This window comes from Nicotiana tomentosiformis, chromosome 1 (assembly GCF_000390325.3).
Source record: "Nicotiana tomentosiformis chromosome 1, ASM39032v3, whole genome shotgun sequence".
Taxonomy (NCBI): Eukaryota; Viridiplantae; Streptophyta; class Magnoliopsida; order Solanales; family Solanaceae; genus Nicotiana; species Nicotiana tomentosiformis.
The window spans coordinates 10632630-10776808 of NC_090812.1; positions in this window are offsets into that span (position 1 = coordinate 10632630).

The following is a 144179-nucleotide window of genomic DNA, read 5'->3' on the forward strand; positions in this document are numbered from 1 at the left end:
GTGGAAGAATTCCTCTCCAAAGTCACCCAAAATGAGCTCCAAAATCCAAAAATGGGTGAAAATATCGAACCCTCAAACTTAAAGGGTTCTGCCCAGGCTTTTCGCACCCGCTTCTGCGGAAAAATGTCGCACCTGCGCTGCCCTGCTTCCTCACCATTTTCCGCTTCTACGAATCACTACCCGCATCTGTGCCATCATAGGTGCGGAAATCCAATCGCACCTGTGACCTCTGTTGACACCCTCCAATTCCTCACCTGCGCTCGAGCTGCTGCACCTGCGGTCAAGACCCTTATAGGTGCGATCACACCAGAAGGGCTACAACTTTAGCAACCTCACTACTCAAACTTTTGATCCGTTAATCATCCGAAACTTGCTCGAGGCCCCCAGGACCTCAACCAAATACACCAATAGGTGCTAAAACATACCACAGACCTACTCGAGGCCTCTAATTACATCAAACAACATCAAAACGACGAATCATACCCCAATTCAAAATCTATGAACTTTGTACTTTCGAATTCTATATCTTGTGCCAAAACACATCAAATAAATCTATAATGACTTCAATTTTTTCACACAAGTCACATTTCACATTACGGACCTATTCCACTTTCCAGAATTGTATTTCGACCCCGATATCAAAAAGTCAACTCCCCCGTCAAACTTCTCAAAAATTTAACATTCTCCATTTCAAGCCAAATTCCACTACGTACTTCAAACTATCAATATCTGGATATGCACGGACAACTCACGTGCTGCACAGACAACTCACAGGCCATAATATCAATATCTGGATCTGCACGGACAACTCACGTGCTGCACAGACAACTCACGTTCTATAGTATCAATATCATAATCAATCAGGCACTCGGCCTCACTCAGTCATCAATATCTGGATCTGCACGGACATATCACGTGCTTCAAAGACAACTCACGTGGCATAATATTAATATTCGGATCTGCACGGACAACTCACGTGCTATAGTATCAATAACAGAATCAATCAGGCCCTCGGCCTCACTCAGTCATCAATCTCTCCAGTCTCTCTCTCACAGGCTCACAATGTCATGAAACTAGCCCGAAAATGATGATATGATGTATCAATAAATAACAACAGAGACTGAGATATGATATACAATGAAATGAATATGACTGAGTATAAATTTTCAATTTAAAATAAATAATTCAAATCAATATGACCTATGTGGTTCCCAATAATACTGGCACATAGCCTCAACATGATTATTTATATGATTCTCAGCTAAAATTCTTCAACATATAAAACTGCATAGAAAATGCCAAGATTATTTGACTACAAAATTCCACGAAAATAATTACGTCATAATTTCTATGGTGCACGCCCACATGCCCGTCACCTACCATGCGCGTCACCTCCCAACAATTCACATAATACATATATTCAGGGTTCATACCATCAGCTCCAAGAGTAGAAGAGTTACTTACCTCAAACAAGACGAATCCAATTCCGAGCAAGGTCAAAAATACTCTAGAAATTTCATTATGCGCGTATCAACTCCTGAACAGCTCGAATCTAGTCACAATTAATTTGATTTAGTCCACACAATTTATAGGATATAATTCCATATCAAAAAACTAATATTTTCCCACAAAATCTGAAATTACACTCCGAAAATCGGCCGTGGGGCTCACGTCTCGGAATCCGATGAAACTCACAAAATCCAACACCCCATCAAATTACAAGTTAAACCATACTAATCACACTATTCCGACTCCAAAACGATGTTCAAAACTCAAAAATACGTATTATGAACTTTAGGCCAACACCCACAATTTTCTCTTTAAATTCATCAACCAATTGCTTAAAATGAACATAGATTCATGGAATATAATCACAAGGGAGTCAAGAACACTTACCCCAAGTTGTGTGGAAGAATTCCTCTCCAAAGTTGCCCAAAATGAGCTCCAAAATCCAAAAATGGGAGAAAATATCGAACCCTCGAACTTAAAGCATTCTGCCCAGGCTTTTCGCACCCGCTTCTGCGAAAAAATGTCGCACCTGCGACCACTGTTGACACCCTCCAACTCCTCACCTACGCTCGAGCTGCCGCACCTGCGGCCAAGACCCTCACAGGTGTGATCACACCAGAAGGGCTACAACTTCAGCAACCTCACTACTCAAACTTTTGATCCGTAAATCATCCGAAACTCGCCCGAGGCCCCCGGGACCTCAGCCAAATACACCAATAAGTGCTAAAACATACCACGGACCTACTCGAGGCCTCTAATTGCATCAAACAACATCAAAATGACGAATCATACACCAATTCAAAATCTATGAACTTTGTACTTTCGAATTCTATATCTTGTGCCGAAACACATCAAATAAATCTAAAATGACTTCAATTTTTTCACACAAGTAACATTTCACATTACGGACCTATTCCAATTTCCAGAATCTGATTACGACCCCAATATCAAAAAGTCAACTCCCCCGTCAAACTTCCCAAAAATTCAACTTTCGCCATTTCAAGCCAAATTCCACTACGGACTTCCAAATATCAATATCTGGATATCCACGGACAACTCACATGCTGTACAGACAACTCACATGCCATAATATCAATATCTGGATCTGCATGGACAACTCATGTGCTGCACAGACAACTCACGTTCTATAGTATCAATATCATAATAAATCAGGCTCTCGGCCTCACTCAGTCATCAATATCTGGATCTGCAAAGACAACTCACGTGGCATAATATTAATATCTGGATCTGCACGGATAACTCACGTGCTATAGTATCAATATCAGAATCAATCAGGCCCTCGGCCTCACTCAGTCATCAATCTCTCCACTCTCTCTCTCACGGGCTCACAATGTTATGAAACTAGCCCGAAAATGATGATATGATGTATCAATAAATAACAACAGAGACTGAGATATGATATGCAATGAAATAAATATGACTGAGTGTAAATTTTCAATTTAAAATAAATAATTCACATCAATATTACCTATGTGGGTCCCAATAATACTGGCACATAGCCTCAACATGATTATTTATATGATTCTCAGCAAAACTTCTTCAACATATAAAACTTCATAGAAAATGCCAAGATTATTTGACTACAAAATTCCACGAAAATAACTACGTCACAATTTCTATGGTGCACGCCCACACGTCCGTCACCTACCATGCGCGTCACCTCCCAACAATTCACATAATACATATATTCAGGGTTCATACCCCCAGCTCCAAGATTAGAAGAGTTACTTACCTCAAACAAGACGAATCCAATTCCGAGCAAGGTCAAAAATACTCTAGAAATACCATTATACGCGTATCAACTCCTGAACGGCTCGAATCTAGTCACAATTAATTTGATTTAGTCCACACAATTTATAGGATATAATTCCATATCAAAAAACTAATATTTTCCCACAAAATCTGAAATTACACTCCGAAAATCGGTCGTGGGGCCCACGTCTCGGAATCCGACGAAACTCACAAAATCCGACAACCCATCAAATTACAAGTTAAACCATACTAATCTCACTCAATTCCAACTCCAAATCGATGTTCAAAACTCAAAAATTCGTATTATGAACTTTAGGCCAACACCCACAAATTTCTCTTTAAAGTCATCAACCAATTGCTTAAAATGAAGATAGATTCATGGAATATAATCACAAGGGAGTCAAGAACACTTACCCCAAGTTGTGTGGAAGAATTCCTCTCCAAAGTCACCCAAAATGAGCTCCAAAATCCAAAAATGGGTGAAAATATCGAACCCTCGAACTTAAAAGCGTTCTGCCCGGGCTTTTCGCACCCGCTTCTACGGAAAAATGTCGCACCTGCACTGCCCTGCTTCCTCACCATTTTCCGCTTCTACGAATCAATCAATCGCAGGTACGGAAATCCAATCGAACCTACGACCACTGTTGACACCCTCCAACTCCTCACCTGCGCTCGAGCTACCGCACCTGTGGCCAAGACCCTCACAGGTGCGATCACACCAGAAGGGCTACAACTTTAGCAACCTTGCTACTCAAACTTTTGATCCGTTAATCATCCGAAACCCGCCCGAGGCCCCCGGGACCTCAACCAAATACACCAATAAGTGCTAAAACATACCACGGACCTACTCGAGGCCTCTAATTACATCAAACAACATCAAAACGACGAATCATACCCCAATTCAAAATCTATGAACTTTGTACTTTTGAATTCTATATCTTGTGCCGGAACACATCAAATAAATCTAAAATGACTTCAATTTTTTCACACAAGTAACATTTCACATTACGGACCTATTCCAATTTCCAGAATCTGATTACGACCCCGATATCAAAAAGTCAACTCCCCCGTCAAACTTTCCAAAAATTCAACTTTCGCCATTTCAAGCCAAATTCCACTACGGACTTCCAAATATCAATATCTGGATATCCACGGACAACTCACGTGCTGCGCAGACAACTCACAGGCCATAATATCAATATCTAGATCTGCATGGACAACTCACGTGCTGCACAGACAACTCACGTTCTATAGTATCAATATCATAATAAATCAGGCTCTCGGCCTCACTCAGTCATCAATATCTGGATCTGCAAAGACAACTCACGTGGCATAATATTAATATCTGGATCTGCACGGACAACTCACGTGCTATAGTATCAATATCAGAATCAATCAGGCCCTCGGCCTCACTCAGTCATCAATCTCTCCACTCTCTCTCTCACGGGCTCACAATGTTATGAAACTAGCCCGAAAATGATGATATGATGTATCAATAAATAACAACAGAGACTGAGATATGATATGCAATGAAATAAATATGACCGAGTGTAAATTTTCAATTTAAAATAAATAATTCACATCAATATGACCTATGTGGGTCCCAATAATACTGGCACATAGCCTCAACATGATTATTTATATGATTCTCAGCAAAACTTCTTCAACATATAAAACTTCATAGAAAATGCCAAGATTATTTGACTACAAAATTCCACGAAAATAACTACGTCACAATTTCTATGGTGCACGCCCACACGTCCGTCACCTACCATGCGCGTCACCTCCCAACAATTCACATAATACATATATTCAGGGTTCATACCCCCAGCTCCAAGATTAGAAGAGTTACTTACCTCAAACAAGACGAATCCAATTCCGAGCAAGGTCAAAAATACTCTAGAAATACCATTATACGCGTATCAACTCTTGAACGGCTCGAATCTAGTCACAATTAATTTGATTTAGTCCACACAATTTATAGGATATAATTCCATATAAAAAAACTAATATTTTCCCACAAAATCTGAAATTACACTCCGAAAATCGGCCGTGGGGCCCACGTCTCGGAATCCGACGAAACTCACAAAATCCGACAACCCATCAAATTACAAGTTAAACCATACTAATCTCACTCAATTCCAACTCCAAATCGATGTTCAAAACTCAAAAATTCGTATTATGAACTTTAGGCCAACACCCACAAATTTCTCTTTAAATTCATCAACCAATTGCTTAAAATGAAGATAGATTCATGGAATATAATCACAAGGGAGTCAAGAACACTTACCCCAAGTTGTGTGGAAGAATTCCTCTCCAAAGTCACCCAAAATGAGCTCCAAAATCCAAAAATGGGTGAAAATATCGAACCCTCGAACTTAAAAGCGTTCTGCCCGGGCTTTTCGCACCCGCTTCTACGGAAAAATGTCGCACCTGCACTGCCCTGCTTCCTCACCATTTTCCGCTTCTACGAATCAATCAATCGCAGGTACGGAAATCCAATCGAACCTACGACCACTGTTGACACCCTCCAACTCCTCACCTGCGCTCGAGCTACCGCACCTGTGGCCAAGACCCTCACAGGTGCGATCACACCAGAAGGGCTACAACTTTAGCAACCTTGATACTCAAACTTTTGATCCGTTAATCATCCGAAACCCGCCCGAGGCCCCCGGGACCTCAACCAAATACACAAATAAGTGCTAAAACATACCACGGACCTACTCGAGGCCTCTAATTACATCAAACAACATCAAAATGACGAATCATACCCCAATTCAAAATCTATGAACTTTGTACTTTTGCCATTTCAAGCCAAATTCCACTACGGACTTCCAAATATCAATATCTGGATATCCACGGACAACTCACGTGCTGCATAGACAACTCACAGGCCATAATATCAATATCTGGATCTGCATGGACAACTCACGTGCTGCACAGACAACTCACGTTCTATAGTATCAATATCATAATAAATCAGGCTCTCGGCCTCACTCAGTCATCAATATCTGGATCTGCAAAGACAACTCACGTGGCATAATATTAATATCTGGATCTGCACGGACAACTCACGTGCTATAGTATCAATATCAGAATCAATCAGGCCCTCGGCCTCACTAAGTCATCAATCTCTCCACTCTCTCTCTCACGGGCTCACAATGTTATGAAACTAGCCCGAAAATGATGATATGATGTATCAATAAATAACAACAGAGACTGAGATATGATATGCAATGAAATAAATATGACTGAGTGTAAATTTTCAATTTAAAATAAATAATTCACATCAATATGACCTATGTGGGTCCCAATAATACTGGCACATAGCCTCAACATGATTATTTATATGATTCTCAGCAAAACTTCTTCAACATATAAAACTTCATAGAAAATGCCAAGATTATTTGACTACAAAATTCCACGAAAATAACTACGTCACAATTTCTATGGTGCACGCCCACACGTCCGTCACCTACCATGCGCGTCACCTCCCAACAATTCACATAATACATATATTCAGGGTTCATACCCCCAGCTCCAAGATTAGAAGAGTTACTTACCTCAAACAAGACGAATCCAATTCCGAGCAAGGTCAAAAATACTCTAGAAATACCATTATACGCGTATCAACTCCTGAACGGCTCGAATCTAGTCACAATTAATTTGATTTAGTCCACACAATTTATAGGATATAATTCCATATCAAAAAACTAATATTTTCCCACAAAATCTGAAATTACACTCCGAAAATCGGTCGTGGGGCCCACGTCTCGAAATCCGACGAAACTCACAAAATCCGACAACCCATCAAATTACAAGTTAAACCATACTAATCTCACTCAATTCCAACTCCAAATCGATGTTCAAAACTCAAAAATTCGTATTATGAACTTTAGGCCAACACCCACAAATTTCTCTTTAAATTCATCAACCAATTGCTTAAAATGAAGATAGATTCATGGAATATAATCACAAGGGAGTCAAGAACACTTACCCCAAGTTGTGTGGAAGAATTCCTCTCCAAAGTCACCCAAAATGAGCTCCAAAATCCAAAAATGGGTGAAAATATCGAACCCTCGAACTTAAAAGCGTTCTGCCCGGGCTTTTCGCACCCGCTTGTGCGGAAAAATGTCGCACCTGCACTGCCCTGCTTCCTCACCATTTTCCGCTTCTACGAATCAATCAATCGCAGGTACGGAAATCCAATCGAACCTACGACCACTGTTGACACCCTCCAACTCCTCACCTGCGCTCGAGCTACCGCACCTGTGGCCAAGACCCTCACAGGTGCGATCACACCAGAAGGGCTACAACTTCAGCAACCTTGCTACTCAAACTTTTGATCCGTTAATCATCCGAAACCCGCCCGAGGCCCCCGGGACCTCAACCAAATACACCAATAAGTGCTAAAACATACCACGGACCTACTCGAGGCCTCTAATTACATCAAACAACATCAAAACGACGAATCATACCCCAATTCAAAATCTATGAACTTTGTACTTTTGAATTCTATATCTTGTGCCGAAACACATCAAATAAATCTAAAATGACTTCAATTTTTTCACACAAGTAACATTTCACATTACGGACATATTCCAATTTCCAGAATCTGATTACGACCCCGATATCAAAAAGTCAACTCCCCCGTCAAACTTCCCAAAAATTCAACTTTCGCCATTTCAAGCCAAATTCCACTACGGACTTCCAAATATCAATATCTGGATATCCACGGACAACTCACGTGCTGCACAGACAACTCACAGGCCATAATATCAATATCTGGATCTGCATGGACAACTCACGTGCTGCACAGACAACTCACGTTCTATAGTATCAATATCATAATAAATCAGGCTCTCGGCCTTACTCAGTCATCAATATCTAGATCTGCAAAGACAACTCACGTGGCATAATATTAATATCTGGATCTGCACCGACAACTCACGTGCTATAGTATCAATATCAGAATCAATCAGGCCCTCGGCCTCACTCAGTCATCAATCTCTCCACTCTCTCTCTCACGGGCTCACAATGTCATGAAACTAGCCCGAAAATGATGATATGATGTATCAATAAATAACAACAGAGACTCAGATATGATATGCAATGAAATGAATATGACTGTGTGTAAATTTTCAATTTAAAATAAATAATTCACATCAATATGACCTATGTGGGTCCCAATAATACTGACACATAGCCTCAACATGATTATTTATATGATTCTCAGCAAAACTTCTTCAACATATAAAACTTCATAGAAAATGCCAAGATTATTTGACTACAAAATTCCACGAAAATAATTACGTCACAATTTCTATGGTGCACGCCCACACGCCCGTCACCTACCATGCGCGTCACCTCTCAACAATTCACATAATACATATATTCAGGGTTCATACCCCCCAGCTCCAAGATTAGAGGAGTTACTTACCTCAAACAAGACGAATCCAATTCCGAGCAAGGTCAAAAATACTCTAGAAATACCATTATACGCGTATCAACTCCTGAACGGCTCGAATCTAGTCACAATTAATTTGATTTAGTCCACACAATTTATAGGATATAATTCCATATCAAAAAACTAATATTTTCCCACAAAATCTGAAATTACACTCCGAAAATCGGCCGTGGGGCCCACGTCTCGGAATCCGACGAAACTCACAAAATCCAACAACCCATCAAATTACAAGTTAAACCATACTAATCTCACTCAATTCCAACTCCAAATCGATGTTCAAAACTCAAAAATTCGTATTATGAACTTTAGGCCAACACCCACAATTTTCTCTTTAAATTCATCAACCAATTGCTTAAAATGAAGATAGATTCATGGAATATAATCACAAGGGAGTCAAGAACACTTACCCCAAGTTGTGTGGAAGAATTCCTCTCCAAAGTCGCCCAAAATGAGCTCCAAAATCCAAAAATGGGTGGAAATATCGAACCCTCGAACTTAAAGCGTTCTGCCCGGGCTTTTCGCACCCGCTTCTGCGGAAAAATGTCGCACCTGCACTGCCCTGCTTCCTCACCATTTTCCGCTTCTACGAATCAATCAATCGCAGGTACGGAAATCCAATCGAACCTACGACCACTGTTGACACCCTCCAACTCCTCACCTGCGCTCGAGCTACCGCACCTGTGGCCAAGACCCTCACAGGTGCGATCACACCAGAAGGGCTACAACTTCAGCAACCTTGCTACTCAAACTTTTGATCCGTTAATCATCCGAAACCCGCCCGAGGCCCCCGGGACCTCAACCAAATACACCAATAAGTGCTAAAACATACCACGGACCTACTCGAGGCCTCTAATTGCATCAAACAACATCAAAATGACGAATCATACACCAATTCAAAATCTATGAACTTTGTACTTTCGAATTCTATATCTTGTGCCGAAACACATCAAATAAATCTAAAATGACTTCAATGTTTTCACACAAGTAACATTTCACATTACGGACCTATTCCAATTTCCAGAATCTGATTACGACCCCGATATCAAAAAGTCAACTCCCCCGTCAAACTTCCCAAAAATTCAACTTTCTCCATTTCAAGCCAAATTCCACTACGGACTTCCAAATATCAATATCTGGATATCCACGGACAACTCACGTGCTGCACAGACAACTCACAGGCCATAATATCAATATCTGGATCTGCATGGACAACTCACGTGCTGCACAGACAACTGACGTTCTATAGTATCAATATCATAATAAATCAGGCTCTCGGCCTAACTCAGTCATCAATATCTGGATCTGCAAAGACAACTCACGTGGCATAATATTAATATCTGGATCTGCACGGACAACTCACGTGCTATAGTATCAATATCAGAATCAATCAGGCCCTCGGCCTCACTCAGTCATCAATCTCTCCACTCTCTCTCTCACGGGCTCACAATGTCATGAAACTAGCCCGAAAATGATGATATGATGTATCAATAAATAACAACAGAGACAGAGATATGATATGCAATGAAATGAATATGACTGAGTATAAATTTTCAATTTAAAATAAATAATTCACATCAATATGACCTATGTGGGTCCCAATAATACTGGCACATAGCCTCAACATGATTATTTATATGATTCTTAGCTAAAATTCTTCAACATATAAAATTGCATAGAAAATGCCAAGATTATTTGACTACAAAATTCCACGGAAATAATTACGTCACAATTTCTATGGTGCACGCCCACACGCCCGTCACCTACCATGCGCGTCACCTCCCAACATTTCACATAATAATATATTCAGGGTTCATACCCTCAGCTCCAAGATTAGAAGAGTTACTTATCTCAAACAAGATGAATCCAATTCCGAGCAAGGTTAAAAATACTCTAGAAATTCCATTATGCGCGTATCAACTCCTGAATGGCTCGAATCTAGTTACAATTAGTTTGATTTAGTCCACACAATTTATAGGATATAATTCCATATCAAAAAACTAATATTTTCCCACAAAATCTGAAATTACACTCCGAAAATCGCCCGTGGTGCCCACATCTTGGAATCCGACGAAACTCACAAAATCGGACAACCCATCAAATTACAAGTTAAACCATACTAATCTCACTCAATTCCGACTCAAAATCGATGTTCAAAACTCAAAAATTTGTATTATGAACTTTAGGCCAACACCCACAATTTAATCTTTAAATTTATCAACCAATTGCTTAAAATGAAGATAGATTAATGGAATATAATCACAAGGGAGTCAAGAATACTTACCCCAAGTTGTGTGGAAGAATTCCTCTCCAAAGTCGCCCAAAATGAGCTCCAAAATCCAAAAATGAGTGAAAATATCCAACCCTCGAACTTAAAGCATTCTGCCCAGGCTTTTCGCACCCGCTTCTGCGGAAAAATGTCGCACCTGCGCTGCCTTGCTTCCTCACTATTTTTCGCTTCTGCGAATCAATACCCGCATCTGCGCAATCGCAGATGCGGAAATCCAATCGCACCTGCGACCACTGTTGACACCCTCCAACTCCTCACCTGCGCTCGAGCTGCCGCACCTGTGGCCAAGACCCTCACAGGTGCGATCACACCAGAAGGGCTACAACTTCAGCAAACTCACTACTCAAACTTTTGATCCGTTAATCATCCGAAATTCGCCCAAGGCCCCCGGGACCTCAACCAAATACACCAATAAGTGCTAAAACATACCACGGACCTACTCGAGGCCTCTAATTACATCAAACAATATCAAAATGACGAATCATACCCTAATTCAAAATCTATGAACTTTGTACTTTCAAATTCCATATCTTGTGCCGAAACACATCAAATCAATCCAGAATGACTTCAAATGTTTCACACAAGTCACATTTCACATGTCAGACCTATTCCAATTTCCAGAATCGGATTACGACCCCGATATCAAAAAGTCAACTCCCCCGTCAAACTTCCCAAAAATTCAACTTTCACAATTTCAAGCCAAATTCCACTACGGACTTCCAAATATCAATATCTGGATATGCACGGACAACTCACGTGCTGCACAGACAACTCACATGCCATAATATCAATATCTGGATCTGCATGGACAACTCACGTACTGCACAGACAACTCATATTCTATAGTATCAATATCATAAACAATCAGGCCCTCGGCCTCACTTTGCCATCAATATCTGGATCTGCACGGACAAATCACTTGCTTCAAAGACAACTCACGTGCCATAATATTAATATCTGGATTTGCACGGACAACTCACACGCTATAGTATCGATATGAGAATCAATCAGGCCCTCGGCCTCACTAAGTCATCAATCTCTCCAGTCTCTCTCACAGGCTCACAATGCCATGAAACTAGCCCGAAAATGATGATATGATGTATCAATAAATAACAACAGAGACTGAGATATGATATGCAATGAAATGAATATGAATGAGTATAAATTTTCAATTTAAAATAAATAATTCACATCAATATGACCTATGTGGGTCCCAATAATACTGGCACATAGCCTCAACATGATTATTTATATGATTCTCAGCTAAAATTCTTCAACATATAAAACTGCATAGAAAATGCCAAGATTATTTGACTACAAAATTCCACGAAAATAATTACGTCACAAATTCTATGGTGCACGTCTACACGCCCGTCACCTACCATGCACGTCACCTCCCAACAATTCACATAATACATATATTCAGGGTTCATACCCTCAGCTCCAAGATTAGAAGAGTTACTTACCTCAAACAAGACGAATCCAATTCCGAGCAAGGTCAAAAATACTCTAGAAATTCCATTATGCGCGTATCTACTCCTGAACGGCTCGAATCTATTCACAATTAGTTTGATTTAGTCCACAAAATTTATAGGATATAATTCCATATAAAAAACTAATATTTTCCCACAAAATCTAAAATTACACTCCGAAAATTGCCCGTGGGGCCCACGTCTCGGAATCCGACGAAACTCACAAAATCCGACAACCCATCAAATTACAAGTTAAACCATACTAATCTCACTCAATTCCAACTCCAAATCGATGTTCAAAACTCAAAAATACGTATTATGAACTTTAGGCCAACATCCACAATTGTCTCTTTAAATTCATCAACCAATTGCTTAAAATGAAGATAGATTCATGGAATATAATCACAAGGGAGTCAAGAACACTTACCCCAAGTTGTGTGGAAGAATTCCTCTCCAAAGTCGCCCAAAATGAGCTCCAAAATCCAAAAATGGGTGAAAATATCGAACCCTCGAACTTAAAGGGTTCTGCCCAGGCTTTTCGTACCTGCGCACCCGCTTCTGCGGAAAAATGTCGCACCTGCGCCGCCCTGCTTCCTCACCATTTTCCGCTTCTACGAATCACTACCCGCATCTGCGCAATCGCAGGTGCGGAAATCCAATCACACCTGCGACCTTTGTTGACACCCTCTAACTCCTCACCTGCGCTCGAGCTGCCGCACCTGCGGCCAAGACCCTCACATGTGCGATCAGACCAGAAGGGCTACAACTTCAGCAACCTCACTACTCAAACTTTTGATCTGTTAATCATCCGAAACTTGCCCGAGGCCCCTGGGACCTCAACAAAATACACCAATAAGTGCTAAAACATACCACGGACCTACTCGAGGCCTCTAATTGCATCAAACAACATCAAAACGACGAATCATACCCCAATTCAAAATCTATGAACTTTGTACTTTCGAATTCTATATCTTGTGCCGAAACACATCAAATAAATCTAAAATAACTTCAATTTTTTCACACAAGTCACATTTCACATTACAGACCTATTCCAATTTCCAGAATCGGATTACGACCCCGATATCAAAAAGTCAACTCCCCCGTCAAACTTCCCAAAAATTCAACTTTCGCCATTTCAAACCAAATTCCACTACGGACTTCCAAATAATTTTCCGGACACGCTCTTAAGTCCAAAATAACCATACAGAGCTATTAAAATCATCATATTTCAAATCTGAGGTCGTCTACACATAAGTCAACATCCGGTCGACTTTTCCAACTTAAGTTTTCCATTATGAGACTAAGTGTCTCAATTCATTTCGAAATCCTTCCATACCCGAACTAACTAATCCAATAGGTCATAATTCAATAATAAAGCATAAATAGAGTAATAAATGTGGAAATGGGGTTGTAATACCTAAAACGACCGGCCGAGTCGTTACACTATCACTGCTATTTGTTCTCTATTATTTCTATGTTATATTGCACAGGTTATTTGACTAGTGAGTGTCTTGACTGTACTTCGTCACTACTCCACCGAGGTTAGTCTTGATACTTACTGGTTACCGACTGTGGTGTACTCATACTACACTTCTGCATATTTTTGTGCAGAGCCAGGTAAATTGGAGTTAGGTGATCGCTAGTTAGCTGTACAGATCTTGCTGTGGAGACTCAAGGTAAACCTGTTGCTGCGTTCGCAGGCTTCGGTGTCACCTTCCGATATTGTTCTTGCACTATTTTATTTCTACTTAAGAAACAGTTTTATTTATAGGTTTTCTAGTAACTCAATAGAGCTTATGACTTGTACTACCGGTTTTGGCATTTTATGTATTATATAGAGATTTCTACTTTGCATTTGTTAGCCGTTAATTAATATTGTTATTATTTTAGTAAATATTAGGCTTACGTAGTCCCTAAGACTAGGTTCCATCACGACATCTTATGGAGGGAGATTTGGTTCGTGACAAGTTGGTATCAGAGCCCTAGGTTAATAAGTGCTACGAGTCATAAGCGAGTTTAGTAGAGTCTTGCGTATCGGTACGGAGACGTCTGTACTTATCTTTAAGAGGCTACGAAACTATTAGGATAGTTTCACTTCTTTTATTCCTATCGTGCAAGTTTATTGATCTCGGAGTTTGAGTTGTTTTTGTCATTCTATTCTTTCACAGATGGTGAGGACACGAGCTGCAGTTGCCGATGATGCTTCCCCAAGAGGAGATGATGCTAGGGGCAGAGATAGAGGAAGAGGCCGAAGAGGAGCACGTAACCCAATTAGGGCACCTACCAGAGCAGCAGTTGAGGAGCCGCTAGTATCTCCGGTTGGGGGATAGGTACCGGAGGCGCATGCTGTTACCCCTGCACTTCAGGAGACTTTAGCATAGTTCCTGAACCTGTTTGGTACATTAACTCAGGTGGGGTTGATTCCGATCACACCAGCTACTTCACTGACCGGGGAGGAATTCAGACTCCCGCCGCCTACACTACAGAGAAGCATGCTCACATTGCTCTGTTTCAAGGTGTCATGGTGACACATCCTGTGGTCCCAGTTCAGCCCATGGTTAGGGTTGCAACATCTGAGGAAGAGCAGCTTAGACTTTCAAGGTTCAAGAAGTATGATCCTCCTACTTTCAGTGGTTTGCCTTCATAGGGTGCACATGGCTTTCTAGAAGAGTGCCATCGCATTCTCCGTACTATTAGTATTGTGGAGATGAGTGGTGTTGCGTTTACTACATTATAGCTCAGGGAAGCGGCTTATCAGTGGTGGCGGGCGTATGAGTTGGGTAGCCCAGTCGATGCAGCTCCACTTTCATGGACTCAGTTTTTAGAGATATTCCTGAGGGAGTTTGTTCCTCAGTTTCTTCGGGATTCTTGGCGCGCAGAGTTTGGGAAACTGCGCCAGAGTAATATGACAGTGTCATAGTATGCCATTAGATGAAGTGATTTAGCCAGATATACACCTGCTTTGGTTGCTACAGTTAGGGAGCAAGTCCGTAGGTTCATTGAGGGGCTCAGGCGTGATATTCGGTTCAACATGGCTCGGGAGTTGGAGTCCGATGTTTCATTTTAGCAGATGGTAAAGATCGCTCGCTGATTAGAGGGTATGTGGGACCAAGAGAGAGAGGACAGGCAGGGTCAGGAAAGAGATGGCAGGCGAGGTCAGGAGAGAGAGGACAGGGAGGCGAGGAGGCCTCACAGACCGGAGAGATATGCTGGTCCTTATTTTGGAGGCAGGTGTAATGACTCGATCGATCCTTTTGAGAGTAATAGCCCTGATCCCCTATAAAATACTTTTCTCATATCTATTTTTTGCTATTATGACTTGTCGGGAGGTTTCGTTTTGGTTTTTGGACTATTTTGGACAATTAGTCCCTAAAATTTGGACCGTAGTTGGAACAGTGTGAATATTGCGACCAAATGGAATTACTTCAATTCCGTTAGCTCCGTTGGGTGATTTTGGGCTTAGGGGCGTGTTTAGATTGTGTTTTGGAGGTCCGTAGCTCAATTAGGCTTGAAATGGTGAAAGTCAATTTTTTGGAGTTTTGGACCGGTAGTGAAATTTTTGATATCGGGGTCGGATTCCGATTCTGAAAGTTGGGGTAGGTACATAATGTTGATTTGGAGTTGCGTGCAATATTTGGGGTCAATCGGATGTGATTTGGTTGGTTTTGGCATCAGTTGTCTTATTTGGAAGTCTCAAGTTCTTTAAGTTTGAATCGGAGGATGATTCATGATTTTAGCATTGTTTGATTTGATTTGAGGGCTCGACTAAGTTTGTATGATGTTTTAGGATTGGTTAGTATGTTTGGTTGAGGTCCTGCGGGCCTCGGGTGAGTTTCAGGGTGATTTGTGAGCGAGTAGGGGCATTTCAGCACTCTAATGTTGTTCTGGGGGTCTTTGGAAGTGCGGACCGCACATTTTAGGAGTGCTGAGGCATAAGGTAAGTGCGGACCTTAGGGGAAATAAAGTTGTAGCCCTTCGTGTCTTGTTTCCAGAAAGGTAAATAACTCATCATGTGGACATCTGTAAAGAAACTTATGGCTAAAATACTAAAGCCTGGCAGTGCAGTCACCAAGAGAGTGTGTCCGCACAAATTTTGTGTGACCGCAGGAGCTGGTATGTGCGACCGCACTTGGAATTGTGCGGACTGCACATGGTGAGCTCATAGAATGTACTATATAACCTAGGCTTAGGTTATTATTTCATTTTTGGACCTTGGGAGCTCGGTTGGAGACGAATTTTCGTGGGTTTTTCAAGAAATTCATCGGGGTAGGTGATTCTAACTCGGATTTGGTTAATATACATGAATATATCACTGATTTTATCATTTAATTAGTACTTTGAGATGGAAATTTGGGGAAAAATTGTAGAAACTTCATAAACCACAAATTGAGGATTTGAAGGTCGAGTTGTGATCGGCATTGGCTAATTTTGGTATGGTTGGACTCGTAAGTGAATGCGTGTTCATATTTTGTGACTTTTAACGGATTTCGAGACGTGGGCCCGGGGAGGCTTTTTGGGTGTTTTTCTAATTTCTTGCTTTAGCTTTGCTTTCATTAGCTAGATTAGTGTCTTGTAGCTATATTTATATTATGTAATTGATTTGGCTAGATTTGGGCCACTCGGAGCCGGATATTCGTGGGAAAGGCATTGTGACTGATTGATTGAGCTTGGTTCGAGGTAAGTGGCTTGCCTAACCTTATGTTGGGGAACTTTCCTTAGGATTTGGTACAATTTTTGATATATGAGCTCCGTGTACGTGAGGTGACGAGTGCGTACACAGACTATTATTGCCAAACTCCATTTTCATTAAGTAAAATACATGTCTTCCTTTAACTGAGCTACACTAGCACATGAATTTATCCTGTTTAGTCTAGAAGAACATGTCTACGTGAACTCTGTGCTACATGCTTAGTGAATTTCCTACTTCTTCCTTGACTGGTACTTAATCTAAATCGTACGATTTTGTGATGTAGTTGTATTTCTATTATTTGCGCTGCATATTTATTTTGGGACTACGGACCTATATTCCGGTAGACCCCCCTACTCTGCATATTTACTTCGGGACTACGGAACGGTATTTCGGTAGATCCTCCTGCTCTGCATATTTACTTTGGGACTACGGAACATTATTCAGGTAGATCCCCCATGCTCTGCATATTTACTTTGGGACTACGGAACGGTATTCCGGTAGATCTCGCCCTGTTTTTGCACATTTACGTATGGGACGGTATTCTGGGAGATGCCCTGTTGTTATATCTATGTACTGAGCTGTTGACTTGCTTTGATTTCATTCTTGTTTAATTTCAGTACTTATTTTTACAGAAATATTTCATTCAGTTTTAGTTTATTATATATATACCAGTAGGGCCCTGACCTGATATCGTCACTACTCGACCGAGGTTAGGCTTGGCACTTACTGGGTACCGTTGTGGTGTACTCATGCCCTTTCCTGCACATGTTTTTCGTGTGCTGATCCAGGTACCGCTTATCAGCCGTATTATCAGTAAGGCGAGGCAGCTGTTGAGACTTCAAGGTATATCTGCCGTGTTCGCAGACCTCAGAGTCCCTATTTACTCTTCCCCATGTCAAACACTTCTTGTATTTCTTTTTGTTAGATTCTGGAATATAGAAACACTGTTCTATTCCCTTAGCTTATGATTACGATATTCCGGGTTTTGGGAGAGTTATGTACATTTTGAGAGTGACCTGGTATATATCGAGCGATATCTTAATTTCTTATTTAGAATCTACCTGTAAATTGATAGTTTTAGTGTTTTTGTTTCATTTCCGCGAAGGTTTTAGGCTTACCTAGTCGTAGAGACTAGGTGCCGTCACAATAGTTCAAGGAGGGATAACTTGGGTCGTGACAAGTTGGTATCGGAGCTCTAGGTTCATAGGAGTCGTGAGTCACAAGTCGGTTTATTAGAGTCTCGCGGATCGGTACAGAGACGTCTGTACTTATCTTCGGGAGGCTATGGAACTAATAGGAAAATTCCACTTCATTTGTTTCCTTGTCGTGCGAGATTTTTGACTTCGAAATTCTAAACTTCTGTCTTCTATTCTCTCGCAGATGGTGAGGACACGTGCTACTGGAGATGACCAAGCACCCGCGCCCCCTGCTAGAGCCGCCAGAGGTCAGGGCCAGGGTAGAGGCCGAAGACGCCCACGTGGTGCAGCCAGAGCACCCAAGCGAGCTGCTATAGAGGAACCACCAGCAGTCCCATTCGGAGCACAGGCACCTGATATGCCTACTATTACTACTCCAGCACTTCACGAGACCTTAGCACAATTCCTGAGCATGTTTGGTACATTGGTTCAGGCGGGGTTGATTCTGGTTGAACCAACTACTTCACAGACCGGGGGAGGGACCCAGGCTCACGCCGCCCACACTCCAGAGCAGCAAGTTCACGTTGGTCAGGTTCCAGGTGTCGTGGCGACACAGCCTGGGGTCCCATTTTAGTAGGTGGTAGGGATCGCTTGTCGGGTAGAGGATAGGTGGGTCCACGCGAGAGAGGACAGACGAGGTTAGGAGAGAGAGTACAGGGAGGAGAGGAGACCTCATAGACTGGAGAGATCCACTGGTCCTTATTTTGAAGGCAGGGTACTACATAGTAGAGGTTTTGTGGGCCAGCCAGTTCAGTTTGCATTTCAGGCTTCGCACAGTGTTTCAAGTGTTCATGGGTCTCAGGGTTCCCGTAGCGCACAATTCCCACATCCAAGTCAGTAGCGAGGTTGTTTTGAGTGTGGCGACACTCGCCATGTGGTGAGGATTTTCCCCAGACTTAGGAGGGTGTACCTCCACAGACTTCTCAGCCACAGCGTGCTCCACCGGGTCCTCAGGCTATGATTACAGTACCAGCTGCCACCTCACCTACTCAGCCAGCTCGAGGTGGAGGTCGGGGAGGTAGAGGTCACCCTAGAGGGGGAGTCCAGGCCAGATGTTATGCCATTCATGCTCGTACGGAGGTAGTTTCTTCTGATTTTGTCATTACAGGTATTGTTCCGGTCTGTCATAGAGATGCATCGCTATTATTTGACCTAGGCTCTACATATTATTATTATGTGTCCTCTTATTTTGCCTCGTATTTGGGCGTATCTCGGGATTATTTGAGTTTTCTTGTTTATGCGTCTACTCCTGTGGGAGATTCTCTTGTTATGGACCGTGTTTATCGGTCGTGTTTGTTTACTCTTAGTGGTTTTGAGACCAGAGCCAATTTATTATTGCTCAGCATGGTAGATTTTGATGTTAACTTAGGCATGGACTGGTTGTTGCCCCATTATGCTATTCTTGATTGTCACGCCAAGACCAAGACACTGGCTATGCCAGGTTTGCCGCGATTAGAGTGGAGGGGTACCTTAGATTACACTCCCAGTTGAGTTATTTCATTTGTTAAAGCTCAGCGAATGGTTGAGAAGGGGTGTGACGTGTATCTAGCCTATGTGAGAGATGTCAGTATTGATACCCTTACAATTGAGTCAGTACCAGTAGTGAGGGATTTCCCTAATATGTTTCCAGTTGATCTTCCGAGCATGCCGCCCGACAGAAATATTGATTTCGTCATTGATTTGTTGCCGGGCACTCAGCCCATCTCTATTCCTCCATACCGTATGGCTCCTTCTGAGTTGAAGGAGTTGAAGGAGAAGTTACATGAGTTGCTTGATAAGGTCTTCATTCGGCCTAGTGTGTCACCTTGGGGTGCTCCTGTCTTATTTGTGAAGAAGAAGGATGGTTCTATGCGGGTGTGTATTGATTACTGCCAGTTGAACAAAGTCACAGTGAAGAACATGTATCCATTGCCTCGTATTGATGACTTATTTGATCAATTACAGGGTGCCAGAGTGTTTTCCAAGATTGACTTACGTTCAGGCTATCATCAGTTGAAGATTCGGGAGCCAGACATCTCAAAGACTATTTTCAGGACTCGGTATGGTCACTACGAGTTCCTTGTGATGTCTTGTGAGCTGACCAATGCCCCAACATCTTTTATGCACTTGATTCACAGTGTGTTCCGGCCTTATCTCAACTCATTCATCATTGTGATTATTGACGACATTCTGGTATACTCCCGGAGTCGGGAGGATCATGAGCAGTATCTGAAAATAAGTTATATGAAAAATTTTCTAAGTGTGAGTTTTGGCTAGACTCAGTGGAATTCTTAGGCCATGTAGTATCGAGTGATGGGATCAAGGTGGATCCGAAGAAGGTGGAAGCAGTGCAGAGTTGGCCAAGACCGTCATAGGCTACGAAGATCTGTAGTTTTCTTGGTTTGGCGGGGTATTACCGTCACTTTGTAGAGGGATTCTCATGTATTGCAGAACCTATGACCAGGCTGACCCAGAAGGGTGCTCTGTTCAGGTGGACAAAGGAAAGTGAGGAGAGCTTTCAGAAGCTCAAGACAGCTTTAACTACAACCCCAATATTGGTATTGCCTACAGGTTCGGGGTCTTATACTATATATTGTGATGCATTGCAGATTGGTCTTGGTGCGGTGTTGATGCAGGACGGTAGGGTGATTGCCTAAGCATCCAGACAACTGAAGGTGCATGAAAAGAACTATCCTTTCCATGACCTTGAGTTAGCAGCTATTGTTCATGCCTTGAAGATTTGGCGGCATTATTTGTACGGTGTTCCTTGTGAGATTTACACCGATCATCGGAGTTTGCAGCATCTGTTTAAGCAAAACGATCTTAACTTGCGTCAGCGGAGGTGGTTGGAGCTACTTAAGGATTATGATATCACCATTTTTGTACCTCCATAGGAAGGCCAATATGGTGGCCGATGCTTTGAGTCGCCGGGCAGAGAGTTAGGGAAAATTAGCATATCTACCAGCAACAGAGAGGCCCATGGCATTGGATGTTCTGGCCTTAGCCAATCAGTTTATGAGATTGGAAATTTCTGAGCTGAGTCGAGTATTGGCTTATGTGGTCTCTTGGTATTCTCTTTATGATCGTATCAGGGAGCGTCAATATGATGACCCCAATCTGCTTGTCCTTAAGGACACGGTCTAGCATGGTGATGCTAAGGAGGTCACTATTGTAGATGATGGTGCATTGAGGATGCAGGTTAGGCTATGTGTGCCCAATGTAGATGGTTTGCGTGAGTTGATTCTCTAGGAGGCTCACAGTTTGTGGTAATCAATTCATCCGGGTGCCGCGAAGATGTATTAGGACTTGAGGCAGCATTACTGGTGGAGGAGAATGAAGAAGGACATAGTAGAGTATATGGCTCGGTACCTAAATTTCCAGCAAGTGAAGTATGAGCATCAGCGACCAGGTGGGTTAATTCAGAACTTAGAGATTCCGGAATGGAAATGGGTGCGGATCACTATGGATTTCGTTGTTGGACTCCCACGGACTTAGCGGAGGTTTGATGCTGTTTGGGTGATTGTGGATAGGTCGACCAAGTCAGCTCATTTTATTAACTTGACGAAACGCCCGTAGAACTTTGTAAAAACGATCATAAAAGAGTCCCAAGATGATTACCTTGGCAAACCAAGTATAAATCCTGAAGAACCAGCAAGAACAACAATTTTCTATCTTCCAAAAATAGCTCCAAACACAGCTAATAGAAGGGGAAAACGATTGCAAAGCGTAGAGATTGCGCTTCTAGGCACGGGGGCAAACTTTAACGATAGAAATTGTTAAAAATGCACCTTAATCACTCAAGAACACCATGAAACCCTCTCTTAAGCTTTCTCACTGTTTTGGGACGAAGATGAAATGTTTTGGGGTCTTAAAAGTCGGATTTTCCGACTTATACCACTTGTTTGACCTGACCCGGTTCGCGACCCAATTTCAGCCCGGACAGTCCGCGGTAAAAACAGTCATAACGTTTAACTCCAATGTCGGTTTGATGTGAGATTTCTTTGTTTGCAAACTAGACTTGTAGACCTTCGATTTGGTAGGTTGTGGGTCCCATAAATCTGTATATATTGGGAGAAATGATCTGATATATTTGACCCAAAGTTTAGAAAACTTATTAGAGAAATTTACGATAACTTTTGCCGACCTTTATTTCGCAACTTGCTTGACTCAAAAACTTAACATGTGACCAGTGTGATATTATAATACCTCATAACACATTATTCTTAGCATATTATACACTCTTAGTCTTATCCCACAGGTACAAGTTAACTTAAACCTTTCGAATGCGTGGGGTGCTACCCTGTGATGACTACTTATTCCTTCGAGCAGCTAGCTCGAGTTTATATCCGCGAGATTATCAAGCTTCATGGCATGCCAGTATCTATCATCTCTGACCGGGGTACGCAGTTCACATCACGGTTCCGGAGGGCTGTACAGTGTGAGTTGGGTACTCGAGTGGAGTTGAGCACAACATTTCACCCTCAGACGGATGGACAGTCTGAGCGCACTATTTAGATTCTTGAGGATATGCTTTATGCGTGTGTGATGAAGTTTGAAAGTTCTTGGGATCAGTTCTTGCCCCTTGCGGAGTTCGCCTACAACAACAGTTATCAGTCCAGCATTTAGATGGTACCGTATGAGGCTCTGTATGGTAGGCGGTGTCGGTCCCTAGTGGGTTGGTTCGAGCTGGGCGAGGCTAGGTTATTGGGCACAAAGTTGGTTCAGGATGCTTTGGAGAAGGTTAAGGTGATTCAGGATAGATTTCGCACAGCCTAGTCCAGATATAAGAGTTATGCAGATCGGAAGGTTCACGATGTGGTATTCATGGTTGGAGAGCGAGTCTTGCTCCGGGTTTCGCCTATGAAGGGCGTTATGAGGTTTGGAAAGAAAGGCAAGCTGAGCTCAAGGTTTATTGGTCCCTTTGAGGTGTTACGGAGAGTTGGGGAGGTTGCTTATGAGCTTGCCTTGCCTCCCAGCTTAGCAAGAGTTCATCCGGCATTTCATTTTTCGATGCTACAAAGGTATCATGGCAATCCGTCTCATGTGTTGGATTTCAGCTCAGTCCAGTTGGACAAGGATCTATCTTATGTTAAGGAGCCAGTGGCTATTTTTGACAGGCAGGTTCGAAAGAAGAGGTCAAAGAACATTGCATCAGTAAAGGTTTAGTGGCGGGGTTAGCTGGTCGAGGAGGCGTCTTGGGAGCCGAGCAGGATATGTGCAGCCGTTATCCTCATCTTTTCACCACTTCAGGTATGTATCTATGCTTGTTTGAGGACAAATGATTGTTTTAAGAGGGGGAGGATGTAACGACCCGTCCGGTCATTTTGAGAGTAATAGCCCCGATCCCCTATTAACTACTTTCCCCATATCTATTTTCTGCTATTATGACTTGCAGGGAGGTTTCGTTTTGGTTGTTGGAGTTTTTTGGGACACTTAGTCCCTAAATGGGAGCTTAAGTCTTAGAATTTGGACCGTAGTCAGAACAATGTGAAGATGGCCCCGGAATGGAATTCCGTCAATTTTGTTAGCTTCGTTGGGTGAGTTTGGGATTAGGGGCGTGTCCGGATTGTATTTTGGAGGTCCGTAGCTCAATTAGCCTTGAAATGGCGAAAGTCGATATTTTTGAGTTTTGGACCAGTAGTAGAATTTTTGATATCGGGGTCGGATTCTGATTCCAAAAGTTGGAGTAGGTCCGTAATGTTGATTTTGACTTGTGTGTAAAATTTGGGGTCAATTGGATGTGGTTTGGTTGGTTTCGGCATCGGTGGTCGAATTTGAAAGTTTCAAGTTCTTTAAGTTTGAATCGGAGGATGATTCATGATTTTAGCGTTGTTTGATGTGATTTGAGGGCTCGACTAAGTTCGTATGGTGTTTTAGGATTGGTTGGTATGTTTGGTTGAGGTCTTGGGGCCTCGGGTGAGTTTCAGGGTGAGTTTTGAGCGAGTACGGGCTTTTCGGCACTCTAATGTTGTTCTAGGGTTCTTTGGAAGTGCGGATCGCACATTTTGGGAGTCTTGAGGCATAAGGGAAGTGCGGACCTCAGGGGAATTGTGCGAACCGTACAATTTCGTGTGCAGCCGCACTTCAGGCTGCAGAGGAGTGTACAGCCGCACTCAGGAACTCTCAGGTTTGCTAATCCGACTTCGAAAGCTTATATCTTTTGATCTACGACGAATTTGGAGATGATTCAAAAACAAAAGTTGTAGCCCTTTGTGTCTAGTTTCCAGAAAGATAAATAAACCATCATTTGGACATTAGCAGATAAAGTTATGGACAAAATAGTAAAGCCTAGCAGTGCAATCACCAAAAGAGTCTGACGGCACAATATTTGTGCGACCATAGGAGCTGGGATATGCGGCCGCACTTGGAATTGTGCGGACCGCACATGGTGAGTTCATAGAATGTACTATATAACCGAGGCTTAGGTTATTATTTCATATTTCGACCTTGGGAGCTCGGTTTGAGATGATTGTTCATGGATTTTTCAAGAAATTCATCGGGGTAAGTGATTCTAACTCGGATTTGGTTAATATACATGAATATATCACTGATTTTGTCATTTAATTAGTACTTTGATATGGAAATTCGGGAAAGAATTGTAGAAACTTCATAAACCACAAATTGAGGATTTGGAGGCCGAGTTGTGATTGGAAATAGCTAATTTTGGTATGGTTGGACTCGTGAGTAAATGGGTGTTCATATTTTGTGACTTTTACCCGATTTCGAGACGTGGGCCCGGGGAGGGTTTTTGGGTGTTTTTCTAATTTCTTGCTTTAGCTTTGATTTCATTACCTAGATTAGTTTCTTGTAGCTATATTTACGCTATGTATTTGATTTGGCTAGATTTGGGCTAGTCAGAGCTGGATATTCGTGGGAAAGGCATTGTGACTGATTGATTGAGCTTGGTTCGAGGTAAGTGGCTTGCCTAACCTTGTGTGGGGGAACTCCTCTTAGGATTTAGTACTGCTTTTGATATATGAGCGCCGTGTACGTGAGGTGACGAGTGCGTAGACGGACTATTGTCGCAAAACTCCATTTTCATTAAGTAAAATACCTGTCTTCCTTTAACGGAGCTACACTAGCATATGAATTTATCCTGTTTAGACTAGAACATCATGTCTACGTGTCTTAATTGCTTTTGTAAACTCTGTGCAGCATGCTTAGAGAATTTCCTGCTTCTTCCTTGACTGGTACTTAATCTAAATCGTAAGATTTCATGATGTAGTTGTATTTCTATTGTTTGCGCTGCATATTTACTTTGGGACTACGAAACATTATTCAGGTAGATCCCCCATGCTCTGCATAATTACTTTGGGACTACAGAACGGTATTCCGGTAGATCCCCCCTATTTTTGCACATTTACGTATGGGACTATGGGAAGGTATCCTGGGAGATCCCCTGTTGTTATTTCTGTGTACTGAGCTGTTGACTTGCTATAATTTCATTCTTGTTAAATTTCAGTACTTATTTTTATTGCAATATTTCATTCTGTCTTAGTTTATTATATATATACCAGTAGGTCCCTGACCTGATCTCGTCACTACTCGACCGAGGTTAGGCTTGGAAATTACGGGGTACCTTTGTGGTGTACTCATGCCTTTCCCTGCACATGTTTTTCGTGTGCAAATCCAGGTACCACTAATCATCCGCATTATCAGTGAGGCAAGACAGCTGTAGAGACTTCAAGGTATATCTACCGCGTCCGCAGACCTAGGAGTCCCTATCTACACTTCCCCATGTCAAACACTTCTTGTATTTCTTTTTGTTAGATTCTGGAATATAGAAACACTATTCTCTTTCTGTAGCTTGTAACTTACGATATTCCTGGTTTTGGGAGAGTTATATATATTTCAAGAGTGACCGTGGTATATGTCGAGCGGAATCTTAATTTCTTATTTAGAATCTACCTGTAAATTGCTAGTTTAATGTTTTCGTTTCATTTCCGCGAAGGTGTTAGGCTTACCTAGTCGTAGAGACTAGATTCTGTCATGACGGTTTAAGGAGGGAGAACTTAGGTCGTGATAGCAGGGTACGATATGGTAGAGGGTTTGTGGGTCAGCCAGTTCAGTTTGCACTTCAGGCTTCACACGGTGTTTCAGGCACTTATGGGTCTCAAAGTACCCGTACCGCACATTTTCCACAGCCACGTCAACAGAGAGGTTGATTTGAGTGTGGAGATACAAACCACATGGTGAGAGATTGTCCCATACTCCGGACAGATATGGCACAACGGGGTATTCATGCGAGTAGAGGATGCTCAAGAGGGGGAGGCCCGGCCCGTTGATGTGTTTCATACAATAGGTCTGAGGTCGCTGTGCCAGACGATGTCATATAGATATGGTTTTGATTTATTATAGAGGGACCTCATTCGTATTGTGTTTCAGTTCTGATTATCGAGGTGAGACCTCCTATCATGCTCCATATAGGACGAGTTTGTGAATTGTACACCACCTGCGTGTTTATCCATATTGGGAGATTTGATGGTGTTAGCCCGTGTCTATCATTTTTTCTTTGTACGTTATTGAGGACTAAGAGCCCAAAAGTGTCTTTTTATTACTCACTACAGTGAATTTTGATGTAATTTCAGGATAATTGATTGCAATTTTAGGACTTTTTATGCCCTGTCGGTATGAGGCTTCATTATGTGTTGTGAAATTGTTTCACAAAATTTATTTAAAGAGAAGAAGGAAAAGAAATGGCAAATTTCAGTTGGCACAATGTGCAAAGTACTTGTGATTCAGAGTTGAGGGCGAGATCCTCGCATTTTTATATGATGTGAAATATTTAAACCGGGCTACAACCCGCGGTGGAAGTTATATAAGGACGAGGTCCTTGTGATGAAGATTTATGTGTTTAAGGCCTCCCTTGTGAAATTAAATTTTTACTATAGTACTAATAGGGAGTCATGCATGTTAGGCTTATTTGATAATTCTTTTATGTGTTTTATGTGCATATTTAGCCATTTCGTGCTGTAATTATTGAGTTTTAGCCTATACGGTGATTGCCCTGGTGATGTTAAATGCAACTCATTAATTTGGATAAATAATTAAGAGGTCTTCATGCCTCGCGTGTTACTGTTAGTGCTGCAAAAATTTGAAATGAGATTTTTGGTTAATATGATATTAATTGAGGATGCTGGAATTAATTATAAACAGCTATAACGACCAGAGATGTGGTTATGGGAGTACGTATGATGTGTGTATGGGCATGAAATTTGCTACAATCGGTTGAGACTAACATAATGTGTTAATATGAAAAATCAGGCATTTGAAATTGATTGGAGAGTAAGGAATTGGCTTTAAAGCTTATAAGTATGGATAAAAGAAATAATCTCTACTGAGACGGTGTTGTTGGAATCGTGTTAAATTTATGGTGATGTAGAATCATCCGTGAGTATGTGTGAAATAATGCACTTAATAATTTAAAGTCCTCAAAAAGATTCTTGGCACGTTCGAGGACGAACGTATGTTTAAGAGGGGGAGAATGTAACAACCCAACTTGTCATTTTAAGAATTAATTCCCTGTTCAACGGCTTAAGATATCGAGCAGCTTCGTAATATGTATTATGACCCGCATGTATGGTCGAGTTTGGTTTTGGGAATATTTTTGAATTTAATTAAAAGAACAATCCTCATTTTGTAGCTTAAAATGAAAAGAGTTGACCAGAGTTTGGCTTTTGAGCAAATGACTCTGGAATGGAATTTTGATGATGTCAGTAGTTTCGTATGGTGATTTCAGACTTATGCATGTGTCCGTATTTGGATTTGGAAGTCCATAGGATAATTTGACGCATTTTGGCGAAAGTTGGAAAATGGAAAATTTTTAGAAAGTTTGACCGGGAGTTGACTTTATTGATATCGAGGTCGAAATTCGATTATGGAAATTGGAACAGATCCGTTATGTCATTTGTGACTTGTGTGCAAAATTTGAAGTCATTCCGGATTGATTTGATATGCTTCGGCACAAATTATTGAATTTGAAAATTTGATAACTCATAATTCGATTAGAGGTGCGATTCGTTGTTTTGGCATTGTTTGATGTGATTTGAAAGCTCGACTAAGTTTTATCATGTTTTGGGACTTGTTGGTATGATTTGACAGGGTCCCGGGGGGCTTAGGTGTATTTTTGGATCATTGGTTGAGAGACTACTAAAGTTAAGAAATTTGGGAGTTTGACCATGGTCAATATCGGGTCAAGACGACCTCTTTACAGTGTTTTGAGTGCGTGAGCAAGTCCGTAGCATGTTTTATGATTGAAATTCATATACGGTTTGTGTCCTTGAGGTTCCAGATGAGCTTCAAAGTGGTTTCAGATCATTTCGGAGACGTTTTAATTTGCTGGTTTCTGGTGAGTGTCACGACCCAAAACCCATTAAAGGTCGTGATGGCACCTAACACAGTTGTCAGGCAAGCCAACCTTGACGAATTAATTTAATTACTCATTTTAGTATTTGAGAATCGAATTTTTGTTAATTAAATAGTAAAGATAGAATTCATATAGTAAGTGATAAATATTTTAGAACATAAATTACTAAACCCATAACCACTCCAAAAATCTGGTGTCACAAGTGCATGAGCATTAACTAGGGAGTAAGATAAAATACAGCATCTGTCCGGAATACAAATTAGACAAGAAAATATAAATAACTCTGAAGGAGACTCTGCTGGTTGCGGATCCTAATATAGAATGCAGCTCACCTAAGTCCCTGCATTTAGCCACACCTCTGCGCCTACAAGGCCGCTAGACATATCTGTACCTGCACAAAAATGTGCAGCAAGTGTAGCCTGAGTACGTAAATAACGTGTACTCAGTAAGTATCAAGCCTAACCTCGAAGAAGTAGTGACGAGAGGTCGACTTTGGCACTCACTAAGGGTCAATAATATTCAAATAGAAATATTTAAATCAACATGATTTAGAGAATTAACAATAATTTTCTTTAACCAACAGAAATAATTAAATTCCTTCAAATAGACAATTCAAATTTATTTAACTTCACAAGCTGCAATTAAAATATTAAGGTATCGTGTAATTATTATTATTAGCCATGATTTCTGCCGAGGTCGTACGACCCGATCCAGAGTGTCGTGTACATTGTCTAGGGACATGCGGCGCGATCCATAGATGCATCTATACTGCCGAGGTATTCGGCCCGCTCCACAAGAAAGGAGGACATTTTCTTATGTACCTCCAGAATGAGGATATATATATTATAAGATTAATAGAAGACGATGTTTAATTTGTTTTAACAATTAAATAATTTATACAAAAATTCAAGTATATGAGATTCCAATCTTTTACTATCTTCCCTAGCAATTCACAATATAGTTCAAATATATTGATTAAATAAAGAATACAATAAATACGCGTAATTCATGATTTGAGTCCTAAACAACCCGGACTTTAGCATAAATAGTAGCTACGCACTAACTCTCGTCAAAGCAGCTCCGACAATTAGCAACAATTATTAATTTAAATCACCTAAGGGGTAAATTTCCCCTTACAAGGTTAGACAAGAGACTTACCTCGACTTGCTCCAATTTATTCTACTATTAGGCATTTTCCTCGATTAACCAACTCTTAATGGCTCGAATCTAGCCAAAATAATTCGATACAGTCACCAAAAATTATACGAATCAATTTCATAAGAAAATACTACATTTTTCAATAAAAATCCGAAATTAACTCAAAAATCGCCTGTGGGGACCATGTCTCAGAATCCGGCGAAAGTTACGAAATATGAACGCCCATTCAACCATGAGTCTACCCATACCAAAACAACTAAATTTCGATAACAATTCGGCCCTCAAATCCTCAAATTTATCCAAGAGGGTTTTCAAACCTTTCCAACTTAATTCACCAATTAAATGATAAAAACAATGATCGATTCATGTAATTTAACCAATATTGAGTTAAGATTACTTACCCCGTTGTTTTCTCTGAATGTCTCCCAAATATCGCCTCAATCCGAGCTCCAAATAGGTTTAAATGGAAAATGGGACGAAGTCCCATTTTCAGAACTTAAACTCTCTGCCTAGTGATTTCTTCTACGCGATCGCGAACATTCTCACGCGACCGCATAGCACAAATTTTTATTGCTTAAAAATAACACTATGCCATCACGGATAATCGCACGCGATCGTGAAACACTAACTCCGCAAACCTAGATTCCGACCCCGTTATCAAATGGTGCACTCCTGGTCAAACTTTTTAAAAACCTTTAAATTTCTAACTTTCGCCAAATAACCTCGAAATTACCTACGGACCTCCAAATTAACATCTGGACGCTCTACTAAGACAAGAATCACCATACGGAGGTATTCCCAGACTCGGAATCCCAAATGGACATCGATAACATTGAAATGCACTTCAACCCAAATTTATGAAATTCTTCCAAAATGCCAACTTTCCACAATAGGCGTTGAAACGCTCCCGGGTCATCCAAAACCCGATCCGATCATAAACCCAAGTCCAAATTCATCATACGAACCTATTGGAACCGTCAAATCCCAATTCCGAGGTCGTTTACTAAAAATATTGACCAAAGTCAAACTCGCCCTTTTAAAGCCAACTAAGTTACTAAGTGCTCCGATTTCAACCCAAACACTTTCAAATTCTGAACCAATCATCCCCGCATGTCATAAATTAGTAAAAGCACATACAGGGAGTCGTATTTAGGGGAACGGGGTTCTAACAGCCAAAACGACCGGTTGGGTCGTTACATTCTCTCCCACTTAAATATACGTTCGTCCTCGAACATGCTAAGAACTACTCCAAGTTTGCTAAAATTATTGTTTAAGACCTTGAGCACCTATCTGTGCTACCACAACTAAGCTGAGCACATTAGCCCGAGCAAATCTGAAGATTGGCCCCTTTGTTTAGGGGAATAAGCCTTAGATCCAAATTCCAACATTCGAAATTTTCTATTAGGCCTGCATCCAACATATGTACACCGTTTCAATCACCACACGATGTACCATTACATGATTGTATACTCTCACTGAATTCACATCATGCACAACATTATTCACATGACCATAATAACATCCTCTGACAATGATAGACAAAATTCCACGAATTCGATGCCCATAACACACTTCATGACACATATAAGTCCTGTTCCAACTCTTGCAATGCTGCCACGAGGGAAAAGATGTGTTGAAATTCATAACCAATTATATAGTCAACAAATCATATAGTCCCTCCTCCTGACAGGAACCATTACCTCATTATGAACCAAATAACGATATTTGCTCTTTAATATGCCTCGTATAAATCTGATCGCACTGATCCCAGGTCCAAAAATCTTGCCTCACCCAGTACAAGTCATTCCGGTAATAAGCCACCACAATCACTACCAAAAGTCTCATATGATGCCACCATCTGCCAAATAACCACAAAATCGAATGTGATACATAAGGAATAACGAACTCTGGAAAGAACTACTTAACCCAAGTAGCAATTTAAACAACCGAAAAGGTGTTATGAACCTTCCTCAGAACATGAGAAATAAGACATGCAAGAATAGATATGGGGAACTGTACTCAACATCATATTGTTACGGCGTGCAACCCGATCCAAATAACATACCCATAGCGGCGGGCCACCCAATCCACCACACGTGACAATAAATAGGGAAGTACCCATTAAGCCAAAATTCTTATACCTACGAAATACCTGAATGTCAACCACAAGCACGCCAAGTGCACAATACCATCAGATAGTGCCATACCCTACAAAACTCAAGCATGACTAAAGAGTATTAAATGACCTGCAACTTGAGAGCCATCCTGCCCATATAACATCGCAAACTATACGGGATCTCAATACGAGTGCGAATCAAACCGCCTCACAACCCACATAGCACAATAGACACCACATGGAAAGGCCAACAACAGAAATAACATCCAAGGCCCGAAGACCTCTTCGAAAACAATGTTATGCTTAAATGAACACATCCAGTCTAATATTGAGCCCACATTCATATTTAGATCCATCTACGGACCTCAAGCCGATTCTGATCGTACCGCACTGGCTAATAACCTTTCAAGGATCCACAATAACCTCCATGACACAAAAGAACAGCCGTCAAATCCGAAACAACTTCCACAGTCCACAACCAAATGAACCGAGCGCCCTTCAGACATAAATTCTCAAATTAGCGATAGTACCGCAATCTCCATACTTAGTTCTAAATCTTTAAATCAAACAAATACAATATTCCCGTGGAATTCACTCCCACGACCTTCCGCATCAGGTAGCAAAGTCTGCACATCCAGACCACCAGTCATACAGTGTTGTAAAGCGAATCGAAAGTCCGCAAATCAGTACACAAAGCCTCTTACATATGACATCGATCTCAGTGATGCTAAAGACAATACCAGCTTACCCTAAACATCTGAATCCTTCCCTGCTAGTTCGAGCTCATGACATCCTTGTCAACACCATTCTGCAACCTTGATCCTCAACTTTCAAATTTAATGCCGCTCACCGTACCTATCTCACCAACACGCGAAAACGCAAGAATTTAATCATAACTCATGAACCACTAATAGGATACACACTTCATCATATATCAACCTTTTACTTAACTCATTCCAGGAGAACCATTGCAACACGCGACTGAATTTCCATAACCGCAGAAAATAAAATCCTCAAATAGTGGTCTAAACTACCATAACTCTTCTGGGACCCATCTACACAAAACAAACCATAATACTCGAATGCCTCCAAGTAAATTCAATTGCGGCGGCCGCCAAGACTCGCATGTACCGCCACAAATCATGTGTATAACTTAACACGCTGAAGGAATTGATTATTGCCACTATCATTCAAATTCAACAATTACTAACCGATCTGACTTCTTCTAATTTACTCTGGACTTGCCTTAGGAGTAATAATAGCTCCATTCAAATTATATCAAACTCAATCCGCACTCGCTCCGAGTGACTCCATTTCACGATCCCACATTGGCTCAAAACCCACGTACCATCTCATACCCTCTTTGTGCGCACGTTTACATCCTCAACTGGTACACCCATTGTGATAATTCCTCCATGAATCCGGAGTCATTGTCTTCCATTCCTCCAATGCTACATCGTAGCCCAAAGATAACGTAGAACACTCCAAGCCTCTTTCATAATCTATTGCAAAAGCTCGATACTTAACCATACTAAGGACTCAAAATCCTTAGGCACCGCACTAAAAATTTTGAATCCACAAAGACCGTTGTTGAGAGTCACTCACCCTAACTTGGTTTCGACTATAATCAACTCCAAGGCCCTTCTAGCACATGAACACCCTCTCAAAGAAGTACCCGGCTGAAGCACTTTCCTTGTATATCACCTCCACACGAAGCATAAACCCTGAGTCTTCTCAAAACTAAACATGAACCGATTAAGCCCAAGTATAGCACACATTCCTCCAATCCTTCACTCGAACTACCACTGACGTGTTCTTTCTTTACTCATAATAACTCACCAATATGCAGATAATCAGAAACCTCAAAAGTAGATAACCATGCAATCCAATCGTAGACAATGAGGCTCTCCCACTTAGCTTACAGCTACCATTGCATAACCCTGGAACCTACCAAGATTCCTTCTTCTTCACTGACATGACCTTGAGCAATCGACCCGCCCAATTCCTCGAAATCTTCCTGTTAACCATTTTATGAGCACTCCTAATTACTAGCCACATTCATAGGTTCGACCTTTTATTGGATAGCCAGTCGAATTCTTTGTGAAAGATTCGTCAACACCACGCAGCCGTTAACCTTCCAATGACGTTGCGCTAAGTACAATTACCGCGAAACCAATAAACCATCCTGAGCCAGTGCTCGTTCACCAACTGTACAAGTCTGTTCACTTATCATGGGCATCAACTAAAGGTGCGACAATACATTCCAATCCAAAGCCATGTTGTATCCTTTTGCATATCAAGCAACCTCTTTCTGTCGCATCCAATCTCCCGCCGTATAATAGCCAATATTCCAAATTAAGTCCGTTGACCCAGTCACTGTCCACCATAAATCCCAAATAACTCTAAACTTTCCTCAAGGCATATAGTCATTCTACCACAGAAGTCATATGCTACTCTTCCACTTTCCCACTTTGGTCAAACTCACTCCTTTAAGCAACTACTCGACTCATGTTTCTCACACTTGGCCTTCTAGAAGTTTAACCACCGCGAGGCACCTTCCACATGTCCTTCCTCATCCTTCGCTACCCAGTTGTTGCCTTAAATCAATATCTATTTCCGTAGCACTTGAACCGATAGATCGCCATCAACTTTAAACCTTTACGTGGATCATCTTTCTCGAGCCATCAACATTAGGATAACCGATTTGATTCTGAGCCACAGCACACTGCGACCCCTAACAACCGCTTTCCCAACACCATTCACAATATTCTGCACCAAAGGCGAATTGAAGAAGGCCATAACACCGGCGAACTTAACACATTCCATCAAGGATGACATTACCACATCATAGATGAAAATTCCACCACGCTCGAAAATACCAAGTCTTGTTACCCTATCGACCCAAACCTGAGCATTCGTAGTCTGATTGACTTTCCTCCACCGGAAATAAAATACTGAATCTCTGAATCATGAACTGAGTAAAACCTCCTTTCAAGTCATTCACTTCCCCGACACATAGACAAGCATCCCACCATTACACAAACACTGTGCAATAGCAACTCACAAATCGTCATAATAATCGATGCCAAATCTCAAAACCGTTAGGTAGTACTGATACTGATCTGAAACGATAGGACGACCTTCCGCAAGGTGACGATAATAGACCAATCAAATACACAGGGAGAAACATCCTGCACCACATCTGTAGTACCATTACAATTCCTCAATTTCCCTATTATAACAAGCGCTCCACATCGCATAAGATTGAATAGGAAAGAGACAAAGGCATAAGCTTTAAAGGAATCAAATCGCACAATGAGGACTCAAGACAAGGAAGTGCTCCTAACAGCCCTGTAGCCTCTCGAGGATAAGTACAGATGTCTTCGTACCGATCCGCAAGACTATACTAGACTTGCTCATGACTCGTGAGACCTACGTGAACCTAGTGCTCTGATACCATGTTGTAACAACGCAAAACCCATTAAAGGTCGTGATGGCACCTAACACCGTTGTCAGGCAAGCCAACCTTGACTAATTAATTTAATTACTCATTTTAGTATTTGTGAATCGAAATTTCTTCAATTAAATAGTAAAGATTGAATCCATATAGTAAGTGATAAATATTTTAGCAACTAAATTACTAAACAACCCATAACCACTCCCAAAACCCGGTGTCACAAGTGCATGAGCATTAATTACGGAGTAAGATAAAATACAGCATCTGTCTGGAATACAAATTAGACAGGAAAATATAAATAACTCTGAAGGAGACTCTGCTGGCTACGGATCCTGATGTAAAATGCAACTCACCTAAGTCCCCGCATTTAACCACACCTCTAAGGCCGCTAGACATATCTGTACCTGCACAAAAACGTGCAGCAAGTGTAGCCTGAGTACGTAAATAACGTGTACCCAGTAAGTATCAAGCCTAACCTCGAAGAAGTAGTGATGAAAGGCCGACTTTGGCACTCACTAAGGGTCAATAATATTCAAATAGAAATATTTAAATCAACATGATTTATAGAATTAACAATAATTTTCTTTAACTAGCAGAAATAATTAAATTCCTTCAAATAGACAATTCCCAATTTATTTAACTTCACAAGCTGTAATTAAATTATCAAGGAATCGTGTAATTATTATTATTAGCCACGATTTCTACCGAGGTCGTACGACCCGATCCAGAGCGTCGTGTACATTTGCCGAGGGACGTGCGTCGCGATCCATAGATGCATCTATATTACTTAGGCGTTCGGCCCGCTCCACAATGAAGGAGGACATTTTCTTATGCACCTCCGGAATGAGGATATATATATTATAAGATTAATACAAGACGCTGTTTAATTTGTTTTAACAATTAAATAATTTATAAACAAATTCAAGTATATGAGATTCCAATCTTTTACTATCTTCCCTAGCACTTCACAATATAGTTCAAATACATTAATTAAATAAAGAATACAATTAATACGCGTAATTCATGATTTGAGTCCTAAACTACCCGGACTTTAGCATAAATAATAGCTACGCACTGACTCTCGTCACCTCGTGCGTACGTAGCCCCCACAATTAGCAACAATTATTAATTTAAATCACTTATGGGGTAAAATCCCCCTTACAAGGTTAGACAATAGACTTACCTTGACTTGCTCAAATTTAATCCACTAATAGGCCTTTTCCTCGATTATCCAACTCTGAATGGCTCGAATCTAGCCAAAATAATTCGATGCAATCACCAAAAAATTATAGGAATCAATTTCATAAGAAAATACTACATTTTTCAATAAAGATCCGAAATTAACTCAAAAATTATCCGTGGGGCCCACGTCTCGGAATCCAGCAAAAATTATGAAATATGAATGCCCATTCAAACACGAGTCTACCCATACCAAAATTACTAAATTCCGATAATAATTCGCCCCTCAAATCCTCAAATTTATCCAAGAGGGTTTTCAAACTTTTCCAACTTAATTAACCAATTAAATAATAAAAACAGTGATGGATTCGACTAATTTAACCAATATTGAGTTAAGAACACTTACCCCGTTGTTTTCTCCGAAAATCTCCCAAAGGTCACTTCAATTCGAGCTCCAAATCGGTAAAAATGGAAAACGGGATGAAGTCCCATTTTGAGAACTTAAACTCTCTGCCCAGTGATTTCTTCTACGCAATCGCGTAGCACAAATGTTTATTGCACAAAAATAACCCTACGCTATCGCGAACCTTCTCACGCGATCGCGAAGTATTAAGTGCGTGGCACAGCTCCTCCCTCTGTTCCTCTCCGAGAACGCGGCCTTAGCCACGCGTTCGCATAGCACAACTCGCCCAACCTACGCGATCGCGGATGATCCCACGCGAACGCATAGAACAAATTTCCAGCTTCCCAATTAAGCCTACGCGATCGCGAATCTTCTCACGTGATCGCGTAGAAGGAAACCACACACCAAATTTTAGCAAACTCCAAATCCAAAAATTGATCCGTTAGCCGTTTGAAACTCACCCGAGTTCATCGGGACCTCAACCAAATACACCAACAAGTCCTAAAATATCATACGAACGTAGTCGAAACCTCAAATCACATCAAACAACACTAGAACCACGAATCATACTCCAATTCAAGCTTAATGAAACTTAAAATTTCCAACTTCTACATTTGATGCCGAAACCTATCAAATCAAGTCCGATTGACCTCAAATTTTGCACACAAGTCATAAATGACATAACGGAGCTATGAAAATTTTCGAAACTAGATTTCAACCCCGATATCAAATGTTGCACTCCTTGTCAAACCTTTTAAAAACCTTTAAATTTCTAACTTTCGCCAAATGACCCCGAAATTACCTACGGACCTCCAAATTAACATCCGGACGCGCTACTAAGACCAGAATCACCATATGGAGCTATTCCCAGACTCAGAATCCCAAACGGACATCGGTAACATTGAAATGCACTTAAACCCAAATTTATGAAATTCTTCCAAAATTTCAACTTTCCACAATAGGCATCGAAACGCTCCCGGGTCATCCAAAACCCGATACGATCATACACCCAAGTTCAAATTCATCATACGAACCTATTGAAACCGTCAAATCCCGATTCTGAGGCCGTTTACTAAAAATGTTGGCCAAGGTCTAACTCGCTCTTTTTAAAGCCAACTAAGGACCTAAGTGCTCTGATTTCAACCCAAACACTTCTAAATCCCGAACCAATTATCCCCACAAGTCATAAATTAGTAAAAGCACATACAGGGAGTCTTATTTAGGGGAACGGGTTTCTAATAGTCAGAACGACCGGTTGGGTCGTTACAGTGAGATATTGTTCATTCGCAATTGTGAAAACACCGTTCATTCGCAATTGTGATTCATTTATTGAAATTACGTAAACACTGTTCATTTGCAATATCCGAAAGTGATTATATTTCATGAATCTATTGTTATATTCATCGTTTAATTAGAGTTTTAATGGAGGAAATTGGGATTTTTGTAAAACTTTTCAAAAATGAAAATTTAAGATTTGGAGGACGATTTGTTATTGGAATTCGATAAAATTGGTATGGTTGAACCCGTATCGGAATGGGTGTTCGAATTTCATAAACATTATGTCGGGTTCTGAGAGGCGGGCCCGCATTGACTTTTGGTTGACATTTTAGAATAAAATTTTAAGTCGACGTTTTATTAACCAAAATTATTTCCGATTAATTTTAATGAAGTTATACAATTAATTTGGATAGATTTGAGTTGTTCGGAGGTCAATTCAAGCAAGAAGGTGATTTTGGAATATCAGCATAACTTCAAAAAGGTAAGTATCTTGCCTAACCTTGTGCAACGACCCAGACAGTCGTTTAGAGAGTAATAGCCCAGATCCCCTATTTACTGCTTCTCCCATATCAATTTCTACTATTGTGACTTGCGTGAGGGTTCCTTTTAGTTTTTAGAGTGTTTTGGGACACTTAGTCCCTAAAATGAGAGCTTAAGTCTTTGGATTTTGACCGTGGTTGGGAACTATATGAAGACAACTTCGAAATAGAGTTCCGTGCTCCGTTAGGTGATTTTGGACTTAGGGGCGTGTCCGGATTGTATTTTGGAGGTTCGTAGCTTATTTAGCCTTGAATTGGCAAAAATCAAATTTTTAGAATTTTGGACCGGTAGTGAAATTTTTGATATCGGGATCGGAATCCAATTCCGGAAGTTGGAGTAGGTCTGAAATGTTGAATATGGCTTGTGTGCAAAATTTAGGGTAAATTGGATGTGGATTGATAGATTACGGCATCGGTTGTGGAAATTTGAAGTTTCAAGTTCTTTAAGTTTGAATCGGAGGATGATTTATAATTTTAGCATTGTTTGATGTGGTTTGAGGGCTCGACTAAGCTCGTATGGTGTTTTAGGATTGGTTGGTATGTTTGGTCGAGGTCCCGGGGGCCTCGAGTGAGTTTCGGGTGCTTAACAGATTGAGTTTGGGACTTATGCAATTGTTAGAGCTGTTGCACCTGGTGTAATTGCACCTGCGCATTTTGGGCCACAGGTTTGGCACTGCAGAAGCCGCCATAGAGCCGTAGAAGCAGTTTTCACCCTGTCTAGCTGGGACCGCAGGTGCGACCATAGATCCGCAAAAGCGGACGTGTAGAAGCGGAAAAAAAGCGCAGATGCGGGCTCGCAGAAGCGACCCTTGTTCGCGAATGCGGACTCAGTCCCCCTTAAGTGATTTTTGCACCTGCGATGCAATTTCCGCAGGTGCGGTACCGCAGGTGCAGTTGAAGGCTCGCGGGTGCGAGATGTCTGGACAGAACACTTAAATACAAGTGTTCGCGATTTTTTCTCATTTTCAAAAATTTTGAGCTTGGGTTTGGCAATTTCTTGAGAGAATTTACAGGGGTTTCTTGAGGTAAGTCCCTTATGCTTATTTTTGATCGATAATCTTGCTTCCCCATATATTTTCCCACCTAGTTAGTGTGTATTTAAGGTGGAAATTGGGAATTTGAGGCTAGGGGTTTGGAAGTTTGATTTTTGGATTTGGAGGACCATTTGGTGTCGGATTTTAGTAAATTTGATATGGTTAGACTCGTGAGTGAACGGGCTTTCGTATTTTATGACTTTTACCCGATTCCAAGACATAGGACCCACTGGAGAGTTTTGAGTTAATTTAGGAATTTTCGTTAAAGTGTTGATTTCCTTAATTAGATGAGCCTATATTGTTGTACTAATGATATGTAATTGCTTTTGGCTAGATTTGCGTCATTTGGAGCCGGATATTCGTGGGAAAGGCATTGTGACCGATTGATTGAGCTTGGTTCGAGGTATGTGGCTTGCCTAACTTTGTGTGGGGGTAATCCCCTTAAGATTTGGAACTTTTGTGATTTGTAAGCGCCGTGTACGTGAGGTGACGAGTACGTACACATGCTAGTTGTGGTAAAACCCGATTTTCTTCCTGAGCAGCAGCATGTTATCCTTTTATTTTGAGTTATACCATTTTAATGAGCATTAATCTATTTTCATTCTTAATTGAGTGATTCCAATATGTGTAGCTATCCTTTTTAGTCTAATACAACATGTCTACGTGTCTTAATTGTTTATGTGAATTCTGTGCAGCATGCTTAGTGAATTTCCTACTTCTTCCTTGACTAGTACTTAGTCTAAATCGTAATATTTCGTGATGTAATTGTATTTCTATTATTTGCGGTGCATATTTACTTTGGGACTACGGAACGGTATTTCGGGAGATCCCTCTGTACTGCATATTTACTTTGGGACTACGGAACGGTATTCCGGGAGATCCCCCTGTACTGCATATTTACTTTGGGACTACAGAACGATATTTCGGGAAATCCCCCAGTACTGCATATTTACTTTGGGACTACAGAACGGTATTCTGGGAGATCCCCCTGCACTTCATATTTACTTTGGGACTACGAAACGGTATTCCGGGAGATCCCCCTGTCTTGCCTATTTACTTTGGGACTACGGAACGGAATTCTGAGAGATCCTCCTGCACACTTACGTTGGGACTACGAGACGGTATCTCGGGAGATCCCTTGTTGTGTTTCTATGTACTGAGTTGTTACCTTATATGATTTCATTATTGTTAAATTTCAGCCTTTATTTTATTATAGTATTTCACTCTATATTATTTTATTATATATTTACCACTAGGGCCCTGACCTAAACGCGTCACTACTCGACCGAGGTTAGGCTTGACACTTATTGAGTACCAATTGTGGTGTACTCATGCTACTCTCTACACATGTTTTTCGTGTGTAGATCCAGGTGCACCTTATCAGTTGCACTATCAGTGAGCCGGGACAGCTTTGGAGACTTCAAGGTATATCTGCCGCATCCACAGACCTCAGAGTCCCCTTCCACTCTTTCTAATGTCCATTATCTTCTGTATTTTTCCTTGTTAGACTCTAATGTATGGGGACACTAGATGTTTCCTTATGTAGTTTGTGATTCACGATGTTCCGATTTTTGGGATTACTGTGTATTTTTGAATAGTTGGTCAAACTTATATTTTTATTTCATTATTTTGCAAAAATGTTAGGCTTACCTAGTTGTAGAGACTAGGTGCCGTCACGACTTCACATAGAGGGAAATTTGGGTTGTGACAAGTTGGTATCAGAGCACTACGTTCATAGGTTTCGTGAGTCACAAGCCGGTTTATTAGAGTCTCGTGGATCGGTATGGAGACGTATGTACTTATCTCCGGGAGGCTATGGAACTGTTAGGAAAATTTCATTACTTTGATTCCTTGTCGTGCGATAATTGTTGACTTCAAAGATTCTAAACTTCTGTATTCTATTCTCTCATAGATGGTGAGGACACGTACAAACAGATCCGATGACCAGGCACCTGCACACCCTGCTAGAGCCGCGAGAGGCTGGGGCCGAGGTAAAGGCCGAGGACGTCCATGTGGTGCAGCCAGAGCACCCGCACGAGCTGCTACAGAGGAGCCCCCAGTAGCTCTAGTTGGAGGGCAGACACCTGAGGTACCTGTTTCTGCACCAGCCCTCCAGGAGACTGTAGCACAGTTTCAGAGCATGTTCAGCATCTTACCTCAGGCTAGATTGATTCCACTTGCTCCTGCCACATCTCAGGCCGGGGGAGGAGCACAGACTCCTATTTCTGGTACTCTAGAGCAGCGGGTTCAGGTCGACCAGGTTCTAGAGATTGTACCAATGCAGCTGACAGCTCCAGCTCAGCCCGAGGTTAGGGCAGCAACTTCTGAGGTGGAGCAGCTCAGGCTTGAGAGGTACAAGAAGTACCACCCACCTACCTTCAACGTATTGGCCATAGATGATGCTCAGTGTTTTCTAGAAGAGTAGTCCGGCTGAGGCAGCTTCACTTACATTGACTCAGTTCTCGGGCATGTTTTTGAGAGAGTATGTCCCTCAGAGCCTCAGGGACTCATGGCGCGCGTAGTTTGAGCAGTTGTGCCAGGGTGCTATAACTATGTCAGAGTATGCAGTTTACTTCAGTGATTTGGCCCGACATGCACCGGCCTTAGTTGCCACAGTTCGAGAGAGGGTTCGACGGTTCTATCCCAACATCCGGAGTAGTATGGCCAGAGAATTGGAGATGTATATTTCTTATCAGCAGGTTGTGAGTATTACCAGGATAATTGAGGGCATATTTGTCCGGGATAGAGAGGAGAAGGAGGCCAAGAGGTCTCGAGAGGTTGGTTATTATTCTGGAGCTCGTGCCCCAACAGATCGCCATGGTAGGGGTTATGTGAGCCGACCCGTTCATTCAGCTCTTCTAGCCGCGAGCGGTGTTCCAGCTCCTCCTAGACCCCAAGAGCCTTATTATGCACTACCAGTATCTAGTGTGCCTCATGCACGAGATGTTCCTAGTGGCCAGTCCATTAGACCTGGCCCGAGCCAGTCACAGTAGCCACGCCCTCCCAGAACTTGTTTTGAGTGTGACGACACTCTCCATGTGGTGAGGGATTGCCCCAGGATTATGAGGGGTGCACCTCCACAGACTTCTCAGCCACAACGTGCTCCACCGGGTCCTCAGGCTATGATTACAGCACGAGCTGCCACCCCACCTACTCAGCCAGCTCGAGGTGGAGGTCGGGGAGGTAGAGGTCACCCTAGAGGGGGAGGCCAGTCCAGATATAATGCATTTCCTGCTTGTACAGAGGCAATTGCTTCTAATTCTGTCATTACAGGTATTCTTCCGGTCTGTCATAGAGATGCATCGGTATTATTTGACCCGGGCTCTACATATTCTTATGTGTCCTCTTATTTTGCCCCGTATTTGGGCGTATCTTGGGATTCCTTGAGTTCCCCTATTTATGTGTCTACTCCTATGGGAGATTCTCTTGTTGTGGACCACGTGTATCAGTCGTGTTTGATTGCTCTCAGTGGTTTTGAGACCAGAGCTGATTTATTGTTGCTCAGCATGGTGGACTTTGATATTATTTTGGGCATGGACTGGTTGTTGCTACATTATGCTATTCTTGATTGTCACGCTAAGACCGTGACACTGGCTATGCCAAGTTTACCGTGATTAGCGTGGAGAGGTAGCTTAGAGTATACTCCCATCGGAGTTATTTCTTTTCTTAAAGCTCAACAAATGGTTGAGAAGGGGGGTGACGCGTATCTAGCTTATGAGAGATGTCAGTGTTGATACCCCTACAGTTGAGTCAGTACTAGTAGTGAGGGACTTTCCAGATATGTTTCCATCTGATCTTCCAGGCATGCTGCCCGATAGAGATATTGATTTTGGCATTGATTTGTTGTCGGGCACTCAGCTCATCTCTATTCCTCCATATCGCATGGCTCCTCCTGAGTTAAAGGAGTTGAAGGAGCAGTTACAGGAATTTCTTGATAAGGGTTATTCGGCCTAGTGTGTCACCTTGGGGTGCTCCTGCCTTATTTGTGAAGAAGAAGGATGGTTCTACGCGGATGTGTATTGATTACCACCAGTTGAACAAAGTCACAGTGAAGAACATGTATCCATTGCCTCGTATTGTTGACTTATTTGATCAGTTACAGGGTGCCAACGTGTTTTTCAAGATTGACTTACATTCAAGATATCATCAGTTGAAGATTCGGGAGCTTGATATCCCGAAGACGGCTTTCAGGAACAGATATGGTCATTATGAGTTTCTTGTTATGTCTTTTGGGCTGACCAATGCCCCCACAGCGTTTATGCACTTGATGCATAGTATATTCCGGCCTTATCTTGACTCATTCATCATTGTGTTCATTGGCAACATTCTGGTATACTTCCGGAGTCGGGAAGATCATGAGCATCACCTGAGGACTACGCTTCAGGCCTTAAGAGAAAAGAAGTTATATGCAAAATTTTCAAAGTGTGAGTTTTGGCTAGACATAGTGACATTCTTGGGTCATATAGTATCGAGTAAGGGGATCCAGATGCATCCGAAGAAGATTGAATCAGTGCAAAGTTGGCCCAGACCATCCTCTGCTACAGAGATATAGAGTTTTCTTGGTTTAGCGGGGTATTACCATCGCTTTGTAGAGGGATTCTCATCTATTGCAGCACCTATGACCAAGCTGACCCACAAGGGTGCTCCGTTCAGGTGGACAGAGGAATGTGAGGAGAGCTTTCATAAGCTCAAGACAGCTTTGACTACAGCCCCAGTATTGGTATTACCTACAGGTTCGGGGTCTTATACTGTATATTGTGATGCATAGCGGATTGTTCTCGGAGCGGTGTTGATGCAGGACAATAGGGTGATTGCCTACTCATCCAGATAACTGAAGGTGCACGAAAATGACTATCATGTCCACGGCCATGAGTTAGCAGCAATTGTTCATGCCTTGAAGATATGGCGACATTATTTGTACGGTGTTGCTTGTGAGATTTACACCGATCATCGGAGTTTGCAGCATCTATTTAAGTAGAAAGATCTTAACTTACGTCAGCGGAGGTGGTTGGAGCTGCTTAAGGATTATGATATCACTATTTTGTACCACCCTGGGAAGGCCAATGTGGTGGCCGATGCTTTGAGTCGCCGGGCAGAGAATTTGGGGAGTTTAGCATATCTACCAACAGCAGAGAGGCCATTGGCGTTGGATGTTCAGGCCTTAGCCAGCCAGTTTGTGAGATTAGATATTTCTGAGCCGAGTCGAGTATTGGCTTGTGTGGTCTCTCGGTGTCACATCTCTTTTCCCCCAAATTAGCTCTTATTGGGAGGTTGAGTTAGAAGAATTTTTCCAATTAAAGTGACGTTTTGAAAAGGGATTATTTATTATTCAGAGTCGCCACTTGGAATTGAGTTTTGGTGTTCCAAGTCACCTTTTATTGAATCCCTTATCAAAAGGAAGATTTGACTCCTAATTTATGGTCTACGAAAACTGAAGACTGAGTAAGGAATTCTGTTGACTGGGGGGAAGGTGTAAGGCACCCCTCGAGTCCCGTGGTTCTAGCACGGTCGCTTTATTGACTAATGTAAGGCTTAAATCAATTTTTAGCTATTCTTGTATTTTATTGATTATGGCTTATTTATTACCGTTTAATTAATTATTAATTTTTTTTAATTGTTTGGACCCAGATGCGATACGCACACAAGGTATTTCTTTGAAGTTAGATATTAAACCAAAGGTACGCGAATGTACACATGGTTAAAACATAATTATTTTTAAATTTAAAAGTATCAAGACGCGAAAATGTACACATGATCCTTTTATTATTTAAGCATATCAATCCAAGGTTCGGGTATGAACACATGGCCTATATTTAAAGTGCGGTTAAAGCTTTTATAACGCATTTATGAGTTATCTTAATTTTTGAATTAAATGTAAGGCCATGAGTTATGGAATATGAAGTTGTTGGAAGTCAAGAAATATTTTAACTTTTGGAGTATGTACGTCATTATTCAATATGAAAGAAATAAGCTAGCTTATGTTTAATTTATTTAAGGAAGTCTGCCTAGCAGAATATTTTTGGGGCCAAATTCTCTTTACCTTCCTTTTCAGTTTTCAAAAGTTCAGCAGCCCATTGCTCAATTAAATTATGCCCAAAACCCATGACCAATCTGTATACCTTAACTAATGATCCACTTTAACTTGCGGGATAAAACAATAGCTTACTTGCTATCATCAGTTTAGGCCTAATCGTTATTTTATCACTAACTATTATTGATAAATAATGATTGAATAAAAATCGGACTCATAACAGATAAAACATATACAAATAAAATAAGATCAAATATTAACTAAGAAGAAATATACTGAGATGGAGTTAAAGCATGACATATAGGAACAAAAGAGCTAAGAACAAACATATAGCCAAAGGAATATTCCATTCAATCTTAGCCTTCAAGTTTACATAAAGCACCAAATACTAATTTATTAACATATGATGAATCAAATTAAGAAAAAATAAATTTTAACATCAACAGGAGGCATCCATAAAAGATAAAATAAATTCATTCACATAAATAATAAACAACGACACACTAAAGAAAGAAAGTGTTAGCGAGGGACCTTTAATGTAATAAACTTCTTCACTGTGTTAAGAAATAATCTCCAAATGTTGGGTTACAGAGAACGAACGGTAACCAAGCTTGAAAGCAAATAGGATTACAAAACCAGAGACCCGACCGGCAACCTCGAACCCGACTCCAAAAACTCGATTGAACGTGGGTGGTCTTATACAGTTGAAACGAAGCTATGCTCTTCCTCGAATATGGTGCGACGACGACTATTTTTTGGGGTGGTTTGGTGCTGCGTTTCAGCTACTTTTTGGAGCTGGATTTTGCTGATTTTGAGAGGTGTTCGGATGGTTAAAGGCTGGTGAAGTTTGGTGGTTTGCATGGTGTTTTATGGACTGTTTTAGGATGAGTTTCGTGGTTCTTTCATGGCTGAAAAAGGGTGAGAAGCTGCTGTTCTTTTTAGGAAGAAGGAGCAGCTGCGTTTTTGTTCTTAAAGGAAGAAACTGATGCACAGCTTTTGGGTCCTATCGCTCTAGGATTTTCTTCTTTTTTTTGTTTTCTAAAAATGTTCCCCCCTTTTTGTTCTTCTTCCTCGTCCCTTTTATAAAGAATAACAATGGTAGTTATCAAGTCTTGTGCCAAAGAGTTAAAATGAGGACGTGGGATTGAGGTTCAAAAGGGAATTGAGACGTGAGGTGTGTGCTGGAGTAGATTGACGTGAAGGGGAAGGGAAATAGGAAGTTAGTTATCATTTTTTATCTTTTGTGAGAGTAAATCACGTGATTATAGAGGTGTATATGAGAGTCATGGGGTGAATGGAATCTCTTTTAAGCTTTTTCTTCTTTCTCTTTTTATTTTTGTTTCCTTTTAGAATTAAAATTCAATTAAAATATTTAGACAAAAATATTAATTAACTAACTCTTATTAACAACAAAAAAGATATATATACCTCAGCTTATTCAAATTCTAATTAAAAGAAACCATTTATTTTTGTAAATTTTCTTTCTCTTTACAAATAGAAATAAAATTTTTACTATATATATATATATATATTAAAATATGTTCCTAAAGAAAATATTTACACTAAAAAAGTATAGAATATAGGTGTGGTGAAAAATTAGTTGTTAACACTCGGTCTTCTCTTTATGATCGTATCACGGAGCGTCAGTATGATGACCTCCATTTGCTTGTCCTCAAGGAAACGGTCCAGCACACTGATGTTAAGGAGGTCACTATTGGAGATGATGGTGCATTGAGGATGCAGGGCACACTCTGTGTGCCCAATGTAGATGGTTTGCGTGAGTTGATTCTCTAGGAGGCTCACAGTTTGCGGTACTCTATTCATCCGGGTACCGCAAAGAAGTATCAGGACTTGAAACATCATTACGGGTAGAGGAGGATGAAGAATGACATAGTAGAGTAAGTGGCTCGATGTCTGAATTGCCAGCAGGTAAAATATAAGCATCAACGATCAGGTGTATTGCTTCAGAAGTTAGAGATTCCGGAGTGGACATGGGAGCTGATTAGTATGGATTTCGTTGTTGGACTCCCACTGACTCAGCAGAGGTTTGATGCAGTATGGGTGATTGTGGATAGGCTGAGCAAGTAGTCTCATTTCATTCCTGTGATGACTACCTATTCTTCCGAGCAGCTAGCTCGAATCTACATCCGTGAGATCATCAGGCTTCATGGCGTTCCAGTATCTATTATCTCTGACCGGGGTACGCAGTTTACATCACGGTTCTGGAGAGCTGTACAACATTAGTTGGTCACTCGGATTGAGTTGAGCATAGCATTTCACCCTCAGACGGTCGGGCAGTCCGAGCGCACTATTCAGATATTAGAGGATATGCTCCGTCCGTATGATAGATTTTGGAGATGCTTGGGACCAGTTCTTGCCATTTGCGGAGTTTGCTTCCAACAACACTTATCAGTCCAGCATTCAGATGGCACCATATGAGGCTCTGTATGGTAAGCGGTGTCGGTCCCCAGTAGGTTGGTTCGAGCCCGGCGAGGCCAGATTATTGGGTACAGACTTGGTTTAGGATGCCTTGGAAAAGGTGAATGTGATTCAGTATAGGGCGTTATGAGGTTTGGAAAGAAGGGCAAGCTGAGCCCAAGGTTCATTGGTCCATTTGAGGTGTTGCGTCAAGTTGGGGAGGTTGCTTATGAGCTTGCCTTGCCTCCCAGTCTAGCAGGAGTTCATTCGGTATTCCATGTTTCTATGCTCCGGAAGTATCACGACGATCCATCTCTTGTGTTGGATTTTAGCTCAGTCCAGTTGGACAAAGATCTATCTTATGTTGAGGAGCCAGTGGTTATTTTAGACAGACAGGTCAGAAACCTAAGATCAAAGAACATTTCTTCCGTGAAGGTTCATTGGAGGGGACAACCGGTCGAGAAGGCGACTTGGGAGACCGAGCATGTTATGTGCAGCCGTTACCCTCACCTTTTCACCACTTCAGGTATGTCTTTATACTCGTTCGAGGACGAATGATTATTTTTAGAGGGGAAGGATGTAACGACCCGGCTGATCGTTTAGAGAGTAATAGCCCCGATCCCCTATTTACTGCTTCTCTCATATCTATTTCTGCTATTGTGACTTTCCGGGAGTGTTCCTTTTAGTTTTTAGAGTGTTTTGGGACACTTAGTCCCTAAAACGAGAGCTTAAGTCTTAGGATTTTGACCGTGGTTAGGAACTATGTGAAGACAACTCCGGAATAGAGTTATGTCGGTTCTGTTAGCTCCATTAGGTGATTTTGGACTTAGGGGCGTGTCCGGATTATGTTTTGGAGGTTCGTAGCTTATTTAGCCTTGAATTGGCAAAAATCGAATTTTTAGAGTTTTGGACCGGTAGTGAAATTTTTGATATCGGGATTGGAATCCAATTCCGGAAGTTGGACTAGGTCCGAAATGTTGAATATGACTTGTGTGCAAAATTTGGGCTAAATTGGACGTGGATTGATAGATTTCGGCATCGGTTGTGAAAATTTAAAGTTTCAAGTTCTTTAAGTTTGAATCGGAGGATGATTTATAATTTTAGCATTGTTTGATGTGGTTTGAGGGCTCGACTAAGCTCGTATGGTGTTTTAGGATTGGTTGGTATGTTTGGTCGAGGTCCTGGGGGCCTCGGGTGAGTTTCAAGTGTTTAACGGATTGAGTTTGGGACTTATGCAATTGTTGGAGCTGTTGCACCTGGTGTAATCGCACATGCGCTCTTTGGGCCGCAGGTGCGGCACCGCAGAAGTGGCCATGGAGCCGAAGAAACAATTTTGACCCTGTCCAGTTGGGACCGCAGGTGCGGCCAAAGATCCGCAGAAGCGGAAGAGAAGCACAGATGCGGTCTCGCAGAAGCGGCCCTTGTTCGCAGATGCGGACTTAGTCCCCCTTAAGTGATACTTGCACCTGCGATGGAATTTTCGCAGGTGCGGTTGAAGGCTCGCAGGTGCGAGATATCTGGACAGAACACTTAAATGCATGTGTTCGCGATTTTTGCTTATTTTCAACATTTTGAGCTCGGGTTTGGCGATTTCTTGAGAGCATTTATAGGGGTTTCGTAAGTAAGTCCCTTGTGCTTATTTTTGATCAATAATCTTGCTTCCCCATGTATTTTCCCACCTAGTTAGTGTGTATTTAAGGTGAAAGTTGGGAATTTAAGGCTAGGGGTTTGGAAGTTTGATGTTTGGATTTGGAGGACCATTTGGTGTCGGATTTTAGTAAATTTGATATGGTTAGACTCTTGAGTGAATAGGCTTTCGTATTTTGGACTTTTACCCGATTCCGAGACGTAAGCCCCACTTGCGATTATTGAGTTAATTTAGGAATTTTTGTTAAAGTGTTGATTTCGTTAATTAGATCAGCCTATATTGTTGTATTTATGATATGTAATTGCTTTTGGCTAGATTTGGGCCATTCGGAGCTGGATATTCGTGGGAAAGGCATTGTGACCGATTAATTGAGCTTGGTTTGAGGTAAGTGGCTTGCCTAACTTTGTGTGGGGGAAATCCCCTTAAGATTTGGAACTATTGTGATATGTGAGCGTCGTGTACGTGAGGTGACGAACACGTACATGGAAGATTTGGAACTATTGTGATATGTGAGCGTCGTGTACGTGAGGTGACGAGTACGTACACGGGCTAGTTGTGGTAAAATCCAATTTTCTTACTAAGCAGCAATATGTTATCCTTTTATTTTGAGTTATACCATTTTAATGAGTATTAACCTATTTTCATTCTTAATTGAGTGATTCCAATATGTGTAGCTTTCCTGTTTAGTCTAATACAATATGTCTACGTATCTTAATTGTTTATGTGAATTATGTGCAGCATGCTTAGTGAATTTCCTGCTTCTTCCTTGACTGGTACTTAGTCTAAATCATAATATTTCGTGATGTAGTTGTACTTCTATTGTTTGCGGTACGTATTTACTTTGGGACTATGGAACGGTATTCCGGGAGATTCCCCTGTACTGCATATTTACTTTGGGACTATGGAAAGGTATTCCGGGAGATCCCCCTGTACTGCATATTTACTTTGGGACTACGGAACGGTATTCTAGGAGATCCCCCAATACTGCATATTTACTTTGGGACTACGGAATAGTATTCTGGGAGATCCCCCTGTACTTCATATTTACTTTGGGACTACGGAACGGTATTCCGGGAGATCCCTCTGTTTTGCATATTTACTTTGGGACTACGGAACGATACTCCGCGAGATCCCCCTGCACATTTACGTTGGGACTACGAGACGGTATCTCGGAAGATCCCATGTTGTGTTTCTGGGTACTGAGCTGTTACCTTCTATGATTTCATTGTTGTTAAATTTCAGCCTTTATTTTATTGCGGTATTTTACTCTATATTGTTTTATTATATATTTATTAGTAGGGCCCTGACCTGACCTCGTCACTACTCGACAGAGGTTAGGATTGGCACTTACTCGGTACCGATTGTGGTGTACTCATGCTACTTTCTGTACATATTTTCCGTGTGCAGATCCAGGTGCACCTTATCAGCCGCACTATCAGTGAGCCAGGACAGCTTTGGAGACTTCAAGGTATATCTGCCACGTCCGCAGAGCTCGGAGTCCCCTTCCACTCTTTCTCATGTCCATTATCTTCTGTATTTTTCCTTGTTAGATTCTGATATATAGAGACACTAGATTTTTCCTTCTGTAGTTTGTGATTCACGATGTTCCGGGTTTTGGGATTGTTGTGTATTTTTGAATAGTTTCTTAAACTTATATTTTTATTTCATTATTCTGCAAAAATGTTAGGCTTACCTAGTTGTAGAGACTAGGTGCCTTCACGACGTCACACGGAGGGAAAATTGGGTCGTGACAGCTTGAGTGGGGGAATTAGCCCTAGCCATCGAGTCATATGTGCCATTTGTGAAATGTAAAAAAAAGTCGTGTACGAGAGGTGACGAGTACGTACTCGGGCTTATATGTGCAAATCTTATTGGTTTAAAGTCTTAAGCATTTTATGTAGTAAAATGGATAATTGTTGGCATTTATCCTCTATCTGTAGTGCCTCAATCCTTGTTGTCGAATTTGTTTTTATATGATGATTTGGTGTGATTGCCACCTTGATTGTTATATAAATCCCGTGTTTTTGTTGAGTTGATATTTTCTGGAGATAATTTCATTATGGATTATTCATTTGCAAATAATTTATTTAATAATTTTAAAAGGAGGAAAAGTGTTAAATATTGAAATATTATTCTGTTGAGTGGTTCACTCCTGGATATTTTTATTAAGATTTTGTGCACATTATGGTCGAGCCATGGGCTCCTTATTGTGAAAAATAATGTGTTGTTGATTTATGTGGCAAGTTGTAATATTTAATCACTTGTGGTGCAATTTATGAGATGTCGTGATATTGTTGGGACGTTTGTTCGGGAGTTTGCACGAGGCTTATGTCGTCCTATTGTTACTATTGATATATGCACATGCGGCGTGACAAGGTGGGCTATATATATATTTGTGGGTTTGCGCATGTGGCGAGACAAGGTGGGAATATTATTATGCGCGTGCGGCGAGATAAGGCGGAATTTACTTTATTATTGCGCACGTGGCGAGACAAGGTGGGCTATGTTGGGGATGATTTGTAATGACTTGTGATGGTCTGGGGGCGCTGTTGTTGAAATTTATTTATGATTTGGGACTAAGAGGCGGTACCTCGGAAGTGCCCTTTTGTTGAAATTTCTCTATGGCTACACTTGCCTTTGGTTATTTAATTTTATTTTTCCGTAATATGTAAATTCTTGTGTTCTCCGTAATGTATTATTTGACTTAATATTAAGTGTTTTGTATTTATTGTAGTATTATGTTGACTTTGGCTTTTTCGTACGAGACTCTGAGGATTTGTATTTCTGGTTTGTACGTGTCCTTAATGATTGAGTTATTTTAAATAAAAGAATTATTATTATGTTTTAATTTAATGAGTTTCATATTCAAATCAGTAGCTTATCTGATGCTTTATTTTAACTGAAATGTCACTTTCCCCACTCAAACTATTTCAAAATTTAATTCATTTCTTTGTTGAATCTTACTTGGTTTAAAAATTGTAACCTTAATTTATTCAAAATAAATTGATCGTGCAAATTTTATGTATTGATATATTTGGCGCGAGAGTTGTCCGTCTGGTTGTGATAGAGATATGGGCACGAGGTGCCGTGAGAATATGAAAGGGGGCTGAGACCCGTATTTTATGATTTTTACATAAAGACTATTCAAAATAAATTGATCGTGCAAATTTGATGTATTGATATATTTGGCACGAGAGTTGTCCGTCTGGTTGTGATAGAGATATGGGCATGAGGTGCCGTGAGAATATGAAAGGGGGCTGAGACCCGTATTTTATGATTTTTACATAAAGATTATTTATTCGAAGAAATATATTCGTAGGGTATTTATTCGAAAGAATTATATGTGAAGGATTTATATTTGAAGGACTTGTTTAATTGGTTGTACTTGTGTTTCTTATCGTCTGAGTAATAATTATGGTGTTGTTGCTGCCTTGCTGTTTATATCACTAGTTGGTTATTGTTGCTATCACTGCTATTTGTTCCCTATTATTTTGTATGAAATATTGCACAAGTTATTTGACTAGTGAGTGTCTTGACTGTACCTCGTCACTACTCCACCGAGGTTAGTCTTGATACTTACTGGGTACCGACTGTGGTGCACTCATACTACACTTCTGCACATTTTTGTGCAGAGCCAGGTAAATTGGAGTCAGCTGATCGCTAGCTAGCTGTACATATCTTGTTGTGGAGATCATGGTAAACATGTTGCTGCGCTCGCAGGCTTCCGAGTCACCTTCCGATATTGTTCTTGCACTATTTTATTTCTACTTAAAAATAGTTGTATTTATAGGTTTTCTAGTAACTCAATAGAGCTTATGACTTGTACTACCGGTTTTGGGATTGTAAGTATTGTATAGAGATTTCTACTTCGCATTTGTCAGTTGTTAATTAATATTGTTATTATTTCAGTAAATGTTAGGCTTACCTAGTCCTTAAGACTAGGTGCCATCACGACATCTTATGGAGGGAGATATGGGTCGTGACAATCGCATATTTATCTCGTTAAAACTTGATTGAATGTCTTATTTTGTATAATTACAATATTTTATCAGATCTAATATACTTCTAAACTAAACTCAATTGATATTCTATTTGTACAACCCCTCAACAGTTTTACCTTATTTAAATCCTAAATTGGCTTAATGACTCATTTGATGCTTCACTGTATTTAATTTGTAAATTGTATTTAATTTTGTTTAAATTATTCATTGCTCATCCTGATTGATATTGATACAGAAACTATACACATGGTAGCACGAGGTTTTTGTCGTGCAAAAGTGATTCAGAAAGATGTGGGCACAAGATGCCATATGTGTAAGAATTGGAAGTCGTGAATCATGAATTGAGATTTCGAGGAGTTATACCTCGGGTAATTTATGTTGAAATACATGCATTATAAATAATTTAATTGATTGATTTCTCATATGATTCCTTGCTTGGACCTACTCATATATTATTTGATCTCTGACTATGTGGTTGCTTAATCACTTGATTGTTTTCTCGTTGCTACCCGTATTTTCATTGTTTTCATTGTTGATTTGAGTGAGAAATTCTTCTGTTATTGGCCTTACATTGTTATCCTTTTCTTGTTAGCTTTATGTAAAATTTTGTACAGGTTTATATGTCTGGTAGGTATCTTGACCTGGCCTCGTCACTACTCTACCGAGGTTAGGCTTGATACTTACTGGGTACCGTCGTGGTATACTCATGCTACACTTTTGCACATCTTTTTGTGCAGATCCAGGTACCTCAATGTTGTTGATAATCTTGCTAATTGATTGGACATTGTTGTGGAGACTTAAGGTATACCCGTTGTCGCGTTCGCAGGCCTCAGAGTCACCTTTTGATATTTTCCTGCCCTGTTGATTCTATTCTGGAACATTTGTATTTAGAGATTTTTTCTAGTAATGTCACGACCCAATTTTCCCTCTGTATGACGTCGTGACGACACCTAGTCTCTACGACTAGGTAAGCCTAATATTTTTCGGAATAATGAAATGAAAACATAAATTTAACAACAAACTGTGGCAATGACAACATAACTGGGTACCATGCCGCTTGGTATGTACAAGAACCGTCTATTCAAAAATACACAGAAATCCTAAAACCCGGAACATCGTGAATCAAAAACTACAGATGAAAAATATAGTGTCTCTATACATCAAAGTCTATCAAACGAAAATACAGAAGATAATGGACATGGCGAAGAGTAGAAGGGGACTCCGAGGTCTGCGGACGTGGAAGATATACCCTGAAGTCTCCAAAGCTTTCCCGGCTCACTAATAATGTGGCTGATAAGGAGCACCTGGATCTGCACACGAAAAACATGTGCAGAGAGTAGCATGAGTACACCACAATCGGTACCCAGTAAGTGCCAAGTCTAACCTCGATCGAGTACTGACGTGGTCAGGTCGGTCCCTACTGGTATATATATATAATGACACAAGATAGAATGAAATACCGCAGTAAAATAAATACTAAACTTAATAAGAATGAAATCATAGAAGACAACAACTCAGTACACAGAGATAATAATAGGGGTTTTCCCGAGATACCGTCTCGTAGTCCCAAACGTAAATGTTTAGTACAGGGGATCTCGTGGAATACCGTTCTGTAGTCCCAAAGTAAATATGCAGTACATGTGGATCTCCCAAAATACCGTTCTGTAGTCCCAAAGTAAATATGCAGTACAGGGGGATCTTCCGGAATACCGTTCCATAGTCCCAAAGTAAATATGCAGCTCAACCAACGGAAATAACAGTTATAGCAAGAAACCCTACAATTGAGACTAAGTTCAAGTTAAGGAACAACAGGAAACTTCACTAAAACATGCTGCACGGAGTTCAGATAAACAGTTAAGGCAAGTAGGCATGCTATTTTAGACTAACAAGATACTACACATGTTGATAAGACTGAAACAACATGTTGATTTTTTAGTAGAAATCAGGTTTTATAGGAATTAGCCCGTGTACGTACTCGTCACCTCACGTACCCGGCGCTCACATATCAAAACAGTACCAAATCTTAAGGGGAGTTTCCCAAATACTCATCACGCTCAGATTTCACTATACAGCTCGAATAGAACCGCACCATCTGTGCACATAACCAATGAATCACAACTCCTCGTAGAATAAATGAGTAACTCACAGATCATTTCAGAACACGAAAAAGTTCAACATCAACCGAATGGTACATCCCTCAATAATAGTAGTATGGAGCCAATCATTCCGGCTCAGTGTAGAATACAGATCTTGATTGGGCCTACCAATGGACCCCCAAATTAACTCTGGTCAACCACAATAAATAAATAACCCTTCGAAATTCACGATGACAGAGTCATAATATATACCATTATCTGGCTAGCTTCGGCCATGATTTCACAGTCCGCAACCATGAAAGAATCTGTTCCAAATCCATAGAACACACGAATCAACATTTCTGATTCCATCTCCATCACCCGAATGTCTAACACATCTCTCATACACAATCATCCCACCAGGAATATTTCTCCCATTCTTTCTTGCCACATAGCAACATCTTAAAATGAGCAGTCGATCAACCAGGAAAATGCCGCAATACCTAAAAGAAATATCCATAATTCAAAGCATAGTGCGCCTTCTGAAATGTATAAACTACTCACGCAATACCAAATAGTGATAGCATTCATCTAAACATTGAAGACTGTTCATCCCCTCAAAGAATTTACGACCTCCCTTTCAAAGCAAAACTGTGACCTTGCACACGCCATCCTTAATCCCGCACAACACACCGCATTTATCATGCCATCATTTGAAAAATACGAGAACCTCATAATCATTCTGAGTCACAAGTAAAATATATATCTGATCAGCCAGAAGCCTTCCATTTGATCCCACCCGATAAAAAAATAACAATACTCAACATGCTCCTTAGGCCGGTAGGAAAATACCCATCCCAAACCGTGGTAGAAAACCTCGAGAATGCTTTGGAATCCACTTGCACATAATCACGCCATCATAGTTGAATATCTCTAAATCAACCAAGCTACGCAAGTCCCCAAACCCAAGAATATTGCCACCAAAACATCTGTAAAGTCTTACCACATCGTAATTATCCAAAGGACCAATCCTACCATTACCATACTGGTCCAGTCTACTACCTAGTTGTCCTATTTCTCCGAGTCCCTTACGAATTTGTATTCAAATTGATACTTCTCCTTGCTAAAACACCACGATCCTTAGCCACAACTCACCCCACGAACCCTAGCATAGAACCACAACACCCTACGGCCCTTAAGAAACTATATTCTTCTTAAGCACCTCCATAAATACCACAATTGTAACACTCACTCTGAAAATACCTTATGTGAATTTAAAATTCTTCTTCTTATCTTCCTTATACAAAAATATAGAATCCATAGTCATGCAAAATTTCTGAAAGTCCATGCACCATCAAATAAAAATCTCAGATTTTATCCATACGCAAGTCCGGAAACATTCTCAATTGCTATATATAATTCCCAAACACACTAGAATTTTCTCGGGAGTCACCCACTTTGCTCAAATCAAAATTACACCGCCCAAATGGGCCAAAAGACATGTGCCCCATTAGCACAACAACACTCAAAGAAGTAACTCTACTTTAACACCACCTATCAAATTCATACTCCGTGCAAACTACATCATTCACAAATAACAACTCACTCATCCCACGATTTTTCATATACTCATCCGTGCAATATAATCTGTAACCAGGATATTTTCTTATTCGAGTCATTTTCGAACTCCACCTCTGTAAGTCATCATTGATTCCCAAGTATACTTCAGACGCAAACAAAATTTGACACATATCCATGAATTGATTTGTCTATAGCAGGCTCCACCACTTGGCTCAAAGCCGTAGATTAAAACAATTCATAACTTACCATACTCATACTCTATTATTGTCATGATGCTACAGTCAGTTCAACAAAACCTCTTCACAAACTCATGCAACGCCAACCATAGAAATACCCCAAATCATCCGCTAAACTCGCAACCATTCTCTTGACACTCAAGTCAACTTTCTTAGCCAGATTCACATTCAAATCTCCACCCATACGCCCCATCGGTAGAAAAGAAACTCTCTACTCACATCATAAGGAATGCACCTACGTAGATTACTCCGCAGGGGATAGCCCACCTGCTTAGCCTTAAACTGGTATCTTGTTATACCCTTTCGCAGTAATAATTACTATGAAATCACTTAGTCTATCTGAGTCCAAACTTATTAACCAGAAATGAGAGTTTAATTTGTCCCAAAATTTAACAATGTGAAAGATCCTTCGAAATATTCATACTCGAGACTATACGTCACATCAAATCGAAAATCAAGCACCCAATGGACTTCCTTTAAATTTCAAGGAAACACTTCTCGTCATATTCCAATCGTCTTAACATATCTCGCGGTCACATCATACCCATCATACCGCCATTCTACCGCTCATCGAGCCATAAATTCCACTATAGGGTCATTACCAGACATATAAGTCTAATTGCATGAGTTACAACTGAAGCTACCGAGCTTAAGCTGCGATCTAAACCTGGCCTCAAGTCCTCCAGACTGGCCCATCACCAAAACACATAATACACATCTCAAACCTCATTCATAGAATCACAAGCCGGCGATGCACAACTGATACTGAGTGCTCATGTGCGCATACAAATAAGTGGAAGGAATGCAACGAGTTATGTCTCAAGCTGAATCAATCTCGCATGATAAAGAAAGAAAGATGGGAAGTATATATCCTAAATGCCCTGTAGCCTCTCGAAGATAAGTATGGACGTCATCATACCGATCCGCAAGACTCTACTAGACACTTGCTCATGACTTGTAGAACCTATGAACCTAGGGCTCTAATACCACCTTATCACGACCCAAAATCCAACTAATCGTAATAGCACCTAACCCAACCCGTTAGGTAAGTCAATTACCAACTATCCAATTCCAAAAATAATTATTAAAGCAATTTAAGTGAATAAAGGTCTTAATCTTATACAATCCCCAAGAACCGGTAGTGCAAATCATGAGCTTCTAAGAATAGAGTTTACAAAGCGAAAATGAAATAAATACATAGTCTGTTTGAATAATATATAAACAGAGCTTTTATAAAATCTAAGGCTACCATGAACAAGAGGCAGCTATAACAGGAACGCAGGTACATCTTCAAATACGGCAACCATCGAGCACAGTAACAACAACAGCCAATATCTGCATGTAATGTGCAGAAGTGTAGTATCAGTACAACCGACCCCATGTACTGAGTAAGTAACAAACCTAGCCTTAGGTTGAAAGTAGTGACGAGCTTCCACCAAGGTCGGGTCCAAAACCAATAGTCCACAACAGTCCATAACAACATAAAGCAAATAATACCATAAGTAACTCAAGATATAGATGCTCGGCAAAATCATGATTTCAAAATAATAGTTCTTCCTTTCAAGTACATCTGTGAAAACCCAAATCGTTTACCAAAGTTGCCGAAAATATGAATAAGTTTGAAAACAAAAAAATTTTCAAAAATCCTTTCAACAATAAATGAGATGTTTCATTTTCCTTCTAGATAACCCGTGTAAAAACAAATGCATCACTTTGCCCATCTGTCAAAAATGTGTGAAAATCATGAATGATGTGATGGAGTACACCATGAGGAAAATACATCTCTATGCTTGTATGTCATGTGTGCATGCCAATGCGATGCAACTAAATGGTAAAATCATAAACAGCCCCTCGGGCAGACCTCACAATCACTCGTATACAACCCCTCAGGCTTACCTCATAATCACTCGTAAACAACCTCTCGGGCATACCTCACTATCACTAGTAAATAGCCCCTCGGGCATACCTCACCATCTCTCATGCCTCACAGTCACTCAGCACTCGGCACTCGGCATTCGCACTCAGTAGGTACCTGCGCTCACCGGGGGTGTGCACAGACTCCGGAGAGGCTCCTACAGCCCAAGCGCTATAATCTGCATGGACAACTCATGTGCTGCACAGACAACTCACGTGCTATAATATCATATCAGAATTCGCATTGACAACTCACATGCCATAATAACCCAATAAGGACTACTGCAGGCGGGCAGCCCCGATCCATATAATAGTGATAATATATATAAAGCCAATATGGCCTGCTGCAGCGTGCAGCCCGATCCCAAAAATATCCTTACAATCAGGCCCTCGCCCTTCCTCAGTCATCAATCTCTCCAGTCTCTCTCTCATGGGCTCACAATGTCATGAGAATAGCCCAAAAATTATGATATGATGTATTAATAAATAACAGAGACTAAGATATGATATGTAATGAAATGAATATGACTGAGTATGGATTTTCAATTTAAAACAAATAATTCACAGTAATATAACCTTTGTAGGTCCCAAAAATACTGGCACATAGCCTCAACATGATTTTTAATATGATTCTTAGCTCAATTTCTTTAACACATAAAACTGCATGGAAAATGCCAAGATTATTTGACTATAAAATTCCACGAAACAATTACGTCACAATTTCTATGGTGCACACCCACACGCCCGTCACCTAGCATGTGCGCCACCTCTAAACAATTCACATAATACGTATATTTAGGGTTCATACCCTCAGCTTCAAGATTAGAAGAATTACTTACTTTGAACAAGCCAAATCCAATGCCGAGCAAGCTAAACAATGCTCTAGAAATCCCATTATGCGCGTATCAACTTCCGAACGGCTCGAATCTAGTCACATTTAATTTGATTCAGTCCACACAACTTATAGGAATTAATTCAATATCAAAATATTAATATTTTCCACAAAAATTAGAAATTACGCCCCAAACATCACCCGTGGGGTCCATGTCTCGAAATACGATGAAACTCAAAAAATACAACAACCCATCCCATTACAAGTTCAACCATACTAATTTCACTCAATTCCGACTTCAAATCGATGTTCAAAACTCAAAAGAAAATATATTATGAACATTTAGTCCAACACCCCAAATTTTCTCTTTAAATTTATCAACTAATTTCTAAAAATGAAGATAGATTCATGGAATATTATCACAAGGAAGTCAAGAACACTTACCCTAAATTGTGTGGAAAAATTCCTCTCCAAAGTCGCCCAAACAGAGCTCCAAAATGAGAAACAATCTCGGAACCATCGTTTTTAACACTGCCCAGGCATTTCCGCACCTGCGATGCCTGGGCTCGCACCTATGCATCTGCTTTTGCGGACAAAAATGCACGCCTGCGAAAACAGCCGGCGTTCAAAAATCTCGCATCTGTGGCACCCTTCTCGCATCTGCGGACGCGCAGATGCGCATTAACCTTCGCAGATGCGGCCTCGCAGATGCGGGCAAATTCTCGCACCTGCGAGCACTGCCCAGTTCCACTCTTAGTCGCTTCTGTGACTGATCTCGCGCACGTGCGGCTTCGCACCTACAATCAAAAGCTTTGCATGTGCGATCACACCAGTAGGCAGCAGTTCCAGCATTTCCTTAAGTCCAAATTTGATCCGTTAACCATCCGAAAATCACTCGAGGCCTCCGGGACCTCAACCAAATACACCACCAAGTCCTAAAACACACCACGGACCTACTTGAGGCCTCAAATCACATCAAACAACCTCAAAAATACGAAATACACATGGATTCAAGCCTAATAAATTTTGAAATTTCCAAATTCTACAAACGATGCCGAAACCTATCAAATCACGTCCGATTGACCTCAAATTTTGCAAACAAGTCGCATTTCACATTACGGACCTATTCAAATTTCCAGAATCGGATTCTGACCCCGATATCAAAAAGTCAACCCCCCGGTCATTCCCAAAATTTAACTTTCGACAATTGAAGCCTAGTTCCACTAAGTACCTCCAAATAAGTTTCCGACCAAAATCACCATACGGAGCTATTGGAATCATCAAAACTCCATTTCTGGGTTGTTTACACATAAGTCGACATCCGGTCACTATTTTAAACTTAAGCTTTAAACCTTGGAACTAAGTGTTCTAATTCATTCCAAAACCTCACCAGACCCGAACCATTTACTCCGGCAATTCACACAACAACTGTAAAGTACAATTTGAATAGTAAAAGGGGAAACGGGGTTGTAATACTCAAAATGACCAACCGGGTCGTTACACGGAGCTGGTTTGATGTGATTCACATGTCCAGTTGTTAAAATAGAAGTTCTAAAGTTTTATTGAAAATTTCATTTGATTTGGAGTTTGATTCGTAGTTCTAGGCATTATTTCGGTGTTTTGATCGCTCACACAAGTTCGTATGATGTTTTTGGACTTGTGTGCATATTTGGTTTGGAGCCCCGATGTCACGACCCAAAATCCGAACCTGTCGTGATATGCCTATCTCAATACTAGGCAAGCCGATTACCTCAATAAACAACAATTTCTTCTAAGTTTGAAAATATAATATTTAAACACAATCCAAAAATCTTGCAAATAATGATACAAACACTCACAAAACCTAGTGTCACTGAGTACATGAGCATCTATACATTACAATTCTGGAAAACACGGTATATAATAACATGAGACCAAATACAATAAACAAAAGGATAGGGAAGGAGAGACAAGGTTTGCGAAACATGATAGCTATCTCTAAATCTCCGAAAAATCGACTGTGTCCGAGATCACCTATATCTGCACACGAAGTGCATGGTGTAGTATGAGTACAACCAACTCAGTAAGTAACAATAATATATAAGGAACTGAAAGTAGTGACGAGTTTCTCAGCTAAGTCTAAATACAATACTTTCCAACATAAAAAGGTAGGCATGCTTTCAAGTTCAACATTTAAAACTCCACAGTAATTTTATAACAACTTCGAATGAAACAGAAGAGGATGTCTTTTAGAAATTTTCCAAAACAGTGATAAATGACAGCTGAAATGCAGCAATAATGAAATCATTGCATCCTCTCATAGTAACATTCACTCAGTTCTCCCATTCACTCCAGCCTTACAGTCAATCTTTCCTCACAGTCACTCATGCAGGAGCGGAGCTGGGCTGGCCTGGGCAGGGTGCAGGTGTGAGGGAGTTAACCGCATCTGCGAGCCTGCAGGTGCGAGCGAGGCTCTGCAGATGCGGAGTTGAGGAAGAGGCATGTTCTGCAAGTGCGAGTGATGGAGCGCAAAAGCGGTTCCGTAGGTGCGGTTAGGGGGTCGCAGGTGCAAAAATCCTAGACAGAATGCTAAAAATCGAGGAGTCCGAGATTTTGTCATTTTTGATATTTCCAAAAGCGGGTGAGGCGAGTTTTGAGCGATAAATCACGAGAAATTTTGAGGTAAGTCACTTGTGATCATTGTTAGTCAATAATATAGAATTATCATCGAATAATCTGACTACGTTACATGTTTTTGAGGTGTAAATCAGAGATTTGAACTTAGGGATTTGAAAATAATATTTGAAGATTTGGAGGTCGAGTTGAGGTCGGATTTTGGTAAAATTGGTATGATTAGACTCGTGGTTGAATGGGCTTTCGGATTTTGTACCTTTTGATGGGTTCTGAGACATGGGCCCCACGGGTGATTTTTGAGCTAAATTTCGGATTTTGATGGAAAATTAATATTTTGTTATGGAATTAATTCCAATAATATTTTTTGACTGATTCGAGGCGTTTAAGGTAAGTAACAGTTCTAAATTTGGTCCTGAGGGTATGAAACCCTGGATTATGTGTTTTGTGATTGGTTTTAAGGTGACGCACATGCTAGGTGATGGGCGTGTGGACGTGCACCGTAGGAATTGTGACTTGGTCAAATTCCATGGAACTGTATAGTTGAATAATCAGTTGATATCCATACATTTTTCCCCGTATTAGAGAAACTGATCTATGAATCATGTTTAAATAATATGTTTACACTGTTGGGACCCACAGAGGTCATGTACTTGTGGAATTATCAGCTAAATTATTGTTTTTCACTAAGTCACAGTTCTATTTGCACATTATTACATCAGTCTCTCTTATTCATGATTTCTGAGAGCCCGAGAGACTGGAGAGGTTGATGACTGAGTGAGGCCGAGGGCCTAATTATGAGGATATTTATAGGATCGGGCTGCACGCTGCAACATGTTTATTTTTTATATGCCATGATTGGCTTGATATAGTGCTTGGGCTGAAGGAACCCTTCCGGAGTCTGTACACACCCCCAGTGAGCGCAGGTACCTACTTAGTGCGAGTGCCGAGTGCTGAGTGATTGGGAGGATTGAGTGATTGTGAAGAAAGAGTGGCTGTAAGGCTGGAGTGAATGGGATGACTTAGTGACTGTTACTCTGAGAGGATGCATTACTTTCATTATTGCTGCATTTCAGCTGTCATATATCACTGTTTTAGAAAATTTCTAAAAGACATCATTTTCTGTTTCATTCGAAGTTGTTATAAAGTTATTATGGAGAAGCTCGTCACTACTTCCAGTTCCTTATATATTATTGTTACTTACTGCGTTGGTTGTACTCATACTACACCTTGTACTTCGCGTGCAAATCCAGGTGATCCCAGACACAGAGGGTGTTAATTCTGTCACACAGTCGATTTTTAGGAGATTCAGAGGTAGCTGCCATGTTTCGCAGACCTTGTCTCTCCTTCCCTATCCTTTTGTTTATTGTATTTGGTCTTAGATTATTATGGACCATGTTTTCCAGACTTGTAATGTATAGATGCTCATGTACTTAGTGACACCAGGTTTTGGGAGTGTTTGTATTGATTTTTGCGAGATGTTTGGATTGTGTTTAAACATTATATTTTCAAACTTAGAAGATATTGTGGTTTATTGAGGTTGTTGGCTTGCATAGTATTGAGATAGGCGCCATCACGACAAGTTAGGATTTTGGGTCGTGACACCCGAGGGCTCGGGTGAATTTTGGATAGGCTACGGGTGGTTTGGAACATAGAAAATCTAGTTTTTCCTTAGCTTCAGTTGTCATCGGGTTTCCTTCTTTGCGTTCGCGAAGGTACTCTCGCTAGTGCGGAGAGTGAACTGGGCTGGGTGGGATATTACCCTACGCGAACGCGAAGGGCTGTACGCGAACGCGAAGTGAAGGGGGGGCTGCCCTTCATGAACACGGACAGTGTATCGCGAAAGCGTATGTTTGTGGACCTGGAGGAGAGGAAATCAATCAATGCTCTTCGCGAACGCGAAGGGTATCTCACAAACGCATAGGCTATTTGAGCCACTGCATCGCGAACGTGACAAGCCTTCGGGAACACGAAGAAGGCCTGACGCCCAGTGTCAAGACCCGAAATTCCCATATTCTGGATCGTGATAGCGCCTAACATTTCACTTTCTAGGCAAGCCAACATTAGAATATAATTAGCCATTTTAACACAATTGTAAATTAATCAATAACATAGAAACAAATGCGGAAATAAAGTCTGAAATAAAGTGAATAATTTGTAATGAACGCGATATCTAAATACCATCCCAGAACTAGAGTCACAAGTTCACGAGCTTCTAGAGTAATATTTACAAGGGTATGAAATAAATACAAAGTTGTCTGAATGAAAATACACAGCTAAATAAAAATAAAGACGGGGACTTCAGGAGCTGCGAGTGCTGAGCAGTTGTACCTCAAGTCTCCGCAGGCTGTCCAATCCGAGCTTTCTAGTAGTCGCCGCTGGGACCGTCTCCAAAATTTGCACAGTGTGCAGAGTGTAGTATCAGTACAACCGACCCCATGTACTGGTAAGTGTCGAGCCTAACCTCGACGAAAGAGTGATGAGGCTAAGGCGAGTCACCTACTCTACAACCTTAACTCAGTATATAATCATGACAGAAAATTGGAATACTGAACAGAATTAAACAGCCAACTGAAAATAATAACCGCAGCCTTAAGAATAAGCCAATGTCGTCCAGAATCACCAATCTTTAATAATTCAGATACAAATAACATAAGAAAACCAACACAGCTCAAGAAGTGGAAACATATAGGTTATTGCGGTGCGCAACCCGATCCCACCAGACAACACAAATTCCTCCCTTATTTCACCGTAACGATATCAACAACAGTACATAATATATACATGTTGCGGCACACAACCCGATCCCACCATATGTCAATATCAGTATCATAATTCATTTCACCATGTCAATCCACCCTTATTCCACCTGTTGCGGCATGCAACCCGATCCCACCGTATAGTACAAATTCACCCTTATTCCACCTCAACATATCATCCTTATTTCACTTATTGCGGCGTGCAACCCATATCCCACCATATCAATATGAAGTACTCAATAAGCATAGTAAAACTCACAATTCAAATCATAGAAAAACCCTATTACAATTCCAAGACACCAAACTGAACAAATAGGAAACCTTGTACAATATGATAATCCAAATAAGTAATACTACACATCGAGACCAATCCAGAATTTACAACTACAACGTAAAGATAAACCAACTTGAGCAAATAGTAGGAGATTATGAAACCACGGAAAGAACTAATATTATGAATAGGAGGAAACAAAGACAACAAATAGGAATTTGGCATGTAAACACATTTAGAGCATATAACAAATAAGACAGGGAAAGAGATAATATAAGAAGAACGGGGAAACAGGGAAAAACAGATAATTCAGCGGCGCATAAGCACCCGTCACCTCACATATATGCCGCTCACATGAAATTCACATAGCAAATAGTCTGAGGGTTCCTAATTCCCTCAAGTCAAGGTTAGACACGACACTTATCTCGCTCCAAAGGCCACTCAATGCTCAATTACCGCTTTTCCTCTAGAATCCACTTCCAAGCCACTCGTATCTATTCACAAATGACTCAATAATATCAAATATTGCGAAAGAAATCAATTACAATGTATAAATTTAGATTCCCAAACTTTCCCTCAAAAAGTCAAAAATTGACCCCGATCTTGCTTGGTCAAAACCCGAGGTTCGGACCAAAATCCATTTATCTGTTCACCCTCGAGCCCGATTATATAATTAGTTTCGGAATGCGACCCAAAATTGAGGTCTAAATCCCCAATTTGCAAAAACCCCCAATTCTTCCTAAATCACTAGTTTTCTACCATGAAAGAACAAAGATTAAGGCTAGCTATTTAATGAGTGATGTTATAAATGGAAGAAAATGAGTTAAATAGTACAAACCTATGAATTGGTGTTGAGTTTTCTCTTCAACATCGCATCTAGGCCGAGTTCTAATGGAGAGTTTATGAAACATGGATAAAATCCCGTTTTGGTTCTATTTTAAGGTCTGGGCGTCAGGCCTTCTTCGCGTTCGCAAAGGGCCTGCCGCGTTCGCGATGTGCAGCCACCCGAGTGGATTTTGCGTTCGCGAGTCCTCCTTCGCGTTCGTGAAGGTTGTTCCCCCCTGGCCTTTGCGTTTGCGAGCCAATGCTCGCGTTCGCGTAGAAGAATGAATGATCGCTCCCCCAAGTCCCTAAATCTTCACATTCGCGAGAAACTGGTCGTGTTAGTGAATGGTAAGGGCCCCATTGATTCGCGTTCGCAACCCAGCTACCGCGTTCGCGATTAAGAAAATCACCCTGCCCTAGTTTACTCTTCGCGTTCGCGAGAGTACCTCCACGAACGCGATGAAAGAAACACCAGAAAACAGTTGAAGCCAAAAACCAGATTTTTTCTAAGTTTCAAAACACCCGTAGCCTATCCGAAACTCACCCGAGCCCTCGGGGCTCCAAAACCAAACATCCACACAAGTCCCAAAAACATCATACGAACTCACTCGCGCGACCAAAACATCAAAATAATGCCTAGAACTACGAATCAGACACCAAATCAAATGAAATTATCAAGAAAACTTTAAAACTTCTATTTTCACAACCTAACGTCCGAATCACGTCAAATAAACTCCGTTTCTCACAAAATTTGACAGACAAGTCATAAATATTATAGTGGACCTATACCGAGCTCCGAATACAAAATACGGACCCAGTATCAACAAGACCAAACATCAGTCAATTCTAAAAATCATTATACATTCAAACTTTTAATATTTCATCTAAAATCCATGTCTCGAGCTAGGGACCTTGGAATTCGATTCTGGGCATATGCCCAGGTCCCAAATTACGATACGGACCTACCAGGAGCGTCAAAACACATATCCGAGTCCGTTTACTCAAAATGTTGACCGAAGTCAACTCAAATTAATTTTTAACGCAAAAATTCTTATTTTTATCAGTTTTTTAACATAAAAGCTTTTCAGAAAGATGCCCGGACTATGCACGCATATCGAGGAAGGCTAAAACATGATTTTTAAGGCTTCAGATCATAGAATTAGGTTTCAAAACATGAGATAACCTATCGAGTCATCACACCCAGTGATTAAAACATATCAAAAATGGGATTTTTCCCATGGAATCAATTCCTACAATTTGTATTGAGTATATTTAATTGTTTATGACTAGATTTGAAGATTTCGGATACGAATCCGCGAGGCAAAGGTTTATTGAAATCTTGAATTTGGTTGCAAAGCGAGATAAGTGTCATGGTTAACCTTGACTTGAGGTAATAGAACCCTTGAATTATTTGTTACATGAATTTCATGTGTAACGATGTATAGTGTTATGACCCAATTCAATGTCAGGTCGTGATGGCGTCCAACACCGTTGCTAGACAAGCCAACAGTGAACAACTTAGTGATTTCCCTTATTTTTATTAAGCAATTCCAACATTTAGCTTATTTACATTTAAAGCATTTGATAAACAACGGATTTTTAAGGCAAACCAACGGAAACATCTAAAAGCAGTTATAACTATTGAACTACAACCCAAAATCAAAGTCTACTAATACGTGCCAAGATCTAGTGTTACAAGTGTGTGGACGACTAGTAGAATATACAAAAGATGACTATCCTACTGTCTGAAACAGAATAGATAGATAAAACAAAAGAGAAACTCCGGCATGCTGCTGAACGACTCAGAAGGGGGCAGCTCACCGTGAAATCTCGGTCCAAGATCAGGTATGCACGCCAGGCGGGTAACTAGAATCACCAGCCTCAGATCCTGTACAATTAAGTACAGAAGTGTAGTATGAGTACATAAACAATATGTACCCAGTAAGTATCCCGCCTAACCTCGAAGAAGTAGTGACGAGGGGTCGACTTGACACTTAATAGGGCCAATATAATGTAATTAAAGTGTTATGTTAGGTATAGATATTATGAATAATTCTGACAATTCAATAACGGGAAGAGATAAGTACTTCTTTCAAAAATACAAATTTCAATTTCGGTCATATCATTTAACCACTTACATTTCAAGGCATTTAAACTACCTAAATCACGGAGAGTTCCAAATACTTAACATACGTAATTATGCCTAGGTCGTACGGCCCGATCCAACATAATATTAAATTGTGCACTGCCGGAGGGTCGAACGGCGTGAACCATAGATGCACCTATTTTCTACCGATGCGCTCGGCCCGATCAACAAATAGCAATTATTTTTAAGGAAACACGAATTCTCATTTTACAATCAAGTATTCTAATAAACTCTTTAAATAGGTGAACTTAGCCCTTTTTCGAATTCTTTTGTCAAATTCTAACATGATTCGAGTAACTGAATTAGCAAGTAAGGGCATAAACATTTCGAATAAGGTATGATACGGTTCCTAAACTACCCAAACAATAGCACAATAGTAGCTACATACAGACTCTTGTCACCTCGTATGTATGTAGCCCCCACAAATAGGTACACACATTTATTTAATTCACTTAGGGGGTTAATTCCCTCTTACAAGGTTAGAAAGGAGACTTACCTCGACTCAAAGCCTACTTCCCAATTGAAGAACGCGCTCAAACCTCCAAATTTGATGCCAAATGACTCGAAGCTAGTCAAACATGACATAAACTAATCAATCTATGCTCAAAAGTTCATAATTCCACTATTTAAGTGATTACCCACCCTAAATTGCAAGCTTCCTAAAATTTACCCTCGGGCCCACATGCTCGGATTTCGGAAATTTTCAAAGAATGTTGTTACCCATAACCTTAGGAACATAAATATATGATTTTTACTAAATTCCATAACAAATTTCGTGGTTAAATCTAGTTTTTATCAAAAACCTAGGTCTTCCAAAAGCTACGTGAAAGCCCCTCTCAAGAAGCTCCAAGAATCGCCCACGAAGTGAGTGAAATGAGTAAAAATTGGTCTAAGTACCGTATTAAATGAATCTTACTGCCTCCAGCTTTTCGGCACCTGCGGTCAAGGGACCGCATCTGTGCCATCGCTTCTGCGGACGAGAGTCCGCTTTTGCGGAAGTTCCTGGGCCGGTTGGGCCGCTTCTGTGGCCGTTTTACCGCTTCTGCGGTCCCGATTCTACGATGAAGGGGCTGCTTCTGCAGAATTTGGGGCTACCCTCATTGGCCACATCTGCGAGCCTTGGCCCGCATCTGTGAGCTCTCACCTGCGGCTAACTAACCGCAAGTGCAGTTATGACAGATCTGGTGCACTCAGCTGTAGTTCCAAATTCTCAACTTAGTCCGAGCCTCATCCGATTGGCACTCGGGGCCTCGCCCGAACATACCAGATCTGTCAACTTAGTCCGAGCCTTGTCTGTGGCACCCAAGCCTCGTCCGATTGGAATCACAAAATAGACTCGCTCGAACTCAAGGAATGCTCGAAACAACATATAAACTAAGAATCACACCCTAAAACCAATTGAATCAAACTTAAGAGCTTCAAGTTCTTTAATTTACTTCCAATGCGCCAAAACGTACTTATACTACTTGGAATGACACCAAATTTTGCGTGCAAGTCTAAAATGACACTACAGAACTATTCACTACCTCGAAATTCCATTTGGACCTCGATATCACCAAAACCTACTCCAAACCAAATTTTTAAAGAACTTTTAAAATCTTCAAGAACCAACTTTCACTATTAGGCACCAAAACACTCCCGAGTCATCCAAAACCCGATCCGAGTATATGCCCAAATCTGAAATCCTCATACAAACCTATTGGAACCGTCAGATCCTGATTCCGAGGTCGTTTACTAAAAATGTTGACCAATGTCAAACTTGGCCTTTCAAGCGAACCTTAAGGAACCAAGTGTTCGGATATCAACCCAAACTCTTCTAAATCCCGAACCAAACATCCCTGGAAGTCATAAATAAATAAAAGCAAGTACGAGAAGTATTATTTAGGGGAATGAGGTCCTATAAAGTAAAACGACCGGTCGGTTCGTTACATTCTCCACCTCTTAAACAAACGTTCGTCCTCGAACGAGTTTAGATCCATACCTGAAGTGCTGAATAAGTGTGGATATTTGCTCTGCATGTCCTCCTCGGACTCCCAGGTCGCCTCCTCGACTGGTTGGCCCCTCCACTGAACCTTTACCGTAGAAATCCTCTTAGATCTCAATTGGCGGTTCTGTCTAGCAACAATTGCAACTGGCTCCTCTTCATAACCCAAGCTCTCATCTAACTAAATAGTGCTGAAATATAACACATGTGACAAGTCAGCATGATATCTCTGGAGCATAGACACATAAAGCAACCTCAAATAGGCCACCTTATAGGCTGGGAGGTAAAGCAAGCTCATAAGCAACCTCCCCAACTCGCCTCAAAACATAAAATGGGCCTATAAACCTTGGGCTCAACTTGTTCTTCTTTCCGAATCTCATAATACCCTTCATCGGCGAGACATTTAAGAGAACCTTCTCACCGACCATAAATGATACATCGTGCGCCTTCTGATCAGCACAACTTTTTTGTCTGGACTGTGCTGTGCCAAATTGCTCTTGAATCAACTTTACCTTTACCAAGGCATCCTTTACCAAATCAGTACCATATAATCTAGCCTCGCCGAGCTCAAACCACCCGATGGGAGAACGACATCGCCGACAATATAAAGCCTCAAATGGAGCCATCTCGATGCTGGACTGATAACTGTTGTTGTAAGCAAACTCGGCCAAAGGCAAGAACAGATGCCACTGTCCCCCAAAGTCAATCACACATGCTCTCAGCGTGTCCTCCAATATCTGAACTGTCCGCTCTGACTGGCCGTCGGTCTGTGGATGAAATATTGTGCTGAGCTCTACACGGGTCACTAACTCACTCCATACGGCTCTCCAAAAATGTGAAGTGAATTGAGGGCCTCTTTCTGATATGATGGAAATAGGCACACCGTGCAACCGAACTATCTCCCTAATACAAATCTGGGCCAACTTCTCTGAAGTATATGTAGTCACAACCGGAATAAAGTGTGCCGACTTGGTCAACCTGTCGACAATGACCCAAACTGCATCAAACTTCCGCAAGGTCCGCGGTAACCCAACCACGAAGTTCATGGCAATGCGCTCCCATTTCCTTTCAGGTATAGTCATTTGCTGAAGTAGGCCACCTAGCCTCTGGTGTTCATACTTGACCTGCTGGAAATTTAGACACCTAGCCACATACTCAACTATGTCTTTCTTCATCCGCCGTCACCAATAGTGCTGTCTCAGGTCATGATACATCTTCATAGCACCTGGATGAATAGAATACAGAGAACTGTGTGCCTTCTATAGAATCCTCTCCCTCAAGCCATCGACATTAGGAACACACAGACGACCATGGAGTCGCAGAACCCCATCATCGCTAATAGAAACCTCCTTGGTATTACCCTGTAGTACCATCTCTCTAAGAACTGCCAAATGTGGAACATCAAACTGCCGAGCCTTTATCTACCCCAATAGTGAAGACTGGGCAACAACACATGTAAGAACCAGGTTGGGCTCTGAAATATCCAACCTCATAAGTCTGTTAGCCAAGGACTGAATGTCCAAAGCTAGTGGTCTCTCCCCTGCCGAAATAAATGTCAAGCTACCCATACTCTCTGCCTTTCTGCTTAAGGCATCCGCGACCACATTTGCCTTGCCCGGATGATAAAGATTGGTGATGTCATAATGCTTCAGTAACTCGAGCCATCTACGATGCCTCAAATTGAGATCCCTTTGCTTGAACAAATATTGTAAGCTGTGATGATAAGTATAAACCTCACATGACACCTCATACAGATAATGCCTCTATATCTTAAGAGCATGAACAATCACGGCTAACTCTAGATCATGCACAGGGTAATTCTTCTCATGAATCTTCAGCTGACACGAAACATATGCAATAACTCCCCCCTCCTGCATCAATACACAACCCAAGACAATGCGTGAAGCATCACAATATACCGTATATATCCCCGAGCCAGAAGGCAACACTAGAACCGGTAATGTAGTCAAAGCTGTCTTGAGCTTCTGGAAGCTCGCCTCACAATCATCGGACCAACGGAACGGAGCACCCTTTTGGGTCAATCTAGTCAGAGGTGTTGCAATGGATGAGAAACCCTACACAAATCGGCGATAATAACCTGCTAACCCCAGGAAACACCTGATCTCGGTCACCGAAGTGGGACGAGGCCAACTCTGAACTGCCTTAATCTTCTTGGGATCCACCTTACCTTCTCCTGATAAAATATGCCCCAAGAATGCCGCATAATCTAGCCAAAACACACACTTGGATAACTTAGCATATAGCTTCTGTTCTCGCAAGGTCTGAAGTACCACTCTCAAATGTTGCTGGTGCTCCCCCAGGCTATGTGAGTAAATCAAGATGTCATCAATGAAGACAATAACAAAGGAATCAATATAAGGCCTAAACACCCGATTCATCAGATCCATAAAAGTCGCTGGGGCATTAGTCAAGACGAAGGACATCACTAGAAACTCATAATGGCCATATCTAGTACGGAAGGCCATCTTTGGAACATCTAAGTCCCGAATCTTCAACTGATGGTACCCTGTCCTCAAGTCGATTTTAGAGAACAACCTAGCACCCTGCAACTGGTCAAACAAATCATCTTTACGTGACAACGGGTACTTGTTCTTGATGTTAACCTTGTTCAACTGGCGGTAATCAATGCACATCCGTATAGTCCCATCTTTCTTCTTCACAAATAACACTGGTACACCCCAAGGTGATACACTTGGTCTCACAAACCCCTTTACTAACAACTCCTCAAGCTGTTCCTTCAACTCCTTCTATATTTTCGGAGCCATATGGTACGGTTGGATAGATATAGGCTGGGTGCCTAGAGCCAGATCAATACAAAAATCAATATCACGATCTGGCGGTATGACTGGAAGGTTAAAAGGAAACACATCAGTGAACTACCGGACTACTGGCACTGAATCAATTATCGGAGAATCTATGGTGGTGTCCCGAACATAAACTAGATACGCCAAACACGGCATCAATACATATGCAATAACTCCCCCCTTCAACTCCTTCTATATTTTTGGAGCCATATGGTATGGTTGGATAGATATAGGCTGGGTGCCTAGAGCCAGATCAATACAAAAATCTGGCGGTATGACTGGAAGGTTAAAAGGAAACACATCGGCGAACTACCAGACTACTGGCACTGAATCAATCGTCGGAGAATCTATGGTGGTGTCCCGAACATAAGCTAGATACACCAAACACGGCATCTGAGGCTAATGCATTTGGTCTGGACAAAAAAGCATAGAATCTTGCTGGAGCGCCAGTGGGCTGGCCTCTGCCTGACTGAATAGTAGCTGACTAGCCTTCCCCGACCTGGCCTCCACCTCTAGGATGGCCCCTGCCAGCCTGCCCTCCGCCTCTAGGCGGCCGGATAGCCGGTGCTGAAATCATAGGCTGCTGACCCTGCAACACTGCCTTGCCTCAAAGCCTGGGCCAGAATCTCCTCATGTGACGGAGGTCTCTGCACTCGAAACAACCCCTCGGTGTGATGATCTTCTGTCCTGATGTCTGATCTTGATGGCTTGTAGGAGCCTGAATAGCCGATGGGCGGTATTAACTCTCATGCATGGTACTAAGATAGGAGCTGGAAGAACCCTGGAGGGCTGGTGGGCGGTAAGAACTCTCTGGCGCGGTGCGGAAATAGGGGCGCGCTGGAGCACCTTGAGGAGGTGGTGGTGATGAATATGGGGGCCTGCTAGGCTGACCCCTCCCAAACTAACCTCTGCCCCTAGCCGGGGAACCTCTTAACTCTCTAGAGAAATGGGCCCTCTTGTCCTGCTGCATCTGCTCTCTCCCTTTCTAACGGTAGCCCTCAATCCTCCGAGCAATCTCCACTACTAGTTGATAAAAAGTCACCATCTCAACCTCTCGGTGCATATTGGCCATAATACTGGAGTGCATCCCTGCAGCTAACCTTCGTACTCTCTCTGCGCCCGTAGGAAGTATCATAAGTGCATGGCGAGACAACTCAGAAAACCTCGCCTTAGAGTCGGTCACTAACATCTGTCCCTGCTCAAGCTGCTCAAACTGATACCGCAACTCTCCCCTCTACGAGGGTGGAATATACCTAACCAGGAAAAGCTGTGTGAACTGGCTCCAAGTCATGGGAGGAGAAACCGCTGGTCTGTCAAAAAGATAAGACTGCCACCATCTACGGGCCCTGCCCTCCAGCTGGAAAGTAGTGAAGTCAACCCCATGAGACTCCAGTATCCTCATATTGTGCAGTCTGTCCCTGCACCTATCAATGAAATCATGGGCATCCTCATGGCGCTCGCCTCCGAAGACAGGAGGGTGTAGCCTAGTTCATCTGTCCAATAACTTCTGTGGATCGTCGTCCGCAACAGATTTAGGCTCAGGTGCCACTGCTGTAATTGGCTGATACACTGCAGCTGCATGTCCAGGAGCCTGAGCAGTAGGGGTCTGTGTTCCCCCTCCCGCCTGAGATGTGGTTGGGTCTGCTTGAAATAAACCAGCATGGGTCATAGAATCCATGAACCACAGCATACGGCCCATGATCTCCTGAAAGCCCAGAGCTGCCATGACATCTACCGGGGCTGGCTCTGTTGCGGGCACCTCACCCTGCTCCTCCACTGGTTCCGCTGGTGGTTCTACTAGGAAGCTCTGGGACGCCCTCGTCCCCTACCTCGAGCCAATACCCTCCCCGGCCTCTAGCAACGAAGGGAGCAGCCCTTCCTGGGTCTGGAACGTCCGCCACACACGTCCTCACTATCTGTGAGAGAATAGAAGAAGGAAATTTAGTATACCATCAATTGCAGAGGTTAGGCTTGGCAGTTACTGGGTACCGTTATGGTTTACTTATACTACGCTCCTGCACATCATTTAGTGCAGATCTAGGTACTTCCTAGCAGCCCAGATATCAGTGAGCTACCTATGTACGGAGACTTCGAGGTATATCTGCCAGTGTCCGCAAACTCTAGAGTCCACTTCTATCCTTATTATGTTGCTTCTTTATTTTCTTTAGACTCTGATATATAGAGAAATTGAGGAAAACGTCTTAGAAGCTTGTGACTTATTCCTACCGGGTTTTGGGAGTTGTGATAATGCGAATTTGCAGATTTATATAATTCAAACTTCTATTGTTATTCCGCATTGATAGGCTTACCTAATCTTAGAGACTAGGTGCCATCACGACATCCTACAAAGGGAATTTGGGATCGCGACAAGTTGGTATCAGAGCTCTAGATTCATAGGTGTTATGAGTCACAAGCAGGTTTAGTAGAGTCTCGTGGATCGGTACGGAGGAGCACTGACTCCGCCTCTCGTACCCCAGAGCCACGGGCCCAAGTTGACCATTCCCCAGAGGTTATACAAGTGCAGCCAGTTGTCCCAGTTTGGCCCGAGGTTAGGGCAGCAGTTTCAGAGGGGGAGCAGCTCAGGCTCGAGAGGTACAAGAAGTACCACCCTCCCACATTCAGCGGTTTAGCTTAAAAGGATGCTCAGGGTTTTCTTGAGGAATGTCACTGTATCCTCTATACTATGGGTATTGTGGATTCCAGTGGGGTTTCTTTCACAGCATTCCAGCTTAGAGGAGTGCCCAACTAGTGGTGGCGGACATATGAGTTAGATAGTCCGCATGAGACAACTTCACTCACTTGGACTCAATTTTAAGATATGTTATTGAGGGAATATATTCCTCTGAGTCTTAGAGATGCATGGCGCACAAAAGTTGAGCAGCTGCGCCAGAGTTCTATGACCGTGTCAGAATATGCTGTTTGATTCAGTGATTTGGCTAGATATGCAGTAGCCTTAGTTGCTACTTTTCGAGAGCGGGTTCATCAATTTATTGAGGGGCTCCACCTTAGTATCAGATTCAGTATGGCCTGAGAACCGGAGATGGACATCACATACCAACATGTGGCATTGATTACAAGGAGATTGGAGGGTATGCGAACTCAGGAGAGAGAATAGAGGGAAGCTAAGAGACCTCGGGATTCTGGCACATATAACAGTTCTCGTGCCCTAGCTACAGCCCGTCATGGTAGAGGCTATATGAGTCATCCTATTAATTCAGCACTTCCAGCGGTATTCCGGCTACTCCTAGACCTCAGGTTCCATATTATGCACCACAAGTGTCTACTGTACCTCTTGTGCGGGGTGCTTTCAGTCGACAGTCCAGTCGATCAGGCCCGCGCCAGTCCTAGCAGCCACGTACTTCGAGGGCTTATTTTGAGTGTGGTGACACTCGTCATATCATGAGGTATTGCCCCGAACTTAGGAGGGGTGCACCTCTACAAATTTCTCAAGTCCCACCTATTCCATAGGGCCCTCAGGCTTCTTAGGCCATGATCACTGCAGAAGTTTCTACTCCACCTGCACAGCCATCTAGAGGTGGTGGTCGGACAGGTAGAGGTCGCCGTAGAGGGGGAGGCCAGGCCAGATATTATGCCCTTTCTACTAGGACGGAGGCAGTTGCATCCGATTCTGTTATCATAGGTATTATTCCGGTCAGTCATAGAGATGTATCAGTCTTATTTGATCCAGGTTCCACTTATTCTTATGTGTCATCTTATTTTACCTCGTATTTGGGAGTATCCCGTGACTCTTTAAGTTCTTCTGTTTATGTATCTACACCCGTGGGTGAATCTATTATTGTTGATCGTGTGTATCGATTGTGTTTGATTGTTATCTAAGGTTTTGAGACCAGAGCTAATTTATTATTGCTCAGTATAGTGGATTTCGATATTATTTTAGGCATGAACTAGTTGTCGCCCTATCACGCTATCCTTGATTATCACACCAAGACGGTGACGTTGGCTATGCCAGGTCTACCATGGCTAGAGTGGAGAGGTACCTTGGATCATGTTCCTAGCAGGGTTATTTCATTTCATAAGGCTCGACGAATGGTTGATAAAGGGTGTGATACGTATTTGGCCTATGTGATAGATGTTAGTTTTGATACTCTTACCGTGGAGTCAGTTCCTGTAGTAAGAGAATTTTCTGATGTATTTCCAGCGAATCTTCTGGGTATGCTACCCGATAGGGATATTGACTTTGGCATTGATTTGTTATCGGGGACTCAGCCCATTTCTATTCCACCATACCGTATGGCCCTATCAGAATTAAAGGAATTAAAGGAGCAGTTACAGGAGATGCTTGATAAGAGTTTTGTTCAGCCCAGTGTATCGCCTTTGGGAGCTCCTGTCTTATTTGTGAAGAAGAAGGATGGTTGTATGCGGATGTATATTGATTACCGCCAGTTGAACAAGGTTACAGTGATGAATATGTATCCATTGCCTTGTATTGATGACCTATTAGATCAGCCTCAGGGTGCTAGAGTGTTCTCTAAGGTCGACTGCGTTCAGGCTATCATCAATTGAAGATTCGGGAGCCAGATATCCCTAAGACTGCTTTCAGGACTCGGTATGGTCATTATGAGTTCCTTATAATGTCATTTGGGCTGACCAACGCCCCAGCAACATTTATGAATTTGATGAACAGTTTATTCCAGTCCTATCTTGACTTCTTCTTCATTGTATTTATTGACGACATTATGGTGTACTCTCGAACCCTGGAGGATCATGAACAATACCTGAGGACTGTGCTTCAGACTTTGAGAGAAAAGAAGTTGTATGTAAAATTTTCAAAGTGTGAATTCTGGCTTGATTCGATAGGAATTTTGGGTCATGTGGTAATGAACAAGGGGATCCAAGTAGATCCGAAGAAAATTGAAGCAGTACAGAGTTGGCCCAGACCGTTATCAGCTACTGAGATCCGGAGTTTACTTGGCTTGGCGAGGTATTATCGTCGATTTGTAGAGGGTTTCTCTTCTATTGCTGCACCTATGAACAAATTGACCCAGAAGGGTGCTCCATTCAGATGGACCGAGGAATATGAGAAGATCTTTCAAAAGCTCAAGAGAACTTTGACTACAACCTCATTATTGGTATTACCTACAGGTTTAGGGCCTTATACTGTGTATTATGATACGTCGCACATTAGTCTCAGCGTAGTGTTGATGCAAGATGGTAGGGTGATTACCTATGCATCCAGACAGTTTAAGGTACATGAGAAGAATTATCTGGTCCATGACCTTCAGTTAGCAGCTATTGTTCATGCCTTGAAGATTTGGCGGCATTATTTGTACGAAGTCCATTGTGATGTTTACACCGATCACCATAGTCTACAACATCTGTTTAAACAGAAATATCTTAACTTACGGTAGAGGAGGTGATTGGAGATGCTTAAGGATTATGATATCACCATTCTCTGTCATCCTGGGAAGGCCAATATAGTTACCGATGCCTTGAGTCGTAAGGCGGAGAGTTTGGGTAGCTTAGCATATTTATCGACAATAGAGAAGCCTTTAGCCTTGGATGTTCAGGCTTTGGCCAAACAGTTTGTTAGATTGGATGTTTCCGAGCCGTGCCGAGTTTTGGCTTGTATGGTTTCTTAGTCTTCTCTTTATGATCGTATCAGACAGTGTCAGTAATATGTCCCCCATCTTCTTTTCCTTAAGGACACAGTTCAGCACGGTGATGCCAAGGAAGTCACTATTGGAGATGACGGTGTATTAAGGAAGTAGGGCAGGCTATGTGTGCCCAATGTAGATGATTTGTGTGAGTTGATTCTCCATGAGGCTCACAGTTTGTGGTACTCCATTCATCCGGATTCTACAAAGATGTATCAGGACTTGAGACAACACTATCGGTGGAGGCGGATAAAGAAAGACATAGTGGAATATGTAACTCGGTGCCTAAATTGCCAGTAGGTGAAGTGTGAGCATCAGCGACCGGGTGGATTGCTTCAGAAGTTAGAGATTCCATAATGGAAATGGGAGCGGATCACTATGGATTTCGTTGTTGGGCTCCCACGGACTCAGAGTTAGTTCGATGCAGTTTGGGTGATTGTGAATAGATTGACCAAGTCAGCCCATTTCATTCCTGTGGTTACTACTTATTCTTCAGAGCAGCTGGCTCAAGTTTACATTCGCGAGATTGTTAGGCTTCATGGAGTACCGGTATTTATCATCTCTGACCATGGTACACAACTTACATCACGATTCTGCAGAGTCGTATAGCGAGAGTTGGGTACTCGGGTAGAGTTGAGTACAACATTTCACCCTCAAACGGACGGGCAGTCCGAGCACTCTATTCAGATATTGGAGGATATGCTTCATGCTTGTGTGATAGATTTTGGGGGTGCTTGGGATCAGTTCTTGCCACTTGTGGAGTTTGCTTACAACAAAAGTTATTAGTCGAGCATTCAGATGGCGGCGTACGAGGCCTTATATGGTAGGCGGTACCAGTCTGTAGTGGGTTGGTTCAAGATAGGAAAAGCTAGACTATTGGGTACGGACTTGGTTCAAGATGCTTTGGAAAAGGTTAAATTGATTCAGGATCAGATTCGTACAACCCAATCTAGACAAAAGAGTTATGTGGATCGAAAGGTTCGTGATGTTGCATTCATGGCTGGTGAGTGGGTCTTGCTCCGGGTTTCGCCCATAAAGGGTGTTATGAGATTTGGGAAGGAGGTCAAGTTGAGCCCTAGGTATATTAGGCCTTTTGAGATTCTTGAAAGAATTGGAGAGGTGGCTTATAGACATGCACTACCACCTAATATCTCTACAGTTCATCCAGTGTTCCATGTTTCCATGCTCCAAAAATATCACGGTGATCCATCTCATGTGTTAGACTTCAGCTCAGTCCAGTTGGATAAGGATCTATCTTATGTTGAAGAGCCAGTGGCCATTTTGGACAAACATGTTAGAGAGCTAAGATTGAAGAGCATTGCTTAAGTAAAAGTACAGTGGAGAGGTCATCCGGTTGAGGAGGCGACTTGGGAGACCGAGCATGATATGCATAGTTGTTATCCTTATCTTTTCAAAATCCAGGTATAATTCTAAACTCATTCGAAGATGAGTGTTTGTATAAGAGGGTTAAATGTAACGACTCGGCCAGTCGTTTTGAGTATTACAACACCGTTCCCCTATTCATTGCTCAATTTATGCTTTACAATTTTTATGTGACTTGCCGGGGTGATTAGTTCGGGTCCGATGAGGTTTTGGAATGAATTGGAACATTTGTTCCAAGGTTTAAAGTTTAAGTTGAAATAGTGACCGGATGTCGACTTATGTGTAAACGACACCACAATAGAGTTTTGATGATTCCAATAGCTCTGTATGGTGATTTTAGTCTTAGGAGCCTGTCCGAAATTTTATTTTGAAGTCCGTAATGGAATTTGGCTTGAAATGGCGAAAATTGAATTTTTGTGAAGTTTGACCGGGGAGTTGACTTTTTGATATCGGGGTCGAAATCCAGTTCTGAAATTTTTTATATCTCCGTTATGTTATTTATTACTTGTGTGCAAAATTTGAGGTCAATCAGACTTGATTTGATAGGTTTCGGCATCGAATGTAGAAGTTGGAAATTCTTAAGTTACTTAAGCTTGAATTTAGGTATGATTCGTGGTTTTAGTGTTGTTTTATGTGATTTGAGATTTCAACTAAGTTTGTATGATATTTTATGACTTGTTGGTATATTTGGTTGAGGTCCCGAGGGCCTCGGGTGAGTTTCAGATGGTTAACAGATCACTTTTGGACTTTGCATTCCAGCTAAAGAATGCTGGTTTTTTGTCACTGATTTCCTTCCACGCGATCGCATACTAAGTTGGAGCAGTGAAATTTTGTGCTATGCAATCACGTTAAGGCATCCGCGATTGCGTAGGTTTGGCCAGGTTGTGCTACAAACGCGTGGGAAATGTCGTGTTCGCGAAGAGGAATGAGGCAGAAGGCTGGGTCACACGTTTGCTCTATGTGATCGCATGTGGTTGTCCGCGATCACGTAGGGATGAAGATCCTGTGCTTCACGATCGCGTGAAGGACACCGCGATCGCGTATGATCTTTTCTGGGCAGCTTGCAATTGCACTTCGCGATCGCGGGACCTTTTCTGTGATCGCATATAAGAAATGACTGGGCAGAATGTTTAAGTTCTGAAAACCATTTTTACCGATTTGGAGCTCGGGGAAAGGCGATTTTTGGGAGTGTTTCAAGGAAAACATCGGGGTAAGTGTTCTTAACTCAATTTTGGTTAAAGTACCCAAATCTATGGTAGTTTTTAACATTTAATTGGTGGATTAATTTGGAAAAATTGTGAAAATCCCTAAGTTTAGATGGAAGATTTGAGGGTCGAGTTGATGTCGGAATTTAATAATTTTGGTATGGTTGGACTCGTGGTTAAATGGGCGTTCATATTTTGTAACTTTTGTCAGGTTCCGAGATGTGGGCCCCACGGGCAATTTTTGGGTTAAATTTCTGATTTTGTTAGAAAATTTGTATTTTCATATGGAATTTATTCCTATAATTTATATTTATTGAATCGAATTAATTATGACTAGATTCGACCCGATCGGAGTCGGAAAATCGAGAAAAAGGCATACTACTTGACTGATTGAGCGTGGCTTGAGATAAGTGACTTGTCTAACTTTGTGTGGGGGAAATTTCCCTTAGGATTGGTATTGATAAGAAAATGTTGATATGTTGGAAGTCGTACATGAGGTGACGAGTGTGTACATGCGCTAAATCTGGAAGATTATGTCTTTAAATTTTGTAGAGAATTGTTGCATATTAATTAAATTATTTTATTTTGTTATATTTATCATCATTAATATATTTTCGTATTTAAAATTGGCATGATCTGTTCCTGGTAAGTGTTTTACCTATTTAGTAGAAACTCAGTTTCTTTTGTTCTGTGCATTATTTGAAGGATGTGTTTATTAATTTAAATATTATTAAAAATGAAGTAGTTTACATTTAAAAATTTGATATTTAGACAAGGTGTTAAATTTGTGAAAATATTATTTTTGCTGAATATTTTGTGAGATTTTCCTACTCATTGTGATTGAGCCGTGAGATCCTTATTATGAAAAATATTGTTGTTGATTTATATTGGCATGAGCCATGAGCTCTTTATTGTGGAAAATATTGTTGTGGTTGATTTATTTTGGCAAGTTGAAATATTTATGCACTTGAGGTACAAATTGTGATATATTGTGATATTGATACGCATGTGGTGGTGTAAGGTCTGGGTGTTGAAATGCATGCGGTGAGATAAGGGTGGCTTGATATGCGTGGCTAGTAAGGGAACTACTAGAAGTCATGTGGTGTGATAAGGGTGTCTAAAACGCGGGATGCTATTTCGGGAAAAATATTTTCTTTAAAAAAAATAAAATATGAAGGCTCCCGCGGTGATATAAGAAAATGAGATATTGTGAATTTATTTATGATTTGGGACTACAATGCGGTACCTCGGGAGTGCCCTTGTTGATATTTGTTTATGGCTGCATTTGCCATTGATTATTATTTTTCCTTATTCTGTGAAGTTAAATGGTGACATACTACTTACTTGATTCATTTTGTAATGACCCAGCCGGTCGTTTTGAGCATTTGCACTTCAGTCGGTAGTTTACGGGCGTGAGTAGCTCCATATGATGTATTTTGACTTATTCGGTATTTATTTGGAAGAATGATTATCAACTAGGGAGCTTTAAATTTGAAAGAGTTTGACTTTTAGCATTTGACCTCGGATTAGAATTTTGATGGTTCCATTAGCTCCGTTGGGTGATTTTGGACTTTGGAGCGCGTCCGGATTGTGATTTGGAGGTCCGTGGTTGAATTTGGATCGAAATGGCGAAAGTTGAAATTTTGAAAAGTTTAACCGGGAGTGGACTTTTTGATATTGAGGTCGGATTCCGATTCCGGTTGAGGTGAGATTCGTCGCATCGATGTTGTTATATGTGTTTTGAGGCCTCGAGTAGGTCTATGTTATGTTATGGGACTTGTTGGTATGTTAGGACGGGGTCCCGAGGGTCTCGGGCGTGTTTTGGATTGATTTCGGATCATTTTCCTTCATGTTGCACTGCTGGTTTCTGGTGTCTTAGTCCTTTATCGCGCTCGCGGGGCAATTGTCGCGAACGCGTAGTGTATTCCGAGGGCAGCAGCAAATTGTTCTTTGTGATCGCGAAGTATGTCCCATGTTCGCGTAGAGTTAGGGCAAGTCTTCTTAGCGTTCACATATGGAGGATCGCATTCACATAGTGATGAGGTTGGCAGCTAGGAGTTGGAGCATTCTTCTATGCGATCGCGGAAGGTGAGTCGCGTTCGCGAAGCCTTGGTAACAATAGTCATCGCGTTTGCGTGGGATGTATCGCGAACGCGTAGAGTGTTTTATGGCAGTGTGGGTTTTATTCATCACGAACGCGATACATTTCCCGCGTTCGCGAAAGTTTGGGGGGGTGGGCAGATTATAAAGTACTCTATTTCGAGGGTTTCGACCATTTTTATATTTTGGGAGCTATGGAGCTCGGATTGAGGCGATTCTTGAAGCAATTTTCACCATATGAATTGGGGTAAGTGTTCTCTACTCGATTTTTGTTATATTTCATGAATCTATCTTCGTTTTTGGTCATTGGATTGTGAATTTTAAAGAGGAAATTGGGGGTTTTGGCCTAAATCTTCATAATATGAATTTTTGAGTTTTGAACATCTAGTTGGTGTCGGATTTGAGTGAAACTAGTATGGTTGGACTCATAATTGAATGAGTTGTTGGATTTTGTAAATTTTGTCGGGTTCCAAGGTGCGGGCCTGGGTTGGGCTTTTGGCCAATTTTGGGCTTTTCAAATATTTGATCTTTTTCGATCGGGATTGGTTCCTTTAGCATTGTTTGATGTACTTGAGTCATGTTTTTGTTAGTTTCGAGCCGTTCAGAGGTAGGAACGCGCGTGATGGCATCTTTGGAGCATCGGTTGGCTTGCTCGATATTGGTATTGGCTTGATCGAGATAAGTAACTCTTCTAATCTTGGAGTTGAGGGTATGAAACCTTGAAATACGTGTTATGTGACTTGTGTTGAGGTGACGCACATGCTAGGTGACAGGCATGTGGGCGTGCACCATGTGAATTGGGACTCTGTTGTTTCCATGGCACTGTATAGTGGTCCTACTTTGTTAATGTCCGTGTTTTCACCATGCAATAAAGTAATTGAGTTGTCACTCGTGCTAGATACCATGTTTAGGCTTTATGACGATACTGGTAGGACCCATAGTGGTAGTTTCTTGATGTTATTTCACTAGTTTCATTGATATTTTGTACTCAGTCATATTCATGCATTCATATCATATCTCAGTCTCATTAATTTTTGATACATCATATCATTGTTGTCGAGCTAGTTTCATGGCATTGTGAGCCCGTGAGTGAGACTGGAGAGTGATGACTGAGTGAGGCCGAGGGCCTGAGTGAGATTGATAATTTGGGATCGGGCTACATGCTGCAGCATGTTATATTGATATTTTGGGATCGGGATGCACGCCGCAACAGGTTATATGGATTATATTTTATGGGATCGAGCTGCACGCCGCAACGATATAGCGCTTGGGCTGAAGGGAGCCCTTCCGGAGTTTGCAAACCTCTAGTGAGCGTAGTCGACTATAAATATGGATCGGGCTGCATGCCGCAGCGGGTATGGTACAACGCTGAGTGATTGAGTGTGCTGAGCATAGTGAGAGAGAATGCAAGGCAGTGTGATTGAGTACTCGGAGAGTGTGAGTACATGAGCTCATCATCGAGATGCATAGCATTTGACATGCGTACTTGAGATACATGCATAGAGGTGCATTTCGTTCTGCTACCCAGTTTTGGGGACATTCATGATTTTACCTATATCTTAACATGAAGGCATAGAGAAGTACTTTCCTCATGCTATCTGAAAATGAAACATCTTACTATTTGTTGAAAGCAGTTTTGAAAAAAAAACCACAGTTTTCAAACTTACTCGCACTTTGGCTTTTTCTATAAAAGATTTGGGTTTTCACTGAGATACTTGAAAAGAAATGCCTATTATTTCTGAGATACTTTTTTGTTATTGTACTATGCTGTTATGAACTTATATGGAATATTGGTGTTGTACCCGTCCAATTTTTTTATTAGCTCGTCACTACTTTTAACCTAAGGTTAGGTTTGTTACTTATTGAGTACATGGGGTCGATTGTACTCATACTACACTTCTACACCTTGCGTGCAGATATTGACTGTTAATGTTGTTGTGTTCGATGGGAGCTGGATTTGAAGAAGTGCCTGCGTCCTGGTTGTAGCTGCCTCTTATTCGTGGTAGCCTTAAACCTATAAAACTCGGTTAATGTACTTTTCAAACAGACGATGTAATTACTTCATTTCAGTTTGTAAACTCTATTCTTAGAAGCTCATGATTTGTACTACCAGTTCTTGGAGAATGTATCAGATTCAGATAATTTCTTTACTTAATTGCTTTATTGATTGCTATTGGAATTGGTTAGGGGTTAACTGGCTTACCTAGCGGGTTGGGTTCGGTGCCATCCCGACTAATTGGATTTTGGGTCGTGACAAGGTGGTATCAGAGCTCTAGGTTCATAGGTTCTACAAGTAATGAGAAAGTGTCTAGTAGAATCTTGTGGATCGGTATGATGACGTCCATACCTATCTTTGAGAGGCTACAAGGCATTTAGGATATACTTCCCATATTTATTTCCTTATCATGCTACATTGATTCAGCTTGAAGCGTAACTCTTTGAATTCCTTCCACACCTCTGTGTGCGCATGTGAGCGTTCGATATCGGTTGTGCACCAGCGACTTATGATTCCATGGTTGAGGTGCGAGATGTGATTTTGACGTGCTGATGATGGGCTAGTCTGGAGGACTTGAGGCCGGGTTTTGACCGTAGCTGGAGCACGAAGATTTTGATTGTATGAGAATGTGCTTTTGGGACTTACAGATTCATTGGTGTCCCTATTAGAGGAATTTATGATTGGATGACTATGTGGTGAGTATGATGAGACTATGAGATGTGTTTAGATTGTTCGAATGTGACGAGAAGAGTTTACTTGAGATGTAGCAAGGATTATGGGGTGTTTGATTTCTGTCTTGATTTGGCGTATGGTCCCGAGTTATGCGTGTATTTAGGGATCTCTCATGTTGTTTAGTTGTGGAGTGAAGTAGATTATCATGTCTTGTTGATGAGTTCAGAATCGAGAAAATTAAGTGATCGCATAGTAGTCGTGACTGGGAAAGGGTGTAGAGAGATGTCAGTTTGAGGCAAGGCAGGTGGGTTATTCCCTACGAGGTGTCCTGAGGTTGAGTGACCCCTATGATGTTTTCTAGAGAGTTTTCTTTTACCAGTGAATGATATATGTTGCAATTTGAGTTTGGATCGCTTGTGGAAGTTGGCTTAACCATCACGAGGATGAACGCGAGATTTACAGATGATTTAAGGTACTAGATAGTTTGTGTTGCACGAGCGGATGAAGGGTTTAGTGGAATCTCACTGTGGTATTATGGTAGTAATGGCTATGGCTATTGTAAGTAATCAGATATTTTACTCCATGGGTTTGAGCCAAGTGGGGGAGTCTGCTATCAACGAGTTGATTATACGGTTATGTGTTGTATTGGATTCGGTTTGAGGTATACTGGTGAATCAGTTATGACTCGCAGAAGTTGATATTGAGGATGACTCGAGTAAGGGAATTTCTGGATAAAGGTTGTATTGCACTCTATGGGTATATGGGAATCATAAAATAATTGAGTGGTTATTCGCAAAGGATGTAGTGTACATGGAGTAGGAATTTGCTCGATTGCTTAGGAGTGTGAGTTACTCCCTTGGGTGTTGGTGTGCTAATGGGGCACAGGTCATTTGGTCCGTTTGGTTGGTTAATTGAGATTTGAGTAGAGTGGATGACTCTCGAGAATGGTTCTAATGGATTCAAGAATTAAATGTAGCAATTAAGAATTTCGGATTGGTATATGGCTAGGATCTGATATTTGCATTGGATGGTGTCAATACTTGTGTCATTTTTATATCATTATGGATTCTGCATTTCAGTATCAAGAAGGTGAAGGAAACAGTTTTAGGTTCACATAGGGTCTCTTTACAGTGGGTGTCTCGGATGTGGTGCTTTAGGGTGCTTAAGAGGGAAGTCAGTGGCTTATGGGCCTTAGGGCATTGTGGTTTTGTACTAGTGTCTCTTGTGTGGTGAATTTTGGTTACGAATCGTGGTGTTCCAGCAAGGAGAAGTATCAATTTGAAGGCAACTTGGAAGGGACTTGGAGAAATAGAACAGTGTGGTAGTAGGTTTGATCAGCATAGTGATGGATATAATCGGTTCTTTGGGTACTTATGATGTGGCTAGCCTCCACAGGTGTTTCGTGGCAATGCTATTGGGTTTTGGCAATCTGCGTGGCTGGGTGAGTTATAGAGATTCAATTCTGATATCTTGGTTGTGTGCAAATGGGCTTCGAAGAGTTCTCAATGGTTTTTTCCATGGTTCGAGGAGTATATTTCCTACCGGCGTGAGGAATATGTTGCGTATTGGGATTTTCTCCTGTATGAGATCAAATTGAAGCTTTCTGACTGATCGGGTATGTATTCTGCTGGTGACTCATAATGATTATGAGGTTCTCGTATTTTTCATATAATGGCATGATTGATGTGGTGTGTTGTGTGGGACTGAGATTTGCATGTGTAGGGTTACAATTCAGTAGTAAAAGGGGAGGACATAAATTCGTAGGCAACATTGACGGTTTTAGATGACTAGGTAAATGATATTACTAATCGATATGGCCTGATGAGAGTATACATTTCAGAAGGGGCAATGTGTTTTGATTTATGGATACTTTATTGGTATTGCGGTACTCTCCTAGTTGATCGGCTGCTGATATTCAAATTTTTCTATGTCGAACGGGAGAATTTTAGAAGTATTTCTCGTGGGATTATCGTGTATGAGAGATGTGTTAGACATTTTGGCGGTGGAGGTTGGATCAGATATGCTGATTCGTGTGTTCTATGGATTTGGAGACTGGAGTTCTCAAGAGCAGGTTGTTTCATGTTTGTGGATTATGAAGTCCTGGCCGAAGCTAGCTAGACGATGATATATGTTATGATTCAGTCATTTTGGGTTTTCGGAGGGTTATTTATCTCTTTGTGGGTGGTCGGAGTTGATTTGGGGGTCCATTAGTGGGCCTAATTAGGATGTGCATTATACACCGAGCCGGATTGGTTAGCTCCATACTTCTACTGTTGAGGGATGTGTCATTCGGTTGTTGTTGAGCTCATTCATTTTCTAAAATGATCTGTGAGATTCTTTTCTATGCTACGAGGAGTTGTGATTCATTGGTTATAAGCACACCTGGTGCGGTTCTCTTTGGGCCTTATAGCGGAATTTCTACGAGATGGGTATTTGGGTGATGCATGAGTGGTTGCACATTGGTTATGTTCTTTCGGGTTTGTGTGGCATTGTGTCATTTGCTTCTCCATGGTTATGGTAATGCACTTTAAGTACTTGATGTCATATTGCGCGTGGTTATTGATTTTGAGCATGGTGGCTGAGGTGTTTCATATGAATCAGTGTTTGGATGGGGTCACGCGTTGCAATAGAGTTATGTTAAGATCCGATCCTTTGTGTTAGATTCGTGTGTATTGGTTCTACTAGGTATGATGGGTTCATAGCATTTCGGCTGTGGTAGTACTTGTTGAACTTGCGGGATGGTTCTCTCGTTTGAGTCATTTTTCCATGATTTGAGTATATTCGGAATATTGCTTATTGGTGCACGAATTGCACGAGCTATGGCTTTAGATTGTATTGATGGGTCATGTCACTAGAGTGGTCGTGTTGGATGAGATGAGGTCACTGGACCTAGAATGGATACTATCGAAATTGATTACAGCATGGTTGGAAGGATAATATCGAAAGTCGGCTTAGAAATTTGCTATAGTTCTTGTCAAAGGAGAGGGAGTTCCATGACTGGTGGATCTGATGAATGGTAACGACTTTCTGTGTGTTTCTTTTATCATCGACAGTGTACGAAGGTTTTAGAATGAAGTCTTGTTTGATATGAGGTTTAATACAGGCATTGGGTTGTTTTGAGCAGCTATTGTGGTTAGAAATCATTGCTTTGAGCTTTTGAGCTATGTGTTATTTGAGTTTTATGAGTATTTGAGTTATGGTTATGGCTTCTGGTTCAACTTGTTCAGACTTATATAGTATGTAGATGTGAAATTCTGATCTTATAAGAAATTCCGGATGTTGGAAATTGGATTCGAAGGCTTGTGGGCTAGGTTGAATTGAGAAATTTTAGTTATGTTGTGTTATTAGAACTTTATGGGATAGGGTGACGTGGGATCACCCCCGGGTATATGCATGGTAAGGTTATACGGCGGTTTGATGGCTTTGAGAACAACTTTGGACACGTTTGAGGACGAACGTATGTTTAAGTGGGGGAGGATGTAACGACCCGACCGATCATTTTGAGCATTTGCACTTCGTTCGATAGTTTACGGGCATGAGTAGCTCCGTATGATGTCTTTTGACTTGTGTGAATCGCCGATTTTGGTTTTCAGGTTATTCGGTACTGATTTGGAAGAATGATTCTCAACTAGGGAACGTTAAATTTGAAAGAGTTAACCAAGTTTGACTTTTAGCATTTGACCTCGGATTGAAATTTTGATGGTTTTGTTAGCTCCGTTAGGTGATTTTGGACTTTGGAGCGCGTCCAGATTGTGATTTGGAGGTCCGTGGATGAATTTGGATCGAAATGGCAAAAGTTAAAATTTTGGAAATTTTAACCGGGAGTGGACTTTTTGATATCGGGGTCCAATTCCGATTCCTGAAGTTGGAGCAGGTCCGTAATATCAAATGTGACTTCTGTGCAAAAATTGATGTCAATCGGACATGATTTGATAGGTTTCAGCATTGGTTGTGGAAGTTTGAAGTTTCAAAGTTTATTGATTTCGAGTTGAGGTATGATTCGTCATTTCGATGTTGTTATGTGTATTTTGAGGCCTCGAGTAGGTCTGTGTTATGTTATGGGACATGTTGGTATGTTAGGACGGGGTCCTGAGTGGCTCGGGCGTGTTTCAGATTGATTTCAGATCATTTTCCTTCATGTTTTTACTGTTGTGTTCTGCTGGTTTCTGGTGTCTCAGTCCTTCATCACGTTCGCGGGGCAATTGTCGCAAACGCGTAGTATATTCCGAGGGAAGTAGGTAAATTGTATCGCGAAGTATGTCCCGCGTTCGCGCAAAGTTGTGGCAAGTCTTCTTCGCAGTCGCGTATGGATGATCGCGTTCGCGTAGCGATAAGGTTGGCACCTGGGAGTTGGAGCATTCTTCTATGCGATCGTAGAAGGTGAGTCGCATTTACGAAACCTTGGTAGAAGTGGTCATTGCGTTCGCGCGGGGTGTATCACGAACGCATAGAGTCTTTTGTGGCAGTGTGAGTTTTATTCATCGCGAACGCGATGAATTTCCCGCGTTCGTGAAAGAGGGGGCCTGGGCAGATTATAAAGTATTCTATTTCGAGGGTTTCAACCATTTTTACATTTTGGGAGCTATGGAGCTCGGATTGATGGATCGAATTTGGATTTGGAGGAGGAGCTGAAGCAGCTGGGCTGCTGGAGAGATCGCACCTGCGCGAAAAATTGACGCAGGTGCGAGCTCGCGGATGCGAGGAATTAGCCGCGGAAACGGAAAATGCATGGGCTGGCCAGGCACCGCGGGTGCGAAAAATGTTGCCGCGAATCATCGCGGGTGCGAAGACCGCAGGCGCGAAGAAATCACCGCGGGTGCGAAGAAATCACCGCGGATGCGAAAATCCTGGACAGAATGTTAAAAACAGAGGGGGTTCTGAGTTTTGCTATTTTTCGACCTTCAAGCACAGTTTTTGCGGCGATTTTGAGAGAATTCAAGGAAAACTTGAGGTAAGTCACTTGTGATTATTTCTACTCTATAATATTGAATTATCATCGAATAATCCGACTAGATTACATGTTTTTAAGGTGTAAATCGGGGTTTTGAACTTAGGGATTTAAAAATAAGATTTGAAGATTTGGAGGTCGAGTTGAGGTCGGATTTTGGTAAAATTAGTATGCTTAGACTCGTGGTTGAATGGGCTTTCGGATTTTATAACTTTTATCGAATTCCGAGATGTGGGCCCCATAAGTGATTTTGGGGCGTAATTTCGGATTTTTAGAAAATATTAGTATTTTGATATGGAATTAATTCCTATAATTTTTGTGGGCTGAATCAAATTAATTGTGACTAGATTCGAGCCGTTTGGAAGTTGATACGCGCAGAATGGAATTTCTGGAGCATTGCTTAGCTTGTTCGACATTGGATTTTTGCTTGTTCGAGGTAAGTAACTCTTCTAATCTTGGAGCTGATGGTATGAACCCTGAATATATATGTATTTCGTGAATTGTTGTGAGGTGACGCACATACTAGGTGACGGGCGTGTCGGCATGCACTATAGAAATTATGACATAATTGTTTCTGTGAAATTGTGTAGTAAATAATCTTGGCATTTTCCATGTGGTTTTATGTGTTAATGAAATTGAGCTGAAAAGTATATTAAAAATCATGTTGAGGCTATGTGCCAGTATTATTGGGACCTACGGAGGTCATATTGCTGTGAATTATTTGTTTTAAATTGAAAATTCATACTCAGACATATTCATTTCATTACATATAATATATAAGTCTCTGTTGTTATTTATTGATTCATCATATCATTATTTTCGGGCTATTTTTGTGACATTGTGTCCGAGAGACTGGAGAGATTGATGACTGAGTGAGGCCGAGGCCCTGATTGTAAGGATAATTATGGGATCGGGTTGCACGCTGCAGCATGCCATATTGGCTTTTTTATGGCACGTGAGTTGTCCGTGCGGATTCTGATATGATATTATAGCACGTGAGTTGTCCGTGCAGCACATGAGTTATCTGTACAGATTATAGCACTTGGGTTGTAGGAGCCCCTCCGGAGTCTGTACAAACCCCCAGTGAGCGCAGGTACTTACTGAGTGCGAGTGCCGAGTTCTGAGTGACTGTGAGGCATGAGTGATTGTGAGGTATCTCCGAGTGGCAAGAGTGATTGTGAGGTATGCCCGAGTGGAATGAGTGTTTGTGAGGTTTGTCCGAGGGGCTGTATATGAGTGATGTTCTGCCCGAGGGGCTGTTTATGATTTTACCACTGAGTTGCATCGCATTGGCATGCACACATGACATACATGCATAGAGATGTATTTCCTCATGTTGTACTGCACCACATCATTCATGATTTTGCACACATTTTTTACAGATGGGCATAGTGATGCATTTGTTTTACACGGGTTATCCGGAAGGAAAATGAAACATCTTATTTATTATTGAAAATATTTTGGGAGAAATTTATTGTTTTCAAACTATTCATATTTTTGGCAACTTCGGTAAACGATTTGGGTTTTTACTGATGTATTTGAAAGGAAGAAAACTATTATTTTTGAAATTATGATTTGGTTGAGCATTTTATCTCTGAGTTACTTCTGGTATTATTTTCCTTATGTTGTTATGGACTGTTGTGGACTATTGGTTGTGGACCGACCTTGGTAGAAGCTTGTCACTACTTTCAACCAAAGGCTAGGTTTGTTACTTACTCAGTACATGGGGTCGGTTGTACTGATACTATATTTCTGCACATTGCGTGCAGATGTCGGCTGCTGTTGTTGCTCTGCTCGATGGTTGCGGGATTTGAAGATGTATCTGTGTTCCTGTTGTAGATGCCTCTTGTTCATGGTAGCCTTAGATTTATAAAAGCTCTGTTTATGTATTATTCAAACAGACTATGTATTTATTTCATTTCCGCTTTGTATACTCTATTCTTAGAAGCTCATGATTTGTACTACCAGTTCTTGGGGATTGTATAAGACTAAGATCTTTATTCACTTAAATTGCTTTAATAATTATTATTGGAGTTCGATAATTGAAAGTTGGCTTACCTAGCGGGTTGGGTTAGGTGCCATCACGACTAGTTGGATTTTGGGTCGTGACAAGGTGGTATCAGAGCTCTAGGTTCATAAGTTCTACAAGTCATGAGCAAGTGTCTAGTAGAGTCTTGCGGATCGGTATGATGACGTCCATACTTACCTTCGAGAGGCTACAGGGCATTTAGGACATATACTTCCCATCTTTCTTTCATTATCGTGCAAGATTGATTCAGCTTTAGACATAAACTCTTTGAATTCCTTCTATGTATTCGTATGCACACATGAGCGCTTGGTATCAGTTGTGCATCGCCGGCTTGTGATTTCATGAATGAAATTCGAGATGAGTATTCTATGTTTTGGTGAAGGTCCAGTCTGGAGGACTTGAGGCCAGGTTTAGACCGCAGCTTAAGCTCGGTAGCTTCAGTTGTAACTTGTACAATTGGACTCATATGTCCGGTGATGACCCTACAGTGGAATTTGTGGCTCGATGAGCGGTGAAATGGCGGCATGATGGGTATGATGTGACCGCGGGATGTGTTAAGACAATTTGAACATAACGAGAAGTGTTTAATTGAAATGTAAAGGGAAGGCCATATGGTGCTTCATTTTTGATTTGATGTGACGTACAATCTCGAGTGTGAATTTTTTGAAGGATCTTTCACGATTGTTAAATTTTGGGACAAATTAAACTCTCAGGTCTGGTTAACGAGTTTGGACTCAGAAAGATTTAGTGATTGCATAGAAATTGTGGCTGCGAAAAGATATAACAAGATGCCAGTTTCAGGCTAGGGAGGTGGGTTATCTCCTGGAGAGTAATCTACGTAGGTGTGTTCCTTGTAATGTGAATGGAGGCTTTCTTTTTTGCCAGTGGGGCGTATGTGTGGAGATTTGCATTTGAATCTGGCTGAGAAAGTCGACTTAAGTGTCAAGGGAATAATTGCGGGCTTAGCGGATGATTTGGGGTATTTTTGTGGTTGGTGTTGTATGAGCTTGAGAAGAATTTTGTGGCACTGACTACGGTATTATGACATTAATAGGGTATGGGTATTGCCAATTATGGAGTGGTTTAATCTATGGCTTTGAGCCAAGTGGGGGAGCCTGCTATTGACAATTTGATTTCACTGTTATGTGTTAACTTGTAGTTTTGGGCTGAGGCATACTGGTGGGATAGTTATGGCTTGCAGAAGTTAAGATCGAGGATGACTCGGGTAAGGAAATTTCTGAATACGGATTATGTTGCACTTTATGAGTAAACATCATGGGACGCATGGAGTATGAATTTGATTGGGGGTATTAAAGTAGAGTTACTTCTTTGAGTGTTGTTGTGCTAATGGGGCACGTGTCTTTTGGCCCATTTGGGTGGTGCAATTTAGATTTGAGCAAAGTGGGTGACTTCCGAGAAAATTCTAGTGGGTTTGAGAATTTGTTTATAGCAATTGAGAATATCTCCGGACTTGTGTATAGATAAAACCTGAGATTTGCATTTGATGGTTCCTGGACTTGTGGAAATTCTATATGACAATGGATTCTACATTTTAGTATAAGTGAGTATTATAGTTGTGGTATTTTTGAAAGTGCTTAAGAAGAATACAGTTGCTTATGGGTCGTAGGGCGTTGTGGTTCTATGCTAAGGTTTGTAGGGTGAGTTGCGGTTAAAGATCGTGGTATTTTAGCAAGAAGAAGTATCAATCTGAAGACAAATTCGAAAGGGACTCGGAGAAAATAGGACAACTGGGTAGTAGGTTGGATCAGTATGGTAATGGATATGATCGGTTCTTTGGGTGCTTATGATGTGGGGGTTTTCTACAGGTGCTTTATGGCAATACACCTGGACTTGGCGACCTGTGTGGCTTGGTCGAGTTAGAGGAATTTAGTTTTAAGGGCTTGATTATGTGCAAATGGATTCCAAAGTATTCTTGATGGTTTCTACCGCTGTGGAGAACGTGTTGTGTATTGTGATTTCCTCCTGGAAAGAAGCAAGAGAAAGGTTTCTAACTAAAATGGTATGTAAATTATTGGTGACTCAAAGTTGATAATAAGATTCCTGTGCTTTTCACATGATGGCAAGATAGATGTTATGTGTTGTACGAAAGCTAGATTTTCATGTACAAGGTGGCAGTACAGTCTTGAAGAGAAGGTAACGAATGTTGGACAACATGGACTGTTTCAAATAACTAGATGAATACTATTACTACTTGGTGTTGCATGAGAAAGGAGCGGACTTCAGAAGGCGCATTGTATTTTGAGTTACAGATGTATAAATTAGTATTGCGGTACTCACATGGTTGATAGACTACTGATATTCAAATTTTTGTCAAGTGGCACGGAAGATCTTTTAACGTATTTCTCGTGGGATGATTGTGTATGAGAGGGGTGTTAGGCATTCAGGCGATGGAGATGGAATCAAATATGGTGATTCGCGTGTTCTACGGATTTGGAGATTAGGAGTTCCTAAGAGCAGATTATTTCATGGTTGTGGACTGTGAAGTTGTGGCCGGAGCTAGCCAGATGATAAAATGTGTTATGATTCAGTCATTATGGATTTTCTGAGGGATTGTTATCTATTTTTGGGTAACCCGAGTTGATTTGGGGGTCCATAGGTAGGCCCAATTAAGATGTGTATTCTACACCGGCCAGAATGGTTGGCTCCATGCTGCTATTATTGAGGGATGTGTCATTCAGTTGATGTTGAATTTATTCGTATTCTCAAATGATCTGTGAGTTACTCCTTTATGCTACAAGGAGTTGTGATTCATTGGTTATGTGCATAGATTGTGCAATTCTATTTGAGCTTTATAGCGGAATTTGAGTGTGATGAGTATTTGGGTATTGCATGATCGATAGCGTAATGGTTATGTCCTTTCAGGTTTTGTGTGATATTTTTGTCATTTTCCTCTCCGTCGTTATTAATTTGGATCAGGTTAGCTTGGGGTATATAATATGAACCTCGTGTTAGAATCGGGTGATGGTTCTACGGTGTATGATGAATTTTCTGCATTTCGTTGTGCTGGTACTTGTTAATCTGGCGGGGCAGTTCTCTCATTTGAGTCATTTTCCATGACTGGGTACATTTGAATGTTGCGTATTGGTTCACGGATGGCACGGGTTGTGGCTCCGAGTTATATTGGTGCAGTATGTCTATGGAACAGTTATGTTTAGTAATATAAGGTCATTGGACCTGGAATGGGTACTATTAGGTTTAATTTCGGTATATTTGGGAGTATAATATTGAAAGTCGGCTCAGAAAGTGATTATGGTTCTGGTTGGGGCGAGAGATATCCATGTCTTGTTGATCTGATAAGGGGTTACGAGATTCTGCGTGTTTCTTTTATTATTAACAGTGTACGAAGGTGTGGGGATGAGGTTTTGTTCGATATGGGGTTTGATGCTAGTATTTGGTTGGTTTGAAGTAGTTACTGTGATCATGAATGGTGCTACGGGCGGGCGAGTTGTCTAATATTCTGGATAAATTATATCCGTGATTATAGTTTTGGATCTATGTAGCTTATTCAGACTCATACATCGTGTAAATGTAAGATTCGTGTCTTGAAAAGAAATTCTGAAAGTTGGGATTTGAATTCCAAGGTTTTTGGGCTAAGGTTAAATTAAGGATTTTCAGTTGTATTGTGTTGTTAAGCTCATATGGAAAAGGGTGTCGTGGATTTACCCCCGGGTACGTGCGTGATAAGATGGAATAGTGATTTGGTGGCTTGAAAACAACTCATGGCACGTTCGAGGACGAACGTATATTTAAGTGGGGGAGATTGTAACAACCCGACGGTTGTTTTGGGTATTTACGCTCCTTTCAACTAATTAAAGTTTTGAATAACTTTCTACGAGGTATTATGACTTGTGTGAATTATTGATTTTGGTTTTAAGGTATTTCGGAGTTAGCTTGGAAGGATGAATTTTCATGTTGGAAGCTTAAGTTGAAATAGTTGATCAGATATTGACTTATGAGTAAACGACCTCGGAATTTAATTTGATGATTCCAATAGCTCCGTATGGTGATTTCAGACTTAGGAGCATGTCCGAAAAATTATTTGGAAGTCCGTAGTGGAATTAGGCTTGAAATGCCGAAAATTTAATTTTGGGAAGTTTGACTGGCGGGTTGACTTTTTGATAGTGAGGATGAAATCTGATTCTGGAAATTTGAATAGCTTCGTTATGTCATTTATGACTTGTGTGCAAAATTTGAAGTCATTCCGGATTGATTTGATATGTTTTGGCACAAGATATAGAATTTGATAGTTCAAAGTTCATAGATTTTGATTTGAGGTACGATTCGTCGTTTTGATGTTTTTTGATATGATTTGAGGCCTCGAGTAGGTCCGTGTTATGTTATGGAACTTGTTGGTATGTTCGGACGTGGTCCCGAGGACCTCGGGTGTGTATCGGATGCTTAACCGATCGAATTTGGATTTGGAAGAAGAGCTGAAGCAGCTGGGCTGCTGGTGTGATCACACCTGCGCGAAAAAGGGCCGCAGGTACGAGCTCACAGATGTGAGGAATTAGTCGCGGAAGCGGAAAATGCATGGGCTGGCCAGGCACCGCGGGTGCAAAAAATTTTGCCGCGGGTGCGAAGACTGCAGGCGCGAAGAAATCATCGCTGGTGCGATGACCGCAGGTGCGAAGAAATCATCGCCGGTGCGAAGACCGCAGGCGCGAAGAAATCACCGCGGGTGCGAAGACCGCAGGTGCGAAGAAATCACTGCGGACGCGAAAATCCTGGACAGAATGTTAAAAACAGAGGGGGTTCCGAGTTTTGCCATTTTTGGACCTTCAAGCACGGTTTTTGGGGTGATTTTGAGAGAGAATTCAAGGGAAAGTTGAGGTAAGTCACTTGTGATCATGTCTACTCCATAATATTGAATTATTATCGAATAATCCGACTAGATTACATGTTTTTGAGGTGTAAATCGGGTGTTTGAACTTAGGGTTTTGAAAATAAGATTTGAAGATTTGGAGGTCGAGTTGAGGTCGGATTTTGGTAAACTTAGTATGGTTAGAATCATGGTTGAATGGGCTTCCGGATTTTATAACTTTTATCGGATTTTGGGGCGTAATTTCTGATTTTTGGAAAATATTAGTATTTTGATATGGAATTAATTCCTATAATTTTTGTGGGCTGAATAAAATAAATTGTGACTAGATTCGAGCCGTTTGGAAGTTGATACGCGCAGAATGGAATTTCTGGAGCATTGCTTTTCTTGCTCGACATTTGATTTTTGCTTGTTTGAGGTAAGTAACTCTTCTAATCTTGGAGCTGAGGGTATGAACCCTGAATATATGTTTTTCGTGACTTGTTGAGAGGTGACGCACATGCTAGGTGACGGGCCTGTGGGCGAGCACCATGTGAATTGGGACTGTGTTGTTTCTATGGCACTGTATAGTGGTCCTAATTTGTTAATGTTCGTGTTTTCACTGTGTGATAAAGTAATTAAGCTGTAAATCATGCTATATACCATGTTTAGGCTTTATGACGATATTGCTAGGACCTGACCTCATGTCTTCCAGACTAGCCTGACATCAACACACAGAAATCACATCTCGCACCTCATCCAGGAATCACAAGCCATCGATGCACAACTGATACTGAGATCCCATGTGCGCATGCGAATGCGTGGAAGGAATTCAAAGTGTTACACTTCAAGCTGAATCAATACCGCACGATAAGAATTCAAGAATGTGAAGTTTTCCTAAAGGTTCTGCAGCCTCTCGAAGATAAGTACAGACGTCTCCGTACCGATCCGCAAGACTCTACTAAACCCGCTCATGACTCATGAGACCTATGTAACCTAGGCTCTGATACCAACTTGTCACGACCCAAAATCTAACCATGGTCGTGATGGCGCCTATCGTGTTACAAGGCAAGCCTATTTCCCAAAATATTACTACTAAATCGATTATAAGAATTTAATAAAACATTTCCAACATTTGAATTTTTTCATAAACTAAATCAACCCTAAATATAATTATAGAAAATACGGAAACGAGCCCCAAACATTGGGGTTTCACTAAGTCATAAGCGTCTAAAACTATAAACTAAGATATATAAACTATCTAACTGTCCAAAAGAAGAAATGACAAAAGGAGTAACAAGGTTTTGCGGACACTAGCAGCTACCTTGTAATCTCCACAGATAGCCGGTCTGAACTCAACGATCGCCGCGCTCTAACTCACCTGGATCTGCACATAAAGTGCAGGGTGTAGTATGAGTACAACCGACCCACTAGTAACAGAAATACCTAAGGAACTGAGGAGTAGTGACGAGCTAAGTAAAACAGTCCAATTATTTATTTTCACAATTTAAAAATAAACAGAAATAAACAGGTAAATTCCATAACTCAGTAAATGCCACAAAGAAGTTTAACAGATAAATGCAGCAACAACACAAATAAATACAACCTCACAGCAGTGCCACTCCATCACTCATCACTCGCACTCAGCACTCAACACTCAAAACACTCAACACTCTATAGGTACCTGCACTCACTGGGGGTGTGTACAGACTCCGGAGAGGCTCCCAAAGCCCAAGCACTAAGCACAGACAGCTCACGTGCCATAATATCAATACCTGGATCCGCACGGTCAGCTCACGTTCTACGCGGACAACTCACGCGCTATGGTATCAATACCTGGACCCGCACAGTCAGCTCATGTGCTATGCGGACAGCTCACACACTATGGTATTAATATCCTCACAACCAGGCCCTCGGCCTCACTCAGTCATGTACCTCTCCAGCCTCACAATACACCACAAATAAGGGGACATAGCCCACATCAAGTATCACAACATATCAGCAAAATAATAGAGACTGAGGTAAACATGTACAATAATTTCTATGAGTGCAAAGAATGTGAGCATGAATAAAGCGTAAGCATGATCTCTAACATAAAGGCAAACAAGTTCAACAACAAATAAGCACATAACCACAAATAATAACCATTAGTCCTCACAGCCTCACGGGATGGACCAAGTCTCAATCCCTCACGGTGCACACCCACACGCCCGTTCGTAACCTAGCATGGGTATCGCTTCCAAACAATCACGAGATGTCAAATCTCCGGGTCTATACCCTCACGGCTAGAGTTAAAACTGTTACTTACCTCAACAACGTAAAATCCTATTCCGGAATGCCCTCGTCTCTGGACTCAGTATCCAAAAGCTCCGAATCTAACCAAAAATCAGAATACTACTATCAACATGTGCTAAAGAATCGAATTCCACAATAAAAACTACAAAATATGCCAAAAATACGAAATCGGCCAAAATCCGGCCCCCGGGACCACATTTCAGAACCAGTCAAAAATGGTAGAATTAGAACTCTCATCCTCTCCCGAGTCTAACCATATAAAATTTATCAAAATCGGACTCCGTTTGGTCCCTCAAATCCCTACCTAAAACTCTCCAAAACTCAAGCCCTAACTCCCTCAATTTCACTTTGAAATCATCAATCAAATCCCAAAAATGAATATGGATTCATGAAATATAACCAAAGTCGAGTAGAGAACACTTACCCCAATTCCTATGGTGAAAATCGCCTCCAAAATAACCCAAAGCCGAGCTCCCCAACTCAAAATATGACCGAATAAACAAACCCTTGTTTTATATATTTGTCTGCCAGCTATTCTGTCTCGTTTCTCATACCCAACAATCCTGAAACTCGCTTTTTATGCCTCAAATGGATTACTTGTGAAATGTTAGTCAAGTTAGGATTTTGAATCACTTAATTTGACCTTATAATGAAGGAGATATGTATGTTTTAATATTTGCAAATAGAACAGATTTTTAAATACCAATTCAGTGGCAAGTTCGTAATTAATCTGAAAAATCTGGCAACCCAATTGTTTTAGTAAAAGGACTATAAATTCCTCATACGATGCCCAAATTCGACGAATCTTTTTATTATAGATCCGTAATTACGATACGGATCTAATGCTTTGATCAAAATAGAAATCGGAGCTCATTTGCTTAATGTGGTACCATTTATGCTGGAAGAAACGACGTCGAAACATAAGAAAAACGAGCACAACGCACTCCAAACCTATCTGAAACTCACCCGAACTCCTCGGGACCCCGTACGAACATACTAACAAGTCCCTTAACAAAACACAGACCAACTCAAGGCCTCAAATCATGCATAACATTTAAACAACGAAACGCACCTCAAATCAAACTAAATAAACTTTCAAACTTTCGACTTCCAAAAACTCGCGCCGAAACATATCAAATCAACTCGGAATTAACTCAAATTCTGCACACACGTCACAAATGACACTACGAACCTACTCCAACTTTCGGAATTCCATTCCAACCCCGATACCTAATTTTCCACTTCCGGCCAAAATCGTCAAATTTCTAACTTTCGCCAATTCAAGCCTAATTCTACCACGGACTTTCAAATTACATTCCGGACACACTCCTAAGTCTAAAGTCACCCAATGAAGCTAACCGAATCATAAAAATCCCAATCCAAATTCGTTTACTCATAGGTCAACTTCTGGTTGACTGTTTCTAACTTAGCTTTCTAACTAAGAGTCTAAGTGCCTTATTTCACTCCTAAACTACTCCGAACCCAAACTACCAATTCAAAACAACTCAACACAGCTGAAAACACACAAATAAGCAGAAATGGGGGAAACGGGGTTATAACTCTCAAAACGACGGGTCGGGTCGTTACATTCTCCCCCTCTTAAACAAGCATTCGTCCTCGAACGAGCCAAGAGTGGTTCTCAAAACCATCAAACCACTGGATAACCTTACCTTGCATATACCCGGGGGTGATCCCATGCCACCCCTATCCAATGTAGGTCCGATAACACAACATAAGTGAAGTTTCTCAACTCAACCAAACCCACGAGCCTTGGATCTAAATCCTGCAACCTACACACTGTATAAGTCTAAACAAGCCGTCTCCAGTCATAGCCATAACCCAAGATGAATTCACATGGTCCATACGCCAGTAGAAAATACACATCTCTAACCGTGGTAGAAAGCATCAAGAACTCTCTCCGAACCCCATTGGCTCAAAACCAATCCGTCAGGACTGAATCCTTCTAACTCAACCAAGCTATGCAGGCCACCAAAAATCCAAGGACATTGCCACAAAACACTTGTAGAACTCATTACCTCATACACACCCAAAGAACTAATCATATCCATTACCATGCCGATCCAACCTACTACCAAGATGTCCTATCTATCCAAGTCCCTTCTAAATTACCTTCAAATTGATACTTCGCCCTGCCATAACACCACAATCCTCAACCCAGACTCACCACACGAGATCCAAGCATAAAACCACACCGCCCTAAGGCTCATAAGCCTCTGAATACTCTCTTAAATATCCCCAAAAGTACCACAAGCACGCGCTAACACAATCAACACCTTAGTGCTCAAGCTACAGTCAAAACTCGGCCTCATGTCCTCCAGACTAGCCCGACATCAACACACAGAAATCACATCTCGCACCTCATCTAGGGAATCACAAGCCGTCGATGCACAACTGATACCGAGCGCCCATGTGCACATATGAATGCGTGGAAGGAATTCAAAGAGTTACACTTCAAGTTGAATCAATACCGCACAATAAGAATTCAAGAATGTGAAGTTTTCCTAAAGGTTTGGTAGCCTCGCGAAGATAAGTACAGACGTCTCTGTACCAATCCGCAAGACTCTACTAAACCCGCTCATGACTCGTGAGACCTATGTAACCTAGGCTCTAATACCAACTTGTCATGACCCAAAATCTAACCATGGTCGTGATGGCGCCTATCGTGTTACAAGGAAAGCCTATTTCCCAAAATATTACTACTAAATCGATTATAAGAATTTAATAAAACATTTCCAACATTTGATTTTTTTCATAAACTAAATCAACCCTAAATATAATTATAAAAAATACGAAAATGAGCCCCAAACATCAGGGTGTCACTAAGTCATGAGCGTCTAAAACTATAAACTAAGATATATAAACTGTCTAATTGTCCAAAAGAAGAAATGACAAAAAGAGTAACAAGGTCCTACGGTCGCTAGCAGCTACCTTGTAATCTCCACAGATAGCCGGCCTGAACTCAATGATCGTCGCGCTCTAACTCAACTGGAAATGCACATAAAGTGCAGGGTGTAGTATGAGTACAACCGACCTAATAGTAACAGAAATAACTAAGGAACTGAGCAGTAGTGCCGAGCTAAGTAAAACAGTCCAATTATTTATTTTCAAAATTTAAAAATAAACAGAAATAAACAGGTAAATTACATAACTCAATAAATGCCACAAAGAAGTTTAACAGATAAATGCAGCAACAACACAAATAAATACAACCTCACAGCAGTATAACTCCATCACTCATCACTCGCACTCTACACTCAACACTCAAAACACTCAACCCTCTATAGGTAACTGCGCTTACTGGGGGTGTGTACAGACTCCGGAGGGGCTCCCAAATCCCAAGCGCTAAGCACGGACAGCTCACGTGCGATAATATCAATACCTGGATCCACACGGTCAGCTCATGTGCTACGCGGACAACTCACGCACTATGGTATCAATACCTGGACTCGCATAGCCAGCTCATATGCTACGCGGATAACATGCTATGGTATTAATATCCTCACAACCAGGCCCTCGGCCTCACTCAGTCATGTACCTCTTCGGACTCACAATGCACCACAAATAAGGGGACACAGCCCACATCAAATATCACAACATATCAGCAATTAATAGAGACTGAGGTAAATATATATAATAATTTCTATGACTGAGTGCAAATAATGTGAGCATGAATAAAGCCTAAGCATGATCTCTAACATGAAGGCAAACAAGTTCAACAACAAATAAACACATAACCACAGATAATAGCCATTAGGACTCACAACCTCACGGGACGGGCCAAGTCTCAATCCCTCGCGGTGCACACCCACACGCCCGTCGCCTAGCATTGGTATCACTTCCAAACAATCACGTGATGTCAAATTTTCGGGTCTATACCCTCAAGGCCAGAGTTAAAACTGTTACTTACCTCAACAGCGTAAATTCCTACTCCGGGATGCCCTCGTCTCTGGACTCGGTCTCTAAAAGCTCCGAATCTAACCAAAAATCAGAATACTACTATCAACATGTGCTAAAGAATTGAATTCCACAATAAAAACTACAAAATATGCCAAAAATCCGAAATCGGCCAAAACCCGGCCCCCGGGCCCACATCTCAGAACCAGTCAAAAAGGAAAGAATTAGAACCCTAGTCCTCTCCCGAGTCTAACCATATAAAATTTATCAAAATCGGACTCCGTTTGGTCCCTCAAATCCCTACCTAAAACTCTCCAAAACTCAAGCCCTAACTACCTCAATTTCACTTTGAAATCATTAATCAAATCCCCAAAACGATGATGGATTTATGAAATATAATCAAAATTGAGTAGAGAATACTTACCCCAACCCCTACGGTAAAAATCGCCTCCAAAATTGCCCAAATCCGAGCTCCCAAACTCAAAATATGACCGAATGAACAAATCCTTGTTTTATATATTTTCTGCCAAATATTCTGTCTCGTTTCTCATGCCAAACGATCCCAAAACTTGCTTTTTATGCCTCCAATGGATTCCTTATAAAACTTTAGTCAAGTTAGGCTTTTGAATCACTCAATTTGACCTTACAATAAAGGAGATATGTATGTTTTAATATTTGTAAATAGTGCAGATTTTTAAATACAAATTCAGTGGCAAGTTCGTAATTAATCTGAAAAATCTGGCAACCCAATTGTTTTAGTAAAAGGACCATACATTCCTCATACGATGCCTAAATTCGACGAATCTTTTTGCTATGGCTCCGTAATTACGATACGTATCTAATGCTTCAATCAAAATAGAAATTGGAGCTCATTTGCTTAATGTGGTACCATTTATGCTGGAAGAAACGACGTCGAAACATAAGAAAAACAAGCACAACGCAGCCCAAACCTATCCGAAACTCACCCGAGCTCCTCGGGACCTCGAACGAACATACTAATAAGTCCCATAACATAACACAGACCAACTCAATGCCTCAAATCATGCATAGCAACATTTAAATGACGAAACGCGCCTCAAATCAAACTAAATGAACTTTCGAACTTTCGACTTCCAAAATCTCAAGCCGAAACATATCAAATCAACTCGGAATTAATTCAAATTTTGCACACACGTCACAAATGATACTACGATCCTACTTCAACTTTCAGAATTCCATTCCGACCCCGATACCTAATTTTTCACTGCCGACCAAAATCGCCAAATTTCTAACTTTCGCCAATTCAAACCTAATTCTACCACGGACCTCCAAATTACATTCCGGACACACTCCTAAGTCTAAAATCACCCAACGAAGCTAACCGAATCATAAAAATTCCAATTTGAATTCGTTTACTCATAGGACAACTTCCGGTTGACTTTTTCTAACTTAGCTTTCTAACTAAGAGTCTAAGTACCTCATTTCACTCCAAAACTACTCTGAACCCAAACTACCAATTCAAAACAACTCAACACAGCTGAACAACACACAAATAAGCAGAAATGGGGGAAACGGGCTATAACTCTTGAAATGACAGGCCGGGTCGTTACACATTCTAAGGGCCTGGGAAATTTTGCCTTCCCGAACACGAGGCCCTTACTGCGTTCGCGAAGAAGGATTCTACTGTGTTGGGCAGAATGTTTTAAAAATGGGGCTCAACCATTTTTGAGCCGATTTTCTTCTTTCTTGGGCGATTTTGGAGCTTCTTGAGAGGGATATTCACCTAGCAACTTGGAGGTAAGTAAATTCTACCTATTGTGAGTTAAATACATAGATTATAGATAGATTTTAACATGTAAATTAGTGAAAATTGTGGGTTTAGATGAAAAACCTATGTGTTCATAAAAAAAATATGAGATTTTAACCACGAAAATGGTTATGGAATGGGATAAAAATTGTATACTTGAGTTCTTAAGGTTATGAGTAAAGATTTCCTCCAAACATTTTCGGAATCCGGGCACGTGTGCCCTAGATGAATTTTAGGAATTCTTCCAATAAGGGTTGATTAATTAATCTAATAATTAAATTATGAATTTTTGAGTATGTATTGATTAAATTATATAATATTTGACTAGTTTCGGATTGATCGGCACCGAGTTGGAGATTTAGAATGAAATTGTGACCGGAAAGTGGGCTTTGAAAGGAGGTACGTATCTTGTCTAACCTTGTAAGAGAGAATTTACACCATAGGTGAATTAAATTAATGTTAGTTTCTAATTGTGGTGGCTACGTACGTACGAGGTGACGAGAGTCCGTGCATAGCTACTAATTATGCTTACGTCCGGGTAGTTTTAGGACCCAAATCATGAACTACTGTGATGTGTTCCACCCTACTTGTTAATTAAAGTGCCTAAATTATATTAGAACTTGCTAGACGATTTTGTGGAAGATCGCTAATGAAATTTGTATTATTTTGTGTATTAATCCTTAATAACGTTCAAGCCAAATGCTTATAAAGTATCCTTCTCTTCTTGTGGAGCAGGCCGAATGCCTCGGCGGTAGATAGATGCATCTATGGTTCATGCCGCTCGACCCTTGGCAGTGTACACGTTATTCTGGATCGGGCCGTACGACCTCGGCATAAATCGTGCTTAATAATAATAATACACAATGCTTCGATATTTTGTTGTGGCTTGGAAGGTTCACTACTAGAAAAAGGCGGATTACCTGAGGATATTTACTTGAGTATAAAATCCCCAGATTTACCTGCGGATTTTCTTGCCGTACTTAAAAATTCTTAAATTGTAAAATATTATACATGCGAATTTGATTTACCCCGATAAATCCGCAGGTATTTTTGGCACCATTAGGCGCAAACATAATAACTGGGGAATTACAAAGGGACATAATCTCTAAGTCCTCTATCCGTAGGTGAATTAGTAGGTAAAAACATATTTTTATTTCGTTTATGGATTGGCAGAAAATTTTCCAGGTAACTGTTATGCGAAGTTAGCTGCAGATTAGTTCATGGGGATGTACCTAGGGATATAGTTTTCCTGGGAAATTATCCGGGGATAGTTTTTTATGGTTTTACATGGGAAATATTTCCTAGGGAATTACCAGGGGATTTATTACTGTGAATATTTTCATGGGGATTTATGTGGGGACTTATATACTTGGGGGAATTACCTGGGGATTATCTATTGCGGTGCTACTTGGAAATTCTTTAATAGAGATTCACATGTGATTTATTTACCTAGAAAACATTCCTGGGGATTTACCTACATATTTATTTACCCGGTAAAATTGCCTGGGGAATATCTCGAAGCGGTTTCACCTAAATTTTTCTGTGGAGAAATACCCGAGGATTTAATTTCTTGTGTTATTAGTTGGGGATTTGTGTATTGCGAATTTAGCTAGAGCATTTGTCTTGGTGATCATTTTGCTGAGGATTTCTGTCACTCTGGTTTTTTTTTTTTCTTGCATCAGGATTTACTTGCTCCGAGCTTGAGTCATAGTACTGTCTTTGAAAATAACAGATGGTGTATTGAGAATTTAATTACAAACTGAATTATTTTTGCATTGATTTGAAATTTATTATCTCTTTGTATTTAAGTTTATTGTCTCTAATTCTTAAAATTATTAATTTAGCTATGCATGTATAACCGGGAATAAAAAAAATATATACCAAGCTAATAAGAGGGCATGTGGGTGCAATCTGTTGGTGCAATCTGTTGGTGGAAAGAAAAAAGGAAGGGTTGCAGGCCTTGGCTCCTTGGGTCGATATGTAAAACACTTAAGCATTCAACATCTACTTTACCAGAAGAAATTGATGAGATAATTAAATCTCAGGTGCATGCTTCCAATGTTGACTTATATGTTCAGTTGTAAGAAGAGAGTCACAAAAATAAAAAGATGAGGAAAGAATTAGACTTATTGAAGAAGTATGTCAATTTCAATGCATCATCTTTAAATGAGTTATCATCTCAAGAAGACAATCAAGGATCCGAGAATGAAAGTGACGATGACTCTGATAATGTGAATGAAAGTGGTTCTAACCCCGGTAACGCGAATGAAAGTGACTATAATCATGATTGAGATGTTCATTAGACTATTCAGTTTCGCATTTGAGATATTTTTCTTGTTCATTAAGGATTATATGATATTAATATTAACGTTAGGAATATTTTTTTTTCTTTTCTATAATTATATTAGACATTTGTTGAATGATTATGATAATATAGTTGAATCGTAAGAATATAAGCTAGAATAAAATAAAAATAACATCTTGAAAATGCATAGATGACTTGCGAATTTTCATGGGAAATTATTTTGAAACGTGTCAATTTATAGGGTAATTTACCTGTAAAAATATTTACATGGGGATTTTCTTACCAATATTACATACGGATTTTCCTACGAAAACACAACTTGTGGATTTTCTTGGGGATTTCAAATAGTTCTTTTGTTTCATTGGAAATTTTTACATGGTGATTTACCAACGAATTATTACTTGGGAACTTTGCTGGGGTTTTACATGCAACATTTTCATGGGAATTTTCTTGCGAAAATGTGCTCCTGCAGATTTCACCTCAAAACTTCCTATGGACTTAAGGATTTTCATGGGGAACTACTTGCGGATTTCTTCCTACACAAAATCACAAGAAAAATCCTTTTGTTACGAATTTTTACCGAAATATTATTGCGATATTTTTGAGATTTTTCCCTGATAAATCCGCAAGTTACACGGGGATACAAAATGCCCAGGTAATTTCCCTGGGGATATGTAAATTCCCATGTAATAATTAGCTACGGAGGTTTTTCCAACAGATTTATTTTGATAGGAAATTCCGCAGAAAATCAAAGTACCTGCGGATTTCTTTATCTTATTCCTTGGAAAAGCCCTAGGTAATCCACCTTTTTCTAGTAGTGGTTACAGCTTGCAAAGATAAAAGACTTATTGGAAATTATTAAATTGTGAAAGAATTATTTGCTCCTGCTTGCTAAATTGTGAAAGAATTATTTACATAACCCGTATTTATTTGTAACTATCCGACCGGTCGTTTTGAGTATTTTCACTTCGCTCGATTGTTTGAGGGCATGAGTAGCTCTGTAGGATGTATTATAACGTATGTGAATCATCGGTTTTGGCTTTCAGGTTATTCAGAATTGATTTGGAGGAATGATTCTCAGCTAGAAGCTTTAAATTTGAAAGGTTTGACTAGGTTTTGACTTTTTAGTATTTGACCTCGGATTGCATTTTTTGATGTTTCCTTAGCCCCGTTGGGTGATTTTGGACTTAAAAGTGCGTCCGAATTATGGTTTGGAGGTTCGTAGTAGAATTTGGCTCGAAATGGCGAAAGTTGGAATTTTGGAAAGTTTGCCCGGGACTGGACTTTTTGATATCGGGGTCGGATTCCGATTCCGAAAGTTGGAGCAGGTCTGTAATGTCAAATGTGACTTGTGTGCAGAATTTGAGGTCAATCGTACGTGATTTGATAGGTTTCGGCATCGGTTGTTATTTGTGTTTTGAGGCCTCGAGTAGGTCCGTGTTATGTTATGGGACTTGTTAGTACATTTGGACAGGGTCCTGAGTAGCTCGGGTGAGTTTCGGACAAGGTTCGGACCATTTTTATTCCATGTTGCATTGCTGAAGATTTTCTAGTTCTGGTAGACCGCACCTGCAGACTGTATAACGCATGTGCGGAGCCGCAAAAGCGGCAGTGCCATCGCAAAAGCGAGAAAGAGAGCTGGGCGTCAGGATCGCAGGTTTCGGGTGCTAGGACGCACCTGCGCAACCACAGATGCGGTTCAAGTGCACAGAAGTGTTATCGCAGAAGCTGCTTAAGGACCGCAGGTGCGAGATTTTGCTGAGTGAGGCTGTTTCGCAGAAGCGAGTAATTTCCGCAGAAGCGGTGGTCGCAGGTGCAATGAATTGTCCGAAAATGCGAAAATAGATGGGCAGAACCTATAATTTGACGTCTTTGGTTTCTAACTTCATTTTCGGATTTTGGAGCTAAAATTGGGCGACTTTGGAGAGGAGATTTTCCACACAACTTGGGGTAAGTGTTCTCTACTCATTGTTGATCTTATATCACAAATCTACCCTTATTTTTGGTAAATGGATTGTGAATTTTGTAGAGGAAATTGGGGGTTTTTCCCTAAAGTTTCATAATATTAATTTTTGAATTTTGAACTTCGAATTGGAGTTGGATTTGAGTGAAACTAGTATGGTTGGACTAGTAATTAAATGGGTTATTGAATTTATTAAATTTTGTCGGGTTCCGAGGTGCGGGCCCGGGTTGGGATTTTGGTCAATTTTGGGATTTTGATTCAAGATTTGATCTTTTGCGATCGGGATTGATTCCTTTAGCATTATTTGATGTACTTGAGTTGTTTTGGTTAGTTTCGAGCCGTTCAAATGTCGGAACATGCGGGATGGCATTTTGGAGCATTGCTTGGCTTGCTCGGTGTTGGAATTGGCTTGTTCGAGGTAAGTAACTCTTCTAAACTTAGTGTTGAGTGTATGAAACCACGTAATACGTGTTATGTGATTGGTATTAAGGTGACGCACATGCTAGTGACGGGCGTGTGGGCATGCACCATGTGAATTGGGACTCCGTTGTTTCCATGGCACTGTATAGTGGCCCTATTGTTGTTGATGTCCTTGTTTTCTCCATGTGATAAAGTAGTTGAGTTGTCAATCATGTTAGATATCATGTTTAGGCTTTATGCTGATACTGTTAGGACCCATAGTGGTCGTTTCTTGCTGTCATCTCACTGATTTCATTGATATTTCGTACTCAGTCATATTTATTCATTCATATGATATCTATATCTCAGTTGTTATTTTTTGATACATCATATCATTATCGTCGGGATAGTTTCATGACATTGTGAGCCCGTGAGTGAGACTGGAGATATTGATGACTGAGTGAGGCCGAAAGCCTGATTATGAATGACAGTTATGGGATCGGGCTGCACACCGCAACATGTTATATTATTATATATGATAGTGCTTAGGCTATAGGAGCCCCTCCGGAGTCAGTAACACACCCCTAGTGAGCGCGGATGATACTATTGAAGGATGGATTTCCCTGGGCATGGATTTGTCCGAAGTACTTACTACCTGGAGATGGATTTCTCCACAGGGTTTGATTGCCCTTTTTCCTCGATACTGGGTGACTTATAGTCAGTGTTGTATATGTTCTAGGATGGATTTCCCTTTATGGGCCATATACAATATCGAGGGGTTGAGCATGATGAGTGGAAAGTGTGAGACAGTGAGATTGAGTATTCTGAGAGGATGAGTACATGATTTATCTCCGAGATACATGGCATTGGCATGCACACATGACATACAGGCATAGAGATGCATTTTTTCTCATGTTGTACGGTACCATGTCATTCATGAATTTTTACACACATTGATATGTGGGCATAGAGAGGTATTTCACATTTGCTATCTGGAAAGAAAACGAAATATCTAACTTATTGTGGAAAGGATTTTTGGTAAAATTTACGGTTTTCAAATTATCCCATATTTTACGACGATTTTGGTAAAGGATTTAAGTTTTCACTAATATTTTTGAAAAGTGGAACTATTTTCGGAAAACTGTGAAAATGCTGAGCATTTGTATCGCTGAGTTACTTTCTTATTTATATTCTCTACGTTGTTATGAACTGCTATTGATTATTAGGGTTGGACCCGACCTATGTTCCAGCTCGTCACTGCTTTCAACCTAAGGTTAGGTTTGTTACTTACTCAGTACATGGGGTCGGTTGTGCTGATACTACACTTCTGCACATTTCGTGCAGATGTTGGCTGATGTTGTTGCTGTGCTCGATAGTTGCCGGATTTGAAGATGTACCTGTGTTCCTATTAAAGCTGCCTCTTCTTCATGGTAGCCTTAGATTTATGAAAAAACAAACTATGTTTATGTACCTTTCAAACAGAAGATGTATTTACTTCACATCAGCTTTGTAAATTCTATTCTTAGAAGCTCATGATTGTACTACCAGTTCTTGGGAAAATGTATTAGTTTTATATAATTTCTTTTGAATAATTGTATTATTAATATTATTGGAATTGGATAGTTGTTAATTGGCTTACCTAGCGGGTTGGGTTAGGTGCCATCACGACTAGTTAGATTTTGGGTCGTGATAGATTGGTATCAAAGCCTTAGGTTCGTAGGTTCTACAAGTCATGAGCAAGTGTCTAGTAGAGTCTTGCGGATCGGTATGATGACGTCCATACCTATCTTCGATAGGCTACAGGACATTTAGGATATATTTCCCATCTTTCTTTCATTATCGTACGGTACTAATTCAGCTTGAGGCGTAATACTTCGAATTCCTTCCATGCATTCGTATGCGCACGTGAGTGCTCGGTATCAGCTGTGCATCGACGGTTGGTGATTTCCTGGATGAGGGCAAGATGTGATTTCTGTGTGTTAATGATGGACCAGTCTGGGGGACTTGAGGCTGATTTTTGACTGCAGCTGGAACACTGAGGTGTTGACGGCGCGAGCACGTACTTTTGGATTTATATGTCCGGTAGTGTCCCAATTAGTAGAATTGGTGGTTGGATGGCTATGTGATGAGTATGATGTGACTGGCAAGATGTGTTCATATGATTTGAATGTGACGAGAAGGGTTTGCTTGAGGTGTAGAAAGAACTATTTAGTGCTTGATTTCCATCTTGATTTGACATATAGTCTCGAGTTATGGGTATGTTGAAGGATCCTTTTCATGTTGTTCAGTTGAGGAGTGGAGTAGATTTTCATGTCATGATATGAGTTCAGACTCAGGAAGATTAAGTGGTTGCGTAATAGTTATGATTGTGGAAGTGTACAGAAAGATGTCAGTTTGAGGCTAAGCATGTGGGTTATCTCCTGCGGGATGTCCTGAGGTTATGTGATCCCTATGTTATTTTGTTGAGAGTTCCCTTTTACCAGTAAATTATATGTAGTGCAATTTGAGTTTGGATCGCTTGTGGAAGTTGGCTTGACTGTTACGAGGATGAATGCAAAATTTGCAAAATGATTTAATGTATTATGTGGTATGTGTTACATGAGCTTAGGAAGGATTTAGTTGAATCCTATTGCGGTGTTATGCCAGTATGGGGTGGCTATCGTAAGTTATCAGATGCTTTATTCCTTGGCCTTGAGCCAAGTGGGGGAGTCTACTATCGACAGGTTGATTCGGTTATGCGTTATATTGGTTTCAGTTTGAGGTATACTGGTGAATCAATTATGACTTACAAAGGTTGAGATCGAGGGTGACTTGAGTAAAGGAAGTTTTGGATAAGGGTTGTGTTATTCTTTATGGGTATATGAGAAACATTGGATGATTTAGTTGTTATTTGTAAATGATGTAGCATGCATGGGGTAGGGATTCACTCGGTTGCTTTGGATTACTTCCTTGGGTGTTGTTTTGCTAACGGGGCACGAGTCGTTCGGTTTGTTTGATCAATTTCATTGAGAGCTGAGTAGAGTGGAAGACTCTCAAGGATGGTTCTAATGGATTAAAGATTTAAATATGGCAGTTAAGAATTTTGCGGATTTGTGCATGGCTAAAATCAGAGAGTTACACTGGATGGTGTCGAGAATCGAAGTATTTCTACATCATTGTGGATTCTACATTTTAGTATCAGGAAGGCAAGATGAACAGCTTGAAATTCACATAAGGTCTCTTCGAAGTTGGTATCTTGATTGTGGTACTTTTGTGGCGTTTAAGAGAGCATTCAGCGGCTTATGAGCCTTAGGGCAGTGTGGTTTTATGCTAGGGTATCTTGTGGTGAGTCTTGGGTTGAGGATTTAAGTATTATGGCAAGGAAGAGTATCAATCTAAAGGTAATTCAGAAGTAACTCGGAGAATTAGGACAATTTAGTAACGGGTTGGATCAGCATGGTAACCGATGCAATTGGCTCTTTTGCTGCTTATGATGTAGTGAGTTTCTACAGGTATTTTGTGGAGATACTCTTGGGATTTGACGGCATGCGTAGCGTGGTTGAGTTAGAGGGGTTCAGTCCTGACGGTTTGGTTTTGTGCAAATGGGGTTCAGAGAGTTCTTGATGGTTTCAACCACGGTTAGAGATGTATATTTCCTACTGGCGTGAGGAGCATGTGATGTATAGTGATTTTCTCCTAGAGGTGATCAAATGGAAAGTTCTTGGCTAATTAAGTATGCAGTTGCTTGTGACTCGGAGTGGATTATGAAGATCTTGTATTTTTTTTGTATGATGGCATGGTATGTGCGGTGTGATGTGTATGATTGAGTATTGCATGTGTAAGGTCACGACTAAATTTTAAAGGGAAGGTCATGAGTCCTTAGGCAACATGGACAGTTTCGGATGACTAGGTAAATGATAATACTATCTGGTATGGCTTGATAAGGGTATACATTTCAGAAGGGGCAATGTGTTTTGATTTATGGATACTTCATTGGTATTGCGGCACTCTCTTGTTTGATCGACTGCTGATGTTCAAATTTTGCTTTGTGGCATAGAAGAATTATAGAAGTATTCCTCATGGGATGATCGTGTATTGGAGTAGTGCTAGACACTTAGGTGGTGGAGTTGTGATCAGATATGGTGATTCATGTGTTCTATGGATTTGGAGACTGGGAGTTCTCATGAGTAGATTGTTTCATGGTTGTGGACTGTGAAAATGTAGACAAGGTTAGTTAGAAGATAGTATGTGTTTGTGATTTAGTTATTGTGAACTTTCGGAGGGTTATTTATCTATTGTGGGTGACGAGAGTTGATTTGGGGTTCATTGGCAGGCCCAATATGGAGGTGGGTTCTGCACCGAGTCAGATTGGTTGGCTCCATACTGCCATTATTGAGGGATGTGCCATTCGGTTGTTGTTGAGCTTATTCGTGTTCTGAAATGACTTGTGAATTACTCTTCTATGCCACGAGAAGTTGTGATTCGTTGGTTATATGCACATATGGTGCAGTTCTATTTCAGCTTTATAGCAAAATTTGAGAGAGATGAGTATTTGGGTATTGCATAATTGATTGTGCATTGGCTATGTTCTTTCCGGATTGTGGTATTGTGTTATTTGCTCTCCGTGGTTATGGTAATGCACTTTGGGTACTTGATATCGAATTTCACGTGGTTATTGATTTTGGGCAAGGTGGCTCGAGGTATATAATATGGACCAGCGTTTGGATGGGGTCACACATTGCAGCGAAGTTATGTTGGGATATGATCCTTTATGTTGGATTCATGTGTTTTGGTTCTACAGTGTGTGCTAGGCTCTTAGCATGGTGTTGTGATGGTACTTGTTAAGCTGGCGGGACAGTCCTCTCATTTTAGGCATTTTCAGGATTGAGTACATTTAGAATGTTCCTATTTGGTGCACGGGTTGTGGATTTAAGCTGTGTTGATGTGTCATGTCACTAGAGTTATTATTTTAGATGGGATGAGGTCATCGTACTAGAATGGGTGCTATCAGATATGATTGCAGTATATTTGGAAGGATATTGATGCTGATCGGCTTATAAATTTGCTATAATTCCTATCGAAGGAGAGGTAGTTCCACAACTTGTTGATCTGGTGAATGGTTATGAGTTTCTGCGTGTTTCTTTCATCGTTGGCAGTATATGAAGGTGTTAGAACGAGGCTTTGTTTGATAAAAGGTTTATTACCGGTATTGAGTTATTTTGAGCAGCTACTGTGATTAGAAATTATAGCTATGAGTGTTTGAGTTATGTGGTATATCATGTGATTTCATCTTGAGTTATGGCTATGACTGGATTCAACTTGTTCAGACTTATATAGTTGTAGATGCGAGGTTCTGATCTTATCAAAAATTTCGGATGTGGAAATTGGAATCTAAAGCTTATGGGCTAGGTTGGATTAAGAAATTTCAATCATGTTGTGTTATCAGACCTATATGGGATAGGGTGACGTGGGATCACCCCCAGGTATGTGCATGGTAAGGTTACACGACGATTTGATGGCTTTTGGAACAACTCTGGGCACGTTCGAGGACGAACGTATGTTTAAGTGAGGGAGGATGTAACGACCCGACCATTTGTTTTGAGCATTTGCAATTTGCTCGGTTGTTTGAGGGCAAGAAAAGCTCCGTAGGATGTATTATGACTTATGTGAATCGTCGGTTTTGGCTTTCAGGTTATTCAGAATTGATTTGGAGGAATGATTCTCAGCTAGAAGCTTTAAATTTGAAAGGTTTGACCAAGTTTTGACTTTTTAGTATTTGACCTCGGATTGGATTTTTTGATGGTTTCGTTAGCTCCGTTGGGTGATTTTGGACTTAGGAGCGTGTCCGGATTGTGGTTTGGAGGTCCATAGTAGAATTTGGCTCGAAATGGCAAAAGTTGGACTTTTGGAAAGTTTGACCGGGAGTGGACTTTTTGATATCAGGGTCGGATTCTGATTCCAGAAGTTGGAGCAAGCCCGTAATGTCAAATGTGACTTGTGTGCAAAATTTGAGGTCAATCGAACGTGATTTGATAGGTTTCGGCATCGGTTTTAGAGGTGGAAGTTTCAAAGTTCAATGATTTCGAATTAAGGTGTGATTCATCATTTCGATGTTGTTATGTATGTTTTAAGGCCTCGAGTAGGTCAGTGTTATGTTATGGGACTTGATAGTACATTTGGACGGGGTCCCGAGTGGCTCGGGTAAGTTTCGGATGAGGTTCGGACCATTTTCATTCCATGTTGCATTGCTGAAGATTTTCTGGCTCTAGTATGACCGCACCTACGGAGTGTATAGCACAGGTGCGAAGCCGCAAAAGCGGCACTGCCATCGCAGAAGCGAGAAAGGGAGCTAGGCGTGAGAATCGCATGTACGGGTGCTTGGACGCACCTGCGCAACCGCAGATGCGGTTCAAGTGCGCAGAAGCGCGATCGCAGAAGCGGCTTAAGGACCGCAGGTGCGAGGTTTTGCTGAGTGGGGCTGTTTCGCAGAAGCGAGGAATTTCCGCAGAAGCGGTGGTCGCAAGTGAGGATCGCTGGGGCAGAACCTATAATTCGAGGTCTTTGGTTTCTATCTTTATTTTCAGATTTTGGAGCTCGGATTGGGAGACTTTGGAGAGGAGATTTCCCACACAACTTGGGGTAAGTGTTCTCTACTCATTGTTGATCTTATATCATGAATCTACCTTCGTTTTTGGTAATTGGATTGTGAATTTTATAGAGGAAATTGGGGAGTTTGGCCTAAAGTTTCATAATATTAATTTTTGAGTTTTGAACATCGAATTGGAGTCGGATTTGAGTGAAGCTAGTATAGTTGGACTCCTAATTGAATGGGTTGTTGGATTTTATAAATTTTTTCGTGTTCCGAGGTACGGGCTCGGGTTGGGCTTTTGATTCAAGATTTGATTTTTTTCGATCGGGATTGATTCCTTTAGCATTGTTTGATGTACTTGAGTTGTTTTTGTTAGTTTCGAGTTGTTCGGAGGTCGGAACACGCGAGATGTCATTTTGGAGCATCGCTTGGCTTGCTCAGTATTGGAATTGGCTTGTTCGAGGTATGTAACTCTTCTAAACTTAGTGTTGAGGGTATGAAACCCCGTAATACATGTTATGTGATTGGTATTGAGGTGACGCACATGCTAGGTGATAGGTGTGTGGGCGTGCACCATGTGAATTGGGACTCCGTTGTTTCCATGGCACTGTATAGTGGCCCTATTTTTGTTGATGTCCGTGTTTTCACCATGTGATAAAGTAATTGAGCTGTCAATCATGTTAGATATCATGTTTAGGCTTTATGCCGATACTGTTGGGACCCATAGTGGACGTTTCTTGCTGTCATCTCTCTGATTTCATTGATATTTCGTACTCAGTCATATTCATGCATTCATACCATATCTGAGTCTCAATTTTTATTTATTGATACATCATATCATTGTCGTCGGGCTAATTTTATGACATTATGAGCCCATGAGTGAGACCGGAGAGATTGATGACTGAGTGAGGCCGAGAGCCTGATTATGAGTGACAGTTATGGGATCAGGCTGCACGCCGTAGCATGCTATATTGATTTATGCCTGGATCTGGCGCTAGGGTTGTAGGAGCCCCTCCGGAGTCTGTAACACAACCCCAGTAAGCGCGGATGATACTATTGAGGGATGGGTCTTCTTGGACATGGATTTGTCCGAAGTACTTACTACCTGGAGATGGATTTCTCCACAGTGTTGGATTGCCCTTTTTCCTCGGTACTGGGTGACTTATAGTCAGTGTTGTATATATTTTGGGATGGATTTCTCTGGGCCATATACAGTACCGAGTGGTTTAGCATGATGAGTGGAAAGTGTGAGACAGTGAGATTGAGTATTCTGAGAGGGTGAGTACATGATGCATCTCTGAGATATATGGCATTGGCATGCACACATGACATACAGGCATAGAGATGCATTTTTCCTCGTGTTGTACGGTACCAAGTCATTCATGAATTTTTACACACATTGATATGTGGGCATAGAGAGGTATTTCACACTTGCTATCTAGAAAGAAAACGAAACATCTAACTTATTGTGGAAAAGATTTTTGGAAAAATTTACAGTTTTCAAATTATCCCATACTTTACAATGATTTTGGTAAAGGATTTAAGTTTTCACTGATATTCTTGAAAAGTGGAACTATTTTCGGAAAACTGTGAAAAAGCTGAGCATTTTTATCGCCAAGTTACTTTCTTATTTATATACTCTACGTTATTATGAACTGCTATTGGTTATTGGTGTTGGACCCGACCTATGTTCCAACTCATCACTGATTTCAACCTAAGGGTAGGTTTGTTACTTACTCAGTACATGGGGTCGGTTGTTTTGATACTACACTTCTGCATATTTCTTGCAGATGTTGGTGATTGTTGTTATTGTTGTGCTCGATGGTTGCCGGATTTGAAGATGTACCTGCGTTCCTATTGTAGCTGCCTCTTGTTCATGATAGCCCTAAATTTATAAAAAAAAAAAAACTCTATTTATGTACCTTTCAAACAGAAGATGTATTTACTTCACATCATCTTTGTAAATTCTATTCTTAGAAGCTCATGATTGTACTACCAGTTCTTGGGAAAATATATTAGTTTCATATAATTTCTTTTGAATAAATATATTATTAATATTATTGGAATTGGATAGTTGCTAATTGAATTACCTAGCGGGTTGGGTTAGGTGCCATCACGATTAGTTGGATTTTGGGTCGTGACATTATTTAGGATTTCTATCTTAATAACATTGACCCATAGTATGTGTCGAAGTCGACCCCTCGTCGCTACTTCTTTGAGGTTATACTTGATACTTACTGGGTGCGCGTTTATTTACGTACTCATGCTACATTTGCTGCACTTTTGTGCAGGATCTGAGGCAGGTGCATCAGGTGGTCCTACCGGCGCGCATCGCAGATATCCCAAGGCATAGTGATGAGCTACTTCCTGAGCCGTTCTGCAACCCCTAGAATCTCTCTTTTGTATTTGTATTCTGTCTATTTTATGTTCAGACAATAACTAGAATTTTGTATAATCTACTAGATGCTCATGCACTTGTAACACCAGGTCTTGGCACACACACTAGTAGAATTGTGGTTTGGGACTATTACTTTTGTTATGAATGCACTCAACTATTTTGTTTTATTTATTTAAACTTATTTATTTTCTTAAATCTTGCAAATAAGAAATCTTAAATTACTCGAAAACTTATTAAAAGAGGAATAATTTGTCTAATCCACTATTTGGCTTGCCTAGCGGTAACGTTGGGCGCCATCACGATCTACATGGGAAATTGGGCCGTGACATGTGAACTCTATGTTAAAAGGGTAAAAAAGGCGAACGACATTTCGCTAAGGACTTTCTATTTGCGCATGTACCCCATCTCGACGAGTGATTATTTTTTAAAAAAAATAGATATTCCATTAAAACTGTTTAAGATTATAAATAAAAAATTCAGCTCAAGGGTTGATAAATTTTGATCATATATATATATATATCTAACTCAATAAAGGAAGAAATTTTGCTTCATAAAATTCATCGATCATCATTCCATATATTTAACTTAAACTTAGTTTTATTTTTATAGTTTTATCATCTCAACTTTACAAATTATCATGCCTCCATTTCAGTTTATACAAGAATATGTAGCATTTGAAAATTTAAGAGTGTGTACCCTTATTAATAAAAATAAATAATTAATATTCAAAATAGGTGTTTGAAAAAATTATTAAGCTCCTGAAAATAATAAATATCACAGGTAATTACAAAACCTGTGTTTATAATTTACCACCAATTGAGAATTTACCCACATTACCTTTTGGATTCCACTAAAATAAAATTCGTGAAGTGGTTGATTTATCAAAACTAAAAGCGGAAAAAATCTTAATTAATTAGTTGACTTCAAAATCTTATATAATAGTAAAGTTTATTAATTATTTATGGTATGGTTTCTCTCTCATTTTTCTTTTATTATCCTATATATTTTCTTAGTAAACCAATCTCATTATTGAAAAACCAGTGAAAAATAAATCATTGTTTAAGTAGGAAAGGGGTCCAATTTTAATATGAAATATGTTGTTACATGTTTTGTTTTTTGATAACATGATGAAAATTAAGCTTTTTTGACACTATCATTGTATGAAAATTAAACTCTTAATATACATAAAAGATGAAACTTACTTGAAATTGGTGATATCATGGTAGAATAGCCTATAAAAGTTTTGTGACAGTGGTGAACAGTAGGCAGCAAGCATAATTAATTTTTACTTAAAAAAAAATACAAGAGTACAAGACCGTACTCCATTTGAACCAAAAAGAAAAAAGAAGAAAAGAAGAAGATAAAACGAAAGGACGTTAATGATGAATTTACCTTCCAACTGTAGATGATGGGAGACAAAACTTGTTTTGTGCTTTTATAGATTATATTTTGAATCCATTCGATACAATTCACATAATTCAGTGATCAAGAGTTTTCAAACCTTTGTGAGATTATTGATTCATAATTTCTTTTAATTTTCTTTTTTGAAACTCATTATTAAAAATTCTGCCTCTGCCACCAGATGTTAGCATATCAAAGCACTACGGCTTTCATTCTTTTTAATTCCAAGCGTGCATGTCTCTTGTTAAAAACTGTTGCTTAACTTTGTATGAGAATTTCATAAGATAAAAGAAGTGCTTAACTTTCTATTAGAATTTTTTCTATTATATAGAAGAGAGAAGAGAGGTCGACCAAGGGTATAATGGTCATTTTAAAAATATATTAGTGCATTGTTTGTTTGTTGTCACGACCCAAAATCCCACTACATGTATCGTGATGTGACTTAGTCTCTAAGACTAAGTAAGCCGAATATAATTACAATTCAAGCCAATTTTTTTAAAAATATAAACCAACCGCGGAAATAATTACAAACAACCTCCCAAGACTGGTAATACTAAGTTACGAACTCTAACTGAATACATGAAATGATCTCAAGGATCGAATACTCAATATTGTTTGATTAATAATTAACAGTACAATAAAATGGAAGGCTCCAAGGGACTGCGACGACCAAGCAGCTCTACCTTGAATCCTTACGATCACACTCTAACTCAGTACAAGTCTGATATCTCTAATACCTGGCTCTGCACAAAAATGTGCAGAAGTGTAGTATGAGTACACCACAGTCGGTACCCAATAAGTATCAAGACTAAGCTCAGTGGAGTAGTGGCGAGATACAGTAAAGACACTCACTAGTCTAATAACCTGTGCAATATAGTATACAAAAATAATAAAAAAATAAATAACAATAATGACAACACTAATCAACCAGTGATATACACACCAGGGCAACAAAAACACCATTAATATTGCTCAACAAATAATAAGTACAAGTACACCCAATTAATCAAGTCCTTCAAATATAAATCCTTCGCCTATATGCTTCTCAAATAATAATCTTCACGATACAATGCTTTCCAATAAATATATTTAGGATATACTCCCTTCAAATAAATATCTTTCAAATATAATCCTTTCAAATAAATCTCTTTCAAATATAATTCCTTCAAATAAATATCTTTCAAATAAATCTCTTTCAAATATAATTAATTCAAATAAATACCTTTCAAACATAATTGCTTCAAATAAATATCTTTCGAATAAAAGTCACCATGTGACCTCTCATTTCAAAATCATAAAATACGGATCTCAGCTCACGTTCATATTTCCACGACACTTCGTGCAAATTTTTCTATCACAACCGCACGAACAACTCACGTGTCAATATCATCATCATTTAACCACGACACCTCGTGCCCACATTTCATTTCATAAACCGTCTGGCAATAACCACAGGCTCCCAATTTCAACATAGATCAGACTATTATCAAGTTTACCGAAACAACAAGATAAATTCCACAAGATATAAAAATAAACATAAGGAAAATAACAACACCACATAAAAATTACCAACACAATAACTCCATATCATCACATATCATCCCTGACAACAGCCACCCTTATCGCTCCTATAGCCACCCTTATCACTCTTATAATAGCCTCATTTATCCCTATGCCCTGACAATATCAATAGCCACCCGTATCGCTCCTATAGCCACCAGTATCGCTTCGTATAATAGCCACCCTTATCACTCCGCCCGGACAATATCCCAACACACATAACCACAGTGAAATTCCACCCTTATACCCACATAATATCAACAGTGAAATACCACCCTTATATTCTCATAATAATAACTCAAATCACACAATAATTTACATGGAATATTATCACGACAACACAACACAATTAATTTCTAACACAATTTACCCAACAACCACAACCAATTCCAATGATATAGTAAAATCAATAAATTTCTCAAAAATAGCCCAAGGCTCCACACAACATATATAAAACCTCAAAATAATCAACAAAGATAGAAAATACTCAGTATAGGGCAATTCCTTCATTAATCCAAATTCCTGATAATTATATTAACACCTCAGTTTAAACTTATTTCATTAATTATTTGCAGATGAAAAATCCATAATATAATTATTTTCAGGAAATATTAAATCAACAAACTCACAGAATTCACATAAATATTCAATTAATAATCACATCAAATTGTCATATAAAAATAAATTCAACAAATGAGAATTGAGGCATGGAAAATAGATGATTTAATAAATGCCAATAATAATCCAATTTACTACACAATAATGCCTAAAACTTTAACCCAATAAAATTTGCACATATAAGCCCGAGTACGTACTCTTCACCTCGCGTACACGGCTTTTCACCTTTCACAAATGGCACATAAGACTCGATGCCTAAGGAGTAATTTCCCTTACTCAAGGTTAGGCAAGATACTTACTTTTTATTTTTAAAGTTAGGCCGATATTTCAAAATTGTCTTCTTGCTTGAATGGACCTCCGAACAGCTCAAATCTATCCAAATTAATTCAATTCAGTCAATACAAATTATAGGGATTAATTCCATATGAAAATACTATTTTTCCAACAAAATCCAAAATTTAACTCAAAAATTGCCTTTGGGTCCCATGTCTCGGAATCAGACGAAACTCACAATATTCGACAACCCATTCCGATACGAGTTCAACCATACCAATTTTATCAAATTTCGATAACAACTCGACCTCCAAATATTAAATATTCGTTCTTGAAAAGTTTTCCAAAATTCTTGTTTTTCTTCCATTTACATCCGAATTAAACGATGAATATCATCATGGATTTATGAAATATAATCACTTTCGGATATAGCACACTTACCCGAGTCATAGTCATGAATAACTCATCCAAAATCGCCCAAAAATCGAGCTCCAAAATCTCAATCGAAAATGGCAAAGTGACTGATTTTTGGTCCTTATGTTTCTGCCCAGTTTCGCACCTTCGGGCAGATTTGTCGCACGCACCTGCGAGCTTGCTTCTGCGAGCATTGTTCGCGCTTCTGTGCTGTCACAACCCAGAATTCCCACCTTCGGGATCGTGATGGCGTCTAACATTTTACTTGCTAGGCAAGCCAACAAGAGAACCGTTAAGTCAATTATTATTCAATTCAATAGACACTGTCAATTAAACCAAAATGAAATAAAGCCTATAATATTTGATACAATTCGGATCTGGAGTCACAACTCACGAGCTTCTAGGATTTTCTACAAACAGAGTCTGAAAGAAATACAACCGTTCTGAATGAAACGATACAGTAAAAATAGGGGAGATAGAAGGGGACTCCAAGGTTTGCGGACGCCAGCAGATCTACCTTGAGTCTCCAATTAGCAAGTCCAAGCTACTAAGCCTCACGATCAGCTAGGGCAGGTACCAAAATCTGCACAAAAGTGCAGAGTGTAGTATGAGTACAACCGACCCCATGTACTCGTAAGTGTTGAGCCTAACCTCGACGAAGTAGTTACGAGGCTATGACAAGACACTTACATAATAAACATGTGCAGATAACAGTATATGTACAAGAAACAACAATAATAGCTAAACATGTACTATTGGGAGGGGGACATGCTAAAGGGACACAAGATATAGGAGATACAATGTAAATGATAAACAGAACAGTCAACATGCTTTTAGCCAGTGAAAACAACTATATAGAATGAAGAAAATTGCTCGGCATCACCCTTCGTACTTTTACTCTCAACCTCACAATATAAATCATTAGATACGGCACGGCATCACCCTTTCGTGCATCAACTCTCATAACATGGCACGACATCACCCTTCGTGCATTAACACTCACAATATGGCACGGCATCACCCTTCGTCCATTAACACTCACAACATGGCACGACATCACCCTTCGTGCGTTAACACTCACAACATCACCCTTCGTGCATTAACACTCTCCCTTACCACATAATAATGAACAAGTAATAGCAGGGAGGTAGAATCAACAAGAACAAGCCTTACTTCAACAATGGTTCCACAATACCAATATCAACTTTGGAATCTATACTCAATTATCACAAAAGATTGTAAACACGATAAGAACGATCAATTTAGTGTAACGACCCGGCTATCCGTTCCGAGAGTTATAGCCCCGTTTCCCCCATTTCTGCTTCTTTATGTGTTGCTCAGCTGTGTTGTGTTGTATCGGGTTGGTAGGTTCGTGTACGGAGTAGTTTCGGAGTGGAATGAGATACCCCGTCTCTTATTTAGAAGGTTAAGTTGGAAAAGTCAACACGATGTTGACTTATGAGTAAACGATCTCTGATTGGAAATTTTATGGTTCAGATAAATACGTTAGGTGATTTTGGACTTAGGAGCATGTACGAAATGTAATTTAGAGGTCCATGGTAAAGTCAGGCTTGCATTGGCGAAATTGGAAATTTGGTAATTTCCGGTCGGCAATAGAAAATTTGACATCGGAGTTGGAATGGAATTCCGGGAGTTGGATTAGATTCGCAGTGTCATTTGTGACCTGTGTTCAAAATTTGAGGTTATTCGGACAAAGTTTGATAGGTTTCTGCATCAGTTGTGGAAGTTTGAGGTTTCAAGTCCATTAAGCTTAAATTGTTGTGCGATTCATGTTTTTGTTATTGTTTGATGTGGTTCGAGAGCTCGATTGAGTTTGTATGATACTTTAGGACTTGATGGTATCTTTGGTTGAGGTTCCGGAGGCCTCGGGTGTGTTTCCGGGTAAGTTTTGAGTGAGTTCGGGCATTTCCGAAACTCAGGTATGGTTCTGGTGCTTTGAATTTCGCGGACCTAAGCAGAATTTCGCAAACCGCATAATTCTGCCGCGGCCGCACTCCGGGGGGAAAAGTTCTACAGATTCGCTGGTCCGACTTCAGAAGCCTATATCTTTTGATCTACAAGGAATTTTGAGATGATTCAAAAACGACAATTGTACCCCTTACTGTCTAGTTTCCAGAAAAGTAAAAACATCATTATTTAGACATATGTAGAGAAAGTTAGGGCCAAAATACTAAAGCCTGGCAATGTAGCCACCAAAAAATACGGCCGCACCGGTTTTTCGCGACCGCAGGACCTGGGAGGCGCGGTCAAGCTTGGAATTTTGTGGACCGCATAGTGGGAGTTCAGAGGGTGCACTATATAAATGGGATTTAGGGCATTATTTCATATTTTAGACCTAGGGAGCTCGGTTTGTGGCGATGTTTTATGGGTTTTTCATGAAATTCATCGGGGTAAGTGATTCTAACTCGAATTTGGTTAATATACATGAATATATCAATGATTTCATCATCTGATTAGTACTTTGAGGTGGAAATTTGGGGGAAAATTGTAGAAACTTCATAAAGTAAATTTTTGGGATTTGAATGTCGATTCGAAGTCGGATTTGAGTGAAACTAGTGTGGTTGGACTCGTGAGTGAATGGGTGTTCATAATTTGTGACTTTTAACAAATTCCGAGTCGTGGGCTCGGGGGGCGGGTTTGAGCCAATTTCGGGTTTTGGTCTAAGTAGGTAGTTTTTCTTGTGGAATTTATTCCATTAGCGTATATTGATAGTATTGTACTGATTGTGAATGGATTCAGAGCATTTGGAGGCTGAGTCGAGAGGCAAGAGCATCGCGAGGTAGAGATTTGACCGGTTAGAGGTAAGTAACGATTGTAAATCTAGTCCTGAGGGTATGAAACCCCAAAATTTTGTGTCATGTGATTATTTTGGAGGTGACGCAGATGCTAGGTCACAGGCATGTGGGCGTACACCGAGGGGATTGTGACTCGGTCAGTCCCATGAAACTGTAAAGCTGAATAACTTGTTGATAGTTATGTGCTCTATATGTGTTGTGGAAACTTGAGTATAAGTCATGCTAGAAACCATGTTTAGGCTTTATGTTGGTATTGTTGGGACCCACAGAGGTCGTGTACATGTGAATTATCTGCTTAAATTATTATTTTGTAGTCAGTCACAACTTACTTGATTATTTTATCTCAGTCTCTATTATTCATTATTGATGTATCATATCATTGTTATTTGGGTTGATCTTATGATTGTGGAGAGCCAGGGAGACTGGAGAGCTTTATAACTGAGTGAGGCCGAGGGCCTGATTGTGAGTTATTATACTATAGCACGTGAGTTGGCCGTGCATCACGTGAGTTGTTCGTGTAGATCCTAATATTATACTATAGCACGTGAGTTGGCCGTGCAGCATGTGAGTTGGCCGTGCGGATCTTTATATTATACTATAGCACATGAGTTGGCCGTGCGGATCCAGATATTTATATTATGGCATATGAGTTGTCCGTGGAGCACGTGAGTTGTCCATGCAGATTATAGCGCTTGGGCTGTAGGATCCCCTCCGGAGTCTGTACAGACCCCCAATGAGCGCAGGTACCTACTGAATGCGAGTGCCGAGCGCTGAGTGACTGGGAGGCATGAGTGAGGTGAGGTATGCTCGAGGGACTGTTTACGAGTTATTGTGAGGTATGCCTGAGGGGCTGTATACGAGTGACTGTGAGGTTTGCCCGAGGGGTTGTATATGAGTGATGTTTTGCCCGAGGGGCTCTTTATGATTTCATCATTTTTGCTTACCTTGCATTGAGCCTTCGTTTGAAAACTGTTGAAAAATATCTTTAAATAATTTTACTGGAACTGGGTTTAAACGAGATGTTTTGATTCAAACCCTGATTTTAAAAGCATGTGGTATTTTACTGAGATTTCATGATATGAACTTTATATGCTTATTGCTCGTCACTACTGCTCAGCCTTTATTTATTGTTGTTACTTAGTGAGTTGGCGTACTCACATTACTTCCTACACCTTGTGTGTAGATCCAGGTGTAGCTGGACACGGTAGAGGTTGATGACTATTCCGGTTGCAGATTTTCTCGGTGATAGCAAGGTCGCTGCATGGCGATCGCAGCGCTACTCTTCTTCCTTTTATATTCCTTTAGTTGTATTTAGCTATTTTTAGACTATGTTAGTCTCGATATTGTCAGATAAATTATAGTAGATGCTCATGACTAGTGACACCCCGATGTCGGGCTTTTTCGTTTTCGTACTTTTGTTTTGATTTGAACTCTTTTACAAAGGTTTTTATGTTAGATAGCCTTGAAATTATCTTTGAAATGAAAATATCATTTTAATTTGGAAATGAGTCGGCTTGCCTAGTTCCACGATAGGCGCCATCACGATAGGGTTAGTTTGGGTCGTGACAAGTTGGTATCAGAGCCTAGGTTACATAGGTCTCACGAGTCATGACAAGGTTTAGTAGAGTTTTGCGGATCGGTACGGAGACATCTATACTTATATTCGAGAGGCTGCAGAACGCTTAGAAAAATTTCACTTTCTTGTATTCTGTTGTGCGAAGTTTTTGATTCCGGAGACTAAATTTCTGTTATTCTATTCTCTCACAGATGGTGAGAACACGTACTACCGGATCGGACAGTCAGCCACCAGTGCCACCAGTTAGGGCCTCGAGAGGTCGAGGCCATGGTAGAGGTCGGGGCTGAGGTAAAGTTCAAGGTGTAGCTCAGACCACAGTTGGACCAACACCTGTAGTACCACTAGTTGCTCCAGCTCAGAAGCGGATTCCAGATATAGCTGAGCCGACAGGATCAGCTCAGGGACCAGCTGTGCCCATTGAGATTCCAGGCCTTCAGGAAACTTTGGCCTAGATATTGGCAGCTTGCACTGGTCTGGCTCAGGTGGTTTCGACTCAGGCCGCACCTGCCACTTCTCAGGCCGGGGGAGGTACTCATACCCCTATTGCCCGTACTCCAGACCAGGTAGTACATGGACTTCAGATACCGCGGGCACTACCAGCCCAACCGATTGTAGCTGTGCAAGCCCCGGTAGTTCCTGTTATGGCAGATGATGAGCAGAGGAGACTTGAGAGATTTGAGAGGCTTCTACCTCTACCATTACTGAGTCGGAAGATGCTCAGGGTTTTCTGGATAGGTGTCAACGGATGCTTCGAACAATGGGTATTCTGGAGACCAGTGGGGTCTCATTCACTACTTTTCAGTTTTCTAGGCATGCACTCCGATAGTGGGAGACTAACGAGAGGCGTAGACCTATTGGCGCAACACCTCTTACTTGGCAGCAGTTCTCCGTGGTCTTTTTGGAGAAGTTCGTGCCTCAGTCCCGGAGAGAAGAGCTGCGCAGACAATTTGAGCAGCTTCGCCAGGGTGATATGTCTGTAACGCAGTACGAGATGAGATTTTCTGAGTTGGATCGTCAAGCAGTATGGTTGGTTCCCACTGCTATGGAGAGGATTAGGAGGTTCATTGATTGCCTCACATATCAGTTGTAGTTACCTATGACTAGGGAGAGAGTATCTGGTGCTACTTTTGATGAGGTAGTGGACATTGCTCAACAGATAGAGATGGTTCGTAGCCAGGAACGTGGAGAGAGAGAGACGCTTAGAGGCCCTGTGGTCCAGGTGATTACAGTGGTGTTCCTTCAGGGGGTCAGTTTTACCGCGGTAGGGGTCGTTCTTACAGACACGCTCAAACAGATCCTCCAGTTCATCGTGGTGCATCAGTTAGCCACGGGTTTTACAATGCACACTCAGGACAGTCTTTATTCAGTGCACTACCAGCACAGAGCTCTCATCATGCTTCGTCCGCTCAAACATCTCCAGGTAATTCCTCGGGTTATCAGGAGCAGTAGTTCTATTAGAGGAGGGTTTGTTTCGAGTGCAGAACATTTGGTCATTTCAAGAGTGAGTATCCTAGGTTGTTGAGTTGGGCTCCAGAACAGATTCCTCGACTGACGGCACCAGCACCAGCAATTCAACCACCCGCCCAGCCAGCATGGGGTGGGGGTCAGGCAGCTAGGGGTCGCCCAAGAGAGGGAGGCCGATCAGGTGGCGGGCAGGCTCGATTCGATGCTTTTCCTGCCAGGCCAGATGTTGTTGCCTCAGATACAGTGATCACAAGTATTGTTTCAGTGTGCCACAGGGAGGCTTCTATATTATTTTACCCTAGTTCCACTTATTCATATGTATCATCATATTTTTCTCATTATCTGGATATGCCCTGTGAGTCCTTAGTTTTACCTGTTTGTGTATCTACACCGGTGGGCGATATTATTATTGTGGATCGTGTGTATCGGTCGTGTGTGGTAACTATTGGGGAACTGGAGACTAGAGTTGATCTCTTATTACTCGGTATGGTTGATTTTGATGTAATCCTGGGTATGGATTGGTTGTCTCCATGTCATGCTATTCTGGATTGTCACGCAAAAATCGTGATGTTGACGATGCTAGGGTTGCCACAGGTAGAATGGAGGGGTTCTCTAAATCTTGTTCCTAGCAGGGTAATTTCTTATTGGAATGCCCAACATATGGTTGGAAAGGGATGCTTGTCATATTTGTCCTTTGTGAGAGATACTGATGCAGATACTCTTACTATTGATTCAGTACCGGTCGTGCGAGACTTTTCAGATGTATTTCTTGCAGACCTGTTAGGTATGCCACCCGATAGGGATATTGATTTCGGTATTGACTTGGTGTAGGGCACTCAACCCATTTCTATTCCTTTGTATCACATGGCACCAGCTGAGTTAAAAGAATTGAAAGAGCAACTTCAGGAACTCCTTGAAAAGGGGTTTATTAGGCCTAGTGTGTCACCTTGGGGTGCACTGGTTCTATTTGTGAAGAAGAAGGATGGTTCCATGAGAATGTGTATTGACTACAAGCAGTTGAACAAGGTCACAGTCAAAAATAAGTATCTCTTGCCTCGTATTGATGATTTATTTTACCAGCTTCAGGGAGCTAGGGTGTTCTCCAAGATTGATTTGAGGTCCGGTTATCACCAGCTGAAGATTCGGGATTCGGATATTCTTAAGACAGCTTTCGGGACCCGTTATGGCCATTATGAGTTCTTAGTGATATCTTTTGGGCTGACCAATGCCCCAACAATATTCATGCATTTGATGAACAGTGTGTTCCAGCCATATTTGGACTCCTTCGTCATTGTGTTCATTGATGACATCCTAGTGTACTCTCGTAGCTAGGAGGAGCACGCTCAGCATTTGAGGATTGTATTATAGAGATTGAGGGAGGAAAAGCTTTATGCAAAGTTCTCCAAGTGTGAGTTTTGGCTCAGTTCAGTAGTATTCTTGTGACACGTGGTGTCCAGTGAGGGTATTCAGGTGGATCCGAAGAAGATAGAGGCGTTGCAGAGTTGGCCTAGACCATCCTTAGCCACAAAGATTAGGAGCTTTCTTGGTTTGGCGGATTATTATTGTCGCTTTGTGGAGGGATTCTCATATATTGCTTCACCCTTGACCAAATTGACCCAGAAGGGTGCTCCATTCAAGTGGTCGAATGAGTGTGAGGAGAGCTTTCAGAAGCTCAAGACTGCATGGACCATAGCTCCAGTGTTAGTTCTGCCATCAGATTCAGGTTCTTATACCGTGTATTGTGATGCCTCGAGGGTAGGCATTGGTTGTGTTTTGGTGCAGGAGGGTAGGGTGATTGCCTATGCCTCGCGTCAGTTGAAGACCCATGAGAAGAATTATCTAGTACATGATCTTGAGTTAACAGCCATTGTTCACGCCTTAAAGATTTGGCGTCATTATTTGTATGGGGTTCATTGTGAGATTTATACTGATCACCAAAGTCTGCAACATCTGTTTAAGTAGAAGGATCTTAATTTACATCAGCGGAGATGGTTAGAGCTACTTAAAGACTATGATATCACTATTCTGTACCATCCAGGGAAGGCCAATGTGGTGGCCAATGCTTTGAGTCGCCTGGCAGAGTGTTTGGGGAGTTTATCATATCTCCCAGCAGTAGAGAGACCTTTGGCATTGGATGTTCAGGCCTTAGCGGGCCAGCTTGTGATATTGGATATTTCGGAGCCTAGTCGGGTATTGGCTTGCGTGGTCTCCAAGTCTTCTCTTTATGACCGTATCAGGGAGCGTCAGTATGATGACCCCCACTTACTCGTTCTTCAGGACAGGGTTCGGAGATGTGATGTTAGGGATGTGACTATTAGTGATGACGGCGTGTTGAGGATGCATGGCCGGATATGTGTGCCTAATGTAGATGGGCTTTGGGAGCTGATTCTTGTGGAGGCCCACAGCTTGTAGTATTCCATCCATCCGGGTGCCACAAAGATGCACCAGGATTTGAGACAACACTATTGGTGGAGGTGGATGAAGAAGGATATAGTTGGGTTTGTGGCTCGGTGTCTCAACTGTCAGTAGGTTAAGTATGAACATCAGAGACCGGGTGGCTTGTTTCAGAGATTAGAGATCCCAGAGTGGAAGTGGGAGCGGATTACCATGTACTTTGTAGTTGGGCTCCCATGGACTTCGAGGAAGTTCGATGCTATTTGGGTTATTATGGATCGGCTAACCAAGTTCGCGCACTTCATTCCAGTTGGCACTACTTACTCTTCAGAGCGGTTGGCTGAGATTTACATCCGAGAGATTGTTTGCCTGCATGGTGTCCCAGTTTCCATTATTTCAGATAGAGGTACTCAATTTACATCGCTGTTTTGGAGGGCCGTGCAGTGAGAGTTGGGTACTCAGGTTGAGTTGAGCATAACTTTTCACCCTCAAATAGACGGGCAGTACGAACGCACTATTCAGATATTAGAGGACATGTTGCGCGCTTGTGTCATTGACTTTGGGGGTTCATGGGACCAGTTTCTACCACTCGCGAAGTTTGCATATAACAACAGTTACCAGTCGAGTATTCAGATGGCTCCGTACGAGGCTTTATATGGGATGAGATGTAGAACTCTGGTTGGATGGTTTGAGCCGGGTGAGTAGGCTCTTGGGTACAGACTTGGTCCAGGATGCATTAGATAAGGTGAAATTGATTCAGGAGCGGCTTCGCACGGCTCAGTCTAGGCAGAAGAGCTATGCGGACAGGAAGGTCTGTGATGTATCTTTCATGGTTGGGGAGAAGGTTTTGCTGAAGGTATCACCCATGAAGGGTGTTATGAGGTTTGGAAAGAGGGGCAAGTTGAGCCCCCAGTTCATTGGACCTTTTGAGGTGCCTTATAGGATAGAGGAGATGGCTTAGAAGCTTGCCTTGCCACCCAGCTTGTCGAGTGTGCACCCAGTGTTTCATGTTTCCATGCTCTAGAAGTATATTGGAGATATGTCCCATGTTTTGGATTTTATCACGGTTCAATTGGAGGCTGATATGACTTATGATGTGGAGCCGGTGGCCAGTTAGATCGGCAGGTCCGAAAGTTGATGTCAAAGGACATAGCTTCAGTGAAGGTGCAGTGGAGAGGCCAGCCCGTGGAGGAGGCCACCTGGGAGACTGAGCGGGAGATACGGAGTAGATATCCACACCTATTCGAGACTCCAGGTATGTTTCTAGACTCGTTCGAGGACGAACGTTTGTTTAAGAGGGGGAGGATGTGATGACCCAGCCGGTCGTTCCGAGAGTTATAGCCCTGTTTCCCCCATTACTGCTTCTTTATGTGTTGTTCAGCTGTGTTGTGTTGTATCGGGTTGGTAGGTTCGGGTCTGGAGTAGTTTCGGAGTGGAATGAGACACTCAGCCTCTTATTTAGAAAGTTAAGTTAGAAAAGTCAACCAGATGTTGACTTATGAGAAAATGATCTCGGATTGGGATTTTTGTGGTATGGATAGCTCCGTTAAGTGATTTTGGACTTAGGAGCGTGTTCGAAATGTAATTTCGAGGTCCGTGGTAGAATTAGGCTTGAATTGGCGAAATTAGAAATTTGGTGATTTCCGGTCGGCAATGGAAAATTTGACATCGGAGTCGAAATAGAATTTCGAGAGTTGGATTAGATTCGTAGTGTCATTTGTGATGTGTGTGCAATATTTGAGGTTATTCAGACTAGGTTTGATAGGTTTCGGCATCGGTTGTGGAAGTTTGAGGTTTCAACTCCATTAAGCTTGAATTGGTGTGCGATTCATGTTTTTGTTATTGTTTGATGTGATTCGAGAGCTCGATTGAGTTTGTATGGAATTTTAGGACTTGATGGTACCTTTGGTTGAGGTTCCAGAGGCCTAGGGTGTGTTTCGGGGTGAGGTTTGAGCGAGTCCGGGCATTTCAGGAACTCAGGTATGGTTCTAGTGCATTGAATTTCGCGAACCTCAGCAGAATTTCGCGGACCTCATAATTCTGCCGCGGGTGCACTCTAGGGAAAAGTTCTGCAGATTCATTGGTCCGACTTCGGACGCCTATATCTTTTGATCTACAAGAAATTTTGAGATGATTCAAAAATGACAGTTGTAGCCCTTCGTGTCTAGTTTCCAGAAAAGTAAAGAAGTCATCATTTAGACATTTGTAGAAAAGGTTATATCCAAAATACTAAAGCCTGGTAGTGCAGCCACCAAAAAATGTTGCCGCAGGACCTGGGAGGCGCGGCTGCGCTTGGAATTTCACGGACCGCATAGTGGAAGTTCAGAGGGTGCACTATATAAATGGGGTTTAGGGCATTATTTCACATTTTGGACCTAGGGAGCTCGGTTTGTGGCGATATTTCGTGGGTTTTTCAAGAAATTCATCGAGGTAAGTGATTCTAACTCGAATTTGGTTAATATACATGAATATATCAATGATTTCATCATCTAATTAGTACTTTGAGGTGGAAATTTGGGGAAAATTGTAGAAACTTCATAAAATAAATTTTTGGGATTTGAATGTCGATTCGAAGTCGGATTTGAGTAAACCTAGTATGGTTGGACTCGTGAGTGAATGGGTGTTCGTAATTTTTGACTTTTACCCGATTCCGAGTCGTGGGCCAGGGGGGCGGGTTTGAGCCATTTTTGGATTTTTGGTCTAAATTGGTAGTTTTTCTTGTGGAATTTATTCCATTAGCATATATTGATGGTATTGTACTCATTGTGAATAGATTCAGAGCATTTGGAGGCTGAGTCGAGACGCAAGAGCATCGTGGGGTAGAGATTTGACCGGATCTAGGTAAGTAGCGATTGTAAATCTAGTCCTGAGGGTATGAAACCCCGAAATTTTGTGTCATGTGATTATTTTGGAGGTGACTCACATGCTAGGTGATAGGTGTGTGGGCGTGCACCGAGGGGATTGTGACTTGGTCCGTCCCGTGAAAAATGTAAAGCTAAGTAACTTGTTGATAGTTATGTGCTCTATATGTGTTGTGAAACTTGACTATAAGTCATGCTAGAAACCATGTTTAGGCTATATGTTGGTATTGTTGGGAACCACAGAGGTCGTGTACATATGAATTATCTTCTTAAATTGTTGTTTTGTACTTAGTCACAACTTACTTGATTATTTTATCTCAGTCTCTATTATTCATTATTGATATATCATATCATTGTTATTTGGGATGATCTTATGAATGTGGAGAGCCCGGTAGACTGGAGAGCTTTATGACTAAGTGAGGCTGAGTGCCTGATTGTGAGTCATTATACTATAGCAGGTGAATTGGCCGTGCATCATGTGAGTTGTTCGTGCGGATCCTTATATTATACTATAGCACGTGAGTTGGCTGTGCAGCACGTGAGTTAGCCGTACAGATCCTTATATTATACTATAGCACATGTGTTGGCCGTGCTAATCGAGATATTTATATTATGGCACGTGAGTTGTCCGTGCAGCACGTGAGTTGTCCGTGCAGATTATAGCGCTTAGGTTGTAGGAGCCCCTCCGTAGTCTGTACACACCCCCAATGAGCACAGGTACCTACTGAGTGCGAGTACCGAGTTCCGAGTGCCGAGTGCTGAGTGACTGGGAGGCATAAGTGGTGGTAAGGTTAGGGGCTTTTTACGAGGGATTGTGAGGTATGCCCGAGGGGCTATGTACGAATGACTGTGAGGTTTGCCCGAGGGGTTGTATATGAGTGATGTTTTGCCCGAGGGGCTGTTTATGATTTCATCATTTTTGCTTACCTTGCGTTGAGCCTTTTTTTGAAAACTGTTGAAAAATATCTTTAAATGATTTTACTGGAACTGAGTTTAAATGAGATGTTTTGATTCAAATCCTGATTTTAAAAGCATGTGGAATTTTACTGAGATTTCGTGATATGAACTTTATATGCTTATTGCTCGCCACTACTGCTCAGTCTTTATTTATTGTTGTTACTTACTGAGTTGGCGTACTCATGTTACTCCCTGCACCTTGTGTGCAGATCCAAGTGTAGCTGGACACGATAGCGGTTGTTGACTATTCCGATTGCAGATTTTCTCGGGGATAGCAAGGTAGCTGCCTGGCGATCGCAGCCTTTTTCTTCTCCCTCTTATCTTCCTTTAGTTGTATTTATCTATTTTCCAGACTATGTTAGTCTCGATATTGTCAGATAAATTGTAGTAGATTCTCATGATAAGTGACACCCCGATGTCGGGCTTTTTCTTTTCCGCACTTTTGTTTTGATTTGAACTCCTTTACGAAGGTTTTTATGTTAGATAGCCTTGAAATTATCTTTGAAATGAAAATATCGGTTTGTTTTGGAAATGAGTCAGCTTGCCTAGTTCCACGATAGGCGTCATCACGACAGGGTTAGTTTGGGTCGTGACATTTAGTAAGTAAGTAGTCTAAGCATGGAAAACAAGATCAAAGTATGCAATAAACTACAAGAAACAAGTCCCACCCGCATGCTTTAACCCGACAACAACGCATAAGTACTCGTCACCTCACATATACGTTGTACCCAACATCTAAACATGTAGAAAATAGGCAAACAAGTCCTAATCCCTCGAGTCAAGGTTAACCACAACACTTACCTCGCTCCAAAGGTCCACTCAAAGCTCAATCACAACTTTGCCTTTCAAACGAGCCTCAGAACCAATAGAATCTAGCAAATTACCAACCAAACGATTCAAATTAAGCCTTATGAACTACACATGATTGCAAAGGATTCAATTTAGGTCATTATTGAAAAAGTCAACTCCCGGGCCCGCTTGGTCCAATCCCAAAGTTCGGACCAAACCCTAATTATCCATTCACCCCCGAGCCTGATTATGTAATTTATTTTGGAATCCCACCTCAATTTGAGGTCTAAATCCCCAATTTACCAAATCCCTAATTTCTACCCAAAAACCCCCAATTCCACCATGGAAACCTTAGATTTTAGGTTGAAATCTTAGAAAAAGTAGTGAAATATTGAAAGGAAATAGGTTAGAATCACTTACCAATGATTTGGGGAAGAAAGAGTCTTGGAAAAATCGCCTCTAAGGTTTTAGGTTTTGAAAATTTGAAGAATGGACCAAAAATCTTGTCTAAGTCATATTTTGTTTAGTTGCAGATGTCGCATTTGCGACGTGGGCTTCGCAAATGCAAAGCCCGCAAATGCGAGAAATCCATCACATTTGTGAAGACTCCCATACCTCTGCAATCATCGCATTTGCGATGAAAAGTTCGCAAATATAAACACTGACTTGACCGCAAATGCGACCCAATGATCGCGAATGCGAAGAATCTCCCTCCCCAGCTCCCATCGCAAATGCGAAGCTTTGTTCGCAAATGCGGACACTGGACTTTCACAAATGCAAACCCGTGATCGCAAATGCAACCTCATGATCGCAAATGCGAACCTAGGCTGACCCAGGCACACTTCGCAAATGCGAAGAAATGGCTCGCAAATGCGAGCCTGACAGAAGTTGGAAATGTTCGCAAATGCGAGATCAGAGGCCAGTTCCAAGAAATTGGAGACCCCAGCAAATGTTCTAAATCCAAATTCCACTCTGTTGCCTATCCGAAACTCACCCGAGCCCTCGGGGCTCTAAACCAATCATGCACACAAGTCTAAAAATATCATACAAACTTGCTCGCGCGATCAAACCACCAAAATAACACCTAGAACTATGAATCGGACACTAAAATCAAATGAAATTTTCAAGAACTTTTGAATTGCTATATTAACAACCGGATGTCTGAATCACGTCAAACCAACTATGTTTCTCACCAAATTTGACAAACATGTCATAAATATAGTATTGGACCTATACCGGGTTTCGGAACCAAAATACGGACCCGATATCTAAAAATTCAAACATCGGTCAAACATTTCAAAATTATTAAGCCTTTAACTTTCAAATTTCAACAAAGTCCGATAACTCGGGCTACAGACTTTCGAACTTGATTCCAGACATACGCCCATGTCCTAAATCACGATACAGACCCAACGGGATCGTCAAAATACGAATCCGGGTCCTTTTGCTCAAAACATTGACCGAAGTCAATTCAAATAGATTTTAAGGCAAAAGAAATTCATATTTTCTTAGTTTTTTTTCTTTTCACATAAAAGCTTTTCGGAAAAATACTCGGACTGTGCATGCAAATTGAGGAAGGCTAAAATGAAGTATTTAAGACTTCAGATCATAGAATTAGGTTTTAAAACCTAAGATGACCTATCAGGTCATCACATGTGCTGCCTCTGCTTCTGCAAGCACTGTTCATGCACCTGCAGTGTCGCAGGTGCGAAAGAAGTTTCGCTTATGCGAGAAAACCAGAAAGCTACCAGCTTCGCTTCTGCGATCTCGCAGGTGCGCAGAAATGTCTGTTACTATGAGTTCAAGCCAGCCTCTACCCAGCTCCCATTCTAGTCGCTTTTGCGATGATTTCCTCGCTTCTGCGATGAAACTTCCGCAGAAGCGAAAGCATCAGCTGCTGCCTAGAAATTCCAACAGCTTTTCTTCAAGTCCGAATTGACCCGTTAACCTTCCAACATGTCCCAAATATACCAACATGTCCCAAAATATAATACAAACTTAGTCGAGGCTTCAAACCACGCCAAAGAATGCCGAAATTACGAATCATGTATCGAATCGAATTATGAGTTTTCAAATCATCCAACTTCTATATTTTGCGCCGAAACGTATCAAATCAATTCCGATTGACCTCAAATTTTGCACACAAGTCATAAATAACATAACGGATCTATAAAAATTTTCAGAATTGGATTACGACTCCGATATCAAAAAATTAACTCCCCGGTCAAACTTCCCAAAAATTCAACTTTCGCCATTTCAAGCAAAATTTCACTACGGACTTCCAAAAAAATTTTGGACACGGTCCAAAGTCCAAAATCACCATATGGAGCTATTGGAATCATCAAATTTCCATTCCGGGGTCGTTTGCTCTAAAGTCAACTTTCCGATCAACTCTTTCCATTTAAGCTTCAAAAATGAGAATTGTTCTTTAAATTAAATTCTGAATCTTCCGAAAATCAAACTCGACAACACACACGGGTCATAATACATATTACGAAGCTTCTCGAGACCTTAAGTCGCTTAACGATGCATAAATTCTTAAAACCACAAGTTGGGTCGTTATATTCTTCCTCCTCTTAAAATATACATTCGTCCTCGAACGTGCCAAGAATTATTCTGAGGACATTAAATTACTGAATGTATCCTTACACACATACTCGTGGGTGATTCTATGTCCCTACAATTTAACTTGGGTTCGACAACACCGTCTCAGTTGAGATTATTCCTTCTACCCTCATTTATAAACTATAAATCCAATTCCTTACACTCTAATTAATTTCAAAAGGCCTAATTTTCCATATTAACACACTGTGTTAGTCTGAACCGGCGATAGAAATTTTGTGCCTACACACACACTATACGTATGCCCATAATCACATCTCTGGTCATAATAGTTGTTTATAATTAATTCCAGCATCCTCAATTAATCTCATATTAACTAAAATCTCATTTCAAATTTAACACTGACAGTAACACGCGAGGCATGAAGACCTCATAATTATTTATCCAAATCAACGAGTCGCATTTAACACTACATGTGCACTCACCTTATAGGATAAAACGCAATGTTTACAACATGAATATGGCTAAATATGCACAGAAACATATAAAAGAATTATCAAATATGCTAACATGCATCATTCCCTATTAGTACTATAGTACAAATTAAATTTCACAAAGGGAGAATTTAAACACATAAATCATTTTTACCACAAGGACCTCGTCCTTATATAACTTCCACCGCGGCTTGTAGTCCGGTTTAAATATTTCATATCATATAAAAATGTGAGGATCTTGTCCTCAACTCTGAATCACAAGTATTTTTCACATTGTGCCAACTGAAAATTTTTCATTACCTTTATTTCTTTTTTTTAATAAATTCCGTAAACAATTTTCACAACACATAATGAATCCCCCATACCAATAGGGCATAAAATTCATAAAATTGAGATCGATTATTCCGAAATCACATCAAAACCCACTATAGAGAGTATTAGAAAGTCAATTTTGGACTTATAGTCCTCAATGATGTACCAATAAAAATGATAGACATGGGCTAACCCCATCAAATATCCCAACAGGGATAATGTATAAGTGATTCACAAAATTAGCTCACCCATAAGCGGAGCATAATAGGAGGAGTCGCCTCAATATTTAGAACCAAATCAAATTATGGAAAAATATTCTTTTATAATAGATCGGGATTATACCTGTAATGACACTATCTGGTGTAGTGGCCTCAGCCACACCATAGCAAATATATCAACGGGCTGGGCGTCCCACTCTAGGGCGCTCTTTAACCACCTGTCCTCCACCTCTAAATGGTTGTGCACGTGGGGTAGTAACTGTATTGGGGACCATAGTCTGAGTGTTCTGATAAAATCCACCCCTCCCAAGTCTAGGATAATCTCTCATGATGTGCCTAGTATCACCACACTCATAATAACCCCTCTGAGATCGCGGCTGCTCCTGCTGAGCCTGTGCCGAATAACTAGAATAGCCACTTTAAGAATTTTGTGTCGGTGGTGTACTATAAGAACTTACCGGAGCACCCCAAGTAATCTGATGTGCGGACTGTGTTGATCAACTTCTCAAGCCTCCGCCATAATCGGTCATAGCTGAAGAGTAAAATCCACTAAACCCTCCAGAGCTTCGAGACCTTTTGACCTCTTTAGACTCTCTTTCCTCACCTAGAACACCCTTAATCCTCATTGCAATCTCCACTACTTGCTCAAATGGAGTATCAGTTTGCAGCTCTCGAGCCATGCATATTTTAAGATCATAATCGAGCCCCTCTATGAATCTGCGGACTCGTTCTCTAACTGTAGGAACCAAGATAGGTGCATGACGGGCTAACTCACTGAACCTGATAGCATATTCTGACACCGTCATAGTGCCCTGACGCAACCGTTCAAACTTTGTGCGCCATGCATCTCAGAGAGTCTGGGTAACAAACTCTTTCAAAAACATCTGTGAAAACTGAGCCTAAGTAGGTGGTATTGCGTCGGATGGTCTACTTTCTTCATAGACTTGCCACTACTAATACGCTGCTCCTGACAGCTGAAATATGGTAAAGGAAACTCCGCTCACTTCCAGAATACCCATGGTGATGAGAATACGGTGACACTTTTCTAGAAATCCCTGGGCATCCTCTGTATGTGCCACTGAAAGTAGGTGGACTATGCCTCTTAAACCTCTCAAGTCTCTTTTGTTCTTCTTCTGATGCCTTTGGCCTGACCTCAGGCTGAACCGGAATAACATGTTGTACCGGTACTATACCCAGAACCTAACCAATGTGAACTCGCTGCTCTAGAGTACGAGCGGTAGGAGTCTGAGTTACTCCCCCAATCTGTGAAATTTTTGGCGCAATAGAGATCAATCCCGACTGATGTAATGTACCAAACATATTCAAGAACTCTGCTAAAGTCTCCCAAAGTCCGGGGGTAACAACATGTGCTTCTGGTACCTGTCCCCTAACTGAAGCTACTAGCAGCTCCTCAACTGCTGCTCTGACAGGTGCTCTAGTCGCGGCACGCGCCCTTCCTTTGCCTTTACCTCGGCTACGACCTCTTGCGGCCCTGGCAGTATGTGCGGGTGTCTGCTCAGCTGACCCGGTAGTACGTGTCCTCACTATCTGTGAGAGAATAGAGATACAAAGGCTCAAATTCCTCAATCAATAAATCCGCACGACAGGAATGAAAGAATTGGAAATTTCCTAACAGTTCTGTAGCCTCTCGAAGATAAGTACAGACGTCTCCATACTGATCCGCAAGACTCTACTAAACTCGTTTGTGACCCGTAGAAGCTATTAACCTGGAGCTCTGATACCAACTTTTCACGACCCAAAATCCCACCACAGGTGCCGTGATAACACTTAGTCTCTAAGACTATGTAAGCAGATTATAATTACAATTCAAGCCATTTGTTTTTAAATAGAAACCAACCACGAAAATAATTACAAACAACCTCCCAAGACTGGTAATACTGAGTTATGAACTCTAACTGAATACATGAAATGATCTCAAGGATCAAAAACTCAATACTGTTTGATTAATAATTAACAGTACAATAAAATGGAAAGGCTCCAATGGACTATGATGACCAAGCAGCTCTACCTTGAATCCTTGCGATCACACTCTAACTCTATCCGAGTCCGATCTTTCCAATACCTGACTCTGCACAAAAATGTGCAAAAGTATAGTATGAGTACACCACAGTCGGTACCCAGTAAGTATCAAGACTAACCTCAGTGGAGTAGTGACGAGGTACAGTCAAGACACTCACTAGTCTAATAATCTTTGCAATACAGTATACAAAAATAATAGGAAAGCAAATAACAATAATGGCAACGCTAATCAACCAGTGATATACACAACAGGGCAACAAGAACACCATTAATATTGCTTAACAAATAATAAGTACAAGTACACCCAATTAATCAACTCCTTCAAATATAAATCTTTCGCCTATATGTTTCTCAAATAATAATCTTTAGGATATAATACTTTCCAAAAAATATAATTCAGATTTACTCCCTTCAAATAAATATCTTTCAAATATAATCCTTTCAAATAAATCTCTTTCAAATATAATTCCTTCAAATAAATCTCTTTCAAATATAATTCCTTCAAATAAATATCTTTTGAATAAAAGTCACCCTGTGACACTCATTTCAAAATCATAAAATATGGGTCTCAGCCCACTTTCATATTTCCACGACACCTCGTGCCTATTTCTCTATCACAACCGCACGGATAACTCGCGTGTCAATATCATCATCATTTAACCACGTCACCTCGTTCCCACATTTCATTTCATAATCCGCATGGCAATAGCCACAGGCTCCCAATTTCAACATAGATCACACTATTATCAAGTTTACCTAAACAACAAGACAAATTGCACAAGATATAAAAATAAACATAGGGAAAATAACAACATCACATAAAAATTACCAACGCAATAACTCCACATCATCACATATTATCCCTGACAATAGGCACCCTTATCTCTCCTATAGCCACCCTTATTACTCCTATAATAGCCTCCCTTATCCCTCCGCCTCACAATATCAATAGCCACCCTTATCACTCCTATAGCC